The 118,342-nt window shown below is 41.0% G+C and overlaps 3 protein-coding genes and 2 pseudogenes across 3 annotated transcripts; 3 read left to right on the top strand and 2 right to left on the bottom strand.

Annotated features, from left to right (window-relative positions):
• Window positions 1-17,967: 17,967 nt before the first annotated feature.
• LOC130887858 (zinc finger protein 14-like) lies at window positions 17,968-38,568 on the top strand. The gene is made up of 4 exons (XM_057790538.1): window positions 17,968-18,064; window positions 33,509-33,635; window positions 33,822-33,879; window positions 35,039-38,568. Exons 1-4 carry the CDS (start codon window positions 18,044-18,046, stop codon window positions 36,432-36,434), a joined length of 1,602 nt encoding a protein of 533 aa, XP_057646521.1. The 5' UTR covers window positions 17,968-18,043; the 3' UTR covers window positions 36,435-38,568.
• A 14,850-nt stretch (window positions 38,569-53,418) lies between these two features.
• Window positions 53,419-67,358, top strand: LOC130869490 (zinc finger protein 14-like). Its single transcript, XM_057761703.1, has 4 exons — window positions 53,419-53,540; window positions 62,864-62,990; window positions 63,203-63,263; window positions 64,146-67,358. Exons 1-4 carry the CDS (start codon window positions 53,520-53,522, stop codon window positions 65,470-65,472), a joined length of 1,536 nt encoding a protein of 511 aa, XP_057617686.1. The 5' UTR covers window positions 53,419-53,519; the 3' UTR covers window positions 65,473-67,358.
• Window positions 67,359-74,382: 7,024 nt separating this feature from the next.
• Window positions 74,383-85,361, bottom strand: LOC130869483 (zinc finger protein 883-like; annotated as a pseudogene).
• Window positions 85,362-85,474: 113 nt separating this feature from the next.
• Window positions 85,475-92,407, top strand: LOC130881669 (40S ribosomal protein S12-like; annotated as a pseudogene).
• Window positions 92,408-98,701: 6,294 nt separating this feature from the next.
• Window positions 98,702-115,534, bottom strand: LOC130869474 (zinc finger protein 14-like). The gene is made up of 4 exons (XM_057761681.1): window positions 115,472-115,534; window positions 101,838-101,964; window positions 101,556-101,613; window positions 98,702-101,357 (listed from the first exon to the last, which is right to left on the bottom strand). Exons 1-4 carry the CDS (start codon window positions 115,472-115,474, stop codon window positions 99,305-99,307), a joined length of 2,241 nt encoding a protein of 746 aa, XP_057617664.1. The 5' UTR covers window positions 115,475-115,534; the 3' UTR covers window positions 98,702-99,304.
• Window positions 115,535-118,342: the final 2,808 nt, after the last annotated feature.

Genomic DNA, 118,342 nt, shown 5'->3' with positions numbered 1-118,342 from the left:
CAAACATTTAGTGTAGTGAGTTCGAGGCCTTTGGCTTCTGCTACACTGTCAGTACTGGACCCCAGTGAGACTCCTTTCGGATACATAACCTGCTGTTGTGCTGAGTCATGGAAATCCTTCAGCTACGATGGAGAGGTGGAAGGATACATGGACAATGGAACTGGAGACGCCACAGCCATAATGGAAAAACCAACCATGCTTCCTCTCCCACTGAAAGGCAATTGTGTGTTTTCTGTGTTAACTTAATTGAATAACATCACTCAGATATCTACTGGAAAAGACAGCTAGGTATGGCTATAGGAGGGTTTTGTAGTTTGTATTTAATTTTCTTTATTACGTTTTTTCTTGTGTGTGTGTGTGTACACACTCGTGTGCCATGACACACCTGTGAAGGTCAGAGGACAATTTATAGGAGCCAGTTCTCTTTCCACCACAAGGGGGCAGAGCATTTATGATGCACAGCACGAGGAGGAGGGATTAGCTGGTCTAGGTCTGGACCTTTCTACAGGAGGAGGTTTGGGAGGGTAAACATCCACCTCTGGGTGGGGAGGAAGCTGTGGTCGGCAGTTTATGCACACACTGGTTTTAGCTACAGTTTAATAGTCAGTCAGTACTCATGTTTGGAGCAGGGGAAGGCTTTGTCATCGCTCTGACCCTGGCCATTTCCATGAGTCTGAGGCTCGGGGTCCTTGATGAGGCTGTGCTCTATCAACACCACACACATCCAGGACTGCATTGGTTCCCTGCAGGCCCACCCCCATGTCCAGTCTTTCCCTAAGCTCTTTTTGACATTTTTTTTTTGTCACCGGGAGAAAAGTAACTAATATAGTCAGCCCTTCTGTTACTATAGTAAAGTATATGAAGTGAACGATTTATCGGGATATGTGTTTATTTTGGCTCACCCATTCAGAAGTTTTAGGCCATAGTGAGCAGCTTTTATAGGTTTAGGGTCTATGACCAAACAGAGAATAATGGCAAGGGTAAACCTAATTTCCACCCATTGGGCTCTACCTCTGAAAGCTCCCATCCTCTGTATAGCACTTCTGGCTTGGGAACAAGCCTGCTTGCAGCACAGTAGCCTTTGAGGAATGTTCTGACTAGTGTTTGTCAACTGGCCTTAATAGAGTCTTCCGGTAGGAGAGAAGCTGAGCCGAGGAGATGCCTGCAGCACAGGAGGCAATATCTGTGTGTCACCATCTTGATTGATGTGGGAGGGCCCAGCCCATTGTGGGACTGTGAAGCATAAGACAGTGGGAAGGTCCTGTGAGATATAAAAAAGGCTGATGTGGCCTGGGAAGCCATCCAGCAAGCAGCTTTTCTGCAGAGTTCCCAGCTCTGTTCCTGCTTGAGTTTCTGTCCTGACTTCCTTAAATGTTGGGCAGTGATTGGGACATGTAACTCAAATAAATCCTTTCCTCCCCACAAGTTGGTTTGGCCAATGTTTCATCACAGCAGCTAAAAGTAAATAGAACAGGTCACCAAATCAAAAAAATAAAATTAGGGCCAAGGATACAGTTCAGTCGGGAGAGTATTTGACTAGCATGTACAGGGTTTGGGTTCAATCTCTAGAATCACAAGAAACCAGGCATGACTGGGCAGCACCTGGGAGGCACAGGCAGTAGATCTCTGGGTTCAAGGCCAATCTGATCTACAGAGCTACTTCTAGGACACCCAGGGCCACACAGAGAAATCCTGTCTCAAACAACAACAATTCACATAAACAAACAATAAAAAAAACCTAAACCAAAACAACAACAACAACACACACACCAGATGTGGTTAACCTAGTTACCTGGTTGTTCTTTAATTTTTTATTTTTATTTTTCTATCAGCTGGACACCAGCTAGACTTATGTGGGAAGAGCCGAGCCCACTAGCACAATGCCATCCCTGGGCAGGTGGGTCCTGGAGTATGCAGGAGCGCAGACTGAGAAGGCAATGAGTAAGGCAGTAAGCCAAACTCCCCCATGGCCTCTCTTCAGTTCCTGCCTTGAACTCCTGTTCTGACTTCCCTCAGAGCTGGAGTGTGAACTGAAGTTATAAACGGAAGTAAAGCCGTTCCTTCCCAAGTCAAGCCGTTCCTTCCCAAGTCGCTGTTGGTCATGGCGGCTTATGACAGCAATAGTTCACATAGTCACTCAGAGGCTTAATATTAGTTGCAAATTGTTTGGCTTATAACTCAGGCTTATTACTAACTAGTTCTGACAACTTAAATTAACTCATTTTTATTTTTTGTTTCTATTTATTATTTTTAAGCAATCTTTTTTTTTATTTTACATATCAATCCCAGTTCCTTCTCCCTCCTCTCCTCCCTCTCCTCCCACCTTCCCCTCATCCCACCCCATCCTCTCCTCAGAGAGGGTGAGGCCTCCCATGGGGAATCAACAAAGTCTGTCACATCACTTGAGGCAAGACTAAGGCCCTCCTCCCTGTATCTAGGCTGAGTAAGGTATCCCTCCATAGGGAATAGGCTCCAAAAAGCCAGTTCATGTCCCAGGTATAAATATTTGACCCATTTTTATTAATCTACACTTTGCCTTGTGGCTTTGCAGCTTTATCTGTTTTCAAGCATCTTGCTTCTCTGGGGGTTCACATCTCTCTCTGTCTCCACCCTTCTTTCTCCCTGTATCTCCATTAGGCTTCCCAGCCTGCCTATATTCTGCTTGCTATAGGCCAAAGCAGCTTCTTTATTGACAAATGAGAGACATACAAGTTTATAGCATACAGAAGTATTATCACACAGCACAGGGGCAACATTTTAGTCTACCTTTTCCTATATTAATTTTCCCACTAAACTAACCTCTCTCATAATCCCTTATTATATTTATTAAAGACCCCATCATCAAAAAAATCCTATTTAAATTAACACTATTAGTGTATAAAAAATCATTGCTTCAGTTAAACAGTATATCTTAGGAGAAAATCATCTTCATAATAACCCTCTGGTAAAAAAATGCCCAGTAGAATGGGATATTTTCAGGAGATAATTGCACTATATTAAGCTTAGTGGGGATCTCCCCATGTCAGTTCACATCATGCCAAATACCAGAGAAGAATGGCAGCAGCGAACATGTAAAGGCGCAGCAGTGGGAAGAGACATCGGTCCCCTGAAGTCAACTGATGCTCCTCTGGCATGACCACCAGCATAGGTGTGTGCACATCTGCGCACACAGAGACACATAAGTGAGATGAAATGACTTGAAAATAAGAAGCTTGGAGGACAGGGCCAGAGGCATCGCTCAGGGTTCGGGGCACCTGCAGAACACACACGGTGGCTCACAGGCACCTGCAACTCCAGTCCCAAGGGAGTGGACATCCTCTTCTGATCTCCATGGGCACCACACACACATGGTCACTTACATATGTGCAAGCAATATAAAATAATTAAAGTAATTAAAAAATAAGAGGCCAGCCAGGAACACATGAGTTCCACAGAGTTCCAGAATAACCAGGGTTACACAGAGAAACCCTGTCTTGAAAAACAAAAACAACAACAAAAAAATCTTTTTGTCAATCAAAGTCGCAGGCGAGCTCACTGTGTGGACAGACACGTTGATTATGACATTCATAAGAACATGGAGCACCAAAACTGTTCAGAAATAAAAATATGCCCACTTTGTTCCCTCTTAATGAACATGGAACTTTCTTTTTCTTTCTTTCTTTTCTTTTTTTTTCTTTTCTTTCATTCTTTTTCTTTTTTTCTTTTTTTGAGACAGGATTAAATGAGCATGACTGACTTGTGGATACGTTGAGTTGGTAACTACCTTTGATTTTTGGACCACAGCCATCCACATTAGAACAAGATAGGGGCATTACACATCACCCAGAGGTCTTGAACTTGGAGCAAAATAAAAGGGCAGATGAACTTTGGGTTTGGTCCCGTGGAATGTTGTTGTAAGTGCAGCTCTTGTATGGACAGTGAGGGTACACCATTGGTGTTTTGGGGGGTAGTGGGGTAGACTATTTCACTGAATTCTGCTTCCGCACACTCTCAGGATTTCCAGAGTTTTGGGGTAATAAGAATCCACAAGGTCAGTTCCAGGCCACAAAGAGCTACATAAGCACTTCAAAAACAAAAGAAAAATGCAGTATTTGCTTCGGTGACAGAACCTCAGACCTGTTTCTTCTGGTTTGACAACTGCTGTAGCTCTTACAAGATACTCTGAGTTTAGGAAGAAAACCCTGTAGCCATCCAGGCGGCTGGAAGGCACCAGTCCCGCCTCGTCTCATCCAGGCGCGGCTGGTTCGCAGCGCCCCCTGCAGGTGCTCGGAGAGGTTCGAGTATAGCAACATTTCTGTTGATTCTGGGATCCCCGAGAGGTAAGGGAGTAGGTGAGGCTGCCCTAGGCCAGGTTTTAGATCACTTCGTGTCCGAGCTCAGCAGTTCCACCCGCAACCACAGCCCGTCCGCCACGCTCAGAATCAGCTCTGGCTGTCTGCGTGGCTCTTTGTTGTCAGTCCGGACGCGGAAGCATAGCAGTGTGAGCGCCAGCGCCACCTTCATCTTGCTCGTGGCGAAAGTCTGCCTATGTAGTTCCTGCAGGAGAGCCCGGGTGGGGACTCTCACCGCGCTGGGACCCAGACAGGCGTCCTCGGACCGAAACTAAGCGTCCGCCATAGCCTTACCTGAGACTCCATTTTGACATTTGCATACTGCAGGTTCATAATGTAGCTCAGACTTCCACAATAATTAGCAGAAGGAGGGAAGAAACTCTGATGCGGTCACCCCTCACCTTCCAATCCCGACTCTCTAAACTTATGCACATAATCTAAGTGGAGGGCGGGAAGGAGATCCGGAACCCCAACCATCTCACCCACCGTCTCTCCTCACCAGCAGCCTCAGACAACATCCTGACACCCCAAACCCCCTGACTTCACCTGGGGCCTGCGGAGAAGGAACCTCTCCGGGTTTCCTGGGTCAAGGAGACCTGGGAGAGGGGCAAAATTAGACAGATTGGGTCGGGTTTCTCAGCACACCCAGCCAGTCCCTACTCTAGAAACAGGCAGAAGTCAGGTTTCTCGTGTTACCACCCCGCCTCCTCACTTGTCCTGGCCTTGCTGGGTTCCAAACACCCAGAGACGTGGGGGAGCGGAGTACACCTCAGGGTCTGGCCAGACTGAAGGATTTGTGATGAATCCTGAAGATGTTGATGACACCGATGTCCCTTATTGGACAGGTGTTACAGTCAGTTCAATGTCAATTCTACCACTAGTGACCATCATGCTATCTAGAACCCTTTTTCCACAGACGCTGTAAGTCATATTTGGCGATGACCTGGTCATCTGGGCACAGCGGGATATCATTGTGACCAGAGGATGCAGCCGCAGATTCTCCTTGATGTACATGATCAGGAAGGGAAGCTGAGCCAGGCCGTCTCTAAGGAACATGCTGCATGAATTATCCAGGGGCATAACCAAAGTCCGACTCAGCCTCCTCACCCTTCCCACCTCTCTCTGATCCTTGGTCATGTAACATTAGTTCCCAATGGGCCAAGAGACCTATATCTTTAATCCCAGCACAGGGGAGGTAGAGGTTGGAGGAACTCTAATTCTGAAGCCAGCCTGGTCTACATATACTGCTAGATACATAGCGAATCAGTCAGTACCCTGTCCCTGTAGGGGAATGTGTTACAGTGATAGTGCTGCAGAGATATCCTGACCACCTAGAGCCACAATAGGGCAGCTCTGGAGGCTGGAGCTGCAATAGGACAGCTCAGCCCTGGAGGAAAGGTGTCCTGACTATCAGGAAGCCAGGCTACCTGAAGCTGGGGTGCTGTGGGGGATGGTCTCTCCGCAGGACACAGTGATCCTGCTCTTCTCCTTGAGAGCCTCTACAACTGAGTTCTGCTGTTACCTTAAGGAAACATCCTAGCAGAGCTATCTGCTTCTTGTCCAGCCCAGCGTGTTTCTTCTTTTGCAAACACTCTGCTAAAGGGCAAGCTCCTGCAGAAATGTAGCAATCTCCTCCAGCTCCGGCCTAGCTCAGCCCCACTTAAAGAGCATCCTAGCAAGGTTCTTCTGTTCTGCTCAGGCCCCCTAGGGGAGCATCTCAGCAAGGTTTTTTTTAGTTCAGTCCCCTAAGGGGCGACCCAGCCAGGTTCTTCTGGTTAGCTCTGGCGAAAGGTCATCGCCCAAGACTGTTTTGAGAAAGAGATTTATCTGGGAAGGAGGGGTCCAGGAGAATGGCTGCCTCCACCAGGGAGGGATAAAGAGCAGCCTCTAACTGAAGCAGCAGAGAGGCTTATATAGGGCTTCTTAGAGGTGGAGTTTTCCCAAGGAGAAGAGGGATTGGTTAGTTTTTCCCTGCTCGGGAATTGGTTAGTTTAGTTGGTCAGGGGCAGAGATGGCTCTGATTTCATGGCCAAACTGTTTCTTTCACTGGTTCTCTTTAGCTTTTTACTCTAATCTTAGAACCAGGGCATATTTCTATCACTGGCTCTGAATCTGGGACGAAGTGTGTTTTTTTGACGCCAGTTTCAGAGACAGGGCACACGTCTTTAGTCCTGGGTTCAGGGATAAAGATGTTTCTTTCCCTGGCCCAGGTCTCAGATCCAAGGTGTGTTTCTTTTACTGACTCTGGGTTCAGAGTCAGGGTGCTCAGCGATTGGTTGTTTCCTGCTCCAATTATCCCTTTTACCCTACAGTCCCCATCTCTATAAACAAACAAAAATGCCGAGTGAATCAAAGGTTGCTTTTGTTTGTTTGTTTTTGAGACATAATCTCATGCAAATAAGGCTGCAGTAGGTAGAGCATGAGACTCTTAATCTCAGGGTCATAGGTTCGGGCCCCACGTTGGGTGCTATTGGGCAGGCATGCTTTTCTTCCTGCCCGACTCCTGCAAGGCTAGCTTTACACCCAAAATAACAACACACAAACTGTATTCATTTAAACACTGCCTGGCCCATTAGTTTCAGCCTCTTATTGGCTAATTCTCACATCTTGCTTTAACCCATATTTAGTAATCTGTGTAGCACCACAAGGTGGTGGCTTACAGGGAAGATTCTAGCCTACGTCGATCTTGGGTCGGAGCTTCATCGCATCTCCCCATTGTCTTCTTCCTCCCAGCATTCTGTTCTGTCTACTCCACTCACCTAAGGGCTGGCCTATCAAAAGGCCAAGGCAGTTTCTTTATTAACCAATGAAAGTAACACATAGACAGATGACCGACCCTCCTACATCATAAGGCTGCCTTCAACTCCTGACCCTCCTGCCTCCACTTCCCAAGTGTTAAGACTACAGACATGAGCTATCAGACTAGTTCTGAATCAAAAATTAATATATTAGGGTCTGGAGAGATGGCTCAGTGCCGCTCTTCCATAGGACTCAGGTTTGATTCCCAGCACCTACATGGTGGCTTACAACAGTCTATATCTTCAATTGCAGATTTGATGCTTTCTTTTGACTACTGCAGGTACCAGGCACACATGTGGCACATAGATACAGTCAAAACACCCATATACATATATATTTTAAAAAATCATACTTAAGTGGGCAGAAATTACAAAAAAAATTGAAGATAACTTGACCTGGTATTTTGGAGAAAAAGCAAGTGGAGATAAGGGAGGCAATACAAGGTCTCATGTAGCACAAGCTGGCCTCAAAATTGCTATTAACCAAGAACGCTTTTCAATTTCTGATCCTCCTGCCTCCACTTCCGGAGTGCTGGGATTACAGGACTGTACTACCAGGCCTGGTTGTGTACTGTGCTGGGCATTGAATCCATGGCTTTACGTATGCTAAGCAAACACTCCACCAACTGAGCTATAGCCTCAGCCTTCAGAAATATTTTAAAGACAAGAATACCTCTGAAAAGATATTCTTAAATGTTTTCTTACCTTTCCATAGGAAAGCTTTAAAAAGTATGCCAGGAGCCAGGTGCAGTGGTATTTGTATAAGGATTAGGAATTAAAGGTCAATTTAGATACATACAGGTTTAAAGTCAGCCTTGGCCGCATGAGTCCTTGAATCAGAAAAGAAGACTACAAAAGGAGACAACAAAAGCAGAACAGATATTTGTAAAGAACTTACAAATTTATTCGAATAAATAGGTGCTTTTTATACTTTAGGCTGGAATGATCTATTTTTATGAAGATGTAAATTTGCCGGGCATGGCATTCCATATCCTTAATCCCAGCACTTGGGAAACTGAGCTTTGAGTTTGAATCCAGATTGGCACTGAGTTCCAGGAGAGCCAGGGCTACACAAAGAAGCCTTGCCTTGAAAAAGGGAATAAACAAAAACAAAACAAACAAACAAAAAAAACCATCACCACTACCACCACCATCAAAAAAAAAAAAGTAAATTCTTTCTATGTTAATGAATATATTTCTACCTGGGATATGTTTTAGAGACTGACTGTAGTTTTCCCTTTCCAGCACCGGGATAGAGACAGCTTGTGTTTTCAGGTCAGCGTTCCATCTCTGAGCTGTGTCCCAAGCTTGCAAAATTTATTCTATTAAAAAGAATTAAAGCTCTTTAAGAGGTACATCAAATTTAAAATATAAAAGGGATGGTGAGATGGTTCAGTGGGTAGGCACACTTGCACCAAGCTTGATGTTCAGAATCCAAACCCCAGAAACCATACTGTGAAAGGAGATAAATAATCAGACTTTCTTTTGTGGGGCCACCAGCTCCAAATAATAACACAGAGACTTATTGTTAATTATGAGAGCTTGGCTTTTGCTTAGACTTGTTCCCAAATAGCTCTTGTAACTTAATTAACCTGTTTCTATTCATCTGTGTGCTGTCACGTGACTTTCACCTCTCTCCCATTCTGCACTTGTGACTTGTTCCACATCTGTTGTCTGTGTCTCTCACACACCTGGATTCATCTACAGTTCCTCTCTCTCCCTGGAAGTCCTGCCTATTCTCTCCTGCCTAGTTATTGGCCTTTCAGCTCTTTATTAAATCAATCAAAAGGTGCCTTTCACAAAATGTGATCAAATGTCCCACAACAGAGATAACCTACTTTTGCAACATTGTTGGTATTTGGTAAGACAATTGAGAATTCTTACAGGGAGGAAAGTTAAAAGTTAAGAGTTTTTTTCCCACATTAAAAAACAAATGCGAAAAACCACTACAATGAAGGAATCTGGGTCTTTGTATGATGATATGATAGACAGTTTGAAAATGGAATTATTAAATGACAGGACGTCTAATTTAGGTGGGATTTATGCGATGTCACTTGTAAACATTATCAGCTTTATAAATTCTGTCTTATCACTAAAAAAGTTGATTAATTTGAGTGCTAAGAAAAACCAAATAAAACAGATCACAGAGATTTTCAAATCCAGACAGAGAAATTTAATGTAGAGCCAATTTCAGCATTGCATTATAAGAATAGGGAGGAACAGCCTAAGGTTTTCAGCAACCAACCTTAATATATCCAGTAACCATACAGGAGTTGTCAAATGGCAGAGGCTCTGTTATGGTTAACTGGACTCCTGTGCCAAAGTGAGATTTAAGGAGATTCAAAAAAGCAATAGCCTCATATCATGTGCACTCATTTTTTTTGTGAAGCAAATGTTGAACTCATGGTCATTTTGTTATAGAATTATCCCTAAAGACTGGATAGAGTTGGTTAATAGTGTTTTAGAGCCTGGTCCACAGTGGCAATGGAGTACCTGTGTACCTTTTAAAGTGACTATAGGCAGGAAGTTCCTAGAAACAAGATTTTTCTTCTGAATAATCTATTCAGAACACCCCTCCCTTCTGGATTATGCAGAAGGTGTGGCAAAGGCTGGCATTGAACTAACGAATGTAGGTCAACAAGGAATATTCAAGGTATTCCTTTGCTGTCAGGAAACTCCACAAGGGGCCTCTTTCAGGCCCCTCTGCCAAATCTGGTTCAGTCATTTCCTGCCATCTTAGAAGAAACCCCTTCCCAGAGCAATAAAGAACCTAATGCCTACTGTAAGAAATAATATTAACTGAGTAAGCAGGAAGTGCACGCAAGCAAATTTAAAAAAAAAAAATGTGATAAATGAAAGGAACAGCTGGCTACCTGAAGGGTCACCCAAAGTTCCTCTGAAGCGTTGGGATTCCCTATTGCAGCTCCAGCATCCACAGCTGTCTTATTGTTGCTCCATCCTCCAGAACTGAGCTGTTCTATTGTGGCTTTACACCTCCAGAGCTGTCCTATTGTGACTCACTCCAGTCTCCAGAGCTGTTCTATTGCAGCTCTCTACCCCTCCAGAGCGAGTTGTCCTATTGTGGCTGGAAGCTTAGCCTGGCTTCCTGATAAGTCAGGATATGTCTGCAACTCTACAAGTGTAACACATTCCCATACAGTTAGTTAGAGCTTTCCTTGTTTATCAGAAGCAGAAATCAAGTTATGATAGAAATTGAATTCAATACAAGACTTGGGATCACCAGGATAGGATAGATATAGAATATTTTCTCTGAATTTGTCAAATGCAAGTGGATATACGTTGTTAATGTATTTATTGTCTGTAATATATTGTATATAGTTATTTTACTTATTGTATAGCATTTTTCTTAAATTAGTTACAGCCTTGTCTTATTTTATACAAAAAAAGGGAAATGTAGTGATATTTCATTTGTATTTTAATAAATAAAGCTTATCTGAAAGTCAGCGCAAAGCAGCCACACTAGTCCAGCCATAGAGGCCAGGCAGTGGTAGTGCACACCTTTAATCCCAGCACTAGAGAAGACTATAAGGCAGGATAAGACAGCAACTTGCTCTTTTTCAGTCTGAAGATTTCAAAGAGGTAAGAGATCTCTAGTGTCTTGCCTGCTTTGCTTTTCTGATCTTCAATTGAACCCCAGTTTCTGTCTCTGAGTTTTTATTAATTGTGCTACAGTGGTGATCCCAAAAACATAAAAAAGAAAATTATTTTTGCTGCTACTTCATAACTGTAATTGTGCTACTGTTATGAATTGCAGTGTAAATATCTGTGTTTTCTGATGGTCTTAGGTGACCCTGTGAGAGGGCAGAATTGCTGTCCTAGATTATACCTTTTGTTTATTCTTCTCTCGCCCTTTATTTTCTCATGCCCTTTACTTGTTGATTTTCACAAATTGTTTGTTTATTTTAGATGTGTGAGTTGATTGTAGGCATCTCTCAGTCTTTTATCTGAATTCTCACGTGGTCCATGGCATATTGTTGGCAATAATCTTTATTTTTATGTTTACTTGTCCTCCCCTTCTTCCTCCTCAAAACATCAGGCTTCCAAAGGCTTTGGGTTAACACATTTGGTTAAGGTTCAAATGTTTGTGGGTTTTTTTTTTAATTATTGGATTTTTGAGACACGATTTCTCTGTGCAGCCCTGGCTTTACTGGAACTAGCTTTGTAGACCTGCTGGCCTCAAACTCAGAGATTCACCTGCCTCTGCCTCCCAAGTGCTGGGGTTAAAGATGTGCGCCACCCCTGCCTAGCAAAGCTCAAACTCTTAACAGTTTCAAAACATTGGAAACAGGGCTTCCACCCCCAGTTCCAGCCTCTCTGGAAGGTTCCATGTACATTAGACATTCTGAAAGTACCTGGACCTGTGACTCCCTGTGGTCCTCTAAGAAGGTCACACTGCCTTGTGCATGCTCCCCACCTGGCACAGCAGAACTGTTTCCGAAGAGCTGGCATCCTCACACACTGTGCCATCAGCCAGACTGGCCTCCTTTTCTCTGCCTGAGTTTTGCCCAGTTCAGGTTAAAACAGGACAGAAATACTGGCAGGTGATCGTTTGAACCCATCAGTTTGGTACCAGCCTGGACAATAAAACAAGACTGTATCAACTTAAATCAACTTAAAAATGAAAATAAGGATGGGTATGGTGACATTATTCTGTAATCCCAGTGCTTGGCGGGGGAGGGGGAGTGGGGAGGAGGTAGAGAAAGGCTTGAGGCTAGCCTAAGCTACACAAAGATACCCTTACCCAAAAAAGAATTGTAATTTTGAGGCAGTGTTTCAATGTGTTGCCCAAGCTGACTTTGCAATGAGTCTTTGCAGCTCTTTTCATTGGAAGGTGGGTCTGTCTCTCTATGCGGGGAACCTGTACTGAAAGGAGGACTTACTTGTTCTGGACTGAAGAGTGTTGTAAAAACACTAATTCTGGTGCTAAGTTCTTGAAGAGATCCTAAATGTTCTGCCCATTTTCTCTTGGAGCCTACATTTCCTTGCTGGAAAACCCAGACTCCCGCCAAGGAAGGAAGGAGACAAAGGAAAAGTCCAGCTGGCCCGGCAAGGATGGGAAGTTCTTTTTCTATTTGTTTTGCTTTTCCTCTTTTTTTAATTTTGCTAATGTTGTCTGTACAGCTCAAGAACGTGTGCACGCTAAGCAAGCCCCCTAGTACTGAGCTATGCCCGAGACCTTTATTTGAGAGAAGGTATTGTTATATAGCCCAGCCTTGCCTGAAACCCATAAATCTGGCACAGTCACCCACATTCTGAGACTACAGGTGGGTGTTGTCACCCTGCCCAGTTTAAAGCCAGTGACTTTAAATGGTGTGGTAATTAGAAAGAGATATTAATACACTTGACATTGATGTAGTGGTTTCAGTGAGATGTGTGCCATATCTCAGGCATTTGAATGCTAGGTCCCTAGCTGGTGCTGTCTGTGGAGCCTTGGGTGTGGACTTGTTAGAGGACGTATATCACAGGAGGCAGGCTTTGACAGTTTAAAAGCCATTTTGTGTTTGCCCTCTAGGCTTCATACATGGGGTTCAAGATGTTAACCCTCAGTTTCTACTCTAGCCTCTGTAGGAAGTTAAGGAGTCTGCCTGGAGCTGTCAAAGGTCCTATCAGTGCCTAACCAATAAGGAGCTACCAAGTGGTGTTTCCTGAGTACCTAACAACAGGCACTGTCAGAGGTTCTGGTCGTGCTTAGTCAATGAGAGACCAGCATGAAATGCCAATGGTCAATGGATCAGAATGTCTGGGTGCTGGGAAGGTATGTAAGTTTTTCCAAGCTGTTAAAAAATGAGTCTGCTGTAAACCTTCTATATGATTCTCAGCATCTATGTCCGTTGACGTCACATCTTTTCACCCCCTCCTCCAGGGAAGATGTTAGGACCCAGCAATATCCCTCCATATCTGATGCCTGCCGTCATATTTCCCTGCTGTAGTGGACATATAGCCCTCTCTAACTGTAAACCAAGAAAACTGTTCCTATCCTAACTTGCATTGGTCATGATTTTTTTTACAGCAATAAAAAATGAACTAATAAACATGCTGAGTTTCCAGGACTACTGTGTGGCAGAGTAGAAAGTGTTCTTTGCTGAGCTCCTTGGTATGCAAGGAGCATGACTCCATGGCATCATTCCGATAACTTTTAAGTGCAGAGTATTATTTGCACCTTAGAGATGAAGAAATGGAAGTGTGAGAGGGAGACTCTTAACCGCAAAGGTATTCTTCAGACCCCTGTCTGAAGACTACATGTGTCTGAAGCCACATCCCTTTTCACAAGGGGGTGGGAATTGGCTCAGTGTGTAAAGCTCTTGCTATACAAATTTAGGAATGAAGTCTGGATTCCCAACACCTACATAAATACCAAGCTGGAATGGCAGCCTCTTCCTCTGCTTCCCCCTTCTTCTATAATCCCAGTGTAAGACAGAGACAGGATCTCCACAGCAAGATAGCTGGCAAGTTTAGACAAATCTGTGAACTCAGGGTTCACTTGAGATCCTACTCCACTGTACAAGGTGGAGGGCAATGGAGGAAGACACCTGACATCAAATCCAGGCTTCTACAACCTGTACACATTCACATATATGTATACGTTCTCACATGTGATCATACCCCACACACATGCACACATGTGTATGTTCATACATACACGTTCCCACAGACACACGACACACGCATGCATACACACTCATGTGCAGCAAACAGAAAGGATTGTTGGAGTGATGCCTACAACCTGAACATCTTGGTTTTTTTTGTTTTGTTTTGTTTTGTTTTTTGACAGGGTCTTACTGTGTAACCACAGTCGACCTCCAGCTCATGATTCTTTCTCTTGAGACCTTTGAGTGCTGACATTGCAGTCCTTCACTGGCACCTGGCCTCCCCAGCATTCTGTTCACTGCAGGAAGACTCTCTGTCTCAGTTATTGCCTTCCTTCATAATTCCCAGTCTCACTTGGGACCACAGGAAACTGATCAGGTAGCTCCTGTTTCTTTCCCTCTTTCTCATGTCTCCTAGTCCAACTTTTGGTCTTAGCAGACCTTGGAGGTCTCCGCATCTTGAGGGTACAAGGTCCCTAGAGCCTCCTCTTCCCTCTGCCAGAGAAGAGCCAGATGTAGGAGAGGATCCCCAAACCACAGCAGATAGTGAAACTCAGCAGAGGGGGAGTGGAAACAGAGGTGCAGTCACTTGCTTAAGCCACACAGTGAAGTAAGTAAACATGATGGCACAGGTAACATATTTTAAATGGCCTTTAAATACTTAAAAGTACAAAAGAAGACTTTTGTAGCCATGAGCATGGTCACAGTTTCAAGACCAACCTGGACTACATATAAAGTAAAACTTCATTAAACAGCAACAGCAGCAAAGACAAGCCCAGTGTAGTGGTGCACTCCTTTAATCCCAGCACTCAGGAGGCAGAGGAATGTGGATCTCCGTGCGATAAACCCAACCTAGTCTACATAGTGAGGTCCTGGACAGACAGAGCTACATAGTGAGAACTTGTCTCAAAACGAAGAAACCAAAACAAGCAAGCAAACAAAAACCCACTTGAGAGCACCAACTTAGGGGTGTGCTATGTTCCTAATTTGGGCTGCAAAGGACCTATTGAGCTGTTCTGGAACATAGAAGAACAAAAGATTTTTTTCTTTTTAATGAGAGGATGAATAATGAGAGGACCAAGAATACCTGTGACTCACTGGTTCTTTTTATCCTTCCTTTTTTTCTTCTTTTCCTTTCCCATTCTCTCTCTTCTCTTAACTCACCCTCCCCCAAGTGATTACTTATATTGTTCTATTATTAATTAAAACTCAGGAGTCAGATACTGGCGTAAAAACCTGATAGATCCAAAGAGTGACAGAGGAACTCTGCCTTTCCACACTTTCAGATGGAAAAGAACCTGCATCTTTCTAAGCTTCTCCCCACTATCCCTCAGATGACAAAACTTAGTTGGAATACCACCAACCATTCCAGGCCATGGAGAGAATGGAAGGCCCTTAAGATGTGTTGTGTTGCTGGGCAGTGGTGGCACACGCCTTTAATCCCAGCATGCATGAAGAAGACATAAGCAGATTTTTGTGAGTTCGAGGCCAACCTGGTTTACAGAGCAAGTTCAAGGACAGCCTCCAAAAAGCTACAGAGAAACCCCGTCTCAAACTACCCCCCCCCAAAAAACCAATGTGTTGTGTTATAAGAAGTGGCCTTTTGTCCCCCATTTTCTGATAGTGTTGACTCGTTACCTCTCTCATTGATAGGTTGTGAGGTTGTGATAGTGGCAGATTGTTTTGTCAATTGAGATGGATTAAAGCACCCAATGATTTAAGCAGATGCATCTATATGTGTGTGTCATGTGCTTTGTGGCCCTCTGTGGTAGAGGCCATGCCTGGAATGCAAGAGGCCCTGCTGGATTGTTGTAATATGAGCGGCGGGGCTGCATCCCAGGCACCCGGCCGCCCGCATGGCTAGCTTATGCCCCGAAATAATTACACGGAAACTGTATTCTTTTAAACACTGTTTGGCCCATTAGTTTTAGCCTCTTATTGGCTAGCTCTTACATATTGATCTAACCCATTTTTAATATTTTGTGTAGCACCACGAGCTGGCTTACCAGGAAAGATCTTAACCTGTGTCAGTCTGGAGTGGGAGAATCATGGCGACTGCCTGACTCAGCTTCTTTCTCTCAGCATTCTGTTCTGTTTACTCCACCCACCTAAGGGTTGGTCTATCAAATGGGCCTAGGCAGTTTCTTTATTAATTAACCAATGAAAGCAACAGATTAATACAAGACCCACCTCCATCACTGGATGATGATGGCCTTGGTTAATGTGAATGAGTCTCACTCTTTAGTTGAAAGGCTATAGAGCAAAAAATGACTCTTTCAGTAATGACAAAATCTTGCTCTGTGCCTACAGACTCAGCATCTGTCTGAGTTTATGCCTGGAGCCAGAGGCTTTACAGATTTTGGACTTGTCTGTCAAATAACCACATATACCAAGTCCTTAAAATAAACCTGCTAAGAAAGAAAGAAGCTAGGCATGGCACACATGAGTTATATCCCCATCTGGGAGGCTGAGGCATAAGGAGCATATATTTAAAGTGAACCTGGGCTTTATATCTCAATATAAATGTGCTACATACCTTCAGATAAATAGGTAAAATGTATTTAAGTCAGAAATCGGTTGCTTAAACAAAATACCCAGGACAAACAGTTTGGAAGGAGGAGGAGCTTATTTTGGCTCATGGTTTTAGGCCCTTGTCAGCTGGTCCCATTGGCTTAGGCCTTAGGTAAAGCAGAGGGGCACGGTGGGAAGCCCAAAGAGAAAGCCAAGTTGTTCAGCTCACAGTGGCAGGGAGGTAGAGAGATAAAGGCTAATGCTTGGGTCCTCAGCAGAGGGTTAGAGTTCCAATACTTGCTTCAAGGGCACATCCATCACCTCCAAACAGCACGTATGGATCATGCCCTTCAACACATGAACTTTGTGGGGGGCATTTAACATCCAACTCCAAACCAAAAATCAAATTATTTTATTATCCAGCTATAGCCTCCTATATATTCACACAACAGAATAAATGTCACCATGTAACTGAGAGTCCTGCACACACATGCTTATTGCAGCATCAAGTACAACAGCCGAGTGGTGGAACAAGCCTAGGTCAATGGATGAATAAACGGATAAAACAATGTGGTAATTATGGACAGTGAAGAATTATTCATCCACAAAGAATGTTGTTTGCAAAAAAATGATGGAACTGGAGGAAGTCAACAGATATTATATGTTTGCCCTTATATGATGACTCTAAATAGAAGACGATATGAAGATAAAATCCCTTTATTCGTTTATTAAGGAAGAGAAAGATAATATCAGGAAGAGGGATTTCTAAAATGCCATCAGTGAACATGATCAAAGTTATTGCGCAGAGGAATTTAAAAGAATCAGTGTTAGTTTGCTATGTCATATCTTTTTCTGGCTTACTCTGATTGAGGAGCAAACGATTTAAGATGGAATTTATTCCAGAAGGCTGTTGTGACACTATTTGTATGTGGAAAAACAGGAAGGCCCCACTGAACACAAGAGGATGGGGTTGGAGAGTTGCACTGGAGTTGGTATCCCAGCACTCAAGTTAGAGGTCCCCTATACACGCCTGAGACCCTATCTATGAGGGCGCCTCACATAAGAGGATCGCTGTCGCTAGCGGAATTCCTTCCAGTTTAGCCAGGGAAATCTGAGCCGGAGCCAAAGTGATGAGTAAAAAAAAAAAAAAAAAAAAAAAAAAAAAAAAAAAAAAAAAAAAAAAAAACCCTGCCTCAATGGAAAAGCGAGACGGCATCTGACGCCCTCTTCTGGTCTCCGTGAAGTTTCACGCACTCAAACTCGGATCCATCCACTCAGAAACATAAGTAAAAATAAAAACTAATAAGTCTTTCAAAAGCCCTGGATGAGTGAGCGTGTGTGCGGAGGAGAGCAGGCTTGCTAGACAGTTCTGGCTGGCTTGGAACTCACTCTGTAGACAAAGGTAGCGGGGGACTTGGAGACTTCCTCTGCTGACCGAATGCTGGCTTTAAAAGTGTGCACCACCACGCCCGGCCTAGGACGTGTTTTTAAATGTGGAACACTCTAGTTTGAACCAGGTTTATTCCAGAAACGGGGCTGTAAGTTGCAATTTGCACTTTAAGATCCACTGGGCTGGTAAATGCAGCTGGATGTGCTAACTCAGTTCTAAGGAGTTGGGCTCGGTATTATTTACCAATCAGCGATACGGTTACTCCCCTGAGCTAACCAATGAGGGGCACGGATAGTGGACGGTGGCGCCCTTGCCGCCATATTTGAGTTCCGGGTAGCCGAAGGGAGGAGAGTTGTTCCTGGGCTTCCGTCCTGGTTGCCGGCTCCTTAGGTGGGGAACACCTGGATGCATCCGAAGCAGGACATGGTGAGTGTGCCCGGGCTCCTGGAGTGGCGGGCGGCGGGGTTGTGACACTGCTGCGGCTTTGCACGGTTTCCCTGGCGCTGTGCAGCCGAGTCTGGCACTGTGCAGCCCAGAGTGGCAGTGGCGCCCTCGTCCCCAGGGCGCTTGGATGGTGGATAGCAGGCACCGGCAGTCGTGAGTGTGGCGTCCAGTCCAGGTCTGTCCCTTCCCTGCTGCATTCCTGGTCCGCAGTGCTCCCGTGATGAGGCTGCGCCGCGAACCTGCGCCTCCGCAGACGCTGCAGCTCTGGCGGGTCGGTGACGCCGAGTGCAGACTCTGCGGCGAGGGCACGTGGGTGTTGCGCGCTGTTTTGCACTTTTTCGTTTCCTTGTTCCCTGCTTTAGTTTTACACTGTGGTCACCCGTTTTTTTTCTCCTTAAACCTTTTCTTTTTAGGTGCTAGCGATCTCAGGTCTCACTCTAGACGAAGGCTTTACCGTAGGCTTGTACCTCCACCCCTCGTCCTGGGTTTGTTTTGTACGAATAAAGCTGGATTTATGTAGCAGTGACTGACTCTGTGTAGACAAAAATCCCCCAACTTGGAGAAAGGAGAGAAATTTAAAGTTACTCCAAATTTTAATTTATTTGTACTGATCATTCCGAGGCAGAATGTGAGATTTTGGAAATCCTTTCCAGCCTTGGTAGCTATGAAAAAAGCCCAGGGAGTAAGGGATTATGTAATTTTTTTTTCAGGGTTTTACTGTTTAGCACTGGCTGGCCCACAACTAGCTATGTAGACCAAGCTAGCCTGGAACTGAAATCCTCCACAGTCCTGGGATTATAGGTGATTCTCCCCCGACCGTGCATAATTTTATTTCTGTTGTATAGCTAGCCCTAGGCTATTTCTCCAAAGGTACTGTGAGTGGGAGGAGTTTCTTCAATCCCAATGGAGGCAGAGACAGGCCTGTCTCAGAGCCACACAGTGAGACCCTGTTTCGTGTAACCTAGACAAATAAACAACAACAAAAACCAAACCAAACTCCACCGGGATTATAGTCCTTGGGGAAAATATTAGTATCTTCAGTTCCTTCCTGTTATCTTCAAGTGGTTTAGTCTTTGTAGACAGTGTAATTTCTTTGTTGTTATTTTTTAAATTAAAAACTTTTAATGTATGCATATAAATATTTATGTCTGTGTGAGTGTTTGCTGCCTGTGTGTGGGTACCTGCTGAGGCCAGAAGACGGTGTGCATCTCCTGGAACTGGTGTTACAAGCAGTTGTCAGTAGCTTTTGTGGATGCTGGGAACTGAACTTGGGTCCTCTGGAAGGACAATATGTACTCATAACTGCTAAGCGATTTCTCCAACTCTGGACAGTGTGATTTCTGACAGTTGAAAATCTGGGTTTGTCAGTCAGAAAGAAAGACATGTTTGTTTTCTACCTGCTACAGAAAACATTTTGAAAGTCGATTTTAATGTTCAGAGCATTTTTGTTTTTCTAGTTAAGTTCTGATGTAGCCTACTATTCTGGAACTTCTGTTCTTCATGCCTCCACTTCCCAAGTGCTGGGACTACAGGAATGAAGCAACAAGCCAGGCGTAATGCAACACTCGGAATCCAGGGTTTTGTACCAACTGAGCCACATCCTCAGCCTTCAATTTTAAAAGTTGGCTTTTTTTTCCTTCTCAGATTCTGACAGGGAAATCATAAAATATAAGCAGACAGGAGGTAGGTGTGGGTGTGAATTGGTGTGCTACTCTCAGGACTACTAAAAGCCAAGCCAGTCACTATCATTAACTGGCCCCTTTACTTGAGTTGGTATATTGGTTTGAATGGTATAATATTTCCACACAGCCTCATGTGTTTGCTTACTTAATTTTGCAGTAGATGCAGCTGTTTGATAGAATAGACCCTTTAGGAAGCAGATCGAGTAGGGAAGACAAGAGTAGCCAGGCCTTGAAGTTTTATAGCCTGGTCTGGCTTCCTGACTGCAGATGTAGTGAGATACACCCCATGCTGGTGCTATCACGCTTTTCCCTCGATGAAGCCTCTATCTCTTCAACTGTGAGCTAGAGAGGGTGAGGGCTCCCAATGCGGAGTCAACACGGTCTGTAACATCACTTGAGGCAGGACCAAATCCCACCCCCTACATCCAGGTTGAGCAATCTATTTCTCCATAGAGAATGTACTCCAAAAAATAGTTCCTGCAAAAGGGATAAATACTGGTTCCTCTGCCAGTGGCCTCACTACCCAAGCCACACAACGGTGTCACCCACATTTAGAGGGCCTCGTTCTGTCCTATGCAGGTACCCAGCTGTCAATTCAGGCCCAGTGAGCCTCCACTAGCCCGGGTCAGTTGTATGTGGGTTCTCCATCATGGTCTTGAACCCTTTGCTTATTTAATCGCTCGTCCCTCTTTACAACTGGGCTCCAGGAACTTGGCCCAGTGCTTAGCTGTGGATCTCTGCATCTGCTTCCATCAGTTGCTAGATAAAGGTTCTGTGATGACAGTTAAGTAGTCATCAGTCTGATTACAGTTAAGGCACCCTCTCCACAGTTGCTTAGATTCTTAGTTGGGGTCATACTGTGGACTCCTGGGAATTTCCCTAGTGCCAGGTTTCTCGCTAACCCCATAATGGCTTTCTCTATCAAGCTATCTTTTTCCTTGCTCACCCTCTCTGAACTTCCCCCAACTCAACTTTCCCAATCCCTCATATTCTCTTCCCCACTCCCATCCTAACCTCTCCCCACCATGCTTCCAATTTACTCAGGAGATCTTGTCTATTTCCCCTTTCCAGGGATATCCATGTATGCTCTCTTAGGGTTCTTGTTTCCTGGCTTCTCTGGGGTTGTCATCTGTAGGCTGGTTATCCTTTGCTTTATGTGTAATATCCACTTAGAATGAGCACATACTGTGTTTGTCTTTCTGGGTCTAAGTTACTTCACTCAGGATTGTTTTTTCCTAGTTTCACCCATTTGCCTGCAAATTTCAAGATGTCATTGTTTTTTTGCCACTGAGTAATACTCCATTTTATAAATGTACCACATTTTCTTTATCCATTCTTTGGTTGAGGGGCATCTAGTTTGTTTCCAGGTTCTGACTTTTACAAATAATGCTGCCATGAACATAGTTGAGCCACTGTCCTTGTGGTAGGAGTGTGCATCCTTTGGGTACATGCCTGAGAGTGGTATTGCTGGATCTTGAGGTAGATTGATTCTCAATTGTCTGAGAAACCACCATACTGATTTCCAAAGCTGCTATACAAGTTAGCACTCCTACCAACAGTGTACAAGTCTTCTCCTTACTCCCTAGCATAAGCTGTCAACAGTGTTTTTGACCTTAGCCATGATGACAGGTGTAAGATGGTATCTCAGAGTTGTTTTGATTTGTGTTTCCTTGATGGCTAAGGGTATTAAACAGTTCCTTCAGTGCCTTTTGGCACTGTTGAGAATTCTGTTTAGGTCTATACTCTTTTTTAATTGAATTATTTGGGGTTTTTTTGATGTCTAATTTCTTGAGTTCTTTGTACATTTTGGAGATCAGCCCTCTGTCAGATTTGGGGTTTGTGAAGATACTTTCCCATTTTGTAGACTCCCATTTTGTTTTGTTGACTGTGTCCTTCACCTTACAGAAGCTTCTCAGTTTCAGGAGGTCTCCTTTAATAATTGTTGGTCTCAGTGTCTGTGCTACTGGTGGTATATTTAGAAAGTGGACTTCTGTGCATTCAAGACTACTTCCCACTTACTCTTCTGATGGAGGTGGTTCTTGTATTTTATCTGTTGCTTTCATTGGTTAAGTAATAAAGAAAACTGCCTTAGCCCATTTGATAGGCCAAACCTTAGGTGGGTGGAGTAAACAGACAGAATGCTGGGAGAAAGAAGCTGAGTCGGGAGTCGCCATGATTCTCCCACTCCAGATAGACGCAGGTTAAGATCTTCCCTGGTAAGCCAGCTCATGGTGCTACACAGAATATTAGAAATGGGTTAGATCAATATGTAAGAGCTAGCCAATAAGAGACTGGAACTAATGGGCCAGGTAGTGATTAAAAGAATGCAGTTTCCGTGTAATTATTTGGGGGCATAAGCTAGCCATGCGGGCGGCCGGGTGCCGGGGACGCAGCCCCGCCGCTCATATTACAACAGAGTGGCACCCAACGTGCTAATGAACTCCACGTAAAACCTGAGAGGGCTTAAAAGGGACACACAGAGAGAATTTAAGACAGCTTTTTGCTGTTTGTGGGTTGCGTGCGGCAAAGAAATTGTCCTGACTCAGCAACAGGAAAAAACTGGCTGTTTTAAAATTGCCTGCTTTCTGGGCTGTGCCGCCACTGCGATCTCTGTCTGGCTCCTGCGGGAGACAGAGTCTTTGAATGGATCTTTTGGAGTAAAGTGCTATGGCTTGCTTGATGGCAATGTGGACTGCTGTGTGCCTGGAACTGTGTGTGGCTCAGGGGCACCAAATGGCTCTGAGGCAGGAGGGCTCAGCTCTGCCATGCTGAACTGTGCTGGTCTCAGGCAGAAACTACCATAATTACTATAATAACAGCGCAGTTAAGGTTTCGACTGGGCAGGACACACACAGGCGATACCATATTATCTGTACATGGTGCAACTTAAGTTTTTAAGAAGTGCTTAACATTTTAAGAAATGCTCCTGGATAGTAAAAAAATTACAGATTCACAATAGAACTGATTCAGACACTGTTGGATGAATGTACGTAGGCTTGAGAGAGAGAAAAAAATATATATAAAGAATAAAGTTAATGTCTTAAAAAAAGGGTAAAGTCTTTAAAGAGACAGAGTACAGATAGTTATAGATTAAAAGAAATAAAGAAAAATAAGCCACGTAAAAATGGAAAATTCACAGAGTCTGGATTCTTTGTATTATTGTGTTTTCTTTAAAATTTTTGACTGTGAAGGCGCTAAGTACAGAGAGACATTTCATTATATGGGCTGCCAAGCTAAACAAGAATGGATATAAGGGTATTATGATTTCAGAATATGGGTCTAAGGATATGATGCTTTGGAGAGGGTCTTCTTTTGTTTTCACAGAGGATGTGACCCTGTGGATTTCTTCTATCCCAATATGGTATGATAGACCACGCCCTCCTGAAAGGTTACTGTGAACACCCTCAAAAAATTACTTCATTCAACTGCCGACTGAGATGACCCTGACACACAGGCTACACCATGAAAGATCTGAATACAGCGCCCCCATTCAGCAGGAAGCAGTTTGGAGAGAACAAAAACTGCGCCCATATTCCCAAATATTGTTTATGAATATTCTTTTACATTTAAAGGGGGATATGATATAGATATGAATAATTTGCATTGGTGTGGATTTGAAGGTCAATTTTGTTATATGTATATGCATATTTCTAATCTTGATTAAGGTATTGTGATTGTATAGTTCATTAAAAAATGTAATGTATATAGGTTGTTAATGGATAATCATCGATAATTGTCAAGCTTTTAGTCATGTTAGTTAGATTTTCTAGATGTGCATAGATATATTTCAGCTAGATAGGCATTCTTCATATCTTTCAAAGACTGCAGAATATGGCATTTAAATGTTTTAATAACTTAGGGCTTTTCATGACAATGAGACACGTCTGCTCCTGGCAGCACCAATCTACTTCAAGAGGAAGATGGGCATTGAAGAGGCTCCTTATGGAGTTTGATAGCCATTTGGGCATGAAACTGCTCATGCCTGGACTGTTGCATAAACTGGACACAAAGAACTCGCAGAAAAAGGACTGCTGAACTTGCCTAAAGGTGAGATGGTCTTTCGGGGTTCCTGACTCATGAAAGAGTCTGCGAGACATTCTGCAGGACACAGCAGAAAGTGACTGAACTGTCTTTGGAATTTTCCTGCTTCATGGAAATGTCTGCTGGATACTATGGGCCTGAAGGCTGAAGATGGATGCCCCAATGGTACAGAGGAACTTTGAGTGACTGTCCAGGCAGTGAAATGTCTCTGTCATTTCTAGAGTTTTGGATCTCTTGTTTGCTTAGGTAATATTATATCCTTCTGGAGTCTTTGATGGAGTTGAAGAATGTATAGATAGTTATAGTTTTCCTTAGTTATGATAAAATAGATATAAATATTATAACTGTAATTCTTGCCTGATAACTGTTTTGCTATATGTAATCTTACTATGTTAAAGTGAAAGCCTTTCTTTTTTGTTTAAACAGAAAAAGGGGAAATGATGGAGGTGGTTCTTGTATTTTATCTGTTGCTTTCATTGGTTAACTAATAAAGAAAACTGCCTTAGCCCATTTGATAGGCCAAACCTTAGGTGGGTGGAGTAAACAGAAGAGAATGCTGGGAGAAAGAAGCTGAGTCAGGAGTCGCCATGATTCTCCCACTCCAGATAGACGCAGGTTAAGATCTTCCCTGGTAAGCCAGCTCATGGTGCTACACAGAATATTAGAAATGGGTTAGATCAATATGTAAGAGCTAGCCAATAAGAGACTGGAACTAATGGGCCAGGCAGTGATTAAAAGAATACAGTTTCCGTGTAATTATTTCGGGGCATAAAGCTAGCCATGCGGGCGGTCGGGTGCCTGGGACGCAGCCCCGCCGCTCTTATTACAACACTCTTCTCTGAGGTTCAGTGTGGTTGGATTTACGTTGAGATCTTTGATCCATCTAGACTTGAGTTTTGTGCATGGGGATAGATATGAATCTATTTGCATTCTTCTACATGGCACCATCCAGTTATGCAGCACCATTTGTTGAAGATGCTTTCCTTTTTCCATTCTATAATTTTAGCTTCTTTGTCAAAAATCAGGTGTTCATTAATTAATTTAATTAATTGATTGATTAATATCAGGTGCTTTAATTCGATTCCATTGGTCTACTTATCTATTTTTATGTCAGTGCCAAGCTGTTTTCATTAAGTAGCTCTCTATATAATAGAGCTTGATGTCAGGGATGGTGATGCCTCTATAAGTTCCTTTATTGTACAGGATTGTTTTGGCTATCTTGTTTTTTTTTTTTTTTTTCCCCATATGAAGTTGAGTATTGTTCTTTAGAGGTCTGTAAAGAATTGTGCTGGCAAGATGGCTCAGTGGTTAAGAGCACTGACTGCTCTTCCAGAGGTCCTGAGTTCAATTCCCAGCAACCATATGATAGCTCACAGCCATCTGTAATGAGATCTGGTGCCCCCTTCTGGTGTGCAGGTGTACATGGAAGAAATGTTGTATATATAATAAATAAATAAATATTTTTTAAAAAAAGAAGAAGAATTGTGCTGGGATTTTGATGGGGATTGTATTGAATCTGTAGATTACTTTGGTAGGATTGCCATTTTCACTATGTTGATCCTACCTATCCAAGAGACTGGGAGATCTTTTCATTTATGATATCTTCAGTTTTTTTTTTCTTCAAAGACTTAAATTTCTTGTCGTACAGGTCTTTCACTTGTTTGCTTAGAATTGCCCTGTAGAAACGAGGGGACCACTTGTTCGTCCCGGCCGCCTAGCTAGCTTAGCCCTGAAGTAACCACACAGAAACTGTATTAATTAAATCATTGCTTGGTCCATTAGCTCTAGCCTCTTATTGGCTAACTCTCACATCTTGATTTAACCCATTTCTATTAATCTGTATATTGCCATGTGGCAGTGGCTTACTGGCAAAGACTGAGCATGTCTGACTCTGGCGGCGGCTCCATAGCATCTTTCTGACTCCTCCCTTCTTTCTCCCAGTATTCGGTTCTGTCTTCCCTGCCTACCTAAGTTCTGCCCTATCTACAGGCCCAAAGCAGTTTATTAACCAGTGAAAGCAACACAAGAAGGACCTCCTACACAAAAGAGGGGTGTAGGGGAGGGGGAGTGCTGTGGGACAGTGGTCTGTACCCTGTTAATTGTATTTTAATAAATGCTGAGTGGCCAGTAACCAGGCAGAAAATATAGGTGGGACAACCAAGCAGGAAGTAGAGGCAGGGTGATGAGAATAGGAAAATTCTGGGAGAGGAAAGCTTTTTCTGCAGTCATGACCCAATCACAGATGAAGCAAGATGTGACTGCCTCACTGAATAAGGTACCAAGCCATGTGGCTAACACAGACAAGAATAATGGGCTAACATAAGTTGTAAGAGTTAATAAGAAGTCTGAGCTACTAGGCCAGTCAGTTTATAACTAATGTACTCCTCTGTGTGATTTCTATAGGACTTAATGACTGTGGGAACTGGGCAGGACAGAAACCTCAGACAACATTACCCTAAGATATTTTATGTTGTTCATGACTATTGTGAAGCATAATGTTTCTCTGGTTTCTTTCTTAGCCTGTTTATCGTCTGTATATAGGAGGGCTACTTTTTTTTTTTTTTTTTTTTTTTTGAGTAGATCTTGTATTAGTAAAGGTGTTCATCAGTTGTAGGAGTTCTCTGGTAGATTTTTGGGGGTCACTTATGTATACTATCATATCATCTGCAAATAGTGAAAGTTTGACTTCTTTCTTTACAATTTGTATCACCTTGATCTCCGATTGTTGTTTTATTACTCTAGCTAGAACTTTGAGTACTATTGAATAGATATGGAGAGAATGGACAGCCTTCTCTTGTTTTGGGTTTTACTGGAATCACTTTGATTCCACTAAATCACTTTGATTCTTTCCATTTAGTTTTATGTTGGCTAATGGCTTGCTGTATATTGCCTTTAATACAATTAAGTATGTTCTTTGTATCCATGATTTCTCTAATACTTTTATCATGGAGGGGTATTGTATTTTGTCGAAGGCTTTTTCAGCATCTAATGAGATCATCATGTTTTTTTTTTAAACATTTATTTATTATGTATACAATATTCTGTCTGTGTGTATGTCTGTAGGCCAGAAGAGGGCACCAGACCTCATTACAGATGGTTGTGAGCCACCATGTGGTTGCTGGGAATTGAACTCAGGACCTTTGGAAGAGCAGGCAATGCTCTTAACCTCTGAGCCATCTCTCCAGCCCCCATCATGTTTTTTTTCTTTGAGTTTGTTTATATGATGGATTACGTTGATAAAGTTTTGTATGTTGAACCATCCCTGCATCTCTGGGATTCAATTTTATGGACCTATTTGACCATGGTGGATAATTTTTTTGATGTGTTCTTGGATTCAGTTTGCCAGTATTTTTTTTTTAATTTATTTATTATGTATACAACATTCTGCCTCCATGTGTGCCCGCATGCCAGGGGAGGGCACCGGATCTCATTATGGATGGTTGTGAGCCACCATGTGGTTGCTGGGAATCGAACTCAGGACCTCTGAAAGAGCAGCCAGTCTCTTAACCACTGAGCCATCTCTCCAGCCCCAGTTTGCCAGTATTTTATTGAATGTTTTTGCATCAATGTTCATGAGGGAGATTGGTCTGTACTTCTTTCTTAGTTGTACATTTGTGTGGTTTGGGTATCAGGGTAACTGTAGCCCCATAAAAAGTGTTTGGCAATGTTCCTTCTGTTTCTGTTATGTGGAACAATTTGAGGAGTATTGGTATTAGCTCTTCTTTGAAATTACAGTAGAATTCTGTGCTGAAACTATCTGGCCCTGGGCTTTTTTTGGTTGGGAGATTTTTGATGACTATTTCTATTTCCTTAGGTGTTATAGGTCTATTTAAATTGTTTATCTGGTCTTTAATTTTATCTGGATTTAATTTTGGCATATGCTACCTATCCAGAATATTGTTCATTTCCTTTAATTTTTTTCAACTTTATGGAGTATAGATTTTTGAAGTATGACCTGATGGTTCTCTGGATATCCTCAGTGTCTGTTGTTAGTCCCTTTTTTCATTTCTGATTTTGTTAATTTGGATATTCGCTGCCTTTTGATTAGTTTGGATAAAGGTTTGTCTATCTTGTTGATTTTTCTCAAAGAACCAACTCTTTGTCTCATTGATTCTTTGTAATGTTTCTTTGTTTCTATTTTATTGATTTCAGTCCTCAATTTGATTATTTCCTGCTGTCTAGTCCTTCTGGGTGAATTTGCTTCTTTTTGTTCTAGAGCTTTCATGTGTGCTGTTAAGTTGCTAGTGTGAGATTTCTTTATACATTCTTTATGTAAGCATTTAGTGCTATAAACTTTCCTCTTAGCACTGCTTTCATAGTGTTTCATAGATTTGGGTATGTTGCGCATTCATTTTCATTGAATTCTAGGAAGTCTTTAATTTCTATATTTCTTCCTTGACTCGGGGGTGATTCATTTGAGCATTGTTCAATTTCCATGAGTTTGTGGGCTTCCTGAAATTAGTTGTTGAATTCTAACTTTAAGCCATGGTGATCTGATAAGGTGCAGGGTGGTTTTCCAATTTTTTAATTTCTTTTGAGATTTGCTTTGTTACTAAGTATGTGGTTAATTTTAGAGAAGGTCCCATGAGGTGCTGAGACGAAGGTATATTCTTTTGTGCTTGGGTGAAATGTTCTATAGATGTCTGTTAAATCCATTTGAGTCATAACATCTGTTCTCCTTTATTTCGCTCTTAAGTTTCTGTCTGGCAGACCGGTCCAGTGGTAAGAGTGGGGATTTGAAGTCTCCCACTATTAGTGTGTGGAGTTTGATGTGTGACTTAAACTTTAGTAATGTTTCTATTACAAATGTGGGTGCCCTTGTATTTGGAGCATAGATGTTCAGAATTGAGACTTAATCTTGGTGGATTTTTTTTCTGTGATGATGAATATGAAATGACCTTATCTCTTTTAATTAATTATAGTTTGAAATCTATTTTGTTAGATATTAGGATCAGGACGCGAGGTAGTTTCTTAGGTCCATTTTTGGTTTTTCCAGATAGGGTTTCTCTGTAGCTTTGGAGCCTGTCTTGGAACTAGCTCTTGTAGACCAGGCTGGCCTCGAACTCACAAAAATTTACCTGCCTCCACCTCCCAAGTGCTAGGATTAAAGGTTTGTGCCACCACTGTCTAACTTTGTTTGGAAAATCTTTTCCTAACCCTTTACTCTTGAGATAATGCTTGTCTTTGAAGTCGAGGTTTGTTTTTTGTATGCAATAGAAGGATGGATCCTGTTTTTATATCCGTTCTGTTAGCCTTTGTCTTTTTATAGGCAAGTTGAGATCATTGATATTAAGAGATATTAATGGCCGTGATTGTTAGTTTTTGTTATTGTTGACAGTATTGTGTGTGTTTCTCTTTTTTTTTTTTCTATTTGTGATTTGCTGGTTCTACTTCATTTGCATTGGGATGTTGAGGCTTTGCTGGTGTAGAACCACTAGTTTTTGGTGATGCCATATTGTTCTTTGTGTTGTTGAATATATTCTTTTTTTGGGGGGGGGTTGAGACAGAGTTTCTCTGTGGCTTTGGATCCTGTCCTGGAACTAGCTCTTGTAGACCAGGCTGGTCTCGAACTCACAGAGATCCGCCTGCCTCTGCCTCCCAAGTGCTGGGATTAAAGGCGTGCGCCACCACCGCCCGGCTTTGTTGAATATATTCTTATACTATCATCTACCCATATCTTCCTCTAGTTTGTGCAGATGGGGCCTGTGGGTTATGTGGTCGCTCTTTCTCCAGAGGCAGGCATAGCTGTGCCTCTCATGGTCGCTGATACTGTGGCTCCCTCAGGTGCAGGTGGGGCCAAGGCTCTGGTGGTTCCAGATTCAGTGGAGGTATGGCTGGGGGTTGGAGAGGCTGCTTCCAGGTCTCTGGAGTTTGGTGGATGGGGGATGGAATGTGCCTGTGGGGGCCTGGAGAGCGGGGGCCTCCAGTTAGGAGCCCACTCACTTCTCCAGGTGCGGTCAGAGCCAAGCCACTTCTTGGATTCTAACAAGTGAAGTCGACTTTTCTGTCCAGAGCTTCTTGGTCTCCCTGAGGATTTTAGGTCTTTAACCCTTCCATGTGGGTTCTGGGAATTCCTTTGGAAGAGTAGAAAGTGCTCTTAATCACTGAGCGAGCGATCTCTCAAGCCCAGATCTTTATATTATTATTATTATTATTGTTATTATTCTTTAAATATTTATTTTATTTTATTATGTGTTTATGTGTGTTTGTCTTCATGTGTGGGTGGGTGCCTAAGAGTCAGAACTGGAACTGGAGTGATAGTTGACTATGAGGTGCTTGGCATGTGTACTGGGAACTGAACTAGGTCTTCTGTAGTAGCAGTACACACTCAGTTCCTAATTTTAAAAAGTTTATTTTTAATGTGTATGAGTGTTTTGCCTGTGTGTATGTATGCATGTCACTTGTGTTTCTGGTGCCCTCAGAAGCCAGAGGTGGTGTTGGGTCTTCAGAAACTGGACATCCAGATGGTTGTTAGTTACCATGTGGGTACTGGGAGCTGAAGCCAGACCTTTGCAAGCCAGTGCTTTTCACTGATGACCCACCTCTCCAGGTCTTGGATCTAGTTTATGTTTAAGGTCATTACTGAGATGTTTACTAATTCCTGGATTTTTTATTGGTTGATTTTCTGTTTGGTTGGATTATTGGTTGTTCTTTCTCTATTGACCTTAAAGATTTTTTTTTTTTTTACCCCCTGAGATAAGGTTTCTCTGTAGCTTTGGAGCCTGTCCTGGAACTAGCTCTTAATCTTCTTCCCCCCTCCCCCAGTGTATGTAGCTCTGGCTACCCTGGAACTCACTATGTAGACCAGGCTAGCCTCATACTCACAGAGAGTATGCAGGCAGGCAGGCAGGCATACTTTTAATCCCAAACACTGGATTAAAAGTACGTATCACTATGCTTGATTTAAATTTTTTTTAAAAAATAAAACTTTAATATCAATACAGTCTTTCAAATAAATAAAAACATCACACACCAAAATTACCATACCCAAAGTCATGCACCTCAATGAATTTATTTATATATGGTTAGGATTGGCATTTGGATAGAAGCTGTGGAACTTTACGTTAAATTTTATACTTTCAGTATTGGGCATATTTTATACACTTATTTACCACCAAACCCTGCAGTCCATGACAGATTAGAAAAACACTTAGCTTTATGTCTTCATTCCTAACAATTCCCTGCATTCAGTCCCCATACATTTAGCTTTTCTTCTGTTTTCTGTGTTGTACTGTACCCACATGGACATTTGTTTATGCAGATGCATATATTATTGACTTCTTCAGCATATCCTCCCAGTGTGTACTTTCCTGAACTATCATTTTATTCTTACAGCTCATAATATTACTTCATTTTTCCTGTGTTCTGAAGTTCTTTTCTCATATCTGTTTGGTGTTTTAAGTGCCCTTTGTGTTTGAATGTCTGTCTTGATTGAGAATTTTTCTGCTATAATTTCATTGAATAGATTTAACTTCGCCTTTAATTTTTAATCTCATCTCTTCCCCCATCTCATGGATTTTAGGTTAAGAGTTAAACCATCTCCTCAGCTTTCCATTTTCCCCCCAAATTTAGGTTTGAAGTTGAGAAAGAGGAACAGAGAAGGCTTCTGTGACACCCTCTACCCCATGTCACTTCGCACCCCCCCTCCCCCCAAAAAAAAAACCATAACAGTCTAGACAGAAAGCCATTTATTTATAAGGGGCTGAGGTGATGTTACACACCTTCAATTGCAGCACCCAGGAGGCAGAGGCAGGCAGATCTCTGTGACTTCAAGACCAGCCCGGTCTACAAAAGCAAGTTCCGGGACAGTCAGAGCTATTAAACAGAGAAACCCTGTCTCAAAAAAAAAAAGAACAGTACAAAAATTGTGATAAAGATGCTGAAGTGTAGTTCTCTAGAACTGATTGCTTCTGGTGGGCGTGCGAGTGGGGAAGGATTCCGTTTTCTTTAAGAGGCTGGCCACAGGGAGTTTGACCGTACTCCAGTGAGTATTTGGGCAATATAAATTGAACTTTTCTTTTTCTTTTAAAAACTTTCTTCCACTTTTTATTTTGGGGAGAAGGGTTCCAAGGATTGTGGGGCAGCCCTGGAAGCAGCAGAAAGTGAAGGTGCTTGGTGTTCATGATGTGAAATTTCCAAATAATCAATAAAAATATTATGAAAAAATTAGGTTTTGATTCATAATCCTGTCTCAGGGATCATGGTTGTTGTGGTGATGCTAATTTTTTGGTTTGTCTATTGATATTTGATTATATTTTGATGATTGCAAGCTCCACATAGTCTTTATTCTGCTTATCCAAGTGTATTTTATAAGCTGCTATATTCTATTTAATTGATTTTAAATTTTATATTCTTTTTCACAAAAATGTTAATTTCCTGAAACTTGAAAGGAGTAAAAGAGAAAGGATGAAATTCCAAGTAAATAGAACCACAAAGTGGATGGCCCTAGCAATTCAATTACCCCAAAAAAGATGTAAAGAAACAAAAGTATTGAAGATAAGATTTTGGTTTTTAATGCTATAAAAGTAGAAAAGCTGGTTACTCATTAAAAGAATAGTGGACTTTACCCGTACTTTCACTCATGCAATAATTAACTCAGTGTGCATCATCTGACCTCTGAAAAGACGAGCAAACACAGCAGACGGAGGTGCAGGGTGGTTGTCAGAACAGGACTCAGAAGCGTGGAGTCACTAATTGGATTTCATCAAATGGAAAAAACTTCTGCCTGGCAATGGAAATGAATGAAGGGACAACTTGTAGAATGGGAAGTATTCTACTAGGTGGCATCTGAGAGGGAGTAATACCTGGAGTATATAAAGAACTCAGCAGAGGAAGCATAAAGTTGAAATCTATATAAACAGGCAAATTAAATAATCATACTTTTGAAGTTCAAGTGACCAGCAAAGGCATGACATGACAGTCTATTTAAGATCTTTAATCATTGTGCAAATCTTAGAACTACATTGAGAATCAGCAAGTGCTGGGATTAAAGGTGTGTGCCACCACTGCCTGGCCTCTATGGCTAACTAATGGCTTAGCTCAGCACTCTGATCTTCAGGCAAGCTTGATTGTTTAGACTACAAAAAAAATATCATTACAAAATATCAATGAATAAGCTGATAAATTTTGATCAGTATGTTTATTAAATTGTTTATGTTAGTGTGTGATTTTATGTGTATGTCTGTGTACACATGCACACATGTAAACTCTATGGTAAATTGTATTGTACTAGGGACTGGGGAGATGACCTGATGGCTATGAGAGCTAACCATTCTTCTAGAAGACCATTTGATTTCCAGCATATGTGCCCCATAGCTCATAAATTCTAGCTTCGGGGGAGGGGTGTGTGTCCTAATGCCATCTGCGGTTGCATGGCATACTAACCTGTAAACACACACACATAAATACATCTTAAAAGAAATGGATCTTGTCATTTTCAGTAAAATGTTTTGAACTCTAGCCACCATCATTATAATTAAGCAAGAGTGAAGAAGGCTAAGTAGTATATATTGTATTCTGCACGTAAAAAACACACCTAAAAGTAGAGTGGGAAAAGTAAAAGGTTAGAAGGTAGGAATGAAAGGGAGCTGCCAAATACACAGTGACTTTTGAGGAATAAAGCATGAAGTAAACTAGTCGTGTGACTATGTATCACCTGTACTTTTCCACTGTTCTTCCTGTAAATGTATGTGGATTATTGTAGGAGCCAGTGACCTTTGAGGATGTGGCTGTGAACTTCACTCTAGGAGAGTGGACTATGTTGGATTCTAATCAAAAGAAGCTCTACAGAGATGTGATGAAGGAAACCTTTATGAACCTGCTCTCCATAGGTAAAAACAAAACCACTCAGATTCCTTTACTTTGATCATCACAGTTGTTTCTTGTTCATCTGTGTAGTTACATGATTTTAAGAAGTGAAAGAACAATGATGTTCAGTGTCACGTGCTTGGTCATATTATAGCAGAAAAGTGTTACTTGAATAAATCTTTGCATAATTTTTTTGGATGTACTTTTAGGGAAAACAGAAGAAGAAGGTATTGAAGAGGAGTACCAGAAGTACAAGGGAAACCTGAGGTAACTTACCATTACAGAAAGATGTGCATCAAATATCTGGTGGTGATAGAAAATCTTGAGCACTTAGAATATTGAAAGATGCATAGAGTTATATGACATTTTCCTGTGATTTGTTATACAACTTTTCTTTATGCACAGAATTTCAGAATATCGATTAAATTATACTTAGGCTTTAATATAAGGGGTGTGTGAAGTAAAGTGAATTTTGGGTTTTAAATTGAGACCCATTTTTATTAAATCATGTGAACAATTATTTCAAATGCCATAATAAAAACCATTTTGCCTTATGAATGTTCAACTGCTAACTGGCTTAGTGTCATATACGGTTAATGTTTGTATAATATCTGAAAGATTACAGAACCTTATTTGATTGTATTGCCATCCTCAGGACCTCTAGTTAAATGTTTAACCCTTTAATATTCATAATGATTCTCTTTTTTAAAATGTGTATTTATTTGTGTCTGTGTGCCTTGGTGCATGCATGCTTAAAGTGGTACAGTTGTGGAGGTTAGAGGATAACCCTTAGGGATGGGCTCCTTCCCTCTTTGCAAATCTCAGGGTTCAAACTCAGGTCTTCAGACTTGCCAGCAGATGCTTTTATCTACTGAGCCATCTCATCTCCCTGTAGTGGGAGGAGGCCACTTACTGGTTCCCGGCCAACTGGCTAGCTTAGACCCGAAATGATCACACAGAAACCATATCAATTAAATCACTGCTTGGCCCATTAGCTCTAACTTCTTTTGGCTAACTCTTAAATTTCTTAATTTAACCCATTTCTATTAATCTGTGTATCGCCAAGTGGCTGTGGCTTACTGGCTAAAGTTCTGGCATTTGTCTCTGGTGGGACTACATGGCATCTCTCTGACCCTGCCTCCTCTCTCCCAGCATTCACTTTAGTTTTCCCCACCTAGCTCTGTTCTTTTGCCCTATTACAGGCCAAGACAGTTTATTTATTCATTAACCAATAAGAGTAACACATAGACAGAAGGACATCCCACACCACCTCCCCAAAGTTTATACATTCTTAGGAAATTGAGTCAATACTCTTATTTCTTTCTTTGGGAAAGGTTCTTTTTGTGTAGTCCAGTTGGGCCTCGAGCAGGCTTTCCTCCTGCCACAACCTCTTAGTATAATTAAAATTGCTCTTTATTTTTTTCAGAACCCTGGTGGTTGAGAGGCTCAGTAAATATGATCACGGTAGTCAGAATGGAGAAACCCACCGACAGAGCCCAGAGCATGTTGTGAATGAGAAAATGCCTCCTGCAATAACTGGCTGTGAAAGAGACTTCAGTGCTCATTTTCCCTCAGACACACATGCCAAAGGTCAAACTGTAGAGAAACCATACCAGTATCAGGAGCATATGGAGAAGGCTTTTAAATTTAAGAAATGTTGGAAGGATTTCACTTATTCTGAGTTACTTCGGATGCATAAAAGTCCTCCTATGAGACAGAAACCTTATGAAAGCAAACAATCTAATGAATCCTGTAGGAGTTTCACTTCTGATCACGATTATGAAGGAAATTGCACCGAAGAGAAATCATATGTTTGTAAACAGTGTGGGAAAGCATGGAGTGATTCCTGTAGCCTTCTCTGGCATGAAAAAAGTCATATTCAAGAGAAACGTCACACGTGTAAGCAATGTGGAAAAGCATTTAGTCGTCCCTCACAACTTCACAAACATGAAAGAATCCACACTGGTGAGAAACCTTATGTTTGTACACATTGTGGAAAAGCATTCATTGATCGTAGAACCTGTTACAATCATGAAAGAACTCACACTGGAGTGAAACCCTATGCTTGTAAACAGTGTGGGAAAGCATTTCTTCGTTCTTGCCAACTTCTCATTCACGAAAGAATTCATACTGGAGAGAGACCTTTTGTGTGTAAACATTGTGGAAAGGCTTTCACCTACTCCAGTGCTTGTTATTATCATGAAAGAATTCACACTGGAGAGAAGCCCTGTGTTTGTAAGCAGTGTGGAAAAGCTTTTAAGTGTTCTGCATACCTTCACATTCATGAAAGATCTCACAGTGGAGAAAAACCCTACGTATGTAAGCATTGTGGAAAAGCCTTTGCCTATGCCACTGGATGTCACAAGCATGAAAGAATCCACACTGGAGAGAAACCATATATGTGTGTGCAGTGTGGGAAACTATTCAGTTTCCCCAGATCCCTACACATACATGAAAGATCTCACAGTGGAGAAAAACCCTACGTGTGTAAGCAGTGTGGGAAATCTTTCACTCAGGGAACTTCTTTGAGAAGACATGAACGAATTCACACTGGAGAAAAACCTTATGTATGTAAGCAATGTGGGAAAGCCTTCATCCAACGTGATGATTGTTATAGTCACGAACGAACTCACACTGGAGAGAAACCATACATGTGTGTTCAATGTGGGAAAACATTCACTTTTTCTAAATCCCTTCTAATACATGAAAAAAATCACACTGGAGAAAAACCGTATATATGTAAGCAGTGTGGGAAAGCATTTACCTGTTCCACGTACCTCCTCAGACATGAAAGAACTCACAGTGAAAAACTTAGTGGATAATATTTCTACTAATGTAAAGCATGGGACTGTCTGACATGAACTTTTATTTTGATGTATGAAAAAAGAAAGTGGAGAGATACTAGACTATAAGAGCTGCAGAAGTATAATTTTGGTCCTTGTAGACAGGTTTCTGTGAGATGAGACCCTGTACACCAGGCATGCTGGTCTGTGCCTTTCATTTGAGCAATGAGAAAGTAGAGGCTAGACAATTACAGTATTAAATGAAGCCTGTGCTATTTACTGGATTTGAACACAGCTTGAGAGGCCTAAGAACCAATTACAACTAAATTAAATTGTAAATATAAGAAAGTTGTGTTTTTACCAATAAGATAAAATTTATGAAAAATTTCTCATGGTTGAGTTTTATGAAAGTAATGTGAAGATATCGAAGATTAATTTGTGTTGAATATTTCTTAAACCATATGAAAGAGATACAGTAAGTTCTGAGTGCTTTTTTTAAAAACTTGATAATTTACATAAGTATGTTCTGTTTTGCCAAACTTATGTCAGTGTGTCTCATAACAGAGAACATATGTATACCAAAGCAGTTTATCAAAACCTATTAAAATGTCTAACTCATGATATTGCCTGTGTCTTTATATAATTTTTGTATAGTTTTTTTTTTCTTATTACATGGAATTAGTAATAAACATTTGGAAAATGTAAGCCACAATAAATTTCTCATGTGAAAAGTTGACTGTCTTAGCTCACCCATGTGTCAGTAAACATCTGTTGTGCTTAGACTTCCCTAAGCCCAGCCCAGTGTGTAGTTTAGTGCTGTTTGGGACAAATTACTCAGTGCCCTAACCTGGGATCTATTTTATTTATCAATTGAACAAACATTCTGAACCTGAATGAACAAAGTATTATTTTTTAATGTATGGGCATATTGCCTGCACCATGTTTGTGCAGTGCCAGTGAAGTTCTGAAGAACATGCTGGAACTGAAGTTGCTGATGGTTGTGAGCTGTCATGGGTGTAGGGAATCCTTACCCCAGTCCTCTGTAAGAGCAGCCAGGGCTTTTAGCTGCTGAGCCATCTCTCCAGACACAGGCAAAGTGATTTTAAATATATTGCTGCATTTAAGGAGGAAGTGCCAGAAGTTGAATGTCAGGGACCAATATCGGCAAAAATACCACTTGTCAGGATAGGGACATGGGGTTCAGAAAAATGAGTAAAGAATATGAAGATGTGAATACAAGTAATAAAACAGAAAACAGAGGACAGTATCAGAAGGGAGTTCCAGTGAATACCGAAATCACCTGTGTTAAACCCCAACACGTAAGGGGGAAGAAGGCAACAAAAGAGTTCTTTAACGCTGAGACATCAAAGCATTCTGTTTTAGGCAGAAGCCACCCTAGACCAAGACCAAGTATCCTGAAGGCAAGTATGCTTGCATATCCTGACCATCTGTCAGGGTGGAGTGGATATATCTGTATGGATCATCTTAGTGTCAAAAGTACCAAGTAACCACATCCTGAGCAGTATGTGTAGCTCTGGTTCTTGTCAACAATTTTTAGCAACCTCCAAACTCTGTGACCATCACATGAGGTAGAAATAGGCTCACATTTTTTGGGCCTCCACAGTTGAAGCTATTAAATGTGCTTGGAATAAAACAAGTTAATCTAATAATATTGTAGGTGTATTATTTTTAATTATTGGTCTATTCTCAAACAAGAAATCTTGATTTTTCATCATTTTACTTTTGTAAATATGTTGGCAAATAACCTATGCCTGGTTTTGCTTGTGGTCCTTGCACTCCATAGAATGCTGAAGCAGAATAGCTTAAGCCCTCTATTGAAGACCAATAAGACACTCTTTGAAAGAGCAACAACAGAAAATGTATAAAGAAACTGTTTGGGGCTGGAGAGATGGCTCAGTGGTTAAGAGCATTGCCTGCTCTTCCAAAGGTCCTGAGTTCAATTCCTAGCAACCACATGGTGGCTCACAACCATCTGTAATGAGGTCTGGCGCCCTCTTCTGGCCTGCAGGCATACAAGCAGACAGAATACTGTATGCATAATAAATATTTTTTAAAAAAACTGTTTGCACTGAGGTGATGTAAGTCTAAGGTTGGTAGTGTATTCATGAGACATACCTATAAATAAATTATATAAACATACTGGTTAGTCCATTATGTTTTATGTCAATTATTTATAATCTCTTGCCTCTTAAATGTCTATTAATGACAAGTATGTTTACGTTTTCTCGGTATAAGGCTTGTAATGGACATAGCCTTCTAGAAATAGAAGAAATAGCATGTAGAACATAGAACTAGCACCATTGTTTCCAATAAAGCTTATGTTTTTTTGGCCAAGATAAAAAACACTGATGACAACTTATGCTGGAGAGGTTGTAGGGTAAAGGGAACACTCCTGCATTGCTGGTGGGAATGCAAGCTGGTACAGCCCCTTTGGATGTCAGTGTGGCGATTTCTCAGAAAATAAGGAAACAACCTTCCTCAAGACCCAATAATACCACTTTTGGGCATATATCCAAAGGATGCTCAGTCGTGCCACAAGGACATATGTTCAACTATGTTTATAGCATTGTTTGTCATACCTAGAACCTGGAAAAAACCTAAATGTCTCTCCACTGAAGAATGGATAAGGAAAGTGTGGTACATTTAAACAATGGAGTACTACACAGCAGAAAAAAATAATGCCATCTTGAATTTTGCAGCTAAATAGATGGAGCTAGAAAACATCATTTTGGGGCTGGAGAGATGGCTCAGAGGTTAAGAGCATTGCCTGTTCTTCCAAAAGTCCTGAGTTCGATTCCCAGCAACCACATGGTGTCTCACAACCATCTGTAATGGGTTCTGGTGCCCTCTTCTGGCCTGTAGGCATACACACAGATAGAATATTGTATACATAATAAATAAATATTTAAAAATTATTAAAAAAGAAAACATTTTGAGTGAGGTTACCCAGACACAGAAAGACAATTACCACATGTATTCACTCATAAGTGGTTTTTAAACATAAAGCAAAGAAAATCAGCCCACAAATCACAATCCCAGAGAACGTAGACAAAAATGAGAACCCTAAGAGAAACATACATAGATCTAATCTACATGGGAAGTAAAAAAAGACAAGATCTCCTGTGTAAATTGGGAGCACGGGGACCTTGGGAGAAAGTTGAGGGGAAGGGGAGAGTCAGGGATGGGAGCAGAGAAAAATGTAGAACTCAATAAAAAAATCAATAATAATAAAAAATAACTTATCTTGTAAAAAAAAAAGCTTATTGTAACATGAGTGCCTGTTTGTCAGGGTTTCTGTCCTGCCCAGCTCCCACAGCCATTCAGCCCCAAAGAAAATCATCCAGAAGTCTCCATAATATAAACTGATTGGCCTATTAGCTCAGCCTTTGTTTTAGCTGTTATAACTTATATTAACCCATTGTTCTTATCTATGTTAGCTACACGGTTCAGTACCTTTTTCAGTGGGGCAGGTTACATCTTGCTTCTTCTGTGGTCTGGACAGGACTGGGGAGAGCTTCCTTCTTCCTGAGATTCTCCTGTTCTCATTGCCCCACTTCTACTTCCTGTCCGGTTGTCCCGCCTATACTTCCTGCCTGGCTACCAGCCAATTAGCATTTATTTAAAACATGATTGACAGAATACAGACAATTCTCCCGCACCAGCTTATGTTTCTCAGAAAATATGCATTATGTGGCCTGGGGAGATGGCTTAGCAGAGGGCCAAAGATGAGTTCCCAACTATAAAAGTCTACTCACAACTTCATGTAACTCCAGCATATAGCACCCTCTTCTTACCTCTTTGGGTATCTACATTTAATTATGCGTACGTAGATACACATAATGTAAAATAAAATGTTATCTATATGTACATAGGTATGTGCACACACACATATAATATAGATATTAGATGGTAGTTTTCAAGTATCCTTCACATGCCAGCACTCAGAATTAAGCATGCAAAGTTGAAAGAGTCTTTGCTCTGTCTATATTGTTACAAGAAGACTAATTGTTGCAAATGCTAGTGTTGACAATTTTGGCGAGAAAATTGAGGTGTGGTGAGTAAACACTGGACAAATATTTGTGAGATGGAAATAAAACTACTGTTGAAAATCAGTTTTTGAGCATTTCTCCAATGTGAATGACCTTGGCTTTGATACCCACTACTGTCAAACAAGAAAAAAATCAAAATAAAGGTTAATGAAATAGTGTATAGATGATTTACTCAGCAATCAAGCTTCATTTGTATTTCATTTGTTTCTAATCAAATGATTCCTGTTTTCACTTAAAGAATAAAAATATTCCAACTAGACAAAACAAATAGCATGAAGTGTCTTATTTCTCATTTCTGCAGGTCGCTCTGCATTCTGTAACCCCTTTGCAGCTTTATTATACTATTTATAATACAGTTGGTAGAGTAGTTACTAAAAACTGGATGCTACCAAAATGGATATTCACGTTTAGAATTAGTAAAATTAGAACTTCTCTCTTTGCATAAAATAATGAATTCTAAATGTACCAAACATCTTAACATAAAATTTGAAATTCCAATATCTGGTTTGCACAGCAAGTACTTTTACCCATTGAGTCATTTCCCCCGGCCATGCTTTTGAGTCTGTATTCTAGGATTTTGTTGAATGTTTTACTAAAGCACTTTTAACTTTTCCGTTGCAGCCTTTAGGGTTTCTTATCTGATATTGTGTGCATTCAGGATATACTGGCTTTTCCTTATTATATTCACTTTATTTACTTCCTTTTTATTATTGGTCTACACAAGATATCTTACACTTTGTTGAATTAATACTGGAGAAAATGGACACCGTTGTCTTTTCCTTTAATGAAATTTCTTCAGCTTTTATTTGTTATAATGTTTGCTAATTGTTCTATGTTGCTTTTATTATATGAGGGATGTTCTTTCTATTTCTACTTTTTTCAGGACTTTAATCATGGGTGCTGATTTTGATAAAATATTTGAATGAGAAAAAGTAAAAACCTCTGCTGTTGGTGTGATCTTATGATTTCTATATTTAAATAAATGTATGTGATATACTGCATTTTATTTGTGTATATTGACTATAAATTCCTGGGATAACACTAACCTGGTTGTGAATGATGGTTTTTATGCATTGCTGAATTACGTTTTCAAGTATCTTACAATTTTTATAGATATGTTTTTATGAACATTTTCTTGCAATTGTCTTTTTGAAAAAAAATTTCAGAATTACCATATGTATATGTGTGTCTGCATGGATAAGCATGTCAAAGTACACATGTGGTGGCCAGAACAGGTTTTCTCCTGCTTTTATGTGGGTTCTAGATGTGGAATGCAGGCCATCATGATGGCTTGTCTAGCAAGTGCCTTTACCGGTTGAACCATCTCATTGCTCCAGTAACTACTCCCCCCCCCATCCCACCCCGCTCAGACAGGGTCTCTTTGTGTAGCCCTGGATGTCTTGGAATTCACTTTGTAGACAAGACTGTCCTTGAACTCAGATTTACCTTGCCTTTGCCTCCCGAGTGCTGGGATAAAAGTGTGCATCACCTCCCAGCTGCTACTTTCTATCAGATCATGCAGAACATCTGACATTTAGTGTTTCTGTTGAGAAATTTCTAGTATTAAAAACTTTGGTTTTTTTAATGGAACTTTTTCCATTGTTATTTTTTATTCTCCATACTAATGTTTTATATGTAATATGGTATATGTAGGTGGTCTCCCATCTTTTCAGTTTGTATCCTAAATATTTCCTGAGTCAGAATAGTAATCTCTCCCTATTTTAGGTAATTTCTTGCTACAGTTTTACTGAGTATGTTACTTTCACCATGCTTTGATGTTTTCCTATATCCTCATGCTTCATGAATGTAATCTATTTTGGGTTGGAGTTGATCTTACATGCACTGTTCATCCTTTTTGTTTTCTCTTCTTCAGTGTCTAAGTGTTCTCATTCATGTTTGTCTTCTAAAGTTGATACTATCTTCTATTTGATTTATATTATTTTTGTAGGTTTTAAAACTTTCTCTTTAGGTTTATTTCTTTTTTAAAAAAAATTATTTCTTTGGGCTGGAGAGATGGCTCAGTGGTTAAGAGCATTGCCTGCTCTTCCAAAGGTCCTGAGTTCAATTCCCAACAACCACATGGTGGCTCACAACCATCTGTAATGAGGTCTGGTGCCCTCTTCTGGCCTACAGGCATACACACAGACAAAATATTGTATACATAATAATAAATATTTTAAAAAATTATTTCTTTGTTTTATGTATATGAGTGCTCTATCTACATATGGGGCCTGCAAGAAGAAATCAGATTCCATTATAGATGGCTGTGAGCCACCATGTGATTGCAGAGGATTAAACTCAGCACCCCTGGAATAGCAGCCAGTACTCTTAACCTCTGTGCCATCTCTCCAGCCTCTATGTTTGTTTAATTATTTGTGTCTATATGTGGGTGTGGGTGTGGTACAATGGATGTGTAGAAGTCAGAGGAATCAGTTCTATTCCTCTACTCTATGGGTTCTAGGGTTCAAACTCAGTTAATCGGGCTTGGTGGTAAGTGGCCTTACCCACTGAGCTTCTTGCTAGTCCTTATGGCTTTTTACTGAGTTTTTGACTTGATGACCTCTTCATTCATAAGATTTTAATTTGATGTTCTTAGTTTTTATACAGTTATTGAATCCCTCTTTCATATCTTGAAAGAAATCCCCAGTTTTATTGGGGTACACTTACTTGTATTCTTTTATTGTATTCAGGATTTTATTGATTTGTATCTGTTTTGTTTTGTTGTTGTGTCCCCCCCCTTGGTTAGGCATTCTTATGATTGATTGTCTTTTGGAGTACTTTGATTTCATCTGATTCACTCTCATTGCCACTGCCTTGGATTTGACATTTTCCATTTGACATTTTCCAAGAGGTTCATTCTATCATGATCCCTTATGTTTGTGCTTTGGGATTTCAGCTTATCTTGTTGGTTGAATTCTCACTCCCCCCAACTGCCATCTTCTTTCAGTTGAATAGTTACAGTTTGCAAAGGGAACTGGTTTTTAGTAGAGGCTGGGATTTGTTAATCAGTGTACTGGTTATAGGTTAGCACCTAAACAGATATGTACTGAGTCCTTGAGTCATGATCCTCAGTACCACTCCAGCTGCAGAAACAACTACAGTTGCTGGAAAGGATCACCAGGCAAGTCATGTTAGAAAACAGAGGGGCAGCCAGATGTAGTTAGTGACATATGTCTTTAATCCAGCACTTGGGATGCTGAAGTAGGCAGATCTCTGTGAGTTCAGTGTCAGCTTGATCTACATAGTTCAGGCCAGTCAGGGCTATATAGTGAGACCTTATTTCAAACAACCACAAAAATTGCTGCCTTTAAATTCTGTATGTATTGGAACAAGGATATTATGGTTTATAGTAAGTATTAGTTACTAAGTTTAGATGTGGAAGGGAAGTAGATCAGCTGAGAGAATAAGGCTGACAAAGTAGACAAAAAGAGGAACTGGAAAGGTTTGGTTCCACGGAGGTAAGGGTTTTTTCAGGTCATGGAGAGTTATAGTTGAAAAGTAAAAAGTGTGAATGTGAGGGATGGAGAGAGAAAATGAGGTAGGAATAAGAGGGAGAGTATATGGTTTGTAGTAGGAAGAATAGTAGAAAGTAGAAAGACAATGTTCTGTCTGCATGTATGTCTGCAGGTCAGACCAGAAGAGGGCACCAGATCTCATTACAGATGGCTGTGAGCCACCATATGGTTGCTAGGAATTGAATTCAGGACCTCTGGAAGAGCAGCCTGTGTCTTAACTACTGAGTCATCTCTCTAGCCCTACCAAAACACCTTTAAGATGTATTGAAAAGCATAAAAGCTAAAGGCAGACCGTTAAGAGATTTATGCAAGAGTAAAGTTTTATTTTTTTATTTTATTTTTTTTAAATATTTATTTAATATGTATACAATATTCTGTCTGTGTGTATGCCTGCAGGCCAGAAGAGGGCACCAGGCCTCATTACAGATGGTTGTGAGCCACCATGTGGTTGCTGGGAATTGAACTCAGGACCTTTGGAAGAGCAGGCAATGATCATAACCTCTGAGCCATCTCTCCAGCCCCAAGAGTAAAGTTTTAAAAATCAATTATAAATCAGATGTGATTGTGTACAACTTAAATCTGAGAACTAAGAGGAAGGGCAGACAGGTCTCCAAATTTGAGGCCAACCCTGTCTCATAGTTCCAACCTAGCTAAAGCTACATAGTGGGACTGTCTCAGAAAATCTAAACGAACGCTGAAGTGTAATAAAAGTAAAATTAGTTAAAATATGTAGTTTATATGTAAACCTTCCCTCCCGGTGCCATTCCATGTAGAAATTCCTGGTGCTGAAAGAAGTACAATTCAGTGCCCCAACTCAAACTGTTAGAACCAGTTTGTGGCTACGCAGTGCCCAGAGGATTTTTAACAATTTGTCCTTGGATTGCTATCCTAGCCCAGCTGTACAGAGGTCAACTTTGGATTTCTCAGTTCCCACAGTGCCCTGGCATGTTGCGACTCTTCAGGAGAACCCCTCAGGCAATCAGCTCCAGGCATGCTATCCTTATGCTTCTTTGTCCTGAACATACACTGATCCCAAACATGTTCATGAAACACTTGGTTTTATCTCCAGGCCGGTCTGTCACTCCCCACCTACCTGTTCTTCAGGTGCCATTGTCAAGGAAGGGGGAAAGCAGTTACCCAGGCGTTCTCACTAACCACAGATAGAATTGTGAACAATAGCTACTGCAGGCTCAGAGGTCACACAGCAGCCTTGCCCTCTTCCCACGTCTCACACAAGCCCGAAGTGTGGCTGGTAGATCTGCTAAATGTTCCTGCAGCCCATCATTTCATTTGAAAAAACAGTTGAGATCGTTTCTGTTCAGAGCAGCCCACATTGCACTGTGCATTCATTTGTTTCTTCTTGGCAGACATCCAAGTTATTGAATTTATTTTCATCTTATCTTTTATTGGAATAGCAACTATTGCTTTATTCTGATTATTTTCTTTCACTGAATTGCAATGGTGGGACTTGTAATTCTCTGTCTTACATCCAAGTCTCCAGCATCTCTCCACTACCACGTTCTCAATGAGCCTTGATTGTGAGCTCACTCCTCCATTGTCCTGCATGTGCTGCTGACTGCACTTTCATGCTGGTGTGATTAAATCTGTATGACATGTCTCATAGTATTCTGAGACCGTAATACATACTTAGGATTGAAAGTATGGGAACTTGAAATTATGTTTCACTTCTCTGTCCTCAATATTCTTCTGACAAATGGCCGAAGCTTAGACTTCCATCTTATGTTGGTCAATCTTTAAAGGTTTTGTTTTGCTTTCATTTTATCTTAAAAAGTATCAGGTTTCCTTGTGGTGTTTTCAAAATTATTGTGGCAGTTTCAGAAACTGTTAAGACATTTGAAACATTTAGGTTTTTGTTTTGCTTATGTGCAAGGTGAGAGGTAAGGGGTCTAGAGTCAAATTTGTATTTGTAAATATTGTAGACAAAAGTTCCTAGAAAGAAACTGAACCTTCCACCAGACCTGCATGACTGATCAGGTGTGCAGAACTTCCGTGATTATAGAGAGTTCGGAATGCTACACGTCCAGCACCAAATTGTCATGTTTACCCCTCATAATAGTAATTTATTCTCCTTCTCTAGCTGACATCTTTGTGAACATTAAATAAATCCCTTGGAATGTGCAAACAGTACTGATTTCCAAAAAGCTAAAAATGTCATTAGATAATGTTTGAGGCCTATGGCACAGGTTTCTCCATTTTGCTTTAGCATTCTTACCTAATGTTCTCACCAATATATTTGAAAAGTGTCTCAATTTATGACTTTCTTTGTTCCATTTCTATAAAAACTTCATGAAACGCCTTTCCGTTGGAACATGGAATTTGGCTGTGATCCGAATCTGTGCTGCCAGGCCAGGCCACTCAGTTGGACTCCCCTTTGAGGTTAGAGTTGCACCTTTGCATTGACAGTAGCCAACTCTCTCAGGGTGCTTTTCATTTGATGAGTAGTTTTTGCACCTTTGCCTGATCAGATGGCCGTGGTTTCATGGAATTGTGGTGGGGTCTTCTGTTTGATGTCAGTACCACGGTATTCTTACTACTGTGACTTTCTACTATACCTTGAAAGCAGCTATGGTGACACTCCCCACGTTATCCTTTGTCTTCAGGGTGGCTTTTGCTATCAGGGACTTTTTGTGCTTCCAAATGCATTTTAGTTTTTTTTTTTCCAATTTCTGTGAAGAATCACATTGGAGTTTTGATATGAATAGCATTGAATCCAGATTCTTTATGTAAAGACATGCTCATTTATCTGAGTACACACCTTTGCCTGGTGAATTACATGTTGTTGTTAGATGAGCTCACTACCAAATTTTGGTGTCGAGTATTTTGGGTTCTGATCAGGTAGGTTTCCTCTTGGAAAATCTGACAGATATTTGAGCATACAGAGGGACAACATGAGGGAAGCAAGTAGCATATTGTCATAAACGAAATGCTAAGCTACTTCTCATTTGAACTAATGGCATTTGGATCAATAGACGGTATCAGGACTGAGCGAATGATCTGATATATTTTAGGAATATGTATTTGTCAAACCGGTGACATTTACTTTTGTAGGTTTTCAGTCTGCAATTTATGAGTGATGATTAAGCAGCAGCAGCATATACTGGTGTGGGAAGCTCTTCTGTATATGTGTTGCTTTTATTGGTTAATGGATAAAGCTGTTTCAGCCACTGGCTTAGCAGAATAGAGCAAGGCGGGATTTCCTTAGACAGAGGAAAGAAGCAGATAGAGGAAAGATAGAGGAAAGAAGGCAGAGTCAGAGAGATGCCACGTAGCTGCCGAAGGAGAAAGATGCCTGAATGAGGAAGATGCCTGCTGGAGCCTGTTGGAACCTTACTGGTGGGCCACAATAGGTAATGCACAGATTAGTAGATATGGGTTAATTTAAGATATAAGAGTTAGATATAAATATGCATAAGATAATAGCCAAGCAGTGTTTTAATTAATACAGTTTCTGTGTGATCATTTTGGGTCTGAGTGGCTGGGAAACAAATAAGCAGCCTTCACCAACAATATGCTGATGTCTTCTTATTGCTTTACTAAATAGTTCCATTATAGCATCATTATGACTGTGTAAGGGTTTCATTATTAATGGAGAATGATGACCATAAAATTAAGTCAATATTTGGAGAGCACTGCATCATGTCAAAGAAGTGACTATCTCCTTTGCTGTATGGCCCTCCACTTGCATGTGTATATTGGATATTTTAGGAGCCACTGGCCTTTGAAGATGTATTCTTCAGCTATGGCATGACAACTTTGTTGGCTCCTTCCCCAAAGGAGCTCTATGAAGATTTAATTTTGTGGAACTGAGTCTGTAGGTAAAAATGGCACTATTCTTAGTCAACTAGAGAAAAACAATTTCTTGATCATCAACGTTATATGACGTAGAGTAAGAAAAGGAAATATTTGGGTGACTGTACCACACACAATGATATTGTGCCAGTGACGTAACAAAAAGTTGTTCTTTTTTTAATGTTTAGTAATTCATAATGAGTTTTGTCAGTCTACATTTTTGGAAAAACACAGGATGATGAAAATATTGAAGGTGACTATAAGACTTTCTGGAGAGAGCTGGAGAGATGGCTCAGCACTGGCTGCTCCTCAAGAAGTCTTGAATTTAATTCCCAACAACAACATGGTGGCTCATAACCATCTATAATAGGATCTGATGCCCTGGCATCAGGTGTACATGCATATACAGCACTCATACATAAAATAAATAAATCTTAAAAAATATCCCTGGAGAAATCTAAAGTAAATGTTATTTAAATGAGAAAGTCATGTTCATGGTGAACTGTGGATCAATATGCTTTCAAAACAAGAAAATAACATATGTATTGCCTAATATATAATTGGAAATTTTAAATGAGCAAACATTGAAGATGTGGAGTAACATGAAATCACAAAAAATCAGGTCTAAGGTTTCTAATTTCTTAACTCCATGCAGAAAAAAATAAAACCATCTTTAAGTGATTGGAAAGATGGATCAGTGGTTATGAACATTCACTGCTCTTGCTGAAGACCTGGGTTCTATTTCCAACACCCATATTATGACTTACAACTATCTGTAACTCAGTTCCTGAGGAGCCAAGGCCTTCTCTGGTCTTCATGGGTACCATACGTACATGTGGACAAAACACTTAGTAAGTAAACCTTTACAAAACTCTTTAAGATGTTATATCAAATGAGTCTTGGGGTGTAGCTATAAGGACCAGCTCAATAAAAATGAATTTTGGTGTGAGGACTCATCTTTAAGATATCTTATTATTAATATGCAAGCATTTCTAAATATACTAATGTATTTTCCCCCTGCATTTCTTATTTGAGCAGCATGTGCAATGCTAAATAGAAGTAGTATTGGATGTGTTTTGATAACAGCTGGTGTGGAGTCTGAGTGACATGTCATCCTTTCAGGCTCACGCACTCCTGTTGGACATAAAAACAATAGTTCTCATCAGTCACTAATACATAAAATTGCACTAATGTGCTTCTCATATTCTATAGACCTCAAACAATAGAGTTTTATGAACACATTTAAGGTAGTCAATGTGGAGAGACCTAACACAGACCAAAGCAAAGTGTGAACATGAAAACTTCTTCCTCTAAGATACCTTGTATCTTAGTTTGGGTTTCTATTGTCGTGAAACACCATAACCAAAAGCAACTTGGGGAGTAAAGAGTTTATTCCTTTACTCTTCCATATCATGGTTCACCATTGAAAGCTGACAAAGCAGGAGCCAGGAGATAGGAACTGCTGTAGAAGTCATGAAGGACTACTGGTCACTGGTTTGCTCATGGTTTTTCATCCTTCTTTTTTGTTGTTTGTTTTGGTTTTTTGTGACAAGTAGTCTTGGTTATCCTGCTGGAACTCAGTTTGTAGACCAAACTGGCCTCAAACTCATAGAGATCCTCTTGCCTCTGCCTCCTGAGTGCTGGTATTAAAGGTGTGTGGCACCACTGCCCAGTATGCAGCCTACTTTCTTATAGCACTTGGGGCCACCAGGCCATGGATGTCACCACCCACCCACACTGGGCTGGACCATCCACATCAATCACTAAGAAAATACCATGATTTTCTTAAATGCCTACAACTCAGTCTTATGGAGGTAATTTCTAAATTGAGGAGCCTTCCTCTCAGATGATTTCAGCTTGTATAAAGTTGACATAAAACTCGCCAACTAACCGTGTATTACTCATCTGTTTGTAGATATTCTCATTGATCATTTATCCATTTACTACTCAGAGTTTATATCAAATACCAACACGAGAATAAGCCATATTTAGAAAGTACCTGTAAATGTATGGAGTGTAGAAAACTCTTCAGTTCTTCTTACTGAGTTTAGAGCCATAAAACAGTCTCATACTGGAAAGAAAGCTTATGAAAGTAAATTATGCAATGAAGTCAATAGGCACCTCACATTTGATAAGGGTCGTGAACCATCACACTTAGTAACCCACCATGAATTTAAAGAAAGTGGGAAAGCTTTCAGAAAATGTAGGTATGTTGAAATTCACGAAGGAAATACTCTGGAGAAACCATTTGTTTGTGACCACAATGTGACAGCGTTTTTTCCTTAGAGTTTCCTTAAAAACATGAAAGGGAGAACCAGTCCATTTCCATACCTGCATGCCTATCAGCTACCCCACTTACTGCATCTACCTGAGACCATGTGGATTCCCAGTGACATTTCAGTGGTCTGCTGACAGATAGCCGCCCCATCTACTGCTGGGCCTCAACCATGTGAGCCCTAGTTAGAGATGCTAGGATCCAGTTTCCCCCTCACCTACCTGCCTATCAGTCACCCTACCTATTGAGCCAACCTGGGAACCTCACCTGGAAGCCCAGAATAGTTTTAAGACTGAAAAGTATCATTCAGCTGTCCACAACCTGACAGGTTTGGGTGACAGCAAAGATCCAAACCTTCATCCAACAAAAGTAAGGCCCAGGTATACGTATTTTGAAATACCACAAATAACTTAACAACAAATGTCTAAATCTCATCACAAAACACAAAATGCATGAACAACCAAAACAATGCCTTCTCCAAAAACTAGCACCCCCATTGTAATGTTCCCCAAGAAAAGCAACTTAACTGATACACAAGACAAGGATTTCCAAATATCAATTATAAATATGTTCAAAGAGCTCAAGAAGGATTGTTATAAATAAATGTTTGAATGAAGGTCATGGAAACCCAAACACTTGAATGAAATAATTAAAGCAAAAATATGAAAATATGATTTATTAAGGTAATATAACCTTTGACAAAAGCAAAACAAATGAAACTTGGAATGAAAAACCCAGGGATTCAAACACAAAGCTCAGAGGAAAGCCTCACCAACAAATTGAATCAAGAAAAAGAGAAACTATCAGGTCTTAAACACTAGGTAGAAGAAGTGGATCTCTCGGTCAAATGCTAGACCTGTGAAAGAAAGGAACATTCAGAGGACCTGGGACACTATGAAAAAGCCTAATAGAAATATAAGGAGAAGAGATCCATGGCAAAGGTGCAGAAAGTATTTTCTACAAAATTATAGAAGTTTTTTTTAAAGAAAGATGTCTTTTAAGGTACAAGAAGCATATAGAATACCACCCAATAGAGAGGACCAGAACAGAAATCCCCACAATACAAGACTAAATCAAAATACTAAGTGTACAAAACAAAGAGAGGCTGTTGAAACACTAAGAGAGGAAACTCGAGTCACATTTAAAGGCAAACCCATCAGAATAATACCTGGTTTTCATGGTGATTTTTAAAGCTAGGATGGCCTGAATTGATATTTATAAGTTCTGAAATGTCAGTCCAAATTACTATACCCAGCAAAACTATCAGTCATAATCAAGAAAGGAGAAAGAAACAAAAACATATTCAAAGGGAGGCTGGAAGAATGGCTCCAGAGATAAGAGCACTGTCTACTCTTCTAGGGGATATGGGTGTAATTCTCAGTACTAACAAGGCAGTTCACAGACACCTGTAACTCCACTTCCAAGGGAACTGCTGTACTCTTCTGGCCTGTAAGGCCAGCAGTCACATGTGTGGTGCACAGACATACGTGCAGACAAAAGACATATAAAATTAAAAAGAAAACAGACTTGGGAGATTCATATCCAGTAAACCATCTCTACAGAAGATACTAGAAGAGAATTATATTTGAATTTGAAGAGAATATTAAACTCACTGAAGGGAAGAAAAAGAATACTTACTCCTTAGAACAGTCAACCAAAAGAGGTCTAAGAAAACAAGACCACAACAATAAAATAACAGGAATTAATAAACACTGCTAAGGAATAATATATTATATATAATATATAATTTATAATAAGCAATAATACATCTTTTTTCTGACTTAAGAAATATGCTTCACCATCATGAATGATCATTGCCTTAAAATAAAAGTATGGTGAAGGTAAACTAAGCAAATGGATTTGGAAACAAAGCAGGCGTAGCTATTCTAATGTCTGGCAAAACGACTTCAAATTAAAATTACTCAGAAGAGATGGGGGATGGCACTTTATATATATTAAAGGAAAAACCCAACAAGAGGATATAATTTTAAACATTTACACACCAAACACAGGGGCACCCAGTTTCATAAAAGAAATAGCATTATATCTTAGATCACATACTGCCCCTAACATAATGATAGCGGGTGATTTCAATACTTGTCTCTCATCAATAAAAGGTACCCAGACAAAAACTAAACACAGAAATTCTGGAGTTAAATGATTCTCTCTCTCTTTTTTCTCCTCCTCCTCCTCCTCCTCCTCCTCCTCCTCCTCCTCCTCCTCCTCCTCCTCTCTCTCTCTCTCTCTCTCTCTCTCTCTCTCTCTCTCTCTCTCTCTCTCTCTCTCTCTCCCTCTCTCCTCTCCTGGCCTCTCCCCTCTCCCCTCTCTCCCCTCTCTTCTCTCTTTGTGTAACAGCTCTGGCTGTCCTGAAACTTGCTTTGACTGACCTCGATCTCACAGAGATCCACCTGCCTCTGCCTCTAGAACGCTGGGATCACAAGAGTGTTTTTATTAAAACCATAATTTGACTTGGGATGACATTTTCCTTCTTGTAAATTTTAAGGTATTGGAAGATCAATTCATGGCAGAGGAAGCAATGGAAGACTTGGGTGAGCTCCCAGAGTTAGTGGCTCAGTGTCTCTGCCTCATCGCTAGAGAATGACCCACTGGGGCTCCAGGTCCGAAAATAGTGTGATCTAGAAGCTTGGGAATATGTTACACTTCTGAATGTAGAATTTCCTCTAGACCTTGGGCCAAAAAACCTTTTTGTTTGAATTTGAAAGGTTGTTTTTCATACCTGTTGAATCCCTTGTAGAACACTTCTGCATGCAATTCCATTTTTCTCCAGACATTGTATAATTGCATTCCTTGTCGATATGTTTTAATTTTCTTGCCAGAAAATGGGTAGATTGAAACGCAAGGTGTGAGAAAGCCTTAGCTTTACCTCATCCCTAAATCTTTAGCTTGCATATCAGGTCCTCCTTTCTGTTCCTTTGCCCAGAATGATTTAAAGATTCCTTCGAAGGTGATATCTTGGATTTTCTCGTTGGGGTCTAGAAGTTCCAGTGCAAAGCGGGGTAACTATTTCCTCGGTGCTGGAGAAGGGGTGGGCGGAGTAGGAAGGGTCCATTGAATACACAAGGCAACGAGCGCATGCACTAAAAAACCTACAGAATGTTTTCTTAAATGCCATGAAACTCTAGGTTGTGCCAGGGTTGTACTAGCGAAGAGCAAGCTAAATGAGTCGAGTGACAACTGTGTCTTCGGCTGCACTGGCACGCAGAAAAACCGTTCTCCCTTTAGTTCGGTACATCGGAGGCGGGGAGACTTTTATTCACCAATGAACAACGCTGTTATTCTCCCGCATGGACTGTCCAATAAGGGGCGCAGATAATCGAAGGATTCCGCCCTTGCTGCCATCTTGGAGGCTGTGTAGCTGCGTGAGGGTCGTGGCTGCTTTACCTTGGCGGCCATCCCTCGCGCCGATTGCAGACTCCTAGGAGAGGACACCAGGATGCGTCACAAGCGGAGAATGGTGAGTGTCGCGAGCGCGTCTGGATTCGAGGGTGGCGGGTTTGTGACGCTACGACGACTTTGACCAGGAGACCAGCCTCCAGTCCTGTCCCTTCCCTGGGAAGCTGCTTCATCCCAGTCCTCGTAGGGGGGGTCCGTACCTCCAACTTGAGCCTCTGCAGAAACTGCAGCGCTGGCAGGTTGGTGATGCTGAATCCAAACTATGCTGGGAACGGTCGTGGGTGGTGAGCGCTGTTGCCCGTCTGTCTGCCCCTTGCATTTCTGTTTGCCCTGCTTTAGTTTTCCTCTGTGATCACCTTGTGTTTTTCTTTTTGTGCTGCCAGTTGAACCCTAGGCTTTATGCATGTTCGGCACAGGTTACTTGCTGTGTGGAGGGTTTTCTCTCCTCTCTCTTTCCTACCTCTCTTTCGATCGCTCCGTCTCCTTTTAATACTACAGTTCAAAATTGTTTTTCTTGATTATTTATAAGGCAAAAGGTGGGATTGTGAAAAAGCTTTCCTAGCCTTGTTGATTGTGGGGGGAAAAAAGCCTGGGGGAAGGGGAGTTCATGTAACCGTAATTTTGTTTTGCTTTGGTGGGTTTCTCCAAACAGAAAGAATTAGGAGTGAAAGTTCGCCAATCAGAATTTAATTGGAATACAGTTCTTAGGAGAAAATTAATCTCCAGCTCTTTCCTTTTGCCTATAACTATTTGTTCTCTGTACACAATAATTTCTGACCGTCTGGAATAGTCAGCCTGAGACAAAGACTCTTTTTCTGGTGAATATATTTTTGAGCTTGAGTGTGCAGTACATTGAAATTAATATTACTATTAAGTGTGTGTGATACTTGGTGTTGCCGCCTGGGCCATGGCGTGCTTGCAGAGGTCCGAGGTCAATCCTGTGCTGTTGGTTTCCCCCTCACTTTTATGTGACTTATGGGGATCACGCTCAAGTCACTCGTCTTATTTTGCAAGTTACTACTATTATTATTTTTTATTTGATTTGATCAGTTGAAGCATTTGAGACCTGTTCCCTCCACTCTTTCCTTCCTTCCTTTCCTTCCTTCCTTCCTTCCTTCCTTCCTTTCTTCCTTTCTTCCTTCCTTTTTCTTTTCTTTTCTTTTTAAAGAGAGACAAGTTATCATGCATCCAGCTTATCTTAGAACTAAGTATATAGCTGAAGGTGACCTTGAACTTATGATATTGCTGCCTCTACCTCTGAAGTGTGATTACAGACCTGAGCAACAAAGCTCAGCTTTATGCAGTGCCAGGGATGGCATTCAGGTTTTCAGCAATGATTGTCAAGCACTGTAACAACCGATCCGCACTCTCAGCCCCAGTGTGTTGCTTTAAAAAGTTGCATCAAGAAAACTGAGATGCCTAATGACACAATTGTAAATTTTAATGTGGAGTGTACATATATGTATAATGTATGCCAATTATTATTTTTTTTTTTTTTTTGGTTTTTTTTTTTTTCGAGACAGGGTTTCTCTGTGGCTTTGGAGCCTGTCCTGGAACTAGCTCTGTAGACCAGGCTGGTCTCGAACTCACAGAGATTCACCTGCCTCTGCCTCCCGAGTGCTGGGAATGTATGCCAATTAAAAGGCAGTGACAGACAGTATTAGCATATGATAACCATTTTTTTCCAGGAGAAAGGAATATACACACAACAACATATACATACATATACTGGATAGATAGATGATAGATGATAGATAGATAGATAGATAGATAGATAGATAGATAGAAGAAGGGAAGGAGGGAGGGATAGGGATAGTTGTGAGATTTTCCAGAAAGGAAGAATTGAAATATACTAAGGACTGATTTTACAAAAACAAAACTAATTCCCATTGTTCTAAGCTCTTGTATGTACAGCTTAATGGAAGTTGGCAGTGGCCGGGTGGGAAGGTGGGGGGTGGTCTAAGGTTGCTAGCTGCATTGTTTGGATAGTATACTGGTGTGTACTGATTAGGTTTTGTTTTTTGTTTTTCTTTAGTCAGCTTGACACAAGTTAGGGGCTTCTGGGAAATGGGAACTTTCTTAATTGAAGGATTGCTGGCAGGCAAGTCTCATTATGTTGAAGAATGATTGATGTGAGAGGGCCCAGCTGACTGTGGGCGGGGCCACCTCTGCACAGGTCTCCTGGGTTTTATAACAGAGCCGACCTAGCACACCTCAAGAAGCCAGCCAGTAAGCGGTATCTCTTTCAAGGGCTATGCTTCAGTTCCTACCTCCAGTTACCTGCCCTACTTTGAGTTCCTGTCTTGGCTTCTGTGATCAAAACACTTAAGTAAATCCTTTCCTTCCCTAGTTGTTCTTTCTGGTTGTGTTCTTTATCACAACAATAGAAAACCAAACTGGTTAGATAGGGACGTGTGCACAGCCCAAACCAGGTTAGATAGGGATGTGTGCACAGCCCAAACCAGGTTAAATAGGGATGTGTGCACAGCCCAAACCAGGTTAGATAGGGACATGTGCACAGCCCAAACCAGGTTAGATAGGGACATGTGCACAGCCCAAACCAAGGAGAGCCCCAGGCTGTTAAGCTATTCCCACTTGGCTCAACTTCTCAAAGACATTTCTCCCTGCAGTAGAGAAGGCAGAAAGTCAGTCATCTTGGACTATCATGCTGTGTAGAACTGAGTTGGGCAGACGTCAACTGTGAAAAAGTGATCTTTTATTTTGTATCTAAAGCTACTACACTTCCTTGGAGAATGCCAAGAAACTTCTTGTTGATCCTGGGTCAAGTAGCTGTTTCCCCTGCTCCTGGTCACATGAGTGTCCTTAGGGTATCTGATGTCATTGTTGAAAATGAGTATCAGCCAGCTCTCTGAAGCTGTAACAATGTATCTCAGAAACTGACAGAAAGCTGAGATGAGACTCTATGAGTTTATGTCCTGAAATGTTACAGCGCAGGAGGTAGTTTGAAGTGCCTGGTAGAATCCTTTCCCTCCAGGTTGTTAGCAATTTTTGTTGCTGTGAGTTTTCCCAATTGAAGAAATCCCTTTGCTTTTCTCAGTAGCTCACTGTGGAAATACTGTGTAACCAATTCTGAATTCCTAATTGTCATGTGTTATGGAAGACCCTTATAATAGTCACTAAGGTTTCCTCCTCCCCCCCCCCCCGCCCCAGACAGGGTCTCACTATGTAGCTCTGGCTGTCCTGGAACTCACTGTGTAGATCAGGCTGGCCTTGAACTCTCTTATCTGTGCTCCTATACCACATTTGTGTTTTTATATTTGGTGTGTATGTGTGTAATACCCAGTATTTCTTTTTTTTTCCTTTTTGTCGTCGTCGTTGTTGTTTTGTTTTGTTTTTGAGACAAGGTCTCACTATTTAGCTCTGGATGGCCTGGAACTCACTACATAGATCAGGCTGGCCTCAAACTCACAGAGATCCACCTGCCTCTGCCTCCTGAGTGCTGGAATTAAAGGCATGTGCTACTATACCCGGCCCCCCACCAACTATTTTCTGAGGAGATCGTGGATGGTTTCTAAAAGACGTACATCTTAGATTCTGGAGAACTCATGAGAGTGTCTCAGGAAACCAAGAACCTTACTCAGTTTTTATAATTAGTGCCACTGGGCTATTTAATCATCAGTCTAAATGATTGAAGGTCATAGACACAAAGTATTGTGTAATTGGCCAAATTTTACAAATAGATTCAAATATTTGTGATACAGCAGAAATATAGGAACGTTTCTTTGTCACAGAATTCTTCCTGTCGTTCTGGCAGTGGTTAGCCAGCAAGTGAGACTTTATCTGAGTGGAAAAGCATAAGTCATATAAACTGCGCATTTGAATAAAAATTGATCATGAAATCTTGCCTCATTCAGTAAAAAGATACAACATAAAATCCTTGTTCTTTGAGCCCATTTTTGTAGGAAATTGTTACTAGGTGCAGACAAGTATTTAAGAAAACCTTATTGTTGTAACTCAATCAGGTATCAGTTTACCTAGGATAACTGTAAGCATCAGGTGGGAAGGGGTAGCAAAGCGTTGTTGTAGGTCTCAGATATTGTCTGATGACCTTTACAGCTTTGGGTTGATGAAACATGAGGGCCGGGAGACATGTCTTCCTTGGAGACACGGACCACTCAGAAATGTATCATTCACAGTATCAAGGTCAAGTTTGGAGTTCCCCTCTTTTTGGGCATTCCCTGATCCCTTAGTAAATTGAGGACTCTTGGTAAATGACCATGATATCTTGAACATAGGGAATCTCACACCATTTTCCTTGTCTTCTGCAGAAAAGATCTAGGTGAAGAATAGTATTGTAGTTGAGGCTGCCATTTGGGATCATCTCTCTGTGGGCCCCAGTTTGTCCTGGACCTAGGCAGTATTCCAATGAAATATGACACCTTTTATCTGGGTCACACTTCTGCCAGTGATTACCAGTAAACCTGAGACTTTGAGACTACAGACAAGGAGTTTCCCATGGCAACCTGTAACAGGAAGGAGGAAATGGAGAATCATCAAGAGTTTCCTCTGAGATGGGTGAATTCTACCAAAAGAGGGAAGATCAGAATGTAGATTCTGGGACACCCCCGTGTAGAATCTCTGCTTTGGATGCTGAGCATCTTCAGGTGTTGTGCCTGTAATAGATGTCATACCTCTTTTGTGTTATTTTCATGTCTCTTTGTGGGTTCCTCCATAATCTGCCTTTTTTGGGATTGTAGTTCTACTCATGCAGACAATGGCTTTTGGAGCACATGGTTCTACAACATTCATTTTGTGAAAGGCAGTGTCTCACGAACTGGGTTACTGCCTGATTTAGAGTTGGTGGAAAGGTTGTAGCCATGGCTAGGAGTATAGGTTATAAGTCATTATGAGCATAGGGTTGGGGCTAGAGAGAGAAGACTCATTGGTTAAGATGGCTCAGTGGTTAAGAGGTCATCCTGGAGAGGACACAAGTTCTATTCCTACCACCTATAATTGTCTGTAACTCCAGATCCCACAGGATCAGATGACTTCTCTGGTCTCTGGATACTGCATTCATGTGCACATATTCACACATAGGCACAGACATAAACACACAATTAAAAGTAAAACCTTAAAAAAAATAGGGTCCTGGCAGGCCGTCTACCTATCTAGTAAGTCAGTGAAATGCGGTCTTCCAAGAATGCTTGTTTCGCCAGGCATGGTGGTGCACACCTTTAATTTAATCCCAGCACTTGGGAGGCAGAGGCAGGTGGATCTATGTGAGTTTGAGGCCAGCCTGGGCTACAGAGTGAGTTCCAGAACAGCCAAGGATACACAAAGAAATCCTGCAATGCTTGTTTCCTCAGGGTTTCAATAAGAAACCAGAGATTGAAAGTCCATAAACTGTTTATGTTTTACTGATCGACTGGTAGAGTTATGCTGTCTTATGATACAGAAAAGACATCTGAACCCTGTCTAGTGGCAGATGTCGTAATGGCTCTTGATTCTTAGACCCTGCACACAGACCTTTTAAAGGTAAAAGAGGTAGCTAAGGGAAGGTAGCGGATCAAAGAATCCCCAGTCAGGGGCTTGTTTCCTAGAGGTTGGGGCTTAGGAGAGCAGTTTTGTCTTGTGTCTTAAGGTATCTAGTGCTGTGATGAAACAACATGGTCAGAACCAACTTGGGGAGGAAAGGGCTAATTTGGCTTACATATCCTGAATCATATTCCACTGAAGGCCAGGGCGGGAACTCAGACTTAGTGAGAACCTAGAGGCAGAAGCTGATGCACAGGCCATGAAGGAGTACTGCTTACTCATGGTTTGTTTCCTTATAGCACACAGGGCCACCAACCCAGGAATGACACCACCCTTTCTTCTGGAGACAACTTCTCAGTCAAAGGTCCCTCCTCTCAGGTGACTTCAGTTGACATAAAATTAACTAGCATACCTCGAGGGGAGTGGTAGCCTGGTTTCTTCCAATCTCAGGACCATTTTTTCCTCTTCTTCACCTGCCAAAGATTTGATTTGGTCAGTTCTATAATCCTTTGTAATTGTTAGAAGTAATCTACCTATGAAGACTTTTGATGTGTGTGTGGGGGGGGAGGAGAGAGAGACCTGATTGTCTCCAACTTGAGCATCAGAACTACTCAAGCCGAGGCATGCTAGACACATGTGAGAACAGAAAAAGAGAAAAAAAAAAAAAAAAAAAACCACTGGGGAAAAACTGTTAAAATAAAAGTAGCAGCAGAATTTGGCTCTGATCCAGACAGCAGTAGCACTATTAGGAGGCAGAAGGAGTTATCGTGTTACAAGGTTTCTCAGTTAAGGCATTACATTCACTTGGCGTGTTCCGAGTCTCATCCGTCCTTGGATAAAGAGGCAGCTGTTGGTCCCCTTTCCTCCTCATTTCATGTCCTTTCTTTCCCGCTCAGTCATCTGCTTTGCCTCTTTGAGGCCACAGCACAAGAGTACAAATGTTCTTAATGTTTAATTTCAGGAATTTATCAGCTAGACAGATGTGAAACTAGGAAAAAGCAAGGCTAGAGAGAGGTTTTTTTTTTTTTTTCTTGACAGGGTCTATAACTTTCTGTCCCAGAACTCACTATATACTGTGTAGAACAGGCTGATCTCCACCTCACAGAAATGGCCTGCCTCTGCCTCTGCCTATGCCTGTCCAGTGCTGGAATTAAAGGCCTGTACCACCACACCCAGTCTGAGAAAAACTCTTAAAATTCAATCAACTGTAGGGATAGGTCCTGCTCCAAAGAACAGAAATGATTTCAGCGAATCCAGAAGACCCATGTTTTAATTTTGGGATAGCGAAATGTAGCAGAATCATTTCAAGTGAACAAATACATAATCAAAGAAGAAAAATAGAAAGGAGAGAGAGAGAGAGAAAAAAACATTTTCTGTACATACCAAGTGACTGTAGACTTAGGTTCTGTGGCTACACAGAGCAGAAACCATCCTACAGGGAGGAACAGGAATGTTTCTTTCTTCATGTTCAGACAGAGAAGGCTGTTGCTCATCTTTATTCCCTCTTTCTGTCCTCTCTGTGACAGGTGAAAGAACTACAGAGAATATCTATCCTCAGCCACTGTGTTCTTTAGGACAGGGAGGCCTTAGCTTGTTGACTTTTTTTTTTTGATCATGAGCTTAGCCTTTGAAGGCTGAGCCACCTACCTCTTCAGCCCTTGGAGAATCTTTTTGACCAAATTGATTGATTACTTTGATCCATCATTACAGTCATAAGCATCTGTATGGAAAAACTGTTAGAAAGTAGTGGGTAAGTTTTAGTAGTGAAAGAGGAGATTTTGTTTTCCTTTCCTATCAGATTTGCCAAATGTGTTACTGGAAGATGGGATCTGAACCTGGTGTTTCCAAGTTCTAGTTTAGTTTAGTTTAGTTTAGTTTAGTTTAGTTTAGTTTATGTGTCTGCCTACCTGAGTCTATGTATGTTTACATAGTCTGTGTACATCCATGAAGAAGCCAGCAGATGTCAGAAGAGGGTTTGTAAGTTGCCATGTGGGTGCTGAGAATTGGACCTGGAACACTGAAAGAGCAAACAGTACCCTTAACTGCTGAACCATGTCTCCAGCCCCCATTACCAGCTCTTTGCCTGTGTTTAAACCAGTGGTTCTTAACCTTTCTAATGCTATGCCTTGATGTGGTATTTCCCTCTGTGTGCTGTAATTACCATTGATTAATAAAGAAACTGCTTTGGACCTATAGCAAGGCAGAACTTAGCTAGGCTGGTAAAACTAAATTGAATGCTGGGAGAAAGAAGGTGGAGTCAAAGAGAAGCCATGTATCCCCATTGGAGACAGATGCTGGGAACTTTACCCTATAAGCCACAGCCATGTGGCAATACACAGATTACTAGAAATGGATTAAATTAAGATATAAGTGTTAGCAAAGCTAATGGGCCAAGTAGTGATTTAATTAATACAGTTTCTGTGTGGTTATTTCAGGACTGAGCAGCCGGGAACCAACAAGCAGCTTCCTTACAGCAGTGACCCTTTAATACAGTTCTTCATGTTGTAGTGATGCCCAACCATAAAATTATTTTTTGTTGCTGCTTCATAACTGTAATTTTTCTAATTATGAATTGTAATGTAAATATCTGTGTTTTCCAATGGTTTTAGGTGACCCCTGTGAAAGAGTTGCTCAATCCCAAAATAGTCATGGCCTTCGGGTTGAGAACCACTGGTTTAGACTATTGAAATAATGATCCTAACAGATTTGTACATGTAGCCAGGTCTAGCAAAGCAATAGTACAGATCAAAAATAAACTCTGAAAAATGATAGTAGGCCACATGAGTGGGAATATTCAAGGTGTGTATCATGTACAGATGATTATTTTGATAGGCTTCTATTTTGAAAGCATTTGATCACTGTGATTATTCCTTCCCCTAATATACCTAATTTTAATCCTACGCAAGCCTCATTATGATAAGCATAAAATAATAGAGAAATCTCCGAGAAGATTCATTTTGTGAACATTATTTGCCTTTTTGTGCATGCACCCAAAATTAGTTCAGAGTAGATCCCATAGGCTCTGCTCATGGTTCCTGAAGCATTGCACAATCTATGTGACTAGAAACATGATAATAAGGAGAGTGTTTTCATTGTATAAAGCAGGTATACATGTATCCTCCTGGTGAATGTAGGGGTTCTAGGTTTCTAACTGGTTGATAGGTACCTTGTTTCCAGAGGGGTAATAACATAGACCAAGTCAATGCAGTCCCATTTTGCTTATACAGTTACTGTGCTAATAGTCTGCCTCCCTATTATATTAGCCCGTAATTCTTGTGTGTGTTAGCCACATGGCTTGGTACCTTTATCAGTGAGGCATTCTCATCTTGCTTCCTCTGCATCTGAATGACGAGTGCAGACTGACTCTTTCCTCTTCCCAGAATTCTCCTGTTTTCTTCACCCCACCTATACTTTCTTCCTGGCTACTGGCCAATCAGTGTTTTATTAAAATACAAGTGACAAATCTTTAAAAGTATGAAACTATGTCCCACAGCAGTCCCACTGCTCAGTGCTAACCTCCATGGCCACTCTGTCATCTGTACTCTCCTTGTCCAAAATTTTAAGCTCGTTTACACTTATTTTCTATGTCAAATTATTTCATTTTCTTTAAATTTAACTTCTTTCCAGTCATCAGGCTCTGGACAGAATGAAGCCAAATTTTGGTTAAAACCCAAATAGCCTCTGTCCTGATTTCCCCTTGAAACCTCATGAGACAGGCCTTGACAGTTCCCATTTCTTTTACCATTCTCATGGTTTAAGCGTCTGTCAGAATGACCAGTTAATCTCTGCTTTCAGCACACTTAAAGTATCCCTCAACATCTTTCATGACTCTAGGTCCTGTCAAGTTGGCAGTTAATTTTTGACATTTCTTCATGTGGATTCTTTCAGGAGCCAGTGACCTTTGAGGATGTGGCTGTGAACTTCACTCTAGGAGAGTGGGCTTTGTTGGATTCTAGTCAAAAGAAGCTCTACAGAGATGTGATGACAGAAACCTTTATGAACCTGATCTCCATAGGTAAAATATATATATGATTTCTTTACTCATACAATTAGAGAACAGCTGTTTCTTGCTCACCTGTATGGATACATGAATTGAAATATTGGAAGGGAACTTCATGGAAAACGTAGCATTCCTGGTCATACTGCACGTAACAAAATGTAGAGTGGAGTAAGTTTTTGTATGATATTGAATTCAGTCATAATACTTTCTTTGGGTTTGCTTTTTAGGTAAAACAAAGGAAAAAGAAAACATTGAAGACAACTACCAAAATCTCAGGAAAAATGTGAGGTAATATACACTCAAAGAGAGAGAAATTTGTATCAAATAAAATATTTGCAAGTGATAGGAAATCTAAAAACAAGCAAATGATCTGGTACATCTTGGTGCAATTGATTTTCAAATTTTCTCTACAAGTGCATTGAGTTAGAACATTCAGAATTAGAAGATTCTAACTCTTTAGTGTATGAAAATGTGCAACATTAACCTATGTAAGACTTGTCCCCAAAATTGTCCTTCCTAGAGAAATTATTTGTGTATTTTATTAAGTTACCTTTCAACTTTGAATATAAGGAATGTGAAGTAAAATGAGTTTCAGGTTTAGACTGAAACCTATTATCAATAAATCACATATAGGATGTTCAGCTCTTCCAAAACCCATAATGTTTGATGCACATCATTTCTCATTAAAAATATTTAACTTTGTTAGCTGTGGTGAACACAGTATTTATGAAAAAGAAGCAGTAGGGGGCTGGAGAGATGGCTCAGAGGTTAAGAGCATTGCCTGCTCTTCCAAAGGTTCTGAGTTCAATTCCCAGCAACCACATGGCGGCTCACAACCATCTGTAATGGGGTCTGGTGCCCTCTTCTGGCCTGAAGACATATAGATAGACAGAATATTGGATACATAATAAATAAATAAATATTGTTTTTTTGAAAAAAGAAGCAGTAGTATTTAAGACCTTTTTTTTGTTTGTATGCTGTCTTCAGGACAAATTTACAAATTCTTAGAGAAGCAGACTCAGCAGTGTCATTCCCTTTCTCCCAGGGTCTGGTATATGGCCCAGATGGACTTACTTGCTGTCCTTCTGCTGCCTGCAGAATACTGTAACAGTGGCTCAGCATCCAGCCTCCAGCTAAGAATGTAGTTGTGCTTTTCTCCTTTTTTTGCAGAACTCAGGTGGTTGAGAGAAACTGTGACTATGGAGATGGCAGTCAGTGTGGAGAATCCCAGCAGCAGATTCCAGAGCCTATTGTTCAAAGAGCCACGCCTCCTGCCATGACCATATCTGAAAACGGTGTGCTTGCCAGAGACATTATTGTTCATTCACCCTCACGTGTGCATCTCAGATGCGAAATTACAGAGAAACCATATGGGTCTCAGCAACAAGTGGAAAGAGCTTTTACACATGAGAAATGTTGGAAAGATTTAACTTATTCTGAGTTCTTTCAGGCAAATCAAAGTCCTCCTAGAGAGACAGCCAATCAAAATAAGCAATCTAATGAAGTCTGTAGGAGTCTCAATTTCGATCCTTGTTGTGAGAGAATTCACACTGGAGATAAACTCCATGAATGGAAGCAAGTGGAGAGAGCCTTCTGGAGGTACAGTTATGGTCAAATATATAAAAGAATTACCATTGGAGATAAACCATTTGTGTGCACGCAGTATGATGAAACCTTGGTTAATTCCAGTCACCTTATTAAACATGAACTAATTCACCCCGAAGAGAAATGTTATACGTGTAAGCAGTGTGGGAAAGCATTCAGATATTCCTCATCCCTCCAGAACCACGAAAGGATTCATAGTGGGGAGAGGCCATATGTATGTAAGCAGTGTGGAAAAGCATTCATTCGTTCCTATGACCTTCTCATCCATGAAAGAATTCACAGTGGAGAAAAACCTTACACTTGTGAGCATTGTGGAAAAGCGTTCACCCATTACAGTGGCTGGTACAGTCATGAAAGGATTCACACCAGAGAGAAACCCTATGTTTGCACACAGTGTGGGAAAGCGTTTTCATGTTCTACATCTTTTCGGAGGCATGAAAGAATTCACACCGGTGAGAAACCTTATATATGTAAGCACTGTGGAAAAGCCTTCACCCATTCCAGTGCTCGTTACATTCATGAGAGAATTCACACCGGAGAGAAACCCTATGTTTGCAAGCATTGTGGAAAAGCATTTCTTCGTGGGAGCCATCTTCACAACCATGAGAGAATTCACACTGGAGAGAAGCCCTATGTTTGCAAGCATTGTGGGAAAGCCTTCATCCAGCGTGACGCTTGTTATAATCATGAAAGAATTCACACTGGAGAGAAACCATATGTATGTAAGGAATGTGGGAAAGCCTTCAGGATTTCCACATCCCTTCGTGATCATGAAAGAATTCACACTGGAGAAAAACCTTATGTATGTAATTATTGTGGGAAAGCATTTAGGGTTTCCACATGCCTTCACAAACATGAAAGAGCTCACATGGAAAAGAAACCCAGTGGGTAGAGCCTAAATCCGTGTACGTCATGTGGAATTGTCTTTGATCAACTTGCTGTTGCTGTGGGGTATGAAAAAGATAGTGTGGAGGCCCAGTGAGAAGGCTTGGGGTAAAAGCGCTTGCCATCAAACCTGATAGAGTGGGATCCTCAGAACCAGTGTGAGGAGAGAACTGAGTCCCCAAGGTTTTCCTCTGACTTGCACAGATGTGCCATCATTTGCATGCACAATCTCCCACACATATATAAATAAATGAGATATTTTAAAATGCTTTTTTAAGAAAAAAAATTTTTTTTTTCAAGACGGTTTCTCTGTGAAGCCCTGTCTGTCCTGGAATTTGCTCTGTAGAATTCAGAGATCCATCTGCCTCTGCCTCCTGATTACTGGGATTAAATTCCTGCACCACCACAACCTGGCTTTAAAATACATTTTCACAGTATTTCCTTATTTTTTGGTCTTTTTGAAATGGGATCTCTCAGTGTAACAGACCTGGCTGTCTTGGAACTCTCTTTGTAGACTATACTGGCCTCGAACTCACAGAGATTCTCCTGCTTTTGACTCCCAAGTGCTGGGATTAAAACCATGTGCCACCACCCAACTTTTATTCTTAATGACGTGTAGGTGTGTGGGTTTGTGCATGTGAGGGTTGGTGCACGTAGAGACCAGAGGTGTCAGATTCCCCTGAAGCTGGAGCGACAGGTGGTTGTGAGCTTCCCAGTGTGAGTGCTGGAAATCCAGCTGCATCTGTACTCTGAACTACTGAGCTGTCTTTCCAGCTCTATAAGAGTAATAATTAAAAAGAAAAAAAAGCTGGAAATAGCTGTAATAGGAGACTGAAAATGTACAAATTTAGACACATCTGGAATGTGACCTGTTTCATCAAATGTGTGAAGGCACATATTTCCTTGAAAATTTCATTTTATATAAACTACAGTTTATGACGATTACATTTTTGTAGGTGTACGTGCATGAGTGAACACATGCTGAGTGCACATGTGTCAGTGCACAGCTTCAGGCGTCTGTCCTGCTCTTTCCACTGTGTACGTCCTGGGGAGGAACTCAGGTTGTCTGAGTTCAGAGCAAGTACCTTAACCCGTGAACAGTCTTGCTGGCCCTGGTGCATCTCTTTTACTCTCTAGGGAAGTAGAGGCGAGAGAATTCCAACATCAAATACAGTGAATTTGAACACAACCTGGAAGAGTTAGGAACCCCTTCCAACCGAATGAAAAAATTCAGCATTAAAAATTTAAGCTGTGTGTTGTCTCAAATAAGGTGAAAGGAAATTTTCTTCTGTATGTTGTAAAAGTAAGGAACACTCTGAAGAAACGTTTTCTTTTGAAAGTGTGATTTTGTGGAATCTGTGGAAAATGGTTTTGCCTGTCATCTCTTCTGCTTGGAAAAACCAAGGCTATCAGAATACTGTGTTGAGCAACAATAGCAACAGTGTGCGTACATGTATTGATGTCTTTTAGTTTGATAAATCAAGTTTTGTATTGAAATAAGGTCTCATTTTGTAGACCAGGCTGGCCTCTGCCTCACTGAGGTTGCCTCTGTCTCCCAAGAGATGTTATTAAAGGTCTGTGCCGCCAAGTCATGATCAGTTTGATTTTAATGGGCTTTTTTTTTTTTAAATCAAGCGAGGTAATACCCTTTTCCATTTCAATCTGAAGCTGTGTTTGATTCATGAAATTCAAGTACATTTGTAAGAGTCCAGTGGATTTAATTTATATGTAGTTTTTAAATGTTCATTTGACATTGAAAATAGTCTGCTTGTAAATTGTGTTTCCAATTATCCCTGTGTGACAAATTATGTTTTTCTTATTATTCTTCATTGGCAATTTCCTAACATTTATATGAACACTTGTATTTTCTAATAATAAAGTTTCTTACATAGATTTTTGTAATTTTTTACTTTAAAATATATATATTTTCAATTAAGATGTGTTGGAAAATTGGCTTAGTGGGTAAAGTCATTTCCCATAAAGCCTGAGGATCTGGGTTTGATTCCTAGAACCCACATGACACCATGTGATACTCGTTTATTTGGAGAAATTCTCATTGCTGCTCAGAGTTTACACCACATTTGAACAGGGCAATCAGGAATTTGTAGAAAAGCCCAATAAATTTTTCCCTAATGTTCTCCAGACTTTTGCTTTTATTAAAATATAATTACACGGGAAATAGCAAAAGATAAGATCATCTGAGTAAATTGGGAGCATGAGGACCTTGGGAGAGGATTGAAGGGGAGGGGAGAGGCGGAGAGGGGAGCAGAGAAAAATGTAGAGCTCAATAAAAAAAAATACATGTACATCACTATCCCTTCGATTTCCTCCCCACTCCCATCCAAATTCTCTCCATATTATTTCACTATTGTTATCGTACATACAAAGGAATAAATGAATACAGTCTGCTGAGTCCCTTTGGTGTTACCTGCATATATTTGTGTCTAGGGCTAATCAGTTGGTATCGGATAAACCATAGGGGATTCATTTCTGGGGAGGCTGGTTCTCCCTCTTTCAGTAGCTGTTGATGTGGAATTGTTTTGTTTTTGACAATCGTGTTTCATGTGTGTGGCTTCCCTATCCTATCTAGAGGGCTCAGTCTCACAGCTGACTACCTGGTCTTTTGCCTCTTACAGTCTTTCTTCCCCCCTTGCAGCAAAGTTCCTGAGCCTCAGGTGCAGGAGCTTTGTGGTAGATGTACCGATTGGACTGGCCATCCCGTGGTAACTGACTAGTCATGCTTTCTGTACTGGACTCCTGGTGCTACAAAAACAAGCTACTTTGATGAGAGGTCAGATGTACTTACCTGCAGGCATGAGGATGAGCTCGGCGGAGTGTTAGGGGTTGCACTGATTTAGAAAAGTGCTCAGAGTAGGTTCTCTAGGCATGAGTGCTGGCTTAGGTTTAGTAGGCAGGGTTTCCCTCGTTGCATGAGCCGTAAATCCAACTGGACAGTTGTTAACACTCAAGATAAAAGTGCCACATTTTTATCGTTGGGCTTTAGATTTGGGTATTGCTACCTAATGCTCCCCTTCCATGGCAACTTGCACAGCACTTTCAGATACTCAGAGCCACAAGGATGAGGTTTCTGGGTCAGCTCCAGCTCTCTTACTCCAAGTTCTGTGTCCAAAATGTGTCACATCCTCAGCAATAGGGGCTCACCTTTAAGTTCTGGGAAATAACACAAGGCAACAATAGCCTATGTTTGGGGAGTCTCTTGCACTTCCCTAACCAACTTAAAAGGGCTTTTTGTTGTTGTTGTTGTTTTCCTGTGATAATGAGGTTTTTGTTACTCTGTGGCTCTTGGAAGAAACAATATTGCCCCAAGTCATGTAACCTTTTTAAGTTTGTGTGTGTATATTATAGATATTTGTATTCTAGATAAATTTAGGTAAGTATAAAATGATTCCCTGTGTACTTTTTGAGCATTCTTAGTTATTTATCCCTCCCTGCTCTCTGTTGTCCTTCCGTTTTCCTCCCCAGTTAGAAGCCCCGTTTTCTCCATACTACCTGTGTCCTGCCACTCCCCACTCCAGCCCTCTCACCTCTGCCCCCAAGTTTCGTTATTTTCCTGGTGTCTATCGTTACTTGATATTCATGTCTGAATTTTCAGAACTAGAACCACAAAGAGAACATGCGACGTTTGTCCTTCTGGGTCTGGGTTACTTCATTTATTACAGTATGTTTTCTTTCTACCCATTTGCCTGTAAACTTCATGGTGTCACTTGTGTTTGCGTATGACTAGATTTCCATTGTGTATGTGTGCTCATTTTCATTATTCATTCATCAGTTGGTGGGGATTTAGGTTGTTCCCATGTCTTAGTTATTGTGAGCAGAGCAGCAGTGAATATGGCTAAGCAGTATCTATGGAGTAGGATAGTGAGTCCTGTTGGCCAAAGGGTGGTATAGCTGAGTCATATGGTAGATTGATTTTTAGCTCTTTGAGAATTCTCCACACAGATTTCTGGAGTGGCTTGATTTGCAGTTCCACCAAGAATGAATAGGGTCCTTTCCATGCATCCTTTCAGCATTTGTTTTTTATTTTGTTGACCTTAGCTGTTCTGGTTGAGATAAAATGAAATCTAGTCATTTTATTTGCATTTCCCTAAGAAGAAGGGGTAACGGACAACCCTGTCTTGTTCCTAATTTCAAAATACACAGGAGGGAAAATCCTGGGATTCTTTTTCTAGAGATGTAAAACACATAAGTAAAAGGCCTCTGTGGACGTTTTTAAAATTGAGTTTTTATTGAGCTCTACATATTTTTCTGCTCTGCGGACTTTTTAACAATAACAAGAAACCATTAATATTAAAAGTTATTAGTTAACACTTGATCCCTGTGAGCTTGAGGCAAGACTTGTCTAGTTCCAGGGCTGACAGAGAAATATATAGAGAAAGACCTTATCTTTAAATAAATAAGTGTTGTGCCCAGATTATGACCCCCCAGAGAGAGACCACCAGAGAGGCCCAGACTGTAATAAGCAAGGTTTAATCAGCATAATACAAACATGTTTCGAACCCCTGTCTCCAAACCCCGCTGCAGCGAGGTAGAGAGAGGAGTTGTATCTTCTCTGTGGGGTAAGCTTTTAAAGGCATAACTACAGGGCTGGAGAGATGGCTCAGAGGTTAAGAGCACTGGCTGCTCTTCCAGAGGTCCTGAGTTCAATTCCCAGCAACCACATGGTGGCTCACAACCATCTATAATGGGATCTGGTGCTCTCTTCTGGCAGAACACTGTATACTTTACAAATAAATAAAATCTTTAAAAAAAAAAAAGGCATAACTACAAAGAGGCTTTTTGAAGCTGCTTTCGGCACGGGTGCAAGGTCTTTTGCTCTCTCCCATCCTGCTTCTTTATCACCAGGTGACTGGCTGGGCTGAGCTAAGTGAGCTTGTGCTCAGAATCTTCCAGGGTAGGAGAGCAGAAGGCCACTATCTTCCTGGGAAAATATTTTGCTAGGAAATTTCTTCTCATCCCTTTGAGAATAAGGGGTGAGGGTCCCACAATAAGTAGGTAAATAAATGCTATTAGTGAGCAGTGTGTGTTAATTTCCATTATTTTTGTTTTGGGGTGGTTTTTAGACCTCTTTTGATTGATTGTTCTGAAATTCACTATTTCCTGTGACTGCTTGGGTGTGTTTGTGTTTGCCTTCAGATTGTATATTCATGTCTCCTTCGATTGTACCTCATTTTGTTGGGTATAGTATTCTCTGTTGGCAATTGTTTTCTTTTAGAATGTTGGTGCTCATAGAGGCTAGAATAGGGAATTGAACCCTCTGGACTTGCAGTTAGTATCCTGTGGGTGCTGGGAGTCAAGTGGACGTCCTCTGGAATAGGCGAAAGTACTCCACCCCTGAGCAATCACTGCAGCCCCAAGCAACACTGTCTTTAAACTATTTTATTTACATAGTGCTTTTCCATCAGTTAGGTTTTAAAGCAAAATTTAATTTTATTATTGTGGTTATGATGTTTTTGTCTAAGCAAATATACCCGTGTGTACATACAGTTGCCAGGCCAACTTTTTGGTGTAAGTTTTGCTCCTCCTACTTTTTTGTGGGTTTTTGATATCAAATTCAGGCTCTTACAGTCTAGCAGCAGTGTCCTTGCCTGCTGATTCCCTTAGAAGTGATTTTTTTTAAATAAAATAATTTATCGAAGTGCCAGAATACAAAAATTAATATGCAAAATTAGAGGCTTTCTTATGTCATAGTTATAAACATTCTATGAAAGAACTCAGGAAAAAAATCACATTAAAAATATTCAAACTCATAAAAGTAAACAACCAAAAAATCTCCCGAAGAAACAAAAATCCCTGGAATAAACCCAAAGACAACAACTTTGTGTTGGGCTTTTTTCTTGTTGATTGTATTTTTTAAGACAGAGTCTTACTGTGTAATCCTGGCTGGATTTGAATGTCTCTCTCTGCCTCCCAGGTACTGAAATAAAAGGCATATGACACCATACTCATCAACCCCACAAGAATTTTAAAACACACACACACACCTTAAAGAGAGGAAGAAACTGAGTAGAAAAACAGCCGATAGAATCTTGGCTAACTACAGAGTTGACTGATGATTAATAAACAGAATATATAAAGAACTAAAAAAAAAAACCCAAAGAAACAAAAAATCCATTTTAGACTGAACTTGTTGCTGTGACTGAAGCCAGTGCAGGAGCTGTTGCAGCTGCAGAATCCACCAGACCCTGAAAGACTGAACTGAGGTGGACCGACCTCTACTAGGAGATCTACAAAAGATGTGCGAGTAGCAGTTTATCCAGTAATTCTCCAGCAACTGCTGCTGGGACCAACATCAGCACCCCAAAAGGAAACTGAAAAACTGTGAACTAAGCACAAACTCTAGATAGTGCTTCAGGCACCACAGACTCCATCAACTGTGATCAATTTGTTTCTACTGTTCTCAGTTTGTTAATGGACTTGATTATGGCAGCAGGAGTGCTAACAGAAATGGAGCTGGGAAAATGTAGAGGGTGTTATTCGCCATGATAAACCCTGTCCCATTGAAAGGATACGTGAATGGTTCAACAGGCATAAATCAATGGATGTGTTTAATTATATAAATGGACCCACGGATGTAAATCACACAATTTTGGTGTACATAGGATTTTTGGAAAAATCCTAAATCCTGTTATAATAAAGTCCCTGGGGTCACTAGAAAGGTGGAACATATCTCAAAAGATATAAATTAAAAATCTATAGCCACCATTTACTAAATAGTGAAAACCACAATGAATTCCAATAAAATCATGAACAAGACAAAGGGGTCACTTGTCACCACTACTATCCAGTATAATGATTGAAGTCCTAGCTAGGGTAATAAAAGACAGAAATAAAAGGAATAAATAGGAATGGGAGAAGGCAAAGTGTCCCCATTTGGAGATGCTATATTCTATATACGAAAGACCCATTCATTTACATACTCAGGAGTCCCTGGATACTAAACCGAAAGCTATATTTATGCAGAGGACATGGTGCAGACCCACATAGGTCCTGTACTTGCTGCTTTCGTTTCTGTGAGGTCATATGAGCCTTGCTTAGTTGATTCAGAGGGCCTTGTTCTCATGGATTTCTTCATCCTCTCTGGGTCTTATCCTATTCTACAGGGTTCACTGAGCTCTGAGGGAGGAGAGAGATTCGATGGAGACATCTCATTTAGACTCTTTCCATGCAATGTCTGGCTGTGGGTCTCCATACTTGTTCCCATCTGCTGCAGGAAGAAGCTTTTCTGATAATGACTAAATTAGGAACCGATCTATGAGTATAGCAAAATACCATTACTATTGACCTTTTTTTTTTTCTTTTTAGACTAGAAGTATTTGATTTTACCCTAGCTCTTGGGCTATCTAGTCCTGTGTTCTTGGCTATCCAGTTTGCTTCCGTGGGTGTCAATGGGTTCTGTCTTGAGGAGTGGGGCTTAAGTCAAATCAGTCATAGATTGCTTATTTCCACAAACTTTGTGTCATCATTGCCCTAGTATATTTTGCAGGCAGGACAGATTGTAGATGATGGGGTTTGTGGCTGGATTAGTGTGTATGTTTCTTTTCAAGTAGCCTGCAGAGTAACTTCCCATACCAAAGACACTAGAAGATGGGGGTGAGGGTTCTGTGTAGGCAACAGCTCAATTTCTCCACATTTTATGGGTTGTGTGGGTGTTGTTTTCAGCAATGGAACCTTGCTGTTAGTTTGTGGGGAGCAGTCTTTGTCTTTGCAAAACTCTGGGGATTTTCGTATGATCCCTTTGGTCAACAACTCAATTGGATATGTCCCTGTACTAGAAACTTCATTTGGTGACGAGAGATGCATGCCTGGTTCTTCAAATCCAGTTTTAAAGTCTGTGACTGGTGGGGTCACAGGTCCTGGAGTAAGGGGACTTCTTACTATGTGGATAACATGGTCACTTTGTTAAGCCATCTTGTAAGCACTTACACCCAGAGATTAATGTTGTACACATTCTTCATCAAAGATGCTCCTTACTGTAGGAGGTAATGGCAAATAATCCCATGCCTGATCAAGTACCATGATTAAGTAATGGTAGAGTGTTGATTCCTAAATAGATCAGAGATATTACTCCCTCCAGGGTTCAGGTAACAGTGCAGAAGTGGAGGTGGAACAAAGACGAAGGATGGGAAGGAGTGAATGCAGCAAAAATATGTAAAAACTTGCTGGGCATAGGGTAATACAACTTTAGTCCCAGCACAGGAGAGAGGTAGGTAGAACTGAGTTAGACGCCAGCCTGGTCTATGCAGCCACTTCCAGAACAGTCAGCGCTACATAACAGATACTGTCTAAAAGAATGGGGTGTGTGTGTGTGTGTGTGTGTGTGTGTTAAGAACTCACTGCACCTGTAGTTATCTGCACTAGACCCACACAAGATTGGGCCTGTGAACATTTCTCCATGGACAGGAGAAGGAAATCTGAAGCTGCATATACCCAGTAGGGACTATTGGTAATTCATGGTTGTACAGGAACAGCCATCTTCGCAGTGGCTTAGGCTCAGACAGTCTGCCCTTTAGTAGATGATCTCTAATCCATGCTTGAGCAAGAAACTCAAATTAGCCTTAGTGGGGCACACACAGAATATGGAACTAAGAAGGGGATTTGTTAAGGATCCCAGAAATAAAGGGGCAGAGATGAAAAGGGAATGTGGAAGAGAAAAGGACTAAAATGAATTATATAGGTGAATAAAACTGTCAGAAAAAATTAAGAGCAAGGAAGGGCTAGAGAGATCGTTCATCAGTTAAACATTTCTTGCTGGTCTTCAGAGCACAAGTTTAGTTCCCAGCACCATCACAGCTATTTGACAACATGCTATAACTCCAACTTCAAGGATCTGACGCTTGTGGCCTCCACAGGCACCCGTATGCAGGTGAGCTTAAACATATAAACACACAGCCAAGTGTACTGGTTCATGCTTTTAATCCCAGCCATTGGAAGTCAGAAGCCAGTGAATCTATGTTTGATGTCAGACTGGTCTAAATAGCAACAGCACAGTCATAGGTAGAGTATGAGGCCCTTTCTCAAAAAACAAAAACATCCCCCCAAACTCAACCAAACAAGCAAATAAATAATTAAGGGTAAAACACATATACAAAAATATAATTTGAGCCAGGTGTGGTGGTGCAAGCTTTAATTCCAACTCTTTGGTGGCAAATGCAGGAACTATGTGAGTTCTAGACCAGTCATAGTGAGATCCTGTCTACAAACAAAAAAGAAATAAAGCACTATTATTGGAACAACACATACATTGAAAAGTACAACATATAAAAATCTATGTAAACACCAGAAAATTTCCATTTTTACATAAATGTAAGGAAATAGCAAAGGAATTAATACTTTTAAAAAAAATATGGCATATGAGAAAATACTTTTAAGAAGCATATATTTTTACTTTCAAATGAACCATAATTACCAACAAACTAGCTGAAATTAAGTCTACTGTTCTAGTAAAAATGCATCTCAGTTCAATGAATCCAACAGCTCTACAGTAAAGTTGAGAAAGTTTTACCTCATTTCATTTAAACAATACCATTTAAATGAAATTAGTTAACCAAACTTAGACTACCTCAACACAAATTTTTTTTTTAATATGATTGCTATTGTTAGGGACAATCTCTTGGTAGCTTCAACATTCCAAACAGTAGGCAATACAGGCAGGCAAAATTATGACATTGTTTATAAAATCTTATTTCAAAACTATAAAAAAACAATGTAAAAGGTTTCATATAAGACTTGAACAATGACAAAAATGCTCATAATTTTACTGTAATCCGCCGGGCGGTGGTGGCGCACGCCTTTAATCCCAGCACTCGGGAGGTAGAGGCAGGTGGATCTCTGTGAGTTCGAGACCAGCCTGGTCTACAAGAGCTAGTTCCAGGATAGGCTTCAAAACCACAGAGAAACCCTGTCTCAGGAAAAATAAAATAAATAAATAAATAAATTAAATTAAAATTTTTTTTTACTGTAATCCAGGTTATTTCCAGAAATATTCTGTACAAATAAATTTATTCAGTCTCCACATTTATTATTCTTATAAGATTAAACTACATAATATTTCATAAATTTTATTATTTGAAAAAACCCACAACTTTTTATTTGCTTTATACACATAATTACTTAAAGATGTGTTTTTATTTCTAAGCATGTGTATCAAATGTGTTCTGTATTTGCAGAGGCCAGAAGGCATCACATCTCAGATGTGGAATTAGAGCTGGCTGTGAGCCACACTGTGTGGATGCTGAAAAACTCAGGTCCTCAGGGAGAGCAGTATGAGCTTTTAACAGCGGAACCATCTTTTTTTCTTTTTTTTTTTTTTTTGGTAAAGAAAATTCCACTTGCTTATAACTGGTTCTTCTTAAACTTCCCATGTGGTGCTCAAACCCCCTATATCCATTATAGTTCTCTAACCTCTACCAGCCCTCCTTCACCAAGTGCTAGAATAAAAGGCATGCTCTACCATGCCCAGTGCAATAGGATTTTATCCTATCTATATTTGCACACTGGGGATACAACTACACTTTTGCAGCTTTCAGTTAGTTAATCTCCACTGTTTTTAAAAATAAATATTCAGTTTGTGTGTGAGTCCACATGTGTACACGGAACTCAGAGGTAAACATTTGGGAATTCTCTATTTCCACTATAAGGGACCCTGGGATGGAACTCAGATTACCTGACTTAGAAATAAACACCTTTACCCACCGAGCCTTCTTATGAGTTGTTCACACTCTTTTCATACCTCACAACACAAGTAAGTTATCCACAGGCAAGGTCACCAGATACATTGCTGTAAATTTCCAGTTCTTTTCTGTTGGCTTCCATGCATATAAAGGGATGTGGAAGACACAAAAGGTTCTCTATTTTTGAATGTATAAGGTTTCTCGCCAATGAATTCTTTCATGTTTCACAAGATAGCTGCAATCACTGAATGCCTTCCCACACTTTTTACATACATATGGTTTCTCTCCAGTGTGAATTCGCTCGTGACGGTAACGGGCACTCTGATGTGTAAAGGCTTTCCCACAATGCTTACATATGTAAGGTTTCTCTCCAGTGTGAGTTCTTTCATGGTTGCGAAGGTATGTGGAACACCTAAATGCTTTTTTACAGTGTTTACATACATAAGGCTTTTCTCCAGTATGAGTTCGTTCATGATTATAGCAGGCCTTACGTTGAATGAAAGCTTTCCCACAATGCTTACATGCGTAAGGTTTCTCCCCAGTGTGGATCTTTTCATGGCTGATAAGATGACTGGAATGAATGAATGCCTTCCCACACTTTTTACATACATATGGTTTCTCTCCAGTATGAATTCTTTCATGACTGTAACGGGTACTGGAATGGGTGAAGGCTTTCCCACAATGCTTACATGTGTAAGGTTTCTCTCCAGTGTGAGTTCTTTCATGGTTGCGAAGGCATGTGGACCATGTAAATGCCTTCCCACACTGCTTACAAACATAGGGCTTTTCTCCAGTGTGAGTTCTTTCATGATTGTAACAAGCATCACGCTGGATGAAGGATTTGCCACACTGCTTACACGCATAAGGTTTTTCTCCGGTGTGAATTCTTTCATGGTTGCGAAGGGACGTAGAACAGGTAAATGCTTTTCCACATTGCTTGCAAACATAGGGTTTCTCTTCAGTGTGAATTATTTCATGTCTATAACAGGCGCTGTGATGGCTGAAGGCTTTTCCACAATGCTTACAGGCATAAGGTTTCTCTCCGGTGTGAGTTCTTTCATGGACAAGAAGGTGTGACGAACGAATGAATGCTTTGCCACACTGCTTACACACATAGGGTGCGTCTCCACTGTGGATTCTTTCATGTTTCTGAAGGTAGGAGTAGTGTCTAAATGCCTTTCCACACTGATTACACACATAACATTCCTTCCCAGTATGAATTTTTTCATGGTAGACAAGCTGACTGAAATTAACAAAGGTCTCGCCACATTGCGTACACATAAATGGTCTCACTTCAGTGTGCGTTCTTTCATATATGTGAAAGTATTTCCTGATGGCTTTATCAAACTGATTGTATTCGTGACATGTACCATCACCGTAAATTTGCTCATCATTTTTGTCAGAACCGTGAATCCTATACGCTTCATTAGATTGTTTCTTTTTATGAACTATCTGCCTAGGACTTTTGAGTACCTGAAAGTATTCAGAAGAGGTGAAATCTGCATAGTGTTTCTCATGTTGAAAAGCTATTTCCACATATCCCTCATTCTCAAGTGGCTTCTTTTCAGTTTCACTTGTGAGATGCACATCTGAGGGTAAATGACCAATGGTGCCTCTTGCACACATACTGCTTTCACGTACTGCTGTTGCAGAAGGCATGTGCTCATTATCAACATATTCTGGAATCGGGTGGTGGGCTTCTCCACACTGACAACCATGTCCATATTTACAGTCTCTCTCAATTACCTGAGCTCTGCAAAAAGAAAAAGGAAACAAAAGAGCATAACGTTTTAAGATTAGCCAAAAGAAGCCCTGGAGGCTGAATGCTGTGACTCACTCCCATTAACTCCCATTAATAGAGTATTTAGGAGGCAGCAGCAGAATGACATCAACTTTGAGGTTCACATGGAAAGGACCTGACTTAAGGGACAATACTAAATGTGGACTTTGTTTGTATAAAGAATTTTTCTTCAAGAGTGTAGACCCTTGTGGGTTGCTCATGCTCCACTGGAATACCCTGTACCCACTGCTATACAGGTAATACCAATGGGACTCCAGGGATTATTTAAAAAACAAAACAAAACAAAAAAAACTTCTACCAAGAAACCATGTAGTTACTAGAAGAGGGATGTGAGGAAGGATGCTGGAGGAGCTAGCGAGAGAGGAAAAGGACATATCTATGATTAGATACATTGCACACATGTATGAAATTACCAAGGAATAAGTTTTGGAAATGTCTCTACCAGTTAACAATGGGGAAAATTACTCATGCAAAGGTGTGAAGCAAGCATGATGAAATTTGAAATACCTGAGTAGTCTTCACAAGATTTATTGAAGCTAGATGCCAACTTAAAACTGAAATTCACTGTACTTAATATAGAAGCATATATCCAAGTCCTAAAGTCAACCTGATAAAAATAGATTAAATACTTTTGTGCATGAAGAGGAGATTGTATAGCTCAAATCACTGGAGAATGTCTTACACTGCCTGATGTTGTAACACACTTAGGAAATATTACTAGAGTACAGAGATGGAATTCCCAACAACTCTGGATGGACAAATTAACACAGGTTTTAGAAAACATTGTCATAGAACCATTTTACATTTAGATGTAGTTGGATCATTGGTTTGGTTTTCATCTTCCCTAAAATAAATTACAAATATTTGATGCAAATTCCCCCCCTTTGAGTGTGAATTACCGGAGACTTCTTCTGACATTTGCACACTCCTCTTCAATGTTTTCTTCTGTTTTCCCTGGCAGTAAATCAAAAGAAATCATTATGACTTATCCAACACTAGAAAACACTTATTAAAGTCTACCGTTTACTGTGGTACAGTATGACTCAGTATGCTACAAATACCATCATGTCCCCTTTCAATATTTCAATTCATGAAACTACACAAATAAGCAAGAAAAGCTGCTCTCTCACTGAGAACAGGTAAAAGAATCATAGTGTCTTGTTTTTACCTATGGAGATCAGGTTCATAAAGGTTTCTGTCATCACATCTCTATAAAGCTGCTTTTGACTAGAATTCAAGAAAGCCCACTCTCCTGGACTGAAGTTCACAGCCACATCCTCAAAGGTCACTGGCTCCTAAAAAACATAGGGAAATGGTTAGTGTTAATTGCCAAGAGAGATAGACAGGATACACCTGGATAGAGGTAAGAAAAAAAAGAAAAGATGATAGACTCTCTAAAGGGGTGTGTGTGTGTGTGTTTCCCTTTGCATTGGCCTTAGAAAGTTAAGTTTAGCCCCACCTCGTCAGCCCTAGAGAATTAAGTTTTACTCCCTAAGATAGAAAAGTCGAGTGATTAATTTGCCAACTCCATGGATTCCTCTCAGTTCCTGATCTGCTAAAGGTTGGTCCTTACAGCAGCAAGATAGATTCTTAGGAACTCAATGTCACACACCAAAACAATCTCTTTATCATGGATGCATCAAAGTATGAAATTCCCACAATACTTGAGGTTATGTTAGTTAAGTTCCAGCATGGATTTGGGAGGGGCGCACAAGGGAGAAGGAGAAATATTGACTACTACTACTACCATGGCTACTGGTAGGCTAATCATCCTTCAGTGGATGAGGCCACACCCATCCACTTTCATCTGCATCTCCTAATGGCTGAGAATGTTGAACACTTTGTATTTACAAACCATTTCTATTTCTTCTCATGAGAATGTTCTGTTCACTTCCACAGTCCACTTTTTTTCTTTGTCTTGGTGGTTTGCCTGCAGGTATGTCTGTGTGAGGGTGCTGGATCCCCTGGAACTGGAGCTATAGACAGTTGTGAGCTGCCATGTGGGTGCTGGGAATTGAACCGGGGTGATTTGGAAGAGCAATCAGTGCTTATAATGGCTAAGCCATCTTTCCAGCCCCACAGTCCACTTTTTAATTGTGATGTTTGATGCCTTGATTCTTTTTATGTTGCTTTGAATCGCTTTGTATTACAGACACTAATCCCTTTTAGATGTATAGCTGATTTTCTCCCATTCTTTGGACTGCCTGCCTCTTTATGTAATTGACTCTTTGTTGTTCAATGTTATGAAATCCTATTTGTTTTACCTGAAGTCCTATCTAGAAATTCCTTACCTGTGCTTGTCATCTGAACCGCACTTACAAAATTTTCATTGAGAAATTTCTGGATATTAAGTTGTTTGTTAAGGTCCTAATCTATTTGGGGTTGAGTTTTGTGCAAAGTGAAAGATAAGGATCTAGTCTCATTTGTCTGCATTTTACAGCTACAGTAAGAGGCCACCTCACTCCAGTCAAAATGGCTATCGCGAGGAATAAAAATGACAACAAGCGCTGGCCTGGATGTAGGTAAAAGGGAGCCCTTGTCCTGTTGGTGAAAATGTAAACTAGTGCACACGCTGTGCTCATCAGCCTGGAGGTTTCTAAAGATAGAAATAGGGCTGAAAAGACTGTTGAGCAGTTGAGAGCCCAGGCAGCGCTTGCAGAACCCCCAGGCTGTATTCTCAGCATTTAACTCACAACTGTCTAACTTCAGTTCCAGGGGATCTGACACCTTATGTTCTTCATGGACATGTACATACATGCAATATACAGACATACATGTAGGAAAAATACCCATGCAAATAAACATAAATAAAAAATTCCAAAACTTGAAATAGATTTATCATATCGCCCGGCTATACCACACCTGGGCATATGCCCACAGCACTTTGTACCTTATTATAGAGATACACTTGCACATCCATGTTCACGGCTGAGCAATTCACAACAGGTAGGAAAAAGAATCAACCTAGATACCCTTCAACTTAAGAACGTATAATGAAAATATGGTGTTATCTGCACAACAGCTGTAGAGAAAATGAAGTCATGAAAATTTCATGTAAATGGACAGAACTGAAAAAATTATACTGAGTGAGTTCAACTAGGCTAAAAAAAAAAAACACTGCAAGGTTTTTCTCATACGAGGTTCCTAGGTTCAAATCTTTGGGTTTTGAGTGTTTCTAACACCAAGTGCATGTGAAGGAGAAGAAAGCAAAACCAGGCTATTGGCAGGGAGGATGCGTGGAGGTGTAGAATGCAGATAAAAACAAAAGTAGAGAGTGGAATACTGGGGACTGAAGGGCTCAAGCAGGTTTGGGAATGACAGAGATGGCAAAAGAAAAGCCAGAATAAGGCTTAAAAAAATAAAACACACAGCCGGGCGGTGGTGGCGCACGCCTTTAATCCCAGCACTCGGGAGGCAGAGGCAGGCGGATCTCTGTGAGTTCGAGGACAGCCTGGTCTACAAGAGCTAGTTCCAGGACAGGCACCAAAAGCTACAGAGAAACCCTGTCTCGAAAAATCAAAATAAATAAATAAATAAACAAATAAATAAAACACATGAAAAATTATTTGGGCACTTATAATCTTGCAATCCAAGTTAAATATATACATACATATATTTAGTGAACACACATATACTACAATACACATAATGAGAGGGGATATTAGAACATATGTTATATGAATGATCAGTGAGAAAATATTGGAAGCTAAAGGTTTAAGAAGGGATGAGGATGGAACGTAGGGGAAAGGAGGGTTAAGAACTGAGTTAACCAAAACTAAAGATGTGTGAAGTAGCGTTATAAAACAGCACCAGCTTGTAAACTAATTTAAAATAGATTTTTCTTGGAGGGGGTGGGAATAGAGCCTTACGAGGTAGCCCTTGTTAGCCTGGATCTCTGCCTATAGAAAGCTAGCCACAAACCCACAAAGACCTAAGCAAGCAGAAGTACCACCCATTAGTGAACAATGCTGCTCCCTAAAAGCCACAAGGGACTAAATAAAAACGTCAGGGTCAGGCACAGGTCACCACCATATGAGTTATTGGTCAGAGCAGCTTCCGTAGCACCCCAAACAATATAGGCTATTGTCATTGTTTTGGATTACCAACCATAACTAGATGATAAAATTCTACTGTTGAAGACACCACATATCTTGGTTGCTGGATACAGGGAAACCAATCATGAGCTGACCAGGAAATTCCCAGGTAGCTATCTTTCAGAGCGCTGCTGAGTGGTACTATGAAAGCTGCTGGGGGAGAAGAGGCACCAAAGATTTTACCTGAGCTGAACCCTGGATGCTACAATACTGATATGCCAGACAAGATGGGCCTACTGGAAAAAATGTTTATGGAGCTAAGGAACTTTGCCAATGAAATTTCAGGCCTGCGGCAGAAGACGAAAGTCATGTCTGATAATTTAGCATGGTTAAAACCATGGCTAGGAATGTCAAAGGTCCTAAGGGACAAGCCACTGATGTTGTGTTTCTAAGTGCTGATGTTGACACACTCACGGCCTTCTAAATGTTTGTGCTTCCTTCATAGATGTTTGCTTCTCTCAACCTGGGTCAAACGAGCTCCTTACTGTAGCCATGGTAGTTAAGACAGAGAAGCATTAACTGTTTAAATTATGAAAATAACTGTGTGTGCTCAACCATAGATGGGACATTATATCAACCTTCTATTCCCAAGACTCAGGAAATATTGCAGAAAAACTGAAGTGAAAATGTAAGCGCTGCGGCACGGGGAGCAGTATTATCAAATGCTGTGCTCTGGACCTGACATGGCTGCTGCACCCATGAGTTAACAATCGCTGTGGTTACCCACACAAGGTCTGCATGGGATCATGACAGTGAAAAAACCCAGCAATGGACTTAGGAAAGGCTTCCAAAGCCTCATTCTTAACTGAAAAGCTAATTTTAGTTGGTGGCTTCTTGGGGATGGAGAGTCATTTTTCTTTTGGAGTGTGGCCTTGTTATGTTTGCCACATTTCTTGCCCATGTAAATAAAGGCTGCACTAATTAAACTCAATGGTCCATAAGTACACTATTTTAGAAACTGACCCTGTCTTCATACCTTGAATCTACCTTGACCTTAACCCTAGATACACCCTGAAAATATTCATTTGTTTCGGAGGTAAATAACAGAAAGACTTTACTATATAGAACTCATATGATCTTTTGAAAGAGGCATTGCTATGATGGCTGAGGAAATTGAACTATATATTGCTGCATAACTATTCTTTCCTTGGTAAAAAGTCTTCCACTTATTTACACTGCGTTCTAAATGCCCATCATATTAGAAGATAGAACTCAAGTAATTTCTCCTGTGGCACAGACGTTTGATCAAGCTGTTTTGGTTTGTCTTTGAGACAGGACTTGACACTATTTACGGTTGAGGATGTCACTGAACTGACAGCAATCCTCCCACCTCAGTCTTGCAATTGCAGAGACTTCAGGATTTCATTAAGACCAGCAATAGCTAATATTTTTAATCCCCTCATAATGGTACCACAACTACTAAACTCCATCTCTTTCATGTAATTAGTTTTACCCATCGAAGAAAGACAGTTAAGTTTTTTAGTCTAATGTTCTGTCACTTCCTTTTAACTGGTGTGTGCATGCACACTTGTACACAAAGACACACACACACACACAATCTTGACATTTAAATGGATAATTTTAACAAAAATGTGTATGTCTTTTATGTGTAACTGCTTTCACGCAATAAAATATTTTGCTTGATTTTCATTCTGTATTATTTGATATGTCTGTGTGTATAACACTTGTGTGCAGTCTCTAGAGGCCAGAAGAGAATGTCAGGTCCATGGGAGCTGGGTTTACAGGTGTCAGTGAGCTGCCCAACCTGGCTGCAGGGACAGAACCCAGGTCCCCTGCAAAAGTGGCAAGTATTCTTGATAGCTGTGTCATCTCTTGAGGCCTAAACTTTCCGATTGATTTGGTACTTATTTTCCTTTCAACTTCTACTAGAAAATTAAAAGTGTTCTTTTCCAAGTACAGTTTACCCTGAGTTTTAAAAAATTCAATGTACAAGTAATCTAAACTCACTTTCAAGTAACAGTATACTGTTTCATACACAATGAAAATATTTTACCCTCTCCAAGTTTGTCTTTCTCGTCTTAATATGCAAATGTTCATTATTTTACTTATCATTAACTAGAATTATCTAGTACACTGCTAAAAATCCCTTCAATTTGAGTATGAATACAACACAGAGGGAATTTTAAAAAGTAAACATTTTCTTTGTAGAATTTAGTACTTTCTTGAACATAGCAGAATATAAAGTCAACATTCAATAAGCAAGAACATTCCTCTATTCCCATAAAGACTGGGCTGAGAGAGAAAACCAGAAACACGATCCCATTCGCAGTAACAGGAAAAGAACTAGAAGTAAAAGTTCTTTACCATGACAACTTCAAATGGTAAAGAAACTGAATACCCCAGCCTATGGACTGCAAGAAACAAATATTTAAAAATGGAGATCCCCTTAGAGAATGCCATGTGATAAATACTCTCAGACTCAGCTCCTTCTTCTTGGAGAAGCAGCTCAGGGCACACAAACAACAATACAACCACAAGCACCTGATCCCCTCCAAAGGGCTCACAAACACCAGGTCTAGCAAAGCTTTTCAAAAATCCTAATTTTGGCCTCAGAAATAGTCACTAAAAAAAAAAAAAACAAAAAACAAAAAACAAATTTAGGTTTCTCTCCTTCTTCTAAGATTGAGAATTTTGGCCCACGCTCACAGAGGGCAAAATCAAATACCCTCTAGAAATCACCATTTTTTAAAAAGCAGAACACCCCCCCCCACACACACACACACAGTTTAATTGATGAGTTGAGGTTTGGGGATGTAGCCTAAAGCCAAAGTCCTGTCCTATTGAACCGCGGTACTATAAAGAATATAATTCAGATAGGTGACGACAGAAAAAAATCGAAAGCAGTCCAGATATACCTGTAAGGGCAGACGAGCAACAGCTCTCATTGCCCAAGTCCCCTCACACCAGCCTGGACTCTGTGTCACCAACCTGCCAGCGCGGCCGTAAGTGCTGAGGTGCACATCCCAGGGACGACTCACCCCAGGAAGACAGGGACCCGGGACGAAGTAGCTTCCCTGGGACAGAACTGGACGGGATCCGGTGTCCGGCCGCTGCTCTGTACACAATTCCAGAGCTCTGAGGATCAGCGAACCAGCAGGGCACACCCGGCTGGACAACACCAGGGGACCGGCCAGGCGACAGCGCTGCAGGAGGATTCCAGGATCCCGGGGCACACTCACCATTTCCTCTTTCAGATGCATGCACGTGTTCTTCCCAATCGGCTCGAAACCAGGAGAGACAGGTAGTGCAGAGCGAGCACAGCAGGCCTCCTCGACAACACAGGACTCAAACATGGTGGCACGGAGGGGGCCTTCCGAATATCCGCGCTCCTCATTGGACAGTTTGTAAAGGGCAGCAACAGCCTCCCTGATTGACGGAAGATGAGGGCAGCCTTGCGCTTAAATGCCTGAATTAATCACCTTCACCTTCTCAGAGGTAGTCAGAATGACAGTTTCCATCGTACTCCAAGTTCTTTTTTTAAAGCTGGGTTAAGCCTGTTCCGACCAGGTTTACAGCTTTTCATTTAAGGGGAGCATGCTCCAAACTTTCAGGTGCCCACACGCTTGGTGTGTGTGTGTGTGTGTGTGTGTGTGTGTTGTGATTGTCCTACACAGTATGTTAGTACATCTTACAACAGGTCCTAATGGGAAGGCCTATACAAGACCTGAACTATCATTTGTCTCTTTCAAAGTCTAGGCTTTGTTTTGTCTTATACCAATCATTTTCTTCTTTGGTTATACTTTCCTGCTGGGGTATAAAACCATTAGGGATGGCCAAAAGTAACCATTATAATTACTGTTATTGTTATTATTATAAAAACTATTGTTATTTACAGCTGTTATTATAGTTGTTGCTGTTAGCTAAGGTCAGTTTAGATTACAATCCATGAGATACTGGGTATTTAAGACTCCCAAGTTCCTTTAGCTTCTCACCAGTGGTTTTTCCTGGGGGAATTTTGAGGTGTCCTGCAGTCCCATGGAAATTAGTAGACCTGGAAACAGGTCCACAATATTATTCCTGTGGTCCTTGTGCACATTGGTACAGGTTTCCAAATTACTTCAGTATTGATGAAGTCCTGTTTGAAAATTGAGCTGTAGGGTTACAGAAATGGCTCAGTGGTTTACAGTACTTATTGTTCTTGCATACGACATGGCTCTAATTTCTGGCAATCAGTTGGGGGCTCACAGTCATCTATAACTTCAGTTCCAGGGGATCTAGAGTCCTCTGCTGACTTCCACAGGCACCAAGCCTTCACTGAGCATGCACACATACAGGCAAAACATCCATCCAAAACACATAAAATAAACACGTCTAAACGTCTTAATTAAAATAGTATTTGGATGTTTCCTAACAATTGGCAAAAGCTTGACCGTGAAAGATTATAAAATAAACTTGAAGCCAGGTGGTGGTGGCACGTGCCTTTAATTCCAGCACTTGGGAGGTAGAGGCAGGTGGATCTCTGTGAGTTTGAGGCCAGCCTGGTCTACAAAGTAAGTTCCAGGACAGTCAGGGCTACACAGAGAAACTCCATTTCAAAAAACAAAAAACAAAAACAAAGTAAACAAGCAAATAAAAGAAAACTTGATATAAGTTTTGATATGTTAATATGTTAAATAGAAATCTGGTATAGTGGAAAATATGAGCAAATTATTAATTACCCTGAAATCACAGGACTAAGTTCTATCCTCAGTCTTTCCATTTTAGGAATGGCAGAGTCTAAAGGATTAATTCTGAGAGGAGGGTCTGTTCATGATAATGAAACTGTACACTGGAGCAGAAGCTATTGTGTTCTGAGAGCAATGAGGGCATTTTAGATTTCTTACAGACTCAGAGCTGAGACGACGATTAACCAAAAACCATACCAACTAATGCTTTAACTTTTAAAGAAACTGTCTTTAGTTACACTGTGAACAAAAAGAAATTTAGGACAGCCTGAAATTTTAATTAATATTACCACTTACTTATAAGCTGAATTGTATCATGGAAGAAATATAAAAAGAGGTACACATTACATATATACATGGGTATTATAAAGATAATTTTAAATCAATAAATATTGTATAATATTTTAGTTTTGGGTTAGTCTGTTGATTGTATCATATTTTACTGTCATCAGCAATCTCTAATGTAAAGCTTATCCTTTTTTAAAAAATTATCTTTTACTCGCACAGTCGTTTTTCCTGCATGTATGTTTGAGGGTGTCAGATCTTGGAGTCAAGGACAGTTGTTACCTGCTTTGTGTGTAGCGCCTGCACATGAGCTGGAAACTAAGCTGGAGATTTAAAAACACACGCACACCCAGACAGACAGAGACACAGGGACACAGGTCATCCTTGATACAAGAATGCCAATATATTGTGCTCCAGGGAAGCTTATATAGGGATCCTTAACTGATAGCCATACCCCAGCTCTTGGGGTCTTTCAGCTGCAGGCCTCACCAGAACCCACTCCCCTGCCATCAGGGTCTATTGCTCAGAGCAGCTGCAGGCACAGGTAAACAAGTTGTTTTGCTCAGTTCACTCCAGTAGGCAAAGGGTCTGAGGCAGGCAAAGAAAGTCAAGGGGCCAGGGGTCTGTAGCCCCCAATACATGTGTGTGCTGGGAACTGAACCTGGGTCCTCTGGAAGAGCAGTCAGTGTCCTCCATATCAAAGACTTAGAGACTAGACTGATTATTGATAATACTATAAGCATGTGGAACAGAAACCACCAGCTTGGTATTTAAATTACCTTTTTAAAAATTGGACAGAACCAGAACTTTAAAAAAAAAAAAAAAAAGCCTGTCATGCAGACCACCAGGAGGAGAACCATGAGTAGCAGGACTGTGGGTCAGGCCAGGCTGCTGGGAGGGGAAGGCTAAGCATCAGCATGATGGACTGGAAGGGTCAGGCTGCCTAGAGGAGAAGTGTGAGCAGCAGCGAGGTTGGCCAGACTGCCGGAAGGAGAAGTATAAGCAGCAGCATGTTGGATTGGGACCAGGCCAGGCAGCCATGAAGAGAAGTGTGAGTAGCAATGTGGGGGATAGGGGACTGGGCCAGACTGCCGGGAGGAGAAGCATGAGCAGCAATGACAGCAGTGGCCTCCAGAAATTATCTGAGCGCCAGAGCCTCAGCCTTACCAACACCAGGAGGAGCAACCATCTGAGCACTGGGCTCAAAGGCACCTGAAGGAATGATCACCAGAGGCTCTCCTCTACCTACACCTGAAGAAGCGATCAAAGGAGCCACAGCCCCCAGCTACAACAGTTGGAGGAAAAGGGACACGCCCCCAAAACAGGCTTGACCTGTTCTGATTGGCAGAAAAGATGGGTAGACAACAGAGTAAGAATATACTCAACAACATAAGAGCAAAACAACACCACCAGAAACTAGTGGTTTGACAACAACAAAACTTAAACATCCCAATGAAGATGAAGCAGAAGAAGAGCAATCTTAAAAACAACTTTATGAAGATGATTGAGGTTTTTAAAGAGGAAATGAAAAATTCCTTTAAAGAAATGGAGAAAAAGACAACCAAAAAATGGAAGAAATCAACAAATATCTTAACGAAAACCAAGAAAAAGCAATCAAACAGGTGAAAGAAACAGTTCAAGACTAGAAAACTGAAATAGAAGCAATAAAAGAAAAACACAATCCAAGGAAAATATGGAAATGGAAAATCTGGGTAAATGATCAGGAACTACATATGAAAGCATAACAAACAGAATACAAGAGATGGAAGAGAGATTCTCAGGCCTTGAAGATATGATAGAGGAAATAGATTCATAGGTCAAAGAAAAATGCTAAATACGGGCTGGAGAGATGGCTCAGAGGTTAAGAGCATTGCCTGCTCTTCCAAAGGTCCTGAGTTCAATTCCCAGCAACCACATGGTGGCTCACAACCATCTCTAATGGGGTCTGGTTCCCTCTTCTGGCCTGCAGGCATACACACATTCAGAATATTGTATATATAATAAATAAATATTAAAAAAAAATGCTAAATACAACAAATTCTTAACATGTCCAGGAAGCTGGGACATCATGGAAACATTGATCCAAAGAATAACAGGAATTGAAGAAGGAGAAGTTCAGCTCAAAGACACAGAAAATGTACTCAACAAAATCATAGAAGACTTTTCCAACCTAAAGAAGGACACGCCTATAAAAATATAAGAAGCTTATAGAAAACCAAATAGACTGGGCTGAAATCAAAGTCCCCTTGCCACATAATAATCAAAACACTAATCATACAGAATAAAGAAAGACTATTAAGAGCTGCAAAGGAAAAAGGACAAGTAACATATAAAGGCAAATCTATCAGAATTATACCCAATGTCTCAATGGGAACAGTGAAAGCCAGAAGGTTCTGGTTAGACATTATACAGACATTAAGAGACCACAGATGCCAGCCCAGACTACTATATTCAGTAAAAACTTTCAATCAACAAAGATGGAGAAAACAAGTTATTCTATGACAAAACCAGATTTAATCAACACCTACCCACAAATCCAGCCCTAGTGAAGGTACTAGAAGGAAAACTCCAACCCAAAGAAGTTAGCTATATTCATGAAAACACAGGCAATAGATAACACCACACCAGAAAATCCCAAAGAGAAACACAAACACACACACACACACACACACACCACCACCACCACCACCACCAACAACAACAACAAAATTAATAGGAACCTGCAAGCACTGGTCATTATTATCTTTTTATATCATGGGGCTCAGTTCATCTATAAAAAGACATAAGCTAATAGATTGGTTACGAAAACAGATTCCACCTTTTTGCTGCATACAAGAAACACATTTTAACCACAAAGACAGATATTACCTCAGAATTTCGGGGGGCCAGCCTCAGCAGACAAATGGGTCTTAAATCTGGGATGTCTGGAAGGCAAAATGAGTACATGAATACAGGATTCTGATGCAAGCTAACAGGCTATCAGCTGCAGGGCAAGTACTTCTGATTCTGCTTCTTCTGCCATGATCTTCAAACCTCAGTCTTTTATTGTAAATTTTGCACAAGGAAAATGATTCTTTTTCTTGCCACAGGTTAATAATTACCTGGGCAAAGCAGTTCACAAGAAGTATAGAGATTCTTTGAATGAGAACATCATCATTCATTATGACATTTTTCCAGATCCCAAGCCCCATGCCAGCCACTATATTCTTAATTCTTAGCTGAGTTAATCATAAAACACCTTCTGAAGTTTTCATCTCAGAGGCTACCTACTTGCAGTTACAGAAGCATAGTTCAGTGGGTTTTACTCCATTGTCGTACCCTTCCTATTGTTGGTCCTCATAATTCCAATTTTGATTTATGAGGCCATAGCCAGAGAGCCCTAAAAGTCCTAAGTTCCTCAAAAACTTTATTCATCATAGTCAAGTTATTTTCTGTTCCAGTGTAATTATTTTATACACTAAATAGAATTGTTATAACCAGAAATATTACCAAGTGGCATGTAGGTGTTTTCTCCTTGGCCCTCAAGTAACACACCGTTTAGCTGCCACTGGGTTGCCTGGAGGGAATTATTTCCTGCAACTCAAGAACCGCATGTGGAAGGGGGCTATGCTTTGCTGTCTCCGACACAGAGTAAAGGGTTGGGAAAAGATTTTCCAATCAAATGGACCTGAAAAACAAGTTGGTGTAGCTATCCTAATATCTAGCAAAATAGACTTCAAACTAAAATTAGTTGAAAGAGATGAAGAAGGTCATTTCATATTCATCACAGGAAAAATCCATCAAGATGAAGTCTCAATTCTGAACATCTCTGCCCCAAATGCAAGAGCACCCTCATTGTAAAAGGAACATTATTAAAGCTTAAATCACACACCAAGCCCCACACACTAATAGTGGGAGACTTCAACACACCCTCTCACCACAGGACAGGACAGACAGAAACTTAACAGAGAAATAAAAAATCTAAATGAATGTTATGACTCAAATGGGCTTAACAGACATCTATAGAACATTTCACCCAAACACAAAAGAATATACCTTCTTCTCAGCACCTCATGGAATCTTCTCCAAAATCAACCATACTTGTTAACTAAGCAAATTTCAACAGATAGAAAAAAAATTGGAATAACCCCCTGTGTCTTATTGGACCATCATGGCTTAAGGTTTGAAATCAACAACAGCACTAATTGCAACAAGCCCACAAACTCATGGAAACTGAACAATGCTCAACTGAATCACCACTTACTTGGTCAAGGAAGGAAGGAAGGAAGAAAGACATTAAAGACTTCTTAAAATCCAATGAAAATGAATGCCAATATATAAAATTTTACACTTAACACTTGTATATCAGGAATATTTCGGAGGACTATGAGATGGTTCAGTGGTTGAGAAGTCTTCCTACTCTCCCAGAAAACTTGAATTATCCCCAAGACACACATGGTGATTCACAACCATCTTCACCTCAACTTCCAGGGAATCCAATGCCTCTTCTATTTTCTATGGCACTAGACCAGCACATGGTGTCCAGACATATGTCCAGGCAAAATATTCAATTCATACACAATAAAAATTAAAAAAACTTTTGAAAAAATTTCCAGAGCAATTTTTCAAAGACTTATAATACATATTATCCAGAGGCATCCCAAATGTTATAAATCAATTTTTTGTCTTATGATTTTGCTATACATAAAACTCACCATAAGTGTAAATAAAATTAAAAATTCCTAAAAATATAGATCATTATTAAAATTTCTGTATCAATGCTAATTGTAATACCAGAATGACAATTATATTTCATGGTAAAATAAATATTGTTTTATAGAACTATTTAACATTTTATGATTTCATTGAACATTTAATAGAGCTTAAAATATCATATTAAAAGGTTTTAAGTCCCTCCCCTACACCCCTCCTTCCCTGCAATTGATAAATTGTGTGGAGGTGGATGCTTAGGTGTGTTCAAGATTTGGCCTCACCTGTAATCCACAGCTATGGCCTAGGTAGGCATTTGCTGCTGGAGGTGTAACGGATGTCAGTACTGCTCTATAAGAGTATGGAAGACATCCTCATACATGATTCCCTAGCAGGTGGCTTACACGAAGCTGCCAAAGCCTTAGATAAGTGCCAACTCCATCTTTGTGTGCTTGCATACACTTGTGATGAGCCTATGTATGTCATGTTGATGGAGGAACTTTGTGATGAGCACCAAATCAACCCAATTAAGGTTGATGACAACAAGAAACTAGGAAATGGGTAGACCTCTGTAAGACTGATCAAAAGGGAAGCCATGGAAAGTGGCTGGGTGCAGTTATATACAGTGGTTGAGGACTATAACAAAGAATCTCAGGCCAAGGATATCACTGAAGAGTACTTCAAATGCAAAAAGTGAATAAATAAAAATTTTGACTCATTTTTTTTTTTAAAAAAGAGGTTTTAAGAGTTGCTGGGGTAGGTGCCAAGTATCTAGGAAGAGGCACTGTCAACTCAAGTGATATAACTTAAGATGTGTGTGTGTGTGTGTGTGCACGCGCATGTGAATGTGTATCTTATATTTAAACATACGTTTTTAATGTAATTTTATGTAACACATGAGTCTTTGACGATGTATCAAACATCTATAAGTATCTGTTCTTCCTCCATCTCCCGTATTGACTACCTTTATCTTATCTCCAACTTAAATTCCCCCTCCTCCAGATTTTCTCCATTTTCCCTGTATTATCACTCATTCCCTGCTTTTCCCCTCTCTAGTTCTACCCCAACATCATTTTCAGGTAAATGGAAACAACTAGAAAACAAACTGCAGTAACCCAGAGATAAAAATCTCTCCTCCTTGCTCTTCTGTAGTTCCTAGCTCCACATCTTCAGGTGTGAAAATATAACCTGGAGTAAACACTGAAACCATATCTTGCCTTCCAAATAAAAACATAGTGAAAGCTCTTGTGTAGGATTGGGTCAATAATTAAAATTCTCAAAATCTAACCGTACCCTTTTCACACCGTTTTTTTCTAAATTAGTCTGCACAAAATTTAAAAAGTATTTCTGTGATAAGATTCAACTACATAGGGCTGGAGAGATGGCTCAGTGGTTAAAAGCATTGCCTGCTCTTCCAAAGGTCCTGAGTTCAATTCCCGACAACCACATCATGGCTCACAACCATCTGTAAAAGAGGTCTAGTGCCCTCTTCTGGCCTGCAGACATGCACACAGACAGAATATTGTATACATAATAAATAAATAAAAAAAGATTCAACTACATAAAAATTTCACAAATGTCATCTTATTAAAATGACACTCAGCCTTTCCATAGTCTGCAATGAAAATTTCATTTGCTGGACGGGGTTCTTCTTGGAACCTAAGTTGGTTGTCTGGGCTTCTCTTCTATAGCTCTGACAAACCACTAACTCCAATGCAACTTTTAAAAGAAAGTGTTTCATTGGGCTTGCAGCTATAGAGGGCTAGAATCTGTGACGGCGGGGCAAAGGCATAGTAGCAGGAACAGTTGAGAGCTCACATCTTAATCCACAGGAGGCAGAACACATTGGTGTGCTACTTGTAATTCTATACTTTGTTGTCAACTTGATTACATCTGGAATTAACTGAAATCGAAACAATGGAGGGCAAACCAATGGTGGATTTTGCTTGAGTTTTGAAGTAGGAAGATCCAGTTCTAATTTGGCCCTTGAGGCAGTAATACTCACAGCTTTAATCTGGAACACACCTTCTCCTGGAGATTTATATAAAGACGTGGACTAAGGAAGCTTTTGCTCTTGGCCTGCCTGCTCTCAAGCCTGTTCTTTCACTGGCATTGGAGCCTAGTTCTTTGGGATTTTAGTGTATACTGAGGAAATCTGGCGGAGATATCCAGTCATGTAGACTGAGCAACTACTGGATTCTTGGACTTTGTTTACTGCTGGCTGTTAATGGATTAGCTGAAGCACAGCCTGAAAGTCATGCTAATATGTCTCCTTTCCAGATAGAGATTCATTCTGTTACTTTAAGCACCCCGTCTTAAACACTTGCCTTCTGAAATCTCCAAACTTGTCTAGAGTGACAGATCTTTCAACAAGGTCATAATTCTTAACTATTCTCACACAGCTCCACCAATTCCAAACCAAGTATTCAAACTTATGTACCTATATAGGCCATTCTCACCCAGGCCACTACAGTGGTAGGCAAACTTGCTGTTATATCTAATAATAATAATAATAATAATGAATATTAGGCCAGGCACTTATACCATAGTTGATTTTTATACTATATTTAGTAAAATATTGTAGATAAAATAATACTTTTGCAAGTCTCACAGTCTGATTCTTGGAGCAACTCAGTGCAAATTTCAGACACTTCCTAGTGCTTGTTGGCCAGGGAGAAACCAGCATCTCCCGCAAAATGTAGGTTATTCATGATTGCCCACCAGAACTTGATAGCAAGACCCTATGCCAAAGAGATCATGTACTTTTATCACAATACATTGAGAAATCAAGCTGGAGCTGAGTTGGGAGTTTTCTCTCTATCCTCCAGCCTTCAAAGTCTATGAATTTGCTATGCAACCTGCTAGGAACTCATCCATTATTACCAACTATGAATCCAGTGAGCTATCTTAATAACCTGCGAGAAAACATACATTCTCAAATTATGGAAAGTTACAAGGATGACCCATTCCTTTCTCATTGGCTTTGTGACCCCTCCACAGAGAAAACTCATGCCAGGTTTTTAAAAAAAGTCATTTTTATTCTCTATGTCTGTCTGTGTATGCATACACAATAGTGTGTGTGCCTGTGGACAGCCAAGAGGCAGATGGTCAGATCCTTTGGAACTAGAATGACATGTATGTGTAAGTCACCTGACTTCCATGGTGGGGAAACAAAGTGAAGCCGTCTGGAAATATAGTCAATGTTCTTCATCATGCATTAATTTCCCCACACAGCAATTCATTTCCTTATATGCTTGCTATTGTTGGAGAGTTTATTGTTTGCCTCAGGTTTCTAAGAAACAGAAATGGTAGGGAAGCAAAATCATGCCACATTATCAAGTAAATATTTTCTAAGTTCAATTAAGTACATATTTTATGTTTCTGTGTATATGTGTGCACCGTGTGCTTGTAAGGACCTGCAGACTTCAGAGGCATTGAATGCCTTAGATTTGACTCACAGATAGTTGTATACTACCACGAGTGTCTGCAACTGAACCCGAATCCTCTGCCAAAAAAACAAAAACGGTAAACACTCCTGTTGAGTCAACATTCCCACCTATTTTTTAAAAGTCTAGTTAGATTAACAACCACAATTCCCCTTCCCTTTTCTCCCTCCAACCCTTCATACATTCTCACAACAATTTGTGGAATTGATGACGTTTGTCTTTGTTACACACATTCATAAACATATGATCGCAACCTCCTTATACTGTTCTTGTTTAGGTATCTCTGGTTTTAGGTTTGGCCACTCTGTATTGGTTACCCAATACAGGGCTCACACTTGGGAGATAGTTCTGTCTCATTAGTTGTTTATAGTTCTTTTTTAAGGGTGGAATCCTCCTACTTCCCTGTCATCATTGTTCTTGTTGGACACACAATGTTGAGGTATTATAGGTGTAACTTCTCTGCCATTTCTAAGAGACCAACTCACTCAAGAAATCCTACTAATCTGGTTCTTAAAATCTTGCCACCCCTTTTAAGATGTTCTCTGAGCCTCAGGGGCAGGAGCTGCATTGTAGTTGTATCAAGTAGGTCTGAGGTCTGGGCTATCAGCTGATCTCTGCATTATGAACAGTTAGGCTTAAAGAACTGTTTGCTCTAGAGTTTTTAAAAAGGACTATACTTGTTTGAGTATACGTTTTAAAACTCAAATTGGCAGACATAGGTTTTCTTTTTCTTCTTCAGAATTATTTATTATGTATACAGTGTTTTGCCTGCATCTATGCCTGCTGGCCAGAAGAGGATAGCAGATTTTATTAGTTGTGAGCCACCATGTAGTTGCTGGGAATTGAACTCAGGACCTCTGGAAGGGCAATCAGTGCTCTTAACCTTTAAGCCATCTCTCCAGCCCCAGATATAGATTTCCTAAAATCTATGACCTTGCTAGCCCAGATCAGGTTTCCAGTACCAGGAATGATTTTTGTCCTGTTGAGGTCTTCAATTATACAGTAGCTGGTTACCACCACACGATCCTAACTCTTTGGTATCTTGTCAGACTGATCACTGTTGGGGTTCATATGGTTCTTACTTTCCTATTGCTTTGAAGAGACATCATATCCAAAACTTATGAAAGAAAAGATTTGCTGGGTGGGGTGCTGCACACCTTTAATCCCAGCACTTGGGAGGCAGACAGATCCCAGTGAGTTCAAGGTCAACCTGGTCTACAAAGTGAGTTCCAGGAGAGCCAGGACTGTTACATAGAAAAACTCTGTCTTGAAATACTACACACATGTGTGGAAGAAAGAAAAGGAAAAAAAAAAAAAACATTTCTTGGCACTCATGCTTGCAGAGGTTAGAGCCCATGATTATCATGGCAGGCAGTCTGGCACCAGGCAGGCAAGCACAGTTCTGAGCAGTAGCTAAGTCCTTCCCTTACATCACGACCTGAAAGTTGGAGGCAGAGAGAAAGAGCTAACGTGAAAGACCATAAGCACTGGAACCTCAAAGCCATCCCAGCCACATCTTCTAATCTTCCCAACAATTCCACCAAGCGGAAATCAGTCATTCAAATGTAGGATCATATGGGGACCATTCTCATTCAAACCACAATAGGAGTCACAGCGGGGGAGGGCCATGGACTGCTTCTCTTACTCGGCACCTTGCACTACATCTATTACCATGCCAGTTAGATTAAATGAAGGTGGTTTTGTCGTTAGATCCAGCTCAAATCCTTCGAAGTCCTGCATCCAAATTGTGCAGCAAAACCGACTTACCTTCAAGCTTGCAGAGATGACCAAAGGAAAAAGAAAGCCCCTAAATTACTTTGGGAATCACACAGACTATCCTGAACAAATCAAATGGAGATTTCTCATAATGGTGTTTTTATTAGTGCAGGATTCTTGGGAGGAGGCACTACAAAGTCAAATGATACAACGTCATTTAATATACACATGTGCGTATATACATAATCTCAGCCGCACTATTATGTATTGTATATAACTTTAGGTATGTGCAAAATAACAACTCTTAAGCATTATCAAACAACGTTGGTATTTGTTCCTCTTTCCTGTATTCACCTTTCCCATCCTGTGCCTGACTAGAAATTTCTGCCTCCAGCCCTCCCACCCAGCTAGTGCCCTCGCCAGCCTCTTCTCTAATCACCAGTGGAACACCATTCAGCTATAAAGAAATCTTAAATCAGAAAACGGTTTGACACATAGAATCAACTAGAAAACAAGTACATTAACCCATATTCAGAAAGATAAATCTCTCTTCTCTTTCATTTGTGGTTTCTGGCTCTAGAGCCTCAGACGTGAAAAGATAAGCTGGACTAAAAGAAACCACATCTTGCCTTCCTAATAAAAACATAATGAAAGCAAAACTCCTGTGAAAGAATGGGCAATAACAAAAATGCTCAGAATTTGACTATACTTTCCTCAAACTGTTCATTTCTAAAATATTCTGGAGTAACTTCCAGAAAGTATTATATCTTACATGAGATTCAAATACATGAAAAAAAATTTTTTTTATCATATTCAAAATGACACAGCTTTTTTTTTTTTTTTTTTTACAATTTTGCAATGAAAATTCTCTTGAATGGATTTGGATGGATCTTCTTAAGGTCCAAAGAAGATTGTGTTTTCTATAGCTGTGATGGATCACAACTGCTAAAACAAGTTTTAAAAGCAAGTGTTATATTTGGCTTGCAGTTACAGAGTATATCTGTGATAGCAAAGAATGGCCATGCTATCCCATAATAAGGAGGCAGAGAGAAAACACTGGGAGTGTCACTATCTTTTGTATCACCTTAAAACTTCCTGAGAGTGACAGATGTTCTCCAACAGGTCATACCTCCTACCCATTCTCAGTTAGTACCCATTTCAGTTAGAAACCCAGTATTCAAACTTACGAGCCTTTGGGCCCATTCTCACTCAGAACACTAGTATAGTTGTATTCAAAGGTACTGTCTTAGCCATAGGGGGCAAAACAGACATTATTCCACATCTTGTAAGTGGTTTTTATCATATATAGAGTCACATATCATGAGTTAGGTATTACACTTCTTCTGGGTGGTGGTGGCACACGTCTTTAATCCCAGCACTTGGGAGGCAGAAGCAGGCGAATCTCCGAGTTCGAGGCCAGCCTGGTCTACAGAGCTAGTTCCAGGACAGCTACAGCTGTTTTACACACTCTTACACACACAAAAAAAACCTGTCTCAAAAATCAAAACAGAACCAACAACAAAAAAGAATCACACTTTGTTCTCTCAGTGTTTCTACATTTAAAAATGTATCTATTAGTTTTTGTTTCCACTGCTTTGAACATTTTATTCACTTCATTACTCACTTGTATGTCTCTGTGTATGTATTTATTGGGAAGTATGCATGTGACTGTCAGAATACAACTTTCAAGACTCGGGTTTTATTTACACAGTGTAAGACCCAGGGAGGTAACTGAGATAATCAGGTTTTGCATGAGAACTACTCTTGATGCACCTCATGACCAGCTTTCTTTCAACCCTCACAATGGAGGCGAGCTGATCAAGTGCAGCACCGCATACTCACGCTGCAGCACCGCATACTCACGCTGGTAGAAGTGCTACCCACCGCACTTCTTGTCACTGTGAGATCACACGGGTTGTATAGGGATGTGAAACAGAAATGCAGGCATATTCTGGCTGTACGGAAGATGTTTCTGAACACTATAAATTGATTTTTCACATCCATTTCAAAGTTTTCCACCACTATAAAATTCTTTTATGGATATAATCAGAACTATGATTGCTAAAGGCTTTTCCACATGATCACAGATGTATGGCATCTTCTAATCTTTCATGAGCATTACACCAACTGGAACTGGGGAAGGCTTTTCCACAGTGCTTATATGCATAAGGTTTCTTTCCCACAATGCTTACATCCATTTGCCTTACATCCATTTGCCAACTGGAAGTGAGGGTTTTTTCAACGATGCTTAGATGCACAAGGTTTCTCTCCACTGTGACTCCTTTCATGAATGTTATGATAACTGGATCGGGCGAAGGTTTTTCCATAATGCTTACATGTGAATTCTTTTATGATTATGACAGGAACTCAAAATGGCAAAGGTTTTGCCACAAGAATACACACACAAGGTTTCTCACCAGTATGAACTCTTTTCATGAATGGTATGTAGAACTAGTCAAGCCGTTTCCACAATGATTACGTACATAAAGCTTTTCAGAGTGAATTCTTTCATGTCTCTTTTGATTAGAAGAACTCCTGAAGGCTTTCCCACAATGCTGACATGCATAAGGCTTCTTTCCAGAATGAATTCTTTCATGTCTCTTTTGATGAGAAGAACTCTTGAAGGCTTTCCCACAATGCTGACATGCATAAGGCTTCTTTCCAGAGTGAATTCTTTCATGAAGGTTACGATAATACGAGGTGGAGAAGCTTTTCCCGCAATGCTTACATGCATAAGGCTTATCTCCAGTGTGAATGATTTCATGTCTCTTAAGATAAATGGAGCGGGTAAAGGCTTTTCCACAGTGCTCACACGAGTAAGGCTTCTCTCCAGTATGAATCCTTTCATGAATGTTACGATAATAAGAAGTGCTGAAGACTTTCCCACAATGTTTACATGCATAAGTCTTCTCTCCCGTGTGAGTTCTTTCATGAATATTACAGTGCTTGGAACTGTTGAAAGCCTTTCCACAATGTTTACTGGCATAAGAAGGCTTTACATTATGATTTCGTTCGTGGCAGTTATGCAGACTGGGAATGGTGAAGGTTTTCCCACAGTGCTTACATGCACAAGGCTTCTCTCCAGTGTGAACTCTTTCATGAGTGTCATGAGAACTCAAAGTGGCGAAGGTTTTGTCACAATGTTTACATGTGTACAATTTCTCTCTAGTGTGGATTCTTTCATGAGTGTTACAAGAATTGGAACTGGTGAAGGTTTTTTCACAATGCTTACGTGCAGAAGGCTTCTCAGCACAGTGACTTCTTTCGTGAATGTTATAATTACTAAAACAGGTGAAAGCTTTTCCACAATGCTTACATTCATAAGGCTTTACTTCTCTGTGAGTTACTTCATGTTTCTCAAAACACGTTTTCTCACGTTGCTTACAAATGTAACTTCTCTCTCCAAGATGACTTTTTTCATGGTTGACGGGGTCACTGGAATCAATGAAAGCTTCTTCACAATGCTTACACACAAAGGGTTTCACTCCTGTATGGATTCCGTGATCTTTCCGGTCACGTGTACATCTCTTTAAGATGTTCTCACTGAGTTTATCTCCAGTGTAAGTTCTCTCCTGAGGCTGATCAGAAGGAAGACTCCTGCAGGCTTCATTACATTGTTGGTCTTTATAAGGTTTGTCTTTAGGAGAGGTTTCAAGTACCTGAAGTGATTCAGAATGACTGATATCTTTCCAATGTTTCGTTGGTTTAAAAGACTTCACCACAGCTTCCTGACATTGAAATTCATTGCTTCTACTTTGGTCTCTTTGATAAACTTGTAAGGATGAATGATCAATGACGTTCCTTTCATGTAATCTGTTTTCATGTACTGTTTTTGCAGGAGGCACGTCATTATTAACCATATTCTCTGGAGTAGATTCCTGGTTTTCATCACACTCAGTATCACGCTGATATCCACAGTCTTTCTCAACCACTTGAGTATCACGCTGATATCCACAGTCTTTCTCAACCACTTGAGTATCACGCTGATATCCACAGTCTTTCTCAACCACTTGAGTATCACGCTGATATCCACAGTCTTTCTCAACCACTTGAGTATCACGCTGATATCCACAGTCTTTCTCAACCACTTGAGTATCACGCTGATATCCACAGTCTTTCTCAACCACTTGAGTATCACGCTGATATCCACAGTCTTTCTCAACCACTTGAGTATCACGCTGATATCCACAGTCTTTCTCAACCACTTGAGTATCACGCTGATATCCACAGTCTTTCTCAACCACTTGAGTATCACGCTGATATCCACAGTCTTTCTCAACCACTTGAGTATCACGCTGATATCCACAGTCTTTCTCAACCACTTGAGTATCACGCTGATATCCACAGTCTTTCTCAACCACTTGAGTATCACGCTGATATCCACAGTCTTTCTCAACCACTTGAGTATCACGCTGATATCCACAGTCTTTCTCAACCACTTGAGTATCACGCTGATATCCACAGTCTTTTTCAACCACTTGAGTTCTGCAAAAACAATGAGAACAGCATTGTTTTTGTAGATAGGGTTTCTCTGTATAGCCCTGGTCACCCTGGAACTCACTCTGTAGACCAGATTAGACTCAAGCTCAGAGATTTGCCTGCCTCTGCCTCCCGAGTGCTGGGATTAAACATGTGTGCCACCACCATCTGGCTGTAAATTGCTTTCTATTGAATAAAAATTACCCCAAATTTCGGCTGAGATCTCTGTGGTCCTCTTCAATATTTTCTTCTAGTGTTTCCTCTAGAAATAAACCCAAAGAGTTCATTATGACAAATTCAATGCTTAAAAACAAGTAGAATCTAGTTCTTATGACATGGATGCATTCATTAAATTCTATAAATATTCCCTGCAGGAATTCAAATCACAACACCACACACATAACCAGGACACAGTTGCTCTCTGACTGCTGACGGAATAAGCAATGGCAGTATGCTGGTGTTTACTTTTTATTCATTTATTTTTACCTGTGGAGAGCAGGTTCAAAAATGTTTCCTTCATCACATCTCTGTAGAGTTTCTTTTGCCTATCATCCAACATCGTCCACTCTTCTACAGTGAAGAACACAGCTACATCCACAAAGGCCACTGGTTCCTATGGTGCACATATTAGGATGGTTAGTTTTAACAGCCAGGTTGATGACATACAGAATCATCTAGGACAGAAATTACTGAAGACAGCTCTATAAGTGATTATGTAGATAAAGGTTAACCCAAAACATCCATAGGATACTGTCTTGAGTTTTTGCTGTAAGAAAGGCAGATACACAGTCTCAGTTACTATTCTGCTGCTGAGATGAAAGCTCATGATCAAGTCAGCTACTATAAAAGGAAGCAACTGATCAGGGCTTGCTCACACAGTCAATGATTGTCACAGAAGAATCAGGACAGGCATGGAGTGGGAACAGTAGCTGAATGTTTTACTCCTGAGAAAAGGCAGCAGGCAAAGAGACAGACACAGTGCCTGGAATGGGCTTTTGAAACTCAAAGACCACTCCTAATGACATCCCCTCGCACATCATTGCCACATCTCCTAATTCTATGCAGCTACTTCTACTAACTGGGGATGAAGCTTTCAAACATATGAGCCTATGAGGGCTATTCACATTTAAAACAACACATCTACCTATTCGAGATGCAGCATTTTGTGAAATATAAAGGGTTTATATTAGTGGAAGGTGGGAGCCGAGACACAGGCAACTAAACACCAATCTAGTTCTGATTGTGTGGATTTGATCAGCTGCTTCAGAATCCTGCATTTTACAGACTATACCCTTAAATTGTAAGATAAAATAAACTCGTTCTGTCTCAAGTCACTTTTTTCTGAGTCATTTCTGACAGACAGATGAAAAAGCCTAACATAACAAATACATTTTTTTTTTTTTTTGAGACAGGGTTTCTCTGTAGCTTTGGAGCCTGTCCCGGAACTAGCTCTTGTAGACCAGGCTGGCCTCAAACTCCCAGAAATCTGCCTGCCTCTGCCTCCCGAGTGCTGGGATTAAAGGCGTGCGCCACCACCGACCAGCCTAACAAATACATTTTTAAAAGAGTGGGACCATTGTTGTAAATAAACCTAAGCAGGTTCTCTGTGGGCATTTAGAACTTGTTTTGGAAGGAATGTGAAGGAACTGGCAAGAAAATTTTCTTTAGAGAAGGAAAAATCTAGAACACATTGAATGGATCTAAGAAAAAAAGGTTAATAGAAATGGCACGGACCAGGAAGGTTCAGAGGAGACAAAGAGTCAGGAATTTCATTCAGTAAGGGCTATTCTTGTGCAATTAGGATTAAGAACAGAGCTGTGTTCTGTCCTACATCAGAGAACTTGAAATGAACGTGAATGTAGAAAGTGTCGAATACTTTAGTAGAAGAAACGAGGGTGAACAAACTAAAATTCCAAACAAGCAAAGCAAATGGAACTGATGACACGATTAGCACTAACCACTGAACAACAGCGAAGCAGGCAAGCACAGAGCAAACACAGGGCCTGGGACTCTACTTGGCTTGGGTTTGCACAACGTCCTCTCTGAACAATGAACCTAGCATTGTGTGGGTATCCTTTGAACAAACATCTTTAATGGGCTGTACTGATATCTGCTTTAAAAATAGCAACAAGGGGCTGAAGAGATGGCTCAGAGGATAAGAGCACTGGCTGCTCTTCCAGAGGTCCTGAGTTCAATTCCCAGCAACCACATGGTGGCTCACAACCATTTGTTATGAGATCTGCCACCCTCTTTGGAGGCAGAATGTTGTATACATAATAAATAAATAAATCTTTAATAACAACAAAAAAGCAACAAGCAGTCCCTTTAGTAATGGCATGGTAACTCCTTATTGTACTCAAATACCTTTTGGGAATCATATGGAACATAGGGGAAATAGGCAGACCTGCACTGAAGTAGTCTGAGGTACATGTGCAACAAGGTAACCTGTAGTCTCAAAAGGAATGTTCAAGAATAATCTTTCTTTTTCTGTTGTTACAATATTTTTTCTTCTAAACAACTGGGCTTGCATATGTTTAGAGTCTGATGACTCTGGGAATGTCATATGCATTAACAAGGTTTACCAAATGACATCCTGTCAGTCAAAACACTAAACCTCTGTGGATGCTGTATCCTTCAGCAACCAATTCCTCTTTTTTTCAGTCTCCCAGCTAGCTGTTGATATGCGTGAGCGCCCTCACTCATGTAGGCTGTTAACATCTTTCACTGTAGATTGATTCCTACAGTGTGCCTTTGCTTTGAATCAACTGGACCCTGCCCAGATCCCAACAACCAATTAATTTAGTTCCTGACAAATGGGTACATAGAGGGAAGTAAATCAATTCTCCTCTCATTACTAAAAATTTCCCTCTCACTTTCTATACCTTTTTCATTGTGACATCTGTTGCTGCAAAAAAAAATCAGTTTTGTCAGTAAGAATCATCAACCTAAATAAATCATCGACCATGTTCTACAATAAAGGATAGATCATTTCTGATTATGTTTTTCCTCCAGGAACAGATGAGAAATTGTATAGATTGCTATTATCTCAACTTGACACAAGCTAGAGTCATCAGAGAAGGAGCCTCTGTTGAGAAAAATGGCCCCATAAGATCCAGCTGTAAGGCATTTTCTTAATTAGGGATCAGTGGGAGGTGGCAAAGCCCATTGTGGATGATGCCATCTCTAAGCTGAGAGTCCTGGGTTCTATAATTTATTTATTTTTATTTTATGTGCATTGGTGTTTTGCCTGCATGGATGTCTGTGTTAAGTGTGGGAGAGATCCTAAAACTGGAGTGACAGACAGTTGTGAGTAGCCAGGTAGGTGCTGGGAATTGTACCTGGGTTCTTTGGAAGAGATGTCAGTGCTCTTAACTGCCGAGCCATCTCTCCAGCCTCCGTCCTGGGTTAGAGTAGTATATCATTTATGTTATAATAAATAAAGCTTTCCTGAAGATCAGAGAGTAAAACAGTCACACTGGCCAGTCGTACAGATCAGGCAGTGGTGGCACACACCTTTAATCCCAGTAACCACACTAGTTAACCATAGAGGCCAGGCAGAGGTGGTGCACGCCTTTAATTCCAACACAAGAGAGGAATAGAAGATGGAAGGAAACAGGTCCCAGTTCAGGCTCATTCTGAGGATTTGTGGAGGCAGGACTGCCATTTGGGTCTGAGGAAGAGGTAAGAGGCAGTGGCTGGCTGCTTTGCTTTTCTGACTTTCAGACTGAACCTCAATATCTGTCCCTGGGTTTTTATTATTCATGCTACACTGGGTTCTTTAAGAAAGCAGTCTGAGGGCTGGAGAGATGGCTCAGTGGTTAAGAGCATTGCCTGCTTTTCCAAAGGTCATGAGTTCAATTCCCGGCAACCACATGGTGGCTCACAACCATCTGTAATGAGGTCTGCTGCCCTCTTCTGGTCTGCAAACACACACAGACGAACGAACGAACGAACGAACGAAAGAAAGAAAGAAAGAAAGCAGTCTGAGAAAGTCATGAGAAGCAGCATTCCTCCATGGCCTCTGCATCAGCTCCTGGCTCCAGGTTCCTGCCCTGCTTGAGTTCCTGTCTTGCTTTGGTGATAAACAGCAACGTGGAAGTATAAGCTGAATAAACCCTTTCCTCCCCAACCTGATTTTTGGCCATGGTGTTTCACCACAGTAATAGAAATCCTAATTAAGATAGAAATCAATAGAAAAAAAATGAAAATTTGCTTAATAGATGATTCTGCCATATTGCATACAATGTAAGAGTCCTCAGTTTGAATTTAGGACAATTTCTCTGACTCAAATCTCCAGCTTGAGATTTAAGGGAAGAATTATATTTCCTTTTTCTTGCTCATTCTTCTTCCCTGTGTTTAATTTAGAAGATCAACCTAAACAAGTGATTTCTTACTGACTTATAACTACATCAGTTACAGAAATAATAACTATGTTAAATATGAACAGTTTAGTTTTAAAGTAGGTCTCTGGCCAAAGACATAAGGGAAACGAATATGCTTACTGAGAAGGCACACAATATCAGAAAAACGAATGCTTCAAATTCTTAAAGTCACCAAAGCACTTTCAATATTGTCTGTCAAAAATTTTGGCATAATGGGATTGGTCCTCAAGAAGGTCACACACAGGCAAAAAAGGCTTTGAAACGATTGGTATTTTGGATTGGTATTTTGGAGATGGAGAGTCTTTGCTCTCTGTGAGTGTGGCCACTGGAATGCTGTCATGCTACAGTGCATGGCCACACACATCTGCACAGGCTAGCTGAACTCAGTGGGTTAGAAAAACTAAAAAGGAAACCAAAAGACACATAAAATTAAGAGCCAGGTGTGCTGATGGTGTAAGGGCTAGATACGATTACATCACTTATATGTAGGAAATTCCCAACAATAAACATATATTTAAAACGGTTGTTATCTTTTAATATAAAACAGTAAAACAGATGTAGGGCTAGGATACAGGTAACCAGGTGTAAAGCTTGCTGTGCAAGCCTGAAGACCTCAAACCCCATGGAGGATGAGGAGAACAGCGAATCCTTACCGTGGGTGGGAGTTTAAACTGCTGCAGTTAACAAGCCATCAGTGTGAGCTTGTCTCAAAAGGGAAAAATAGAAATACTATTTCATCCAGCGTACATCTCTCCTCGTATAATGAAAACAATCCATACACTACAACAGATACTCGCATTCATGGTCATGGCTGCTCTAGTCCCAATGGCTAGAGAAATATCAGCCTGGATATCCATCAGCTGATGTCTGGATAACGGTCACATACACAAGCACGCTGGAATATGACTCCGTAATGACCAAACTGAAGTGCTGGATGGAACTGGAAATGTAACTATCCTGTGCCAGGTAACCGAAAGGTACAGAGTCAAATGCTGTCTCTTTACCTCATATATGGGTTCTATCTTTAACCTCTTCCTGTATGATTCAGAACTGGACTGAGTGTCTACACAGAGCATGGAGAAGGCAGGCTCCATGGGATCTGTGCATAGGTGGGATTGGGACGAGAACGGTAGTAGGCATGTGATGTGGTCGACACGGTATGGCTATGGGAAAGGGAAGAGAGGAAGAGTTTACTGTATCAAGGTTCAGGATTCTCCTCGGCTATGCAGTGCTTTCCAGGCCAGCCTGCTGGTACACAAGGGGCGGAGCAAACCTTTAATCCCAGAATGCATGAGGAAGGCCAGGGAGAACTCCAAGTCTAAAGCTAGTCTGGTCAACACAGCTTAGTTTCAGGGCTGCACTGAGAAACCCTGTTGCCAAAAGCAAAACAAAACAAAAAGAAAGAAAAAATAATATATTAAATACTAAATAGAAATCAACAATAAAATGAAAATCATAGTGACCACACACAAGTGTAATAAATGTATTATAAATGTACAGCACACTCAAGTAAATTTTTAACAAAACAATGTCTCCAGCAGGTAAGCAGCTTGCTTTTCATTCTCTCCGATGAATGTTTCAAGGCTTTTCAATTGCTCAGAAATTACATTACCTACAAGACCCAGCTATCTGAAGGCTAAAGGAAGGAGCTGAAATGTTAGTACTTTTCCTCAAGGAATGTAATCTTGAAAGTGACTCCTTACAGAAAACACACTCCCAATCTCTTCTGCTCCAAACAGTGTACAGCAAAACCAGGAGCAGCAATGAAATTCAATTTAATTCCATGAAGCTCTTCACCAGACTCGCTGCCCTTTTTCATATTCGGCAAAGTTTGGAAAACTTCGCAAAATTCCAACTTTAACCTCAAATTTGATCACTGCATGCCACTCCTCCCAGGGCAATGGTAGGATGAAGGCGAACCACACCTCCCGTTCTGCTCCTGAGATCCAGTCCAGAGTCTCACATCCAGCTCTGTTACAGAAAACCTGCTGTGGTCTCCCTTTCCTCTCTCCCCAACAGATCACAGAGACCCTCTCCTCCCACATTCCTTCCTCCAGCTCATCTCATTTTCCCAGTCTCTCACACCAGCAGCCATTCCCTGGGAACACAGCAGCTGAGCAGGCCAGGAGAAGGTTAAACAAATCCCTTCACTACCCCCTCCTCTCCTCCAAAGGCAAACCCCCACCTCATCCCCCATCTCTGCAGCAGAACACTTACACAGCCTTCCTGCACACTCTGCCCACATCTCCTGGGGATCCCACAGACCTTCTTTTCCTTTCTTCCCTCTGCCCACTTGCTGTTTTACCCTAAGCCCCAGCTCAGAGCAGGCATTCTCTGCTAACAACAGACCTCTTCTGTCTGGGAAGCAAGTAGACTGACTGTCTGTAGATCTTCCCCTCTCCTTCAGTTCCTACAGATCCAAGCCCTAAGTCTCATCCTCAGTGATATAGCAGAACTGTGGGGTGACTTCGCTTCACTGTCTCCCCCCATTCCAAGGAGATGAAATAAGTAGACCCTAGATGAACTCTGTTCTCCTCTCTCCTGTGAAGCCCAAACGACCCCTGGCTTATTCCCATTCCTAAGTGTCAGCTTCAACACCCAGAAACACATTTTATCTGGAACCCCTAGTGGCCACAACTATCAGATCTAAAGACAAGTTCCTACAGGCAACACATAGCCATCAGACTATGAAAACCCAGAGGTGAAACAGACACCAAAAAACAAAACACTCATCCAACAAAGATACAACCAGAAATCAGTATCTAGACCTATAATTCACCCCAAACTCAGATGCCTTGATGCCAATATAAAACACAATCAATAACAATAGGGCAGTATGTTTCCACCACAGCCCAGCTATCCTACAACAGGTCCTGAATATCCCAACATAGTTGAAGCACAAGAAACAGACTTTAAATCTCACTACATGAATATTTAAGAGGTCCTTAAAAATGGAAATGAATAAATCCCTTCAAGAAAGCCAAGAAAATACAAACAAACAGAGGAAGGAAATGAATTAAGTTTTTCAAGACCTGAAAACGGAAATAAAAGTAATTAAAAAAAAAAAACTCAAGAAATTCTGGAAATGAAAAATTTAGGAATTCGAACAGCAACTACAGAGGCAAGCTTCACCAACAGAAATAATAGGATGAAGAGAGAATTTCAGGTGTTGAAGAGACAATAGAAGAAATGGATACATCCATCAAGGAAAACGTTAAATCTTAAAAACTCCTGACAAAACATCCAGGAGATCTGGGACACTATAAAATGAGCAAACCTAAGAAAAATAAAAATAAATGAAGAATACCACTTCAAAGGTTCAGAAAGTATTCTCAACAAAAAACTATCCTAACCTGAACAAGGGCATGGCTATAAAGGTACAAGAAGCATACAGAACATCAAGTACACTGAACTAGAAAAGAAAGACCCACTGGACAGTGGTGGTGCACATGCCTTTAATCCCAGCACTCGAGAAGCAGAGTTAGGCAGATCTCTGTGAATTTGTGATCTCTGGTCTACAAGAGCTAGTTCCAGGACCGGCTCCAACGCTACAGAGAAACCCTCTTTCTAAAACACTAAACATACAGAACAAGAAAGAGTATTAAAAGATGTAAGGGAAAAAAACCAAGTAACATATAAAGGCAGACCTATTAGACTGACTTCTCAATAGAAACTAAAAGTCAGAAGACTGGGCAGACGTGCTGTAAACTCTTAAGAGATGATGGCCTACACTATTATACCCAGCAAAACTTCCAAATACCATAAATGGATAAAATAGGATATTCCTTGATAAAGTCAAATTTAAACAATATTTACTCTAAATCTAAGTGTACAGAAAATCTAAAAGTACAACTCTAACCTACATAGGTTAACTATACCCATGAAAAAACAGGAAATAAATAATCTGTGACCAGCAAAATCAAGAGAAGGGAAAGCACACACATGCACGCGAGCACACACACACAAACACACACACACACCATCACCACCACCAGTCAACAAGACAGACAAACCATTATTCAAACTAATTAAAAGGCAGAGATAGAATATCCAAATTAACAAAAAGAAAGAAATGAAAAGGTATAACAACATACACCAAAAAAATCCAGAGACTCATAAGGACATGTTTTAAAAACCTGTACTCCACCAAACTGGAAAATCTAAGATACAGATAATGTTTGGTACGACTTACCAAAGTTAAACCAAGATCAGGCAGACAATTTAAATATAATCCCTCATGAAAAAGGAGTAATTAAAAGTTTCTCAACACTTCTCCCCCCAAAAAATCCAGGACCAAAAAGTGTTTCAGTTCAGAATTCTACCAGACATTCAAAGAAGAGTTAATGCCAATGCTTTTCATATTATTCCACAAAAGCGAAATGGAAGGAATATTGCCCACTTAATTTTGTTATGCCACTGTTGCACTGATACTCAAACCACATATAGATCAAACAAAGAAAGAGAATTACAGACCAATTTCACTTACACATGAATGCAAAAATACTCAGTAAAATACAAACCCGAGAACACATCAAAAAGATCACCCACCATGATTAAGCAGGTTTCATCCCGGAGATACACAGATGATTCAACACATAAATGTATTCCCCCATATAAACAAAACAAAATACATGATCATCTCATTAGACGTCACTTTGATGAAAACCAACACCCCTTCATGGAAAAAAATCCAAGAGAGATTAATGATACAAGTCATAATAAAGGCATTTTACAGCAAGTCAATAGCCAACATCAAATTAAATGGAAAGAGATGTAAAGAAATTCCACTAAAATCAGAAAAAAGAAAAGGCTGTGCACTCTCCCCATATCTACTCAATATAGTACTTTAATTGCTGGCTAGAGCGGTAATAAGACACCTGAAGGAGATCAAGGGGCTACAAATTAGAAAGGAAAAGGTCAAAGTATCTCTATTTGCAGATAATGTTAGGAATATTTCCTAATATTAGCTCTCTGACGACACGAAAATTCCCAATCAAGCCAAATCAAAATAACTAACCAAGCTCTGCACTGAATTCAGGTTGTCTTGGCCCTCGCCTCAGGGCTACCCCATGTTCCCCTACTGGCCTGAGCCCTTTTGAGTTGCTTTATGGCAGGCCCTTTCTCCTTAACCATCACCTCCCAGTTCAAACTCCTCCACTGGCAGGGTACCTACCCCACCTCTCCCTTTTAAGGTCCCTTCTCCGTTCACACGCTGACAGTTGTCTCCCTGCCCCCACACCAGTGGACCCTAATGCCCCTAAACCTGCCCCGCGCTCCCCAGAGGACAGAGTACTTCTCACACAGTTAACTCCTAGCTCTCTCTGCATGGGGGTGTTGTGATTTCCAGTGTCCAGGTTGCTGGCAGATAGGGCACAACCTCAGAGCAGGTGTATATAGGGCACAACCTCAGAGCAGGTGTAGTGCAATATAGTGCCAAGTGACCATTTAGGCCATGCTTGACAGAGCCCTGTGATTGGCTTCCCTTGTCCCCCTTCCTGTGACCTTAGGGCAGCTGCTAAGGCCTGGGCCTGTAGATTGTTGTAGCTTTGTCTGTCAGGAAGACTTAGCTGATTTCTCTCGGGCATTAAAAACTTTAAAGGCCATTTTCACCAATTCCCGTATAGGAGTTTGGGGACCATCCTCAACCTTTTTTTTTTTTTTTTTTTAAAAAAAAAACTCTTTCCTAATATCCAGTACTGACTGAGGTAGCAGACCGATTAGTAGAAAAGGAAGCTGGCCGCTTTTTTACCTGAGAGAGATTTGGAAGAGAAAACGGAGCAGGGGAGGGACTAGCCCAGTAAGGAGAGGCAGTCCAGGAGTGGAGCTGTGTGGTAGGAGAGGGGGAGGGGGAGGTGGAAGTTGACCTTGAACCTCTGACCAGGGGAGGGGAAAGAACGTTGTTCCAAAGGAGGGGTGGGGAGTCTGGGCTTGAGGGAGTGGGGGAGGGGCCAGTGCCTCTGGCAGCTTGGTGCTGTGAGAGAGACTAGCTAAGGGGGAAGGGGCGAGAGCACAGAGACCAAAAAACCATATATATGTAAGCTCTGTTCATTTGTATCAGGCAGGCTCAATTTAAAAGATTTCTGTAAGAGGCTTACAGGGACAAAAACAGACCTGGCTTTGAACTGGAAGTGCCCATTTTAGAGTCAATGCCCAACCATGTGGCCTAAGTCCATTTCAGAGCGTCCTCCAAAGTGGCTCTTAGGTCCAAAAGGGGTTGCGGAGATTGAATGCCCGGCATCCCGGTACACACAGATCTCCTCAGCCAACCCCGATCCTGCAGGATTGACCGCAACCTGATTCGAATTCCCAGCGTGAGCTCACGACTTCAATGGAAATCCGAAAACGACAAAAATAAGTACGAATGGGTCCCCCAAAACCCTATAGCATAGACAAGAAAAGGGACTCGCCAAGACGCAGCCGCTGTAGCCCAGAAGCTGGTTTTAAGCGTGGCGTAGAGAGCTCGAACTCTAGACTAGGGGCCTTTCAACATGAGGCCTGCCACGTGGAAAGGACCTGCCCTAGCTTGGCGGGAACCTCCAAATGTTAGGAATATCTCCTAATATAGCTCCCTGACGACGCAGAAATTCCCAATCAAGCCAAATCAAAACAAGCCAAATTAAGAATTATCCAGCTGAGTCTTCCTGACAGACAAAGCTACAACAATCTACAGGCCCAGGCCTTACCAGCTGCCCTAAGATCACAGGAAGGGAGACAGGGGAAGTCAATCACAGGGCTCTATCAAGCGCAGCGGCCTAAATGGTCACGTGGCATTATATTGCACTACACCTGCTCTGAGGTTGTGCCCTACCTGCCAGCAACCTGAACAGTGGAAATCACAATGCCCCTGTGCGGGCTTGTCTTCAATGCCAAGCCACGGTGGTCTGGCCTCATCACCATCGGCAAGTGAAACTGTGTTAGCCTTCAAACGTCTCAGCCTTGCAGAAGATTGACGCTACCAAACGTGGTATATCCCATAACCCTCTCCTAGGGTCATGCTACAAGTGGCGGGTAAGTCCATTACTTTTATTCTCACTCGGGCCTTAAGTTTCCCTCACCAATTTCAGTTACAGGGGTAGACGGGACCTGTTCCTCCCCACTTAAAACTCTGCCACTGACCTACATTCTTGGACAATTTTTCTCTCATTCTTTCTTAGCGATACCGGCTTGCCCAGCACATTTACTGGGTGGAGATATCCTTAGCCGCTTCCCCCAAAGCTTTGTTCCACTTCTTGGAGTCCCTTTTAACCCCGCCCATCTCCAAGATTCTATTTTACAGGTTCACTCCTCCTGCCAGACATGTGCCCAGGCCAACCCACAAGGAGCTCTCCACATATACCAGCTTCGTGGACACCAACCGGGCAAAGATTGACAGGTTAATTTCACCCATATGCCTAACTTATAAAACACCCTGTTATCTCTTAACTCTTGTGGACACTTTTACAGGATGGATAGAAGCGTTTCCAGTCTCCAGGGAAACAGCAGATGCGGTGGCTCAGGGTCATGGAGCTCGTGTCAGAAGCTCTCAACATCTCCTGGACAATGGGACTCATCAAACAACCTACCAAGCTCTCCACTGAATTCAGGTTGTCTTGGCCCTCGCCTCAGGGCTACCCCATGTTCCCCTACTGGCCTGAGCCCTTTTGAGTTGCTTTATGGCAGGCCCTTCCTCCTTAACCATCACCTCCCAGTTCAAACTCCTCCACTGGCAGGGTACCTACCCCACCTCTCCCTTTTAAGGTCCCTTCTCTGCTCACACGCTGACAGTTGTCTCCCTGCCCCCACACCAGTGGACCCTAATGCCCCTAAACCTGCCCCGCGCTCCCCAGGGGACAGAGTACTTCTCACACAGTTAACTCCTAGCTCTCTCGAGCCTTGATGGACAGGACCTCACACGGTAATCCTCAGCACCCCCTCGGCTGCCAAGCTCTTGGGACACCCATGTTGGTACCATCTCTCCAGGCTCAGGCAGGTACCTACTCAAGAAACTTGGTCTGTCCAACAGACAGGACGTTCCACCTTCCGGTTTCCCAGGATGCCACAATAAAGGGCCTACCTGCTCCTCATTCTGGCACACATCTTTAGCGATAACAGTTTTTTTTTTCCCCAGACACCTGCCTTCTCATCTCCCCCAAGAAATGATGCCTGCTTCTCCAGGATGACAGATCTTGGGATGCCTTTCCAGCCACACCTCTCGCTAAACGTGGACACGTAGCTCTTCCCTTCCCCACTCTGCCCCGTTCCCACAGGAAATAGCCACATTTGAGTCTAAGCCCTTTTTTCCAAAGAGAGCCTAAATGTTTGTCATAATTACCGTTCCAATTTTCTGTCACCCCTATAGCCAAAGAGTCTGGAATGTTAGGTTGGGAGCGTAGGCCCCAGTCCCTCCACATCTATCCCAGCCCCTAGGCCTGGTCTGGACTTCAAATCCCAGCAAGCCAGGTCCTGACCCCTCCCCAGGGTACTTAAGTGATCCCCCCCCCCCAAAAGAACACGTGGTCTCCCTTTCTTCCTCCCAGGGGTCGTGTTCCTGAGGCTTCTCAGTTTCCCTCTCGGGGCCACCCGAGAGCGCAGATCTCCCATTAAACCTGGATATTTCTTAATTTGGCCTGTTTTGATTTGGCTTAATTGGGAATCTTTGTGTTGTCAGGGAGCTAATATTAGGAATTATTCCTAACATTTATGATATATAAAGTCATGTTTGGCTGCTATCTCTTAGAAGCCTGTTCTTTTCTAATGAGAGACAGGGAGTGGATCTGGAGGGGAGGGGAAGGAGAAAGGAACTGGCAGGATAAGAGAGGGGAAACTATAATCAGGATATATCATATAAGAATGAAAACGTTTTCAATAAATGGAAATAATAAACCGCTACAAACAAATAAAATGCAAAACAAATTGAAATTTCTCTCTTTAGGCAACTGCAGTCAGAGGAAGAAGAAAAAATTCCTGAAGTGGGCCGGGCGGTGGTGGCGCACGCCTTTAATCCCAGCACTTGGGAGGCAGAGGCAGGTGGATCTCTGTGAGTTCGAGACCAGCCTGGTCTACAGAGCTAGTTCCAGGACAGGCTCCAAAACCACAGAGAAACCCTGTCTCGAAAAACCAAAAAAAAAAAAAAATTCCTGAAGTGTCATTTTGTAAAACTAAAGTAAAACCAACCAAGCAAACAACAAACAAAACCCAACAAAACAAAAGGAAAAATGCAAAACCACATTGGATGAGGTGTTAAGGGGCTGAGACAGCTGTGGGAAATTTCTCTCACACCAAAAGGTAAGGGAAACAATTCCGAGTCAGACCAGATGGGGTAGGGGAATGAAGACGCGTGAAATGAAATCCAAGGTAATAACGGAAAAAAAAAAATCTAAACCAGCGCAAACCGAAAACTCCACAGATCACCCAAGTCCCCACACAGCACAGCCTGGATGATCAACAAGCTGGATCAACAACCCGCCAGCGCTGCAAAATCCGTGTAGCACAGGTTCATGGCAAGGACCCACCCAAGAGTGCTGGGATTGTGATGAAGCGGCTTCACAGGACACAAAAGTGGGGCGCTCGGGGCTCAAGGCCGCCTGTGGGGTGTACACTTCAAGCACAGGTGGGCACAGGCATTGCTGAGCCAGACTCCACCTTCCACTGGACTTCACAGCGCCTGAGGAAACCCCACGTGCTGGCGTCACATAACTCCAAAGCAACTAAAGTCCCACATCCGCCCCCCAGGATTCCAGGAGCCCAAGGTACACTCACCATTGTGTGCTTCTGATGTGTCTAAGTGTCCTCCCAAAGAAGTCCGCAGTTAACAGAACGCACAACCGCCCCAAACAGATACAAGAATCCCCTAGCGTTAAAAAGGCTTACGGCACGAGCGCTGCAACCATCCGTACTCCTGATTGGACAGTTCAGCGTCTTGTAGTAATCTGGTCCCTGATTGGCGAACTGTACTCAGCGCGAAAAGTATCAAAACATTTTAGGAAAGCTCTGCTGCAAGTCCTGATTGCCTGCTCTCTAGAAGAACGCGAACTTCTGTGAATTCAAAGCCATTCAGGGCTACATGGTGAGACCCTGACCAAAAACGAAACAAAGAAGCCCGGCATGGTTGTTGGAATTTCTAATCGGGATCTCTAATTGGAGGCTAGCCTGGTCCAGAGAACTAGTTCCCGGACAGACCATAGTACCAGAGAAAAGCTGTCTCGGAAAACCAAAACAAGTAAGGAAGCAAAAATAAACAACAGCAACAACAACAACAAATTTTAAAACAAAAGCTCTAGCATATTATCCGTCCCCTGTGGAATGAACCTGTTCCTTTCCGGGATTTCACTGCATTGTAAGACTACATACTCTGGGATTTGGGATGCACTCAACTCACTGCGTCACACACCCCGTATTTGCCATCTGCCCTTTCCATAAAGATAGTGCCTTAAGTTAGCTCAGTCCAGTACTATCTCTTGCCCCACGGGAAGAAAGGGCTAAAGAGTAGAAGCAGGCCCCAAGTAGGTTCAAACAGGAAACACACCTAAGGCTTGATAAGAAACCTCAAAGATAAGGGATGAGGTAAGATCCCATGACTTTCTCACACGTGACTACAAGTTTCAAAGTATCCATTTCTGCCAATATACTAGATATTCCCTTGTCTTCGTAAGGGTTCTTATTGCTGTGATAAAACACAACCACAGTCAATTTGGACAATAAAGGTGTTTTCCATTTTCACATCACACTCTATCACCATCAAAAGAAGAGCAGGAAATGAAGACATGAAACTAGAGTTAGGAATGGAAGCAAAAGACATGGAAGAGTTAATTAGCGGCTTGTTCTCAATAGGTAGCTCAGTCTTATGCCATGGAGGACCATCTGTCCGGGTACAAGTGTTCCTAATGAACTGGGCCCACCTGCATCAATCCTTAATCAAAACAATGATCAGTGGGTTATTGTAGTTGGAATTTTGAGCTGCTAACCAGTTCCCAAATAAAAACACGGAGACTTATTATTAATTATAAATGCTCAGACTTAGCTTAGGTTTGTCCCATGCACTCTTTTAACTTAACTTTTTACCTATTCATCTGTGTTTTACCTCGGTGCTTTTTACCTTTTTTTCATTCTGTAAGTCCTACTTTCCTGTGTCCTTTGTGTTTAACTGGCTCCTGGAATCTCCTTGGTGTCTCTTTTCTCTCTTCTTCCAAGCCTAAATTCCTCCTTCTACTTACTCTCCCTGCCTGGAAGTCCTGCCACACATCTTTACATGGTTAAGCAAATATTGTCCAATACGTTATGGTAGTGCATGCCTTTAATCCGATGTTAGAGTTGGCAGTGGGAGGTGTTGTTCTCTAGGTTTTCAAGACCAGTGTGTTCTATATAGCAAGTTCCAGATCAGCCAGAAATACCTCGGGTGAGATCCTTTCTTGAAAAATGAACTAAAGAAGAAAATTCACTATAGAGTTGCCTACAGGAAAATCTCATGGGAACATTTTCTCACTTGAGAAAACCTCTTCCCAAAGGACTAGCTGTGTTAATTTGACATGAAACTCACCTGAAACACCAATTGTTTATTGGTGTATTTGCTTCGAATACCTTTTTTAAAAAAATATTTATTTATTATGTATACAATAGTCTATCTGTATGTATGTCTCCAGGCCAGAAGAGGGCACCAGACCTCATTATGTGGTTGCTGGGGATTGAACTCATGACCTTTGGAAGAGCAGGAGATGCTCTTAACCACTGAGCCATCTCTCCAGCCCCTTTGAATACCTTTTTACATCCTTTTATATATGGAAATATCTTTCTCTGATGGTGTTTCTTGATGACAACAGAAAGATCTTATTTTCTCTGACATGCTATTTGGTGTCCCTTTGTTGGGAAACATTAAGTATCATTAGTGGATAGGCGAATGCCTTTAATCCCAGTACTCAGGGGGAAGAAGCAGGTGAATCTCAGATTTCAGTCAAGACTGATCTGCTTAACAAGTTGCAGCCCCTCCATGTTTACAAAGAAAACCCCATTTGAAAAATAACAACCGCCCCCCAAATACCCAGATTGATAGAAAACAGTCTATACTTCAAAATAAGTTTTCAAAGCCGGGCGGTGGTGGCGCACGCCTTTAATCCCAGCACTTGGGAGGCAGAGGCAGGCGGATCTCTGTGAGTTTGAGACCAGCCTGGTCTACAAGAGCTAGTTCCAGGACTGGCTCCAAAACCACAGAGAAACCCTGTCTCGAAAAACAAAACAAAAACAACAACAAAAAAAAAGAAAACCAAAAAAACAAAATAAGTTTTCAAATTTTAAAAACAATCAACAGACCAAACCGTGGTGGCTCAGACCTTTGATCCCAGCACATGGGAGGCAGAGACACATGGGTCTCTATGACTTTGAGGCCAGCCTAGTCTACAGAGTAAGTTCAAGAAATGCCAGGGCTACAGAGAGAAATCTCACCTTAAAAAAAAAAAAACAATTAGTAAAGAACTGTTTAAACTGCCCAACCCCTAGGCCATCAGGAAATGGGGTATTTGAAAAAGTGAATTTAGGTCAATTTTGTGACTTCATCTTTTACATGTCAAATGACCAAGAATAAGAAAACACATGATAATAAAGGTTTGTCTTGTAACTGAAGAGATGGCTCAGTAGTCA

The sequence above is a fragment of the Chionomys nivalis genome, chromosome 1 (assembly GCF_950005125.1).
Source record: "Chionomys nivalis chromosome 1, mChiNiv1.1, whole genome shotgun sequence".
Taxonomy (NCBI): Eukaryota; Metazoa; Chordata; class Mammalia; order Rodentia; family Cricetidae; genus Chionomys; species Chionomys nivalis.
The sequence above is the reverse complement of the archived record's forward strand: the minus strand, read 5'-3'. Positions and strand labels throughout refer to the sequence as shown.

Bases quoted from the DNA above. Each gene is read 5' to 3' on its own strand.
- LOC130869474 (XM_057761681.1), bottom strand. The intron at 101,614-101,837 runs GTAAAAATAAAT...GTTTATTTCTAG, and splicing joins TTTGAACCTGCTCTCCACAG to AGGAAACACTAGAAGAAAAT. The intron at 101,358-101,555 runs GTAATTTTTATT...TTGTTTTTGCAG, and splicing joins GATCTCAGCCGAAATTTGGG to AACTCAAGTGGTTGAAAAAG.
- LOC130887858 (XM_057790538.1), top strand. From the start codon at position 18,044: ATGCATCCGAAGCAGGACATG. The intron at 18,065-33,508 runs GTGAGTGTGCCC...GGATTATTGTAG, and splicing joins TGCATCCGAAGCAGGACATG to GAGCCAGTGACCTTTGAGGA. The intron at 33,636-33,821 runs GTAAAAACAAAA...ATGTACTTTTAG, and splicing joins TATGAACCTGCTCTCCATAG to GGAAAACAGAAGAAGAAGGT.
- LOC130869490 (XM_057761703.1), top strand. From the start codon at position 53,520: ATGCGTCACAAGCGGAGAATG. The intron at 53,541-62,863 runs GTGAGTGTCGCG...GGATTCTTTCAG, and splicing joins TGCGTCACAAGCGGAGAATG to GAGCCAGTGACCTTTGAGGA. The intron at 62,991-63,202 runs GTAAAATATATA...TTTGCTTTTTAG, and splicing joins TATGAACCTGATCTCCATAG to GTAAAACAAAGGAAAAAGAA.